This window comes from Sinohyriopsis cumingii, chromosome 11 (genome assembly GCF_028554795.1).
Source record: "Sinohyriopsis cumingii isolate HCF-2022 chromosome 11, ASM2855479v2, whole genome shotgun sequence".
Taxonomy (NCBI): Eukaryota; Metazoa; Mollusca; class Bivalvia; order Unionida; family Unionidae; genus Sinohyriopsis; species Sinohyriopsis cumingii.
In genome coordinates, this window is record NC_142971.1 from 65959855 (window position 1) to 66085260 (window position 125406).

General features: G+C 34.9%; 2 protein-coding genes across 3 annotated transcripts; one reads left to right on the plus strand and one right to left on the minus strand.

Moving 5' to 3' along the window:
- Positions 1–2384: 2384 nt before the first annotated feature.
- LOC149788602 (pre-rRNA-processing protein TSR1 homolog) lies at positions 2385–73041 on the plus strand. Its single transcript, XM_089974660.1, has 20 exons — positions 2385–2542; positions 10884–10954; positions 13234–13320; positions 15137–15252; positions 20107–20302; positions 24507–24577; positions 26682–26838; positions 27655–27831; positions 32073–32238; positions 34483–34583; positions 42867–42983; positions 45349–45419; positions 50935–51027; positions 53523–53670; positions 56409–56460; positions 59887–60092; positions 63667–63769; positions 66209–66349; positions 69785–69859; positions 72801–73041. Exons 1-20 carry the CDS (start codon positions 2428–2430, stop codon positions 72992–72994), a joined length of 2457 nt encoding a protein of 818 aa, XP_089830786.1. The 5' UTR covers positions 2385–2427; the 3' UTR covers positions 72995–73041.
- A 10797-nt stretch (positions 73042–83838) lies between these two features.
- On the minus strand, positions 83839–120363 carry LOC149788603 (protein lin-37 homolog). Of its 2 annotated transcripts, XM_089974661.1 has the most exons (8): positions 120214–120363; positions 106710–106788; positions 104471–104527; positions 102033–102145; positions 96795–96979; positions 85433–85549; positions 84701–84774; positions 83839–83993 (listed from the first exon to the last, which is right to left on the minus strand). In XM_089974661.1, exons 1-8 carry the CDS (start codon positions 120233–120235, stop codon positions 83900–83902), a joined length of 741 nt encoding a protein of 246 aa, XP_089830787.1. In that variant the 5' UTR covers positions 120236–120363; the 3' UTR covers positions 83839–83899. The 2 variants fall into 2 exon arrangements, with proteins under 2 accessions (XP_089830787.1, XP_089830789.1); XM_089974663.1 differs by lacking the exon at positions 104471–104527.
- Between the last annotated feature and the right edge of the window lie 5043 nt (positions 120364–125406).

The following is a 125406-nucleotide window of genomic DNA, read 5'->3' on the forward strand; positions in this document are numbered from 1 at the left end:
TGTCATAATATTAAATATTAGCTTGATCTCGAATGCACAGTTGTATCGTCAATGTTTCACCACAAAGATGTACAACGTACCCGTCTTGATCCACGTAAGTATCTTGCTCGTGTATACACATGGGTGAGGTCGGATGGGTATTTTGGACTAGAGTCCGTCGATCAAACGTAGCACAGACAACACATTTTGTGCTTGATTCTGGATCGAATGGATAGCGAGTGTAGGGTACAAAGCAGCAGAGAGGTGTGCTCTGATAGTTGTACTCTAAGTATGATCCGAGCAGCTGTGTTTTGAACTTTTTGAAGTTTCTGGAGTAGATATTGAGATGAACCAGTCATAATTGAGTTACAATAGTCCAGTCTTGAAAGTACGAATGAACACACAAGTGTTTTAGTGGCATCAACGGAAAGATATTTGCGACTGGAGCTGATGCGTCTCAGCTCAAGATATGCAGCCTTGCGTACGTTCATGACATGTTGGTGCAACGTCAGAGTACTGTCCAGGGTAACATCTAGGTTTCGTACTGACTGTGTGAATTTAATGTTGGTGTTGCTCATATTTATTGTTTGAGGTAAAGGATGTGAATGAGAAAGTATCTGTGTTGTGATCAGAATATATTATATACGATATTGTTCTCGATCAGCTTCGTAATATGGCAGCATATAGTCTAAATATACTTTCGTTTGGGTTAGTGTTTTCCGTTCTGCAGGTTTATTTAGACCATTTCCATTTTTGACTGTTTTCAATATTCGTCTGGGGTGTTTTTGGTAGAGGCGCAGCTAACTCTTTGCTTTTGGGTTTGATAAATTTTCTTTTTGTTTTTGTTGTTGTTGTTATACATATATTTGATCTGAGTAGTCCTGTGTATATTCAGGTGCAGCTGTCTCTTCTCTCTGTTTTTCAGTGGTTATTCGCGACCTAGGACTTTATCGCGTGTAATTGGTCCATAAAAGTTTGCGTCGCATCTTATGCTTGGGCACGTGTCTGTTCTTCTCTAGTCCTACATGTAAGACATGACGCTGATATTAAAGTTTTGGGCGTCAGGGTCTTACTGCGTTACTAACAGCGCTGTATAGTGTTTTGATGTCGACTAACATTGTAACGAAAGTCAAATTTTCAGGAATATCTCACACAACTGGCAACTAAAATAACGGCGCTTTTCTACAAAGTAAGGTAATACTGTTTTAGTCAGACTTTACTTACTCGGATGTCTTTTCTCTAATAAATTCAAATTCTCACAAAGAAATGGACCTGTTTTGAAGTTTCGTTGGCCTACATTTCAGTTGACTGGAAAGCGACGAAAGCCGGGAATGCCGAAATCGGGTTAATTGGAAACATTATTCTTTAACAAAACGAATAAAAATATAATATGCCTATTGGAACTGTAAAGCAACGTTTCGTTTCGCTGCTCTGAAGTGTTCATCAAGTTCACCGGTGCCTATTGCAATAACACTGGCGTCTTCTTTGACTTCAGTCATTGCCGCTGACAAGCGTGAGTAGTGAAGTGGGACACTATAGGGTCTAGGGGACTTTAGTGTTAAAAAAGGGTATATCCACTATAGGGTCTATGGGAATTTAAAATGTAGTGAATGGGGAATTGAACATCACGACAAGGGTCTGAGACATCCTAGCCTCAGTGGGACCTTAATGGTAAAAAGGGGTATATCCACTTTGGCGACAATGGGAAGTTAATATGGGAATTTTATATCCTCTTTGGCGACAATGGGAATTTAGCATGGGAAATTTAGCATGGAGTGAATGGGGGATTGAACATAACTACAAGGGTCTGGAGCACCCTAGCGACAATGGGACTTCTATATTAAAAAAGGTCCTGGCACTCTGGCCATAAGGGAAATTTACCAGTAATTCATTAATGACTTAGCAAAATATGTTAAAGATGTCAGTGACTAAGAAGTGAATAGATATGGGTATTAAAGAAAAGTTGTCATTATCACGACAACGAAAACAGGACAAGAAAGCGCTTGAGGCAGGTGGGGTAAATGACCATGAGTACCAGTTGCTAATATGGCTTCGAAAACACTCTGAACATAAAATGCAGGTACAGTTCGTAAAAGAAAAGAAAAATAAATGTTTGATGCTTATTTAAAAAAACAAGGACGGACAAATTTATAAATGTTATTATTATTTATTATTATTATTATTATAACCCGTGCCTTTTCCGTCATGATCCTTTCTGACCCATTACCGTCCTTTTTGGCTCGAGCCTTATTAACTCGACACCCTTATTTCTACATCTTCAGCCAAGGTACCGATATGTTATCCCAATCTACATAGGTTAACACATCGGACCCTTGGCTAGCGATAACGTAATTTCCATTACGTTTTTTTTTTGTCCGATGCGTAGTATAGTCATATCCCATCAGAGCGTTACCTCCCTTAGGTGTTTACCCGTAGCACGTGGGTGAAATGGCAGCTGACAGTGGAACGTTTCGACACAATCCTGGGACATTAAAACAGCAAAACAAAGTACACAAACATGGGAAACATAAAACCAAAGGCCAGATGGATCGCGAAACGAAAGGTATTGCATTGAATTTTGAATTTATTAGAAGTTTATCCAAATACAAACGGGTGTCCGCAGAATTATTTTCGTGGTGGTAGGCGAACGTGGTGGCCAGCTATTAAATTGTACGGATGTAGGACAAAACATGTTTAGAGGTGAAATCGAGGTGAGGGAGCAAATGGCCCCCATTGCCCTTATATGCGGGCGCTGCTTTAGTACAAACCTGCAAGTCAGTAGTTTTCGCTGCACCTCTTCCCGGCAGCAAAGATGTACCCTAGCTACGATGTCGTAGCCTCAACTTGATTTGTTGTGGCTGAGGTTACGAACTGATCCCATATCATGTAAGGGAGCACACAAAAAATCATCAATAAAGTCTAAAACAAACGGGGTAGAAATCTACTACACAAGTATAATCATATGCAATGTCTAATTCTATGTCCAAAATTGAAAAAGGGAGAATTGATATGCCCCTACATCATTGTGTTATGGAAAGTTACACAGTTTTCCAGAGCTTATGGAACACCACTCCTTTTGTGTGAAAAACACCGACTTGCCCACATAAATAGATAAATAAATAAATATATGGACACATTGTTAGTGTTGAAATTCCATTAGCTTTGAAATGTGAAAAAAGTGACATTATTCGGGAGCACTTGGTAGTAATCAACTTAGAAATTATAAATCGGTTAAATTTCAGGTAAGTTTTGTGCATTATTTAAAAATATCCTTGGTGGATTTTGCTTTTATGATTGGCAGGGTTGGGTTAATCACAGACTATACATAGCAACACGTCATTTTTCTGATATTGAAATAACTGCAAACATTTTATTTCTTCATATAGATATGTTTAACAACATTCCAAAAATGTTTAATTTTTTAAAATATCTATTAGAAAAAAAGTTGTCGACTTTTAAGTTCCAAAATATTAAAAAATTTATAGAATTTGTGTCTTAAAAATGTATTCAGATTATGTGGCAGTCATGGAACCGAAGTGTAATGTTATAACTTTCTTTTTGTTGAGATATTATGAAATTTGATATACTGATTGCATTTTTCCTGCTGAATTCATTGCTCTCATTAATCTGTTGTCCGACTTCAATATTTTCATTTATAAATGAAAAGCATATAAAGGTTTCCCAACTTTATGATGTTTAACTTAATACAAATACATCATATTAGCAATAATTCATGTGTATGTAAAACAATTTCAAAACCCCCAAAAATGCAATGTTTATTCATAATTGTCATTAAAACAATGTTGCAAGACTTAATTTCATGAATAGGATTCAAGTTGGTTTCATCTTCTAAATCCTGTGATGTTATATTTAGCTATTTGCAGAATGGACCTGGCAATGCTGCCATCTTTCACTTAGAACTAATGTTTTAGTATCATATACCTGTAAAATAATTCATCGCTTTTATACTTTGTACTTTTTTGTTTTGTATTTTGTAAACATTATTGATCATATCAGATGTTATCAATGCATTGGGAATTTAACAACCCACTTTAAGTGTGCATGTAGTTACAGTGTGACCCCGCTATAGCACACTCTGTTATATTACGAATTCGGATATAACATGGTTGTGGTGTTCTCATATACGAACAAAATTCTTTCTTAAAAGTACAAAAAAAACTTAAAAAGTTTATTATCATTTTGGGGAAGAGATCACATATGAATATTACAAGATGATTGTGGTGTGGCTCCTGAAATTTTATGTTTGTTTTTTTTGTAAAACAAAAAAGTAGTTTTTTCTTCTTAACAGTACGAAAAATAACGTATAAAATGTTTATTCTAGGATCACGTAGGGCTTTGCCAATGATGTCACAAACTTGGAATTCTTTTTCTTTATTGGCGACATTGTTGGCTGTTTAAACTTGTATATACAACCATTGGTTTGGAGTGGAGAAATTCAGAGGCCCCATGAAAGGAAGTCACAAACTGGATATAAAATGCACTGAAATTTATCTGTTGTTACATAAACAAATTCTTTGTCCATATTGACAAACCATCTAAACAGTGCATTGTTATATCGTAATCCGCTTATCTTGACATCTAGCATGAGCACTGTATATTGTGAGATATCCACGTTTTTGTTGTTCACATTTCTGGTAATGGACATCAACCGAACGAGGCATTATCTTGTAATCTATCTTTTGTTGGATTTTCAGCCAATCACTAGTAATTAATATATTTACAAAGACTGGCATTTGTGTGTGGATGGTAAGAAAAATTCCTCTTCGTTTCACGCAGAATGAAATTCTTCAGAACACTCACATTTTCTGTAATAATCCCTTTTATCATACTGGAACACCTGTGGCTCTTTTGTCTGTTGACCCTTTACTAAATTTCTAACACATGCGTGGAAGGCAGCATCACTCTGCTACCACAAATGTACCAAAAAAAATAGGCAGGGAGGAACAGTAACTAGATTAATCCAAACGATGGCCAATCCCTTTTTAAAAATGTACCCAGATTATATAGTTTGCTGAAATTTCAAAGGAAACATATTACCTTTAAAAGACCAATTGTTATGAAAACGTGCTGAGCAAATGGAAGAAAAATCAGTCTCAGTCATCCAATACAATTATTTCATGTTGCTGCCACAATAAGAAATGGGCATTTGTTTTGTTCTTCAAAGATGGCCTTTAGCAGTGACTTCAATTACTAATGCACCCTTCATCAAAGAAAGCCAACTACAATCTTCATTAAAAACAAAGCACTTTTCTTCAGAGGAAATCAGTACCAAACTTACATAAAAAGTAATGGAATCTGATGGATTTTTGCATTTTCAAACGCTACTGGAACACGTTAACTGTGTTGTGAAAGTTTCCTTTTTACAGGGAAAATGTTTATGCTTATGAATGCTACCAACTGCAGCTTAAAACACGAAATAACTTTTACTGACTAAGGACATACTGAAAAGTACATGTGCTTTGCCATTCGTTACTTGATTGTGTTATGTTTTTCCACTTAATTCAGACCAATATGACCTGTGACAAAATTATTGAATATTTTAAATCTCTGTGTGTGCATATTTTTGATGGAATTACTTGTAGTGTGGATTCATTGTATATGATGATATTCGCGGGTGTGTACACGGTGTTGATACTCTATTCATGCTATACATTAGACATGTATATATCAACATTATTCAGGTATATGTACCAATTTTTGGTTCTCTAACTAAAGTAAACTATTTTATATGCCTTCTCTGTTCTCACTACAGGTGTATTTCTCATTTAATATGCATCGATTTAAGATGGTAACTGCTGATGAAGCACGTGTTTTACCGCTCGCATTTATTACATACCCACCCACCCCTGCAATTTTTTGGGGTACATACATCATTTTCTTCAGCTAACTGACCTGGTTGCTTATAACATGGTTTGGTCTATTACATGGTCAGGTTCTATGGCTCTCAACTACTGTGTTCTAGCGGGGTCACACTGTACTTTGCTACGCTGGTCAAAATAAAAAAAATTGTCATACCGAAACTTTGCATTTGTCTGATAGTGATACGGTTTTTTATCGTTTTTTCATCAGACAGTGTCCCATTACAAAATTTAAACAAATGCTATAACATAATGAATATAAGGTTGAACATATTTTAAAACTGATGACCATTTTTCAGTTCAGATATTTACAGCATCAACAACTTAAGTCTATTTATAGTGGGTGAAAAATCTATGCTTTTGCGTGTTCATTTTGCGACTGTATACTGTCTGAACCATACAGCAATTGTTAATACAATAAAAACTATAAAAGAAATCATCTTAGCATGTTCTTCTGGCACACCAATTTGTACAAAATTAATAAGTTTAGTTTTGGAACATCAGTTGTGGAAAAGTTAACACCATTATCAGCTGTTCGAAAATTCAAATATTGCGGATAAAGTCGACTTGGGGAGATTCGTGTGTTTACAGATTCAATGATCATTGCTGTTGGTTTATAAATGTTTCTGATATATAAATTTGGGAGCAAAATAAAGCTTGGAATATGTTATTTTGATGATATATGATGCATTTAATTAAACTGCCAAACATTTGATCAAATCTGTGTAAAGTTTGGGGGATTATTTCTTTGTGTAGCAATATCATTGAAGCATGCTATAACCACTGACCAAATTGTTTACATCTCCACTGATTGTTTTGAAAATTTCATGAATATTCATGAAGTTTTAATGACCGCATTTTGTAACAAAGAAGAGAGGTGTCATGTGACCGTGGCATGATTGGTGCTTATTTCCAATGACGTGTGAAATCTGTTACTTTTAATGATTATAAAATAATAATTCCATTAATATAGTGCCAGACATAAAAAGAAAACATGCCCATTATAGATAATTGTATTCGCTTTTACAATATATAAAGTGTTACAATCAAATGACATGTATTGATGCTACAATGAAAATTCTACACTTGGTCAATGGCTTCATCAGATTTCCAGGTAAACTGTCATCTTGTCCATGTTGGACTGGGGTTGGTACTATACAAGTTTGCAAATGGCATTGAGACTGATAAATGGTGCTGAAGCAAAAAATTCTTTATTGTAAATGGCATTGAGATTGATAATTGGTGCTGAATCAAAAATCCTTTATTGCAAATGGCATTGAGATTGATAACTGGTGCTGAATGAAAAATCCTTTATTGCAAATGCCCTGTAAGAGGGACAAAGAGAGCGCATTTTACATGATTGTATCCAGTGTGGGTATTTGAGAAAGCTTGCCAGTAGCTTCTCGTGGGTCGGTGGTTCTTTCCAGGGTTTTCCCGGGTTCTTCCTCCACCATTAATACTGGCCGCCATGTATAGCCTATCGTGTGCTGAAAAATGGCGTTAAACCCTACAACAACAACAACAACATGATTGTATATATTGGTTTTATTCTGTTAATGCAGTCGTTGTTGACAATAAAAATGTAAATTTATTGTAAGCAAGAAATTTGATCGGGGTTTCTTACAGTAATTCTAGCATGCACATTGGTGTTAGGCTAAGGCTAGACTTTGAATCACTCTGTACAATCTGCCAGCAAATGGTGCTTGGTGGTGAAAGTAGACAGTCTCACAGTAAGTAGTGTGTGTACACTTTGTTCCGTGCCAGCTGAGAAATGAACACATTGTCCTACATTGTAAGACATTGACCCAGAGATGCATGATGGAGAGGTGACATTTTACTGCCTAAACAAGCGTTACTGTGTGGCTCGTTGCTTGATCAGTTAGTCTCGTACTTAAGGTCCATGTTTTGAAGAATATCTCTTATTGTTCACAGCAAATTTGTACACTACTGCACAGATTGGATTCTAATTGTTTTAGCTGTTTTTTCTTCCATGTATGATCAAGTGGGTGCCAAGTTTTTAAACATTTGGTTGAAATGTGACGATAGCTGAGGAATGTTTAAATCAGTTTAGCTAAGATATTTTTTTGTAATAAAATAAATATGGGAAATCACATTGGTTGGTTATAACAAGGTTCAGTCAGCCATGTAAAACACTATCTATTAATCATACCAAATTTGTTTTGTTTGAATTGTTTTGATTGCCTGATAATTCAGTCACTTAGCACAGTATGAGCACGTGACAGTTATCAATGACCAGTTACAGTACATAGTGTAGATGCATAACAAGGTTTGGGCGTTGTTGTTTTTTTTTCCACTGACCCATTTTAGCCAAATCTTAATTGGGCTCCTCTTGTTCTTGGGTTAGTTGCCCATCAGGCTTGTAAATATAATGAGTGCTATCTAATTTGTTTGGCAAAAGCTGGAATTTGTAAGTTCTTGAAAGAAGCTGTTAAAGTATTAATATTCAGCTCCATGCATTTGCTCTGTGGGTCACTCATCTTTATGCAGGTCTTCCTTGCATCTGAAGTTATAGATTTGCATACAGAGTGATACACATGACCTATAAATGGGGATCAATACTATCAACTTTGCATACATAGTGATGCACATGAACTGTGAATGGGGATCAATACTATAAACTTTGCATACAGAGTGATACACATGACCTGTGAATGGGGATCAATACTATAAACTTTGCATGCAGAATGATGCACATGAACTGTGAATGGGGATCAATACTATAAACTTTGCATACATAGTGATGCACATGAACTGTGAATGGGGATCAATACTATAAACTTTGCATACAGAGTGATACACATGACCTGTGAATGGGGATCAATGCTATAAACTTTGCATACAGAGTGATGCACATGAACTGTGAATGGGGATCAATACTATAAACTTTGCATACAGTGATGCACATGACCTATGAATGGGGATCAATGCTATAAACTCTGCATACGGAGTGATACACATGACCTGTGAATGGGGATCAATACTATAAACTTTGCATACAAAGTGATGCACATGACCCATGAATGGGGATCAATACTATAAACTTTGCATACAAAGTGATGCACATGACCCATGAATGGGGATCAATACTATAAACTTTGCATACAAAGTGATGCACATGACTTGTGAATGGGGATCAATACTATAAACTTTGCATATATAAGGTAGTGATGCACATGACCTATGAATCGGGATCAGTACTATAAACTTACCATTCTTGTCGATGACAATGTAACAAATATACCTTCAAACCAACTACAGTAATTAATTGAACCTTTAAGGTTTTTGGAAGCTTCCCATTTGATCAGAGGCATGACTTTTCTTGGCCACCGTGCATTTCGTTTTACATGGCACGGATGCTTTTAAAACATCTTATTCCCAATTTCATACCTTCACTTAAACTCTGAAGACATTACCTCCAAAACAGAAGAAATTGTGCAATATTTTCGTGCAAGGAAGGCCCATCTAGAAAAAATTGGAACATGAGAGCGGGCATGAGTACCAACCAAACTATCACATTGTAATTCAGACTAATGCAAAGCAGCTGTTGTGTCAACATGCACTTGTTTTTTCTTAGTTAAAACAGAAAACTGTTGACAACAGACTAATGAGGTTTGAAATCTGCACCATTGCCGATTCTTTACTAATTTTATTTATCAAGTCAGCACATTCAGTCACTGGTTAATATCACAACATAATAGAGACCTTCCAAATTTGCTTGCCATGTATGATTTAATTACATTAATTAATTATGATTTAATTGCATTACAGATCATTTAGTAATCACTTCTGCACAAAGTTTCTCTGTACCTTTGCCAATATTTTCTCTTTGTAGCCATCACATTAGACTCGGGTAGGCAAGATACAAATCAGCAGAGTAACTTGGCATAAAAGAGGTTATTAAAGGATGAGTAAAGTATATGTACATCATTTTAAATGGGAGAACACATTTGGAATGTCTCTTTTGTACTGACCTTGCAGTTGGGATAAGATAATTAACATCAGATTGGCAAGGTGGGTGGGGTTCATTATGAACCACTTTACGTTGTGTTGTTTGTAGAAGGAGAGTGTGTTGTCAATAGGTTTTTCTTTTTATTTGACAAAAAATGAGTGCCTGTGGATATTACAACTGTCAAGGATAAATTCTTAATTTAAAGAATAAAAATTTAAATGACTAATAATTATTAATGACTGTACTGTGTATTAAAGTAACTTGTGTAGGATAGATATCAATTTGTATTGATTCTTCACCTCTTGTATCAATATGTGTATTGGTATGGCAAAAGTATTGATGCATTGATATATCAAAGAATCGTTTCACCACTAAAATAGTCCCAGGATGCTCTGATTTCATTTGTTTTGAACATTCATTGAGGAGCAGATAGAGATTGTTGTATAATTCAAACAATGAAACTACTTCAATGTCCCCAGGTAATTCTTTTCTGGAGATCATGATAAATTACAGACAGGAGGTCCCAAAATTAACCTGAAGTCAAAAACTGAAGGCATAAAATAGTCTTGTATGATGTCCATTGAGCACAGGTGTATGCCAAAATAATTCAACAAATGAACAAGCAGAAATTTTAAAATTGTTGGAAACTGTTGGTTGTGAGTACCTTGACAGCAGAAGATTTCATTCACCTGAAAATATAAAAAGTATTAAGGCAAGAGAAACTATATGTAGTAGAAATAATTTAATTCAAAAAAACATAAACATAGCTGAATAAATTATTTTGGTATTGAGTACTGATTTATATCATGGCCTGGAGTTAGGGCAAAAGAGTTTTGTATAGCTATTTGCCCTGGGCCTGTGTTTGAAACAGTTTTCTTTGAGCACTCCAACCATCTGCGGTAATACTGCTGGGCATTCAGAGATGAACAGGAAGTGCAGATATAGATTGCTTTTTCACAGAATGAAAGTTAGGATATTAAAGTGTTTTGTGTGTATAATGTATGTTGAATATTAACATGAGAAAGATTAACCAGTTTTTTTATTATTGATTCCAGGGAGAGTGAATATTAAAGCTTTGACCAAAAAAAGTAAGCATGTTCAGAGGAAAAATGACAGGCGATACCAGGTGAGTGATAAGATAAACCTCAAGAACTCATAGTGAGACTTTCATCTTAATCTTCCTTTTCTTTGAGCTCACTTGAATTACACTTACACGGTCTAGCTATTCTTGAATTACACTTACACGGTCTAGCTAGACTTGAATTACACTTACACGGTCTAGCTATTCTTGAATTACACTTACACAGTCTATCTATTCTTGAATTACACTTACACAGTCTAGCTATTCTTGAATTACACTTACATGGTCTAGCTAGACTTGAATTACACTTACACGGTCTAGCTATTCTTGAATTACACTTACACAGTCTAGCTATTCTTGAATTACACTTACACGGTCTAGCTATTCTTGAATTACACTTACACGGTCTAGCTATTCTTGAATTACACTTACACAGTCTAGCTATTCTTGAATTACACTTACACAGTCTAGCTATTCTTGAATTACACTTACATGGTCTAGCTAGACTTGAATTACACTTACACGGTCTAGCTATTCTTGAATTACACTTACACAGTCTAGCTATTCTTGAATTACACTTACACGGTCTAGCTATTCTTGAATTACACTTACACGGTCTAGCTATTCTTGAATTACACTTACACGGTCTAGCTATTCTTGAATTACACTTACATGGTCTAGCTAGACTTGAATTACACTTACACGGTCTAGCTATTCTTGAATTACACTTACATGGTCTAGCTAGACTTGAATTACACTTACACGGTCTAGCTATTCTTGAATTACACTTAACGGTCTAGCTAGTCTTGAATTACACTTACATAGTCTAGCTATTCTTGAATTACACTTACACGGTCTAGCTATTCTTGAATTACACTTACATGGTCTAGCTATTCTTGAATTACACTTACACAGTCTAGCTAGTCTTGAATTACACTTACATAGTCTAGCTATTCTTGAATTACACTTATACGGTCTAGCTATTCTTGAATTACACTTACATGGTCTAGCTATTCTTGAATTACACTTACACGGTCTAGCTATTCTTGAATTACACTTACATGGTCTAGCTATTCTTGAATTACACTTACACAGTCTAGCTATTCTTGAATTACACTTACACGGTCTAGCTATTCTTGAATTACACTTACACGGTCTAGCTATTCTTGAATTACACTTACACGGTCTAGCTATTCTTGAATTACACTTACACGGTCTAGCTATTCTTGAATTACACTTACATGGTCTAGCTAGACTTGAATTACTCTGAGTTAAATATTATCCTTAATATATTTGCCCAAATGTTTATGAAAACAAGCAATCTAACAAAGTGGTACTTCTGAGGCAGCTATGTCTGCCATTATTTCCCCCAGACAGGTTCACTTGTGGTTTCAATCTGATTTTAGGAAGAAAATAATGCAGACATGGCAATTAAAATGTTCAGGTCACCAATTCTGTTCTTAAAACACAAACTGCCATTTATATACTATTGTTTAAGTTTTGAGAAACAAAACTGTATGTTTTTATCATCAAATGATAACTTGTGGAAATCAGCCAGTGACATTTGCTCTAACCAGAGACATATATAAGACATCTCTGCTATAAGTTACTCAGGAAGGGGTTAATGGTCAATCAGCTATCAAACCACATGCCTGTGAATGTGCAAGAGTTTGTCAGTGGATTGAAAGCAACATCAGCTGTTTGATGACTACATTTTGCCTTGAGCCAAATATAACACCATAAATAACTGGCTACGGCAAGGTGGCATCTCAGAAACCTATGATCACTCAGTGTATATCTAAAATACCACAGGGCAATGTAATTTTTGCTTTCCTAACAGAAAAGGACGAAGTTCTCATTTTTAGGCAATTTAGTCACCCACTTTGCCTGGTAGCATCACCCCTGCATTTATATTTAACCACTATGTTAATTCTAAAGTGACCTTTTTTAAGTCTGTTTGCATAATTTTCTTAAAAGTGCTTTCTGTACTCAGAAACTAATAAATAGTGGTTTCATTCAGAGTAATTCTTCATGTTAGTGAATAACATGATTCTAAAATTAAGCCTAGCAGTATTACTGTCACAATGACCAATATTGTCATCATCATCATTAAGACCTTGCATCATGTCATTTTTTTATTTCCTCAACTGATGGTTATAATAATTTTATTTAAAAGTCAGACTTAAAGGTTTGGATAGCATTGGTCTGGTTGCTTGTAATGACTTGATTACCAAATGCATGGAGAGAGTTACCAGTCCAGCCTGATGACTATAGTTCTGTCCAAAATTGGAGTTAAAGTTTTCAGCATTTATATATGTTTTCAGGCTCAACAGTTGCGGAAACAGAAGCGTGAGGAGGTTCTGGCCAAGAAGAGGAATAGAGGGGGACTTGGAACTCCCCCTTATTTTGTGGTATGTTGACATTATGAACATAAAAGATATATTAAGCAGAGACGTATTGTCAAAATGTTTAAATTGTACATAATTGTGAATTTCTCTTACCAGAGGTAAATTTTTGGTCATGTTCATGTGTCAGTTTAAGTGTTTTGTCAGGAAACAAGTGTTTTTTACCAAGTTATTTGTGCCATGAACTAGATGTCTTTATAACCAGCATACCAGCTAACTGACTGCAGAGCTTGCTTTATGCAAAAATATCAGGACTTAGAATAATTGAACAAAGTGTTTTAGTTTCTACTCATTTTATCCCACCTGCAACAAGTTTTTGCCAGCCAGATACAGGGATGACACAGAGAAGCTGTTGAAACACCGGTTTCTATGGAAAATATTTTGATATTTACTTTTTTAAAAGTTAAAATTAGTTCATAATTAGGTATTTGTTTGGTTTGATGCTTTACAGCACAGCAACACAGGTAGGTTTTTTAGTACCAAGGTAATCGGAAGTGGGTTTTTGAGTGTTTAAAGTTCTTTACAAAAGTAGCTTGTTCATATGACACATCATTTTCAACTGTTATGTAAATTTAATTGCATTGTTTTTTATTTTATTTTATTTATTATATGCTGTGGGTTATGTGGAATGGTATCTTGTATCTAACCTTGTCCAAAATCAAGTTCATTGTATATCTGACCAAAATCATTATTTTTAAAAATATTCTGTAAACAAATAATACATAGCTAATATTTTCTCTATGAGTATGGGTTTAATATTATGATCATTATCAACAAATGTAAACATATTTATCTTGATTCTGGGTCAAGAATATTGTGTTTACCATGTTGGATTTTATAATTTCACTAACAGATTTTATCTTGTAAACATTTGGAATTTTTCAGAATGAAATTTTCCCTTGGGTAATATTATTTTTTAAAATAGAAATTGGTAATTGTGACCTAGGTCAGGTAGAGGAATATACGATCTTGTTTACTGGAAAAATTATTTATGTGTACTGTAAGATCTTGAAGCAGAATTATTGTTGTGTTCAGTGTTTAATTTGGGCTGAAATTATTTAATTCTAGTTATTCTTCTCTGGAAATACAAAGTGCTTTCTATAATATTATTGGAAAGAGACATTGACTGGGAACTATAGTTTATTCAAACAAGGAAACCTTGGGTTATCTTACTGTGATTTAACAAAAGACCATTGGCACATCTCCACTTTACAGGCAAAAGCACATCAACACTTTCATTGTTGGATTTACTTTGGAATTTATTAGAAACTTTATTCATTATTACTTATTTTGGATTGCTTGTGATTTAATTCACAATACAGTAAGTTCTCATCTGTTGGGGTTGACAGTTTCAGTTTATATTTTAAAGATATAAATTATTTGTTGAATTTTACATTTTGGTTTTCACTCTTTTCTGTTAATTGAAGACCATAGAATTGTAACAAAATGTAAAATTTTGACACTGTCACTTGCTAACACTAACATAGTTTTATCTTATTTTGCTATCAACAATATGTTAAAGTATGAAACTTGTTACTTGTGAATATTTTATATTGCCATCATGTGCACTTGACATTTTTTTGCAGAAATTAAATAGCACTAAATATTATAATTTACAGAATTATTAGTTTTATAAATATATTCAGATGGAGCATTGCAAGCTCATAGTTGCATTTGAGAATCATTTTGAAAATGTTTGATGAGTTCCATGGCATTGATAATCATAATTAACTTTCCTTGCAATACAATTTAGGAAAGAGTACATGCTGTAGTTGCTGTTTTACTTTGTTGATAATTGTTGCATTGTGTCATATTTCTCCAGGTGATTGTAACGCTAGATAGGAAAGTTGACACCAAGGCTGTCATTGACCTTTTGAAAACATGTGATGAAACCCTGGTAGTTGACGAGCAGAATGAACAAGGCATCCAACATATAACGTGAGTAAAGTTGTAATGACTAGCACTTTATAGTTAAGATAGTCAGCTGTAATATTGTCATAGGTACAAGGTGTAACTCTCAGGTAGAACTCACATTTACAATTTTAATATGAACATAGGTACAAGGTGTAACTCTCAGGTTGAATTCACATTTACAATTTTAATATGAACATAGGTACAAGGTGTAACTCTCAGGTAGAATTCACATTTACAATTTTAATATGGACATAGGTACAAGGTGTAACTCTCAGGTAGAATTCACATTTACAATTTTAATATGAACATAGGTACAAGGTGTAACTCTCGGGTAGAATTCACATTTACAATTTTAATATGAACATAGGGTACAAGGTGTAAACTTTGGCTAGTATTCTTACTGTAATATTGACATAGGTATAAGGTGCAATCCTCAAGTAGAATTCTCACTGTAATATTGACATAGGTACAAGGTGCAATCCTCATGTAGAATTCTCACTGTAATATTGACATAGGTATAAGGTGCAATCCTCAAGTAGAATTCTCACTGTAATATTGACATAGGTATAAGGTGTAATCCTCATGTAGAATTCTCACTGTAATATTGACATAGGTATAAGGTGCAATACTCATGTAGAATTCTCACTGTAATATTGACATAGGTATAAGGTGCAATCCTCAAGTAGAATTCTCACTGTAATATTGACATAGGTATAAGGTGTAATCCTCATGTAGAATTCTCACTGTAATATTGACATAGGTATAAGGTGCAATACTCATGTAGAATTCTCACTGTAATATTGACATAGGTATAAGGTGCAATACTCGTGTAGAATTCTCACTGTAATATTGACATAGGTATAAGGTGCAATCCTCATGTAGAATTCTCACTGTAATATTGACATAGGTATAAGGTGCAATACTCATGTAGAATTCTCACTGTAATATTGACATAGGTATAAGGTGCAATCCTCAAGTAGAATTCTCACTGTAATATTGACATAGGTATAAGGTGTAATCCTCATGTAGAATTCTCACTGTAATATTGACATAGGTATAAGGTGCAATCCTCAAGTAGAATTCTCACTGTAATATTGACATAGGTATAAGGTGCAATCCTCATATAGAATTCTCACTGTAATATTGACATAGGTATAAGGTGCAATCCTCAAGTAGAATTCTCACTATAATATTGACATAGGTATAAGGTGTAATCCTCATGTAGAATTCTCACTGTAATATTGACATAGGTATAAGGTGCAATCCTCAAGTAGAATTCTCACTGTAATATTGACATAGGTATAAGGTGCAATACTCGTGTAGAATTCTCACTGTAATATTGACATAGGTATAAGGTGCAATCCTCATGTAGAATTCTCACTGTAATATTGACATAGGTATAAGGTGCAATACTCATGTAGAATTCTCACTGTAATATTGACATAGGTATAAGGTGCAATCCTCAAGTAGAATTCTCACTGTAATATTGACATAGGTACAAGGTGCAATCCTCATATAGAATTCTCACTGTAATATTGACATAGGTATAAGGTGCAATCCTCAAGTAGAATTCTCACTATAATATTGACATAGGTATAAGGTGCAATACTCATGTAGAATTCTCACTGTAATATTGACATAGGTATAAGGTGCAATCCTCAAGTAGAATTCTCACTATAATATTGACATAGGTATAAGGTGCAATACTCATGTAGAATTCTCACTGTAATATTGACATAGGTATAAGGTGCAATCCTCAAGTAGAATTCTCACTGTAATATTAACATAGGTACAAGGTGCAATCCTCATGTAGAATTCTCACTGTAATATTGACATAGGTATAAGGTGCAATCCTCAAGTAGAATTCTCACTGTAATATTGACATAGGTATAAGGTGCAATCCTCATGTAGAATTCTCACTGTAATATTGACATAGGTATAAGGTGCAATCCTCAAGTAGAATTCTCACTGTAATATTGACATAGGTATAAGGTGCAATCCTCAAGTAGAATTCTCACTGTAATATTGACAGAGGTACAAGGTGCAATCCTCATATAGAATTCTCACTGTAATATTGACATAGGTACAAGGTGCAATCCTCATATAGAATTCTCACTGTAATATTGACATAGGTATAAGGTGCAATCCTCAAGTAGAATTCTCACTGTAATATTGACATAGGTACAAGGTGCAATCCTCATGTAGAATTCTCACTGTAATATTGACATAGGTATAAGGTGCAATCCTCAAGTAGAATTCTCACTGTAATATTGACATAGGTACAAGGTGCAATCCTCATGTAGAATTCTCATTTACAACTGTATATCTTCAACACTGTTGTGTTTGGTCATGAAGTTTCATGTGATTTCACCATTGTCTCCATTTTGACAGTCTTTCCACAATAGAAGACAAAGTAACTTAGCACATACCAAGTAACTACACTTTTCCTATTCTGTTTGGGGAGGATTCTTTCATATAAGCTTGTTTTTTCATTAGATATAAAGTTGCCTCATCAACATTTTGGGTTAGATTTGAACAGATGGCAATATGTTTGATATTGGCAGCAGACAAAATGATTGTGAGACATGATGAAAATATACTGTAATTCTTGTAATTTTTGAAACAACAAATTTGTATACACCTTCTATCCATAGAAATAATATTTAAATATATATTTATTTTTTACAGATAACCTTGTATATTTTTATCAGAATTCTTTAAATTTTGCATAAAGGCATTCTCCCAAGGGTATTTATTATTGCAAAAGAATTGGAAATATTGCTGTAATATTTTATGTAAAATAATAATATTAAAATCATACATAATAAAGGCATTGTCTCATTGTGTTTTTAAAATTATTTTTTGCGAGTAGCTTCTCGTGGGTCAGGGGTTTTCCAGGGTTCTTCCTCCACCAATTATACTGACTGCCATGCATAGCCTATCTTGTACTGAAAAAGGATGTTAAACCCTACAACTACAGCAACAACAAAATTATTTTTTCAACCTCATTTTTGTATGTCCTATAATTTGAATAATAAATAGAATTTCATGTTTCAAGAGGTTTCAGAAATTTGCTGATTTAAGATTGCCATGATTAGATTTGTGTAGGATATGAATTGATGCATTGAATAAGGAAACAAGTGATTAAGAAAAAAAGAAATCATTGTTAAGTCAAGAAGTTCATGTTTCAGACAGCTTTGGGAATGTGATATACATTTTAGATACATAAATAACCATTGTATTGTTTGCTAAATATATGTATATAAAACAAGTGTTTAATAACTTTGGGTGAGTTTTCATTGAATAAAAAAAAGAAATAAAACTATTTGAATCAAGAAGAGAAGTCCACATTTAGAATGTCTTATAACAACTGTGAAATGAGCAATATACTATGTATGTTTGATATAGTCTACCATTGATTAACATTTTGTAGGTTTTTAAATTAGGCATAAAATAACTAATAATCACTACAATCATGAAGAGAGGTCTTTGTTTTTATGTGTTTGGTTTTGTCTCATGAAAACAAGTATTTATTAACTTTGGGTAAATTTTTAAATGGAAAATTTAAGAATGAAACAGGAGATTATGAAACATTGAAGATTATAATTGTGCAAACTTTTTTTTGATCATCTCATTTTTAACAGGTAATTGTTTTGTTACTCTTTTTCTTTTCTTGTATCCACCTTTCTGTTGATTTACTGACAAGAAAATATAATGTTTGATGCTTATGATCTCATTTTCATTATTACTTCTCATTACAGTATCTCTTTTTCTGCTGTTTTAATAATGACCATGTCTCGATTACAGACATTTTCATTTCCCTATTAGTAGCCTCGTTTCCTGAAGATAGTGATTTAACCTTGTCTGTGGGAATCTTGTCTTCAAGCCAGTATTGACTGGAATAACTAGACCACATCTCTAGGCATATCTAAATAGCATGAAACTTTGCATAGACATGGAGTTTCTGAAATGTTGTGTGAATGGCTAGCATTAATAACACAATAATGAAATGTTTGTTCAGATGTGTTAATTGTCAGTGGAATATAGCAGTACCCTTGAGGATGATCATTATGGTCAGGTAAATTAACAATAAAGATTACAATGGCATTGTAACTATTCTTCCTCCTTCTTTCTCTCTTGCTCCGAAAGTTACAAATGCCGCTCTGGATATACAAGATCTTTTACACTGACACAATGCTGTTTATATCTCTCACACACATACATTTACTAAACACTATATTAATGTGAGTTTTACTGTTGCAGTTTCGTGACAATCAGTTCTTTTGGTATAACAATACCAGTTACATATAACTTCAACAACAGGGGCTTGAATTGTTGCTTACACATTACCACTAATAATACATGATCTATATATAAAATTATAAATAGTATCTGTATTATCAGTACATTTTATGCAACAATAAGAGACCCTGTGACCTACTTAATTAAAATGCCAACATAAGACACTACCACAGCTACAAAGAATACATGTGATCCTGAGTTTTTGTTATATCCATCTCTTTCTCATACTTTCTCTCTCACACATTTAGTAATAGAAACAAAAGTCTTTTTGAGTATTGTTATCTTTTATTGTATTTAGATCACTGAGGTGACCACTGTACATTTCTATTTTTACATTGGTATGGTATGGTCAGCAAGTCTTGAATGTGTCATAGACATTTTGTTTGATCCGATTCCTTTATTTTTGTACACTGTACTGCAAAAAAATATTCTTTTTACAAATAATTTTTTGTGTACCAACAATTACAAGAATTTTGGTGGTGTAGAAAATTAAGAAGAGACGATTATATTAGACCCTGGCATTTAATGAGATTGGTCCTTGTAAAGTAAAACAGTGACTTTGTTTAATTTTTTCAGGGTTCCTCGCTTCAAGCAGAGACTGTCTTTTTACTGTCCGCCATGTGGAGACCTGTATGCTTTGCTAGATGCAGCTAAGATTGCAGACTGTCTTCTTTGTGTGCTGTCAACAGATAGAGGGATTGATGACTATGGAGAACAGTGTCTTTCTTGTCTGTTTGGTCAGGGGCTTCCAGCAGTCACACTGGCACTACAGGTAGGGAATGACTTGCAAGCTTATTGTACTTTCTTGTCTGTTTGGTCAGGGGCTTCCAGTCACACTGGCACTACAGGTAGGGAATGACTTGCATGCAGATTGTACTTTCAGCAATATGATAGAGATACCATGATATTACTTTGTGTCTATCCAACATTAGTAAAACTCTCCTTTGGTGTTCAGTGTGCTTTGTTTTTCCCTACACCTATTTACACATTATAAAAAAAATACCTTAGTTTGCTTTAGCAAGCTTTAAGACATGCCTGAGGAAACTACAAACGATAATATAATATCACATATTCCATGCAACTCGGGAAAGACATCCAGTTGGTGCAGTCATACTGTATAGTACCATGACAGTTCCATGCCACTCCACGGTCTGTTAGTGACTTTGTATCCAGTTCCTTTTAAGGACTTGGGGGCAGCTGATATATTCAGATCTTACAAACAACCATCTTTCACATTAAGAGTCCTTCACCATTGGGGTTTATTCCATGCAACAGCAGACACCACTGTTATTGGTCACATATTTATGAAGCCATTACAGTGTTACTGTTGTCCCAATGGCACAGAAAAGTTTGCTCCTTGGAACAACAAATACATATGGGGTCCCATCTCAGGAATGTGAGAACTCACTTGGCTTATGTTCAGTGGTCTCATGCAGGTAGACATAAAGTTGACAATTTGTATGGACAAGAGTACAATGGGTGCACATCTTCCATCATTAAAGTAGGCCAATGATTGATTCACTCAGGATTGTCTATTGCATGTCAGTATCCTAGAGATGAAAGCCATATCAAAGCATTCCATTGGTGATAGGAGAAAAATACATGGAAGGGCAATGTCATTTTTCATTCTGTATGACATCTCTGCTTTGATGAATTATCTTAGAAGTTTGTGGGGTGGCAAAACAAAGTATCCAGAACTTTGTATTCTTCTTTGGGAATGTCTATGCTGGTGTCTTCAGTAAAAGATTCATGGACAAATTTGTCATTTTAGGCTGCTACAGGTATTGGCGGACTCATTTTAGAAGAATCAGCTAATACATGTAGAATGCTCATTCCATCCCTCGGTTTTCAGTCACATATGTGCCTGCTGAGACAGACCTTTAGTGGATCTATGGCGATAAGGGGTTTACAGAACTCCTAACATTTGCCTCATCAGTCCCAGATCTGAAGTTCTTGGCAGTCTTCACTCTTTTTATAGATTGGAACAGTTTGAATGTATATACTCATCCTGCAACAACCCTGTAAAAAAAAAATGTGATACAGAAAACAAGAGAATGGAAGTATTGCATCATTCTGATTGCTCCACTCAGGCGGGAGAAAATCGTGGACCAATGACCTCTTCCAAATAGTGGCTGAGATTCCCAGGAAAAATTGATGTTTCCTTTCCACTCAAGCTACCTTGATGATGGGCACTCCATCCCGATCTAGAGTTGTAAGTCTGGATCCTCTTAATCCTGCCCTCAAACAGTTATCTCATCAATTTATGGAAAGAATCCCTTGAGCAAGACAGCCCTCAACTAGAAGTATGCGATGGAAACAACTAGAATTTTTGCACTATTTTGTGAGCACAATACCTAGCACCATTTATCTCATCATTACTACCATGACAGACTGAGTCATTATAGAAGATATGGTATGAAACAACCTTTCTGATCTGGTACTTCCAGTTCATTTGTCCAAAGGTATTGGCTTTATGCCCAAAGTGGATCTATCATGGGTGCTAACCTTGCTGAATAAGACAGTTTGAACTGCTCTTTATGGCTTAATTGGTTTCCACCTCTCATATACGACCTGCTTCCTACCTGTAATGGTAGACAGAATTAGTGAGACACATGCTTTATCAGTTGACATGAACCTCTTGCAGTCCTGAAAGGATGAGACAGTATAACTCATAATGGTACCAGCTTTCATTGCGAAAATCAGGTTCCTGTTCATGGGGAATCAGACTTTTATTGTGAAATCCCAGTTGACTCTGGAAACTTCATCTCAAGATTGTCTACAGGGCCCTGTGCAAGCTCAGAAGTGGTACTTAAAAAGGACTGAGGTGGTTTGTTGATGGAGACCATGCCTCTTCTTACCCATCAAAGAAGGAAAAGACAGCATATCAGTACAGACACTTTTATGCTGGATGAAATGGATTGTTCCACATATTGGAAATAATCTCAAATCAATGTAGCTAAAGGTTTTAGCCTAGGAGGGCTGGATTTGCTAGGTAGTAGTAGTAGTAGTTCTCCTAAGATAGTATGATCAGGTAAGTGTTTGAGAGAGTGTTTTACTTGAAAAATTCTTTTTTCCAAGTTTCATTTAAAACTTTATTTCTTCTTAATAGTTTTTTAAATAAATTCAAGTCTGAAAATATATGTAACAATTGAAGAAGGTTAAGAAAGACTTTTATTTAAAGATGTGTCTTGAATTACTGGATTTATCAAGTGAAATAAACATGATCATTCACTGGAGTGAAATATGATAAATAATTTCACTGCCTAGTCACTTAATGAAAGCAAAATTTTGGACATCTCAGTCGTTTGTTATCATTTGTATTGTATGTGTTGCCATCAATTTGCTTATCTTATTTCATCTCAGTTTCATACTGCAATGCCACATCTATGTCCGTACTGCATAATTTATAGAGCAATCATACAACTTGTTGTGGATCAATTGGGGTGGGGGTCTTTATTCAGCTATTTGTCTCTTCACTACTGGAATATAATTACACCCCTTGACCATGATTGATTGGGTACAGAAGTAGAGATCAAACATTTATGGTTCTTTTTCATGGAGATTGAATCATGTCAGGCAGCTATCAATCAAGTGACTTAGACCTATCTTACTGACAAGAAAAATTGGATCCTCTAATGAAAAACATTTTTAGGAAAGGTCAACTGGGTACACATCAGTTCTGATGATCATTTACCTCGGTACCCAATCAAGCGAAATTATATTAAATGGATGCTGCACTGCTTTGTTGTAAGTTCATACATGCAACACTCCCCTGAGAGGTATAAGCATAATTATTAACAATATGAGTGGGAAAAGAGTGCAATCTTAGCATAAAAAGAGTAATCTATATATTACATGCCATAATTACAGAATACCTTATGAAAAACATACATTTATTTTTGTTACTTACCTGGATCTGCAGTTAGTTAAAATTCTTGTCACAAATTGGCTAAATCCATGTGTATTAGTACGAGCATACAGTCACAAAAATAAATGATAAATTATTTATACACAACATTCACTTTAACTAGTCTACATCACATGTTTAACTTGCACTGAAAGGTCATAAAGTCAGGTCAGCAAATTCTGAATGCTGTATTACATCACTATCTAATTCCTCTTTCAAAATTTGTAAAGCGGTATCGATTTGTCCTTTTCCTGATGTTCTTCAGGTTAATAAATTCCATTCCTAACAATTTTTTAGTCTGATAACATCCATGAGTTAATTGATAAAACCCATTTCACTTAATATTTGATGCCATGGTTTTTTTGTCAATACAGACTGGTCTGATACTTAAATGTGCATCAAACTATAATGAATCTGTGACGCATGGTTACAGATTCACCAAACCCGCCTGTTTTCTTGGAAATGTGTCATGTACATTTGCTATAAATAGAAAATAAGGAAACTGTTTAATGTACATTGCCAAATGGTCACATGCATCACAAATATAAGACCAGTAGATGGAGGTCTGTGATGGATAAGTGTACAGAAGCCAACAGTCAAATGAGACGAGCCTCAAACTGTACTAATTATTCTGTGTCTCGCTTGCTCCAGACTTTGCCATATATAATCTTTGATCTGAACTGGAAACATGATTTTTGTCACATGAACTAAGTTGGTACACTATAGCTAATTTTATTACAATGGTAATTATGAATGGGCAGGTACCTTTAGTGAATTATCAAACTATTAAAATGAACTTGTTTGAAATTCAGGAATTGTTGGCTGCAATGTCTGTTGATATAAGAGGTGAAAACTCACTGCCTACCAGCTGCTATACAGATTATACCAGTTCTGGTGGGCACTGCTGCCATCTATGACATCACATTACAGCACATGAAATACCACACAAGAATACTATAGGTGAACAGTTGCCTTGAGGGAAGGCAATAACAGAGTGGTATTTACAACAGTTCCCTTGAGGGAAGGCAGTAAAAGAGTGGTATTTACAACTGATTTTGTTCCTTTCCAGGGTTTAAAGACTCTTCCTCAGAAGAAGCAACATGAGGTCAGAAAATTTGTGCAGAAAAAGCTGGAGAAAAGGTAAAGAAAATATTTGTATTATTGTAATGAATATAAAAGAAAAATTAATACAGAAGTGACAAGACTTTACTTCAAACAATAGAATACTTAATGCCTTTTTTCTTTCTTTTCTCCTTTTTTCATTTTTTACTCAGTACCCGAAAAAGCTGGTCAGTATTAGAGGCTATTAATGCCCATAAGAACATCAATAATGAATTTCATAATCTTTAATATCTAATATCTGTATATGTACATGTATGCATTAGCTTATCATGGATAAAGGTTTTATCAAAAACTCGTACTCAACATCTTTTTGTAGGAGTCAGAAATTATGTTCTTATTTAACAATATAGTGTATGGTGTACTGATGATCCTACTTACTGGGGTTCTCACATCCCAGATGGTCATGACAAATCATTATATTCTTTTGAATTTGTATTTGTGTGTGTGTTTGAATATGCATCATTTTATTATGTCATAGTTGATCAAGGTGTACTCAAATAATCTTGACATTTCTCATTCAAATACATTCTCCAATCACTTTAGCCTGCATATCCAGTCCTACTAAAAGATGACAAACATCTTTTTCTGTCTATCTCTTACTGACAAAGGCAATAACTTTTGCCCATTACCTCCTCATACCAATGTCATGTGTCGCTAGCTTTTAGCTTCGCAGCTGTACTGATAACATCATACAATTTACGTCCGACAATCCAAGCCATTTTTATGTTCAGATTGGATCATCCAATGTCCTTTTTGGATTTGTGGAATAATCATCTGCTGCAGGTTGTATACATTAGTTTTACAATTTATGACAAATTTGAGTGATTTTATCACCTTTATGGACTCCATGTATTTAGACCCCATTACACCATGCTATCACTGACCTCAGGTTGTCATTAAGAGTTAGTGCAACTTTGACTATTTTCGTTTACTCCATTCATAATGGAGATGGTATTAACAAGTCAATAACATGCTGTATTGCTTATTTATGCTTTGTTCATTCTTAGCTTGTCTTGTTTTGATAGTTATGTTAACTAAATATATCACTGCTTAAGTTCAAAGCACCATTGAAAGGTCTTCACTTGGATCTGCACACTTTCGGGGCATACAATGATTGACTATTTTGTGACAAGGTGGAATCACAAGTTACCCATCTTTGTCTCTCCAGTCCCAGTCCCAGAAGTTTGGGCCATGGATGCACTGTCAGTCATTTGGGAGAGGTTGTGGGCATTTGCCACCCCTTCCACAGGCCTGATACTAAAAATAATCCAGAAGCTATGGGGTCAGAAATGCAGGCTGATTCTGATAGCCCCTCTCAGATGGGACAAGTCCTTTTTGATCTACTTAATCTAGCGATATGTCTGCCCAGGAAGATTCCCACCAACCCGAATATTCTTAAGCAACCATGGTCATGGGTGTTCTATCCCTGCATGGACTGTCTTCACCTGTATGCTTGGCTGTTATCAGGGCAGCCTTGCAAGATGAACATTTTAAACCTTTGATTGTGGAGAAATCTCCAGTGGAACAAAGGTTAGTCCAGTTGTTTCTGCCTTTAATGCCCTTCTCCTAGTTAAAAAAACAAGCTGACTGAATCTCTCTTTTTGGAGCAGTTTCCTAACTTGGAGAATGGAAATTTGATGGTGGCAACTTGATTATTCTTGGACATTTCAGTTTTCACTTTGACTGTCCTGGAAATGCATGCTCATGAAAACTCCAAGATTCTGTTCACATTTCAACTCGGTAAGCCAACCCACACATAAACATGGTAATATTTTAGACTGGACTCTTCTTAGACCTGATGATGATATTCTAGTGTTCATTGGTGTTCCACGAACATGCCATCTCACCGTATCAGTCCCTAACACTCCATATCTGTTTGCTACTAAGAGAAACTTCTGTATGATAAATAAAACTCAACTAATGCATGACATACAAGCAAGCCTGACATCTTCATTTTGTTTGATTTTGTTTTTTTAATTTTATGGTGTTTGTTTTTGTAATCTTGTTTTATATTTGTATGTGTTATCTAATATTGTATCTATATTAGATTATTTCTTCAACCTTTTGGAATATAATTTAAGGAACAATATTTATGAAATATACCATAATATAACTTTTCCAGGTTTCCATCTGAAAGGTTTCATTCTCTGGACTCTGTACAGGATGCTGTGTTGGTAATGAGACAAATCACATCTCACAAACTTAGACCAATATACTACAGGGAGTGCAGACCACATCTGGTGGCAGAAAAGATCAATTTTGAAGTGGAAAACTCAGATGTAAATACTTTTTACTTGCTTTACTAAGTATGTTTAATTACAAAAATTAAATAGCTTTTCATGTCTGATTGTTCTTTGGACTCACTTTTTAATTTTGTATATGACCATCTTTAAATCTAGAGTGTATTGTGTTTTGCTGTTGTCAATCCAACTACTACCAAATTTGTTTTGGCTCAGTGACTTGAACTGTCCATGATCTATATTTACCAAACTCTGTATATAGCTTATGTGTGGAGTAAGGAAAAACCCTGTTGATTTTTGGGTGAAGAGGAAAATATCACTTGTTGAAAGAAGGAAAATGGTTTCTGTGCAATAACTGGAGTTCTTCACCAGTTGTATTTATCAAACTTTGTGGATGGCTTATACTTGAGGCGCAGAAGAATGAAATGAGCTTTAAATAATTTAGATAATTCTGAAGAGAACACAATTCAGTACTTATTTACATGATTTCATTACTTTTTTCATGATAAATTACACAGTGGGGATAAAACCTGGCTGCCATGTCCAAACTAGTCTTTGAAAATGTAATCCATTTAAAATATTTTACATTAGTAATATCTTCAGTTAAACTTGTCTTGTTTGATTTCAGTGCAAGATATATAAATGATACAGAAATCTTTAAAATAAATTACTGTAAAACCAGTTATAGGACCACCATGTCTTCAAACAAAATATGATCTTTCAAGATGGGTGGTCTTTTACTGGAGGTCACAAGATTGTGTTAAATTTTGTCTGTACAGTCATAATCTGGACTTAAAATGACAGGTATCCTATACTCCAAATAGATTGTTCTTTTTTCTTTAAATCTGTTTACAGAGTGGGACTGGTACTTTGAAGTTGACTGGTTACCTGCGAGGTCATGCCCTCTCTGTGAATGGATTGGTTCACCTGCCTGGCTGGGGGAACTTCCAGATGCTACAGATAGATGCTCCTGAAGATCCCCACCCACTCAACACTATCAACAAGCCAAGGAAAAAGATAACAGAAAGTCAGGTAGAGTAATGACCTGTTGCATTAATTGAATATACATTTTTTGAGGGTGAGTGGTTCTTTTAAAGAGAATGATGGTGAGTGAGAATGAGGGTGAGTGTTTCTTAGAATGAGTGAGAAGAAAAGGAACATGCTAGGAATTTATAAATCTACTTGCCTGACTCCCAGGACATGCTCAAATTTGGCTCAGACAAGCTCAAGTTTCCAAGATACTTGCCAGTGGCCATGTCCCAAAATGTTGATACAGAGAAGGAAAAGAGGGCTGTGTTCTATTCATAATACTTCATTTCTGCAGGGTTTGTACCCTGTATCATCTTCCCACAGAACATACATCAACACCCTTAATATAGTGTTTATGTGTACCTCAGTGTAAACGATATTTGTATGCCTGCTTTAAGGGCAATATGTCCATCTGTTTGCCATTTTGTTTCTGCCATCAACCATTACCAGACAAAATGTGCATTTGAGGAAAGGAAGAAACCTATTGATTTTGGGCTTCAAAGGTCAGAAGTTGAGGTCACATAAATGAAAGAAGGAAAACTGTTTTCACATAATTGCTTCACTTCTATAGCAGATGTCTTGACAAAACTTTGTAAATGGCTTGCGTTTGAATTAGGTAAGATATCTATTGACCTTGGAAGAAAAGGTTAAAGTACAATGTCACATTGACTCCAAGAATAAAAATGATTTCTGTATGTTGTCTTGAGTTCTTTATCGTCTGCATTAAAAAAAAATACGAAATTTGTGGATGGTTTACAGTTGAGATGAGGAAGATACCTGTTCATGTTTGGATGAATAAGTCAGTGATCAAAGTCACAGGAAGAAAAAAAAAGGAAAAAAGGTTTCCACAAACTACTTAAGTTCTGTAACAAATGCCTTGACTAAACTTTGCATCTGAGACAAACAAGGCACCAATTCATTTAGGAGTTTGCTGTTTAAAGGTTCAGGTTAGAGAGGAAATGGTTTCAACAAATAAGTCAAGTCCTGTGCAACAAGCCATGACCAAATTTTGTCAGTGGCTTGCATCTGAGGCAAGAATGACATCTGTTTGTTATGAATCATAGGTCAGGGGTCAAGGTCACCACAACTGAAGGAAGAAAAATGGTTTTTCAAAATAACTTAACGCATGAACAATGTACTTCTTATGGTACTCTTGTTGCATACCTGTGTACCTTGAATCATGAAACTTGGGGGTGGGGGTGGGGCATCTTGATGAGTACTGCACCATCATCACAAAATAGACTTCTCACCCAAATTTCAGACTTAGTGACTATGGTAATATTTTGTGCTCTTAATTTATTTCTCAGCTAATGTTAATGGTAGAATCATCAAACTAGAGCATTGTATGCATATCTGTTAGTACCAGGTCCGATTGACAGAAGAAAGCCATTGTAACCTGCATTTTACATTTTACTAGCTTGCATTAAGATTTTGAGTGAATTCATGACTAAATTGAGTTTTGGTTCCTGGAATCATGAAACTTTGAAGTGGAATATTTCACTGTAATTGCATCACTGTTACTGATAATTTATTCTTCTCTGACTTGGTTACTAATTGATTGTATGCATCTCTGTACCATCATAAAACAAAAGGGGGGCCCCGAGTGGTCTAAAGCGCTCTTCGTTACGGATCACTGCCATCTCACCTCTGTCTGCGGCGGTTCAAGTCATAGATTCAGCCAATGTGGGCATGTGAGAAAGCTTGCCAGTAGCTTCTTGTGGGTCGGTGGTTCTTCCTCCACCATTAATACTGGCTGCCATGTATAGCCTATCGTGCTGAAAAATGGTGTTAAACCCCACAACAACAACAACAATCATAAAACAAAAGAAGGTCATTGTGATTTACATTTCACATTTTGCTGACTTAGGTTCAGTGTTTGCATTTAGCTTATGACTAAATTGTGGGCTGTTTAGGTGTACTATGTTGCAGACTATTTAGAATCCTGCAACTTGGTGAAGTGATGCATCTTGATGAACACAAAATCTTCGTTGAAACTTTGATCAATACAGCACATGTTGTAAATGTTTCTTTTTGATGTTTATTTCTCAGGCACTGCTTATGCTAGAGATTGATATTATTATCCATCACAGTTAATAACACTCTCTTACAAGAAAAGAAGCATACCTTGACCTATATTTGGCTATAGTTCATCTTTGTCATTCGCTCATAACCACACGTTTTGTGCATGCTGTATGCTATGGATACTATCCTACCTGGAATTATTAACTTGGTTTGGGATGCATCTCTGGTATGTACTGCATCCTTCTTCAGACGTGAATTTTCTCCATTTTAAAGATTAATTCTGCTTTTCTTCTTCCTATGAGGAAAATCAGATTCTTGATGTCCATTTTGTATGTCATCTGCAATCCAACTTTTTAAAAATGGTCTGTCTGGTCCCATTCTGCAATTGTCCTTGGAAAGTGTTCATTCCGTATATTATAGAACAAATGATCGTTGTAAAGAGTATTCTGATTGGTCAAAAGTTTCTATTCATCCAATGAATCTTCGTGTAACATAAACTGATGGAAATGGAAAGAATGAAGCATGCTTGCAAAACATAGAGAGAACAGGATGCCAAAACGTTTGGATAAAGGTTTCAGAAATGTGTGGGAATGGGAATGGCTCAAGCAGAAAAATTTGGTTGAAATTTAGGTGCTCAGTTCATAAGAAAACTGATTGTCAGAGGACTGGCACTTCATGATCTTTGCAAGAAAGATTTGAGTTATGCTAATCGCAGTTTTTAGGTAATGGAGAGGTAGATAGCTACAGTGTTGCAGCCTCAGTGTGGTAGTAGTTGGGATAGTCTTAGAACAGCAGTCAACATATTCAAAAGAAGATGCAAACAGAAATTGAATATCAGAAGCACACATTACAGCTAATACATGGAGGTGTTTGAAAGGGACAAAAAACAATGTTGAGAAAGAAAGAAAAAGATTGAACGTTGAGCCAAAAATGCCATTGATGACAAAAAGGAAAGGAAAATACATTTTCCTCAAGGCTGCAGAAAGAGCAAGGCTGGCATATTATTATGAACAGATTGTGTCAAGTGGGGGAAGAGACAAGTGAATTTATGTGATTTTCTTTCTTCTGAAAAGAGGAAAAGTGTAATATAATACTTGCTGCAAAAAGTGACAAATTAGTGTGACTGAATTACTGTGTGAACACTGACATGCACATGACTTTAGCACTAATATTATTAGAGAAGAATTTGATAGGACAATGAATATTGTTAAATTCTTCAAGTTGAAAATTTTGGTTATGTTTGTTGATTTTTTTCAAATGATTAATTTGTTATACATTATGATAATAAACTCCACCAGGAGCAGTTTTTTGTGATTGTAATTTTTGGCCACCAGCACCCCAGGATTGGGGGTGCTGCCCCTTGAGAACTCGGGAGAGGACCCGCAAATGGTATTTTTTTATTTGTTACTTTTAACAGGTTAACTGTTATTCTACACATGAATGTATGTATTTGAAGATTGAACTGTATGCATTTCATGTGAGGTTTTGTGTGTAGTGGATAGTCAAGGTAAATACATGAACTGTTGGTGGTCATACAGAGTGTTAATCCAAGGTTGCAACTTTCAGTAAAATCAAACTTCTAAGGCAGACAATAATAATAGCTTTGAAGCAGATTTGATGAACAGTGATTTGAAGATGAAAGGATGTCTGAATCTTGTCAACTCATTAATGCAAGTGTACTTTGATATCATATAAAATAGTTTTATTTAGTATTGTATGTCTTTTTACTGTACTTTGATATTGTATAAAATAATTTTATTTATTGTTTTATGTCTCTTTTTTCTCCAGTATTTGACATTTTGATGTAAACATCATTTTAGCATGAATTAGTTTTCTGCATTATAACTAATGTTTACAATGGCCACTTGAGAAAAGGCAGAGGTGGTCACTGTAATCATAAAGTATATTCTAGTTTTATTGCTTTCAATTAGTCCATCAGTAACATCTTGTAAATTCAACTTTATCCTTGGCATATTAATTGGAATTTACTCAAATTTCTTCATAGTTTAAAAAGATGAAATATGAAAATATGTAAGGACCACATACAAAATGATCCACCTGTAAAGAAAACAGGAACCTCCCCATCATTAGAGTCATATGCATAAAAAATATGATATCCTCAATTATTATTCACCACGTCAAGTCATGATTTACAAGTTTGCTATTTGATACACAGTTTTGAAGTTTCATAGATGTTACCTTCCTCTACAATAAATCCTCAGGATGTTGAAATGAACTCAAGAGATGAGGCAGTTGCCCGGGATGAAGTGCGAATTCTAGAGAGGGCTGACCCCTCCTGCCAACAGTCCCTGCAGTCTGAGGTGGTCCCTGACATCATGGAGGGGGAACAGACTTGGCCAACAGAAGAGGAACTGGCACAGGCTGAAGGTAAACATCTTCTAATTGACCAAGACAGATATTGGGGCCCTGAGTGGTCTAAAGCGCTCTCCGTTACGGATCACTGCCATCTCACCTCTGTGTTCATGGGTTCGAGTCTCGGATTCAGCCAATGTGGGTATGTAAGAAAGCTTGCCAGTCACTTCTCGTGGGTCGGTGGTTCTTTCCGGGGTTTTTCCGGGTTCTTCCTCCACCATTAATACTGGCCGCCATGTATAGCCTATCATATGCTGAAAATGGCATTAAACCCTACAACAACAACAACCAAGACTGATAACAAAGGCCTAGTTTCTAGTCCAACTGTTGGCCAGAGGACATGGGCTAAATGTGTATGATCTGTCCAAAAAATAAATCTGTGGAAGGCTTTACCACAGGTGAATAACAAATTGAGCAAGCATATCTCACATAATATTGACTCTATTTCCCACAGTTTAAGAGGCTCTATTTCCCTATACTTATTGTAAGATTCCTGTAACAATGAAGTACAGTTACGTTCAGTATTGATGGTTTAATATCAAGGGAGAAAATCAGATTAAACCGTGATAAAATTCCATGTCTTTTTTCAGCTACTGTTATTAGCCTTGATATTTCATGCCTACAAACAACGTGTCACTTATGTAGTTGAATCAGAGGCATGATTCTCATTAATGTTAGTTTTATATTGTTTTTAAGGAGCCATGATGACTCCATGGTTAGTGTGCTTGCCTCAGAATAATTAGGTTATGGGTTTGAATCCTAATTGTCTTATCCCAAAGGTAGGTGCCTTGGTGTGTCTCTTGGTGAGGTGCCTTATTCCCTTTGTCTCGATAATATATAGTCTTTCCTGTGCTATTCAACACCAATCTGCCATTCAGTCAATAAATCTGGAGGATATGCAGCTTTCATGTTTTTTTCTTAGAAAAACCATCCAGTCCACCACAGATACAACATTGTGATTGTTTTTTTTAGTTTTATTTACCTTGACCATGTTAGACATATAGTCGATGGATAAGTTGAATTGCCCTTACTGGAACTTATAATTTTGTAATGGTGATCACCCACAAGACTGCATGGTACGTAACTTTTCATTGAATTACAGTAGCCCTGGGTGACCTTAAGCACATGCCTTTACCATTTCATCCATGTCTGTAAGGGTTCCATTCTCTGGTTCAGTCAGTGTGGGTATGTGAGAAAGCTTGCCAGTTGATTCCTATTTATTGGTGGTTTGTGTTTTTCCTCCACCAGTTATGTATTGCCAACCTTGCAATGAGAAATGATGTTAAGCCTAAAACAACAGCAACAACATAATTATGTCCTTTGTCAATCAGCTTAATATCTTCACATGTTACTAGTAATCAGCATACCTCATGAACCATACTGCACATTTGATGCAATTTTATTTCATAGACCAACATGTTTTTTATGGGTTTACTTTCCTATTGAGTTCATGACCATGATATTGCATATGTATCCATCTGATGTAGTAGTCATTCACTCAGTAATCCTTTCCCCTTTGAGTTTATGACCATGATATTACATGAGTATCCGTCTGAGGTAGGCATTCACTCAGTAATCCTTTCCCCTTTGAGTTTATGGCCATGTTTGAGTTCATGACCATGGTATTGCATTGGTATCAATCTGAGGTAGGCATTCACTCAGTAATCCTTTCCTATTGAGTTCATGACCATGATATTGCATGGGCATCCATCTGATGTAGTAGTCATTCACTCAGTAATCCTTTCCCCTTTGAGTTTATGACCATGATATTGCATGAGTATCCATCTGAGGTAGGCATTCACTCAGTAATCCTTTCCTATTGAGTTCATGACCATGATATTGCATGGGGATCCATCTGATGTAGTTGGCATTCACTCAGTAATCCTTTCCCTTTGAGTTTATGACCATGTTATTGCATGGGTATCCATCTGATGTAGTAGTCATTCACTCAGTAACCCTTTCCCTTCAAGTTCATGACCATGGTATTGCATTGGTATCCATCTAATGTAGGCATCCACTCATTCAGTAACCCTTTCCCACTGAGATAATGATTATTGTATTATATTGGTAATCTGGAAACCAAAATGTAGGTACTGAAAGTTTACATGCATACATATGATTTTGGTATCATTTCTTCTTTTAATTACCTTGTTTCATAGATAACATGCTTAAAATTGTACAAGGTCTTGAACATTTGATTTATATTCATGCTCATGCATTTTGTTTTAAAAAAATAACTGGATATGTCTGCTTTTACAGCTGAAATACATGCCACCAAAAAGATAGTAAAGAGGGTCCCCAAGGGAACATCCGAGTACCAGGCAGCCTGGATATTTGATAGTGAGGATGAATGGGAGCTGGTAAGTTGTCTGTTTAGTATCATATATCAGGGCATGTGTCTTGGTTTGATGCATCACTGTCACATGACCCATTTCATAATTTTTTTATATTTTAGTGAATATCTTGAATTGACATGAGGGGAAATTTAATATCCTATAGTCAGCTTATAGCCCATTCTGAATTATATCGTCTCAGTGTGATCAAGCCGTTTAATTCCTTCATATCTTACAAATCGAAAACTTGGCCTGCACAAGTTTTTGTAAGTTGAAAAGTGCACCATCTTTATGCTCATGTAAGTGCCCTTTTTAGTCCATTTCAGTTTTCGAGATGCATTTTGAAACATTCAAGATTTGTAGACTTTATTGGGCTTAAATTTTTGAATGAAGAAAATTTAGAACTCTTTTAACATATACTGGTAAGCAAAATATCCTAATTTGTTTAATATTCTTTTTTTACAGAATAAAGATTTAATCACTGCTTATTGTGTTAAGATATGTTTTAACTGCAGCATCTAATTTATTAACTTCCTTGTAAAATTTATGTAGATGTAGTGAAAGTCACATGACTGATTGATGAAACTTAAAAGTTACCTCATGCACATGAAGTATGAAGTAACCTTTTTTGATAAAGACCCCCTTATGTGCCAAGAACATCATGAATAGGTAATAAGTAACTATTGTATGTGTAAAATATTATAGCCAGGTAAATTCAGGTAAATTATATGATTTAAATTAATTTTAACTAGCTTTACAGAAGTATGGAGATGTTGGTAGTGAAATTAGGCTATCCTTAGTAAATTGGGGCTATCTGTAGAGAAATGGTGCAAGGTAGACATACTTGTATACATTCAAATTCTTGACTATTTAGTTATTTGCACAGTTGTGTGTTCACAGTGATACCAGTTGCTGGGCAGGTCTTATGAAATAATTGAGGTAATTAGTGGGGATATTGATCTTGGCTCATAAGAATTGTGTTCCCTTCAGTGGTGTGCAAGATACTGTGCATTATTTAAAATGTATCAAATGACAAAAATGTTTATATGTTAGCCTCATTATGGTTTTGGTAATCATTAGGCCTTTTTCAGCCTACATCTTGCGGTGACCTGTATTAAGATTACACCTTTTTGGTACATTAAAAAGATATAAATTTTTGTATATGTTTAGTTCATATTTGTTAGTTTTTCTCCTTGATTATAAGTTATAATTGTATTTTGTACTTGACCCTGTCCAGAATCAAGTTCAGGTTGTACCTGATCAATAACTTATTTTTTGAAATAAATAATATATATTAATTAATATTTTCTCTTGAGTGTGGGTTAAATATTAGGACCATTATCAATAGAGGTAAACATTTATTTGGGTGTGGGTCAGAGTTACTGGAATTCCCCCAGGCTGCAGCACTGTTGGTCTTCTTTTCTTTAACACTTGCGATAATTTATGTGTTGTGAACATGTTCTTCAGCTGGACAATCAGTGTCATATGTCAGTCATTCATGCACACTCTCCTTTGACTGTACCAACACCCCATCTCTACTTGGTCACTTCTCCAATGAAAATGTATCATCATTAACATTGCTGACACTACTGCTAGTATCATTTCCAGCTGGAAATGCCAATCCCAGTCCCTTGTCCCAGTATTTATCATGCCAGCCCCTTGTCCCAGCAATTATCATGCCAATCCCAGTCCCTTGTCACAGCATTTATCATGCCAATCCCAGTCCCTTGTCCCAGCATTTATCATGCCAATCCCAGTCCCTTGTCACAGCATTTATCAGTTGGAAATGCTAATCTCAGTTCCTTGTCCCAGAATTTATTAGTTGGAAATGGCAATCCCAGTCCCTTGTCCCAGAATTTATGAGATAAACTAGGCATTGTAGCATCCACATCATCTATTTTAAACTCTGAAGAGTTGGGGTTGTAAAATAGGCATTCAGCACCTTTCTGCATGTCATAAAAGGTGACCAATTGAGGCAGTAGCTATAATGGCTCAGTATTTACTGCACTGACTCAAGACTGAAAGGGCTCATCTCCAACCACCAGGTCATTGAGAGTTAAAGGCTTTGTATTGAATGTGGGAACCCAATACGTACCATTAGTGCTCATCATTTCTGTATGCCCAAACTTGTCTCTACATCAGTTCACATTTTTGTAACTAGCTTAGCTCTACCCCATTACACATAATTTGATTTGCCAGTTACATATAGACGTGCCTTCTTTTTTGAAGATTTCATCTTTTCAGGTCCAGTTTTGATAGAGTTATTGCCCTTTTTCATTGCCATTAAATCTCTACTACAGCACACCCTTGTAAACAGCATTGCTCAGAAACAACCCAGCATCATGCGATGCAGTTTGTAATGTACATTGTCTATGTGTCCATTTTTTTGTCATCTTGTCATGTTGACTCTATATTCAGAGATATTGCCAGGCTATGGAATTGCTGGTTTCTTGCAAATATTATTGTCATGCAACTTTTAAAGCACAGTGAGGGGAAATATTATGCAAGTTATCTGTGGTTCCTGTGATTTCTTCTACCTAGTGCACAATTGTTTAATTTTTGTTTTTAATTAGATTTAGGTTAATCAGATCATTGTCTTTTTTTGCCTTTTCTCTATCAATCCTATGTCTGTAGAGAATAGTGCCTTTTCTCTATCAATCCAATATCTGTGGAGTATACTACCTTTTCTCTATCAATCCTATATCAGTGGAGAATAGTGCCTTTTCTCTATCAATCCTATATCTGTGGAGAATACTGCCTTTTCTATATCAATCCTATATCTGTGGAGAATACTGCCTTTTCTCTCTCAATCCTATATTTGTGGAGAATAGTGCCTTTACTCTGTCAATCCTATATCTGTGGAGAATACTGCCTTTTCTATATCAATCCTATATCTGTGGTGGGGGCCCCAAGTGGTCTAAAGCGCTGACCGTTCCGGATCACTGCCATCTCACCTCTGTCTGCGTGGGTTCGAGTCCAAGGCTCGGCTAGCATGGGTACGTGGGAAAGCCTGCCATTAGCTTCTCGTGTGTCGGTGGTTCTTCCCTGGGTTTTCCAGGGTTCTTCCTCCACCAGTTATACTGGCCGCCATGTATAGCCTATCTTATGCTGAAAAATGGCGTTAAACCCTAGAACAACAACAACAATATCTGTGGAGAATACTGCCTTTTCTGTATCAATCCTATATCTGTGGAGAATAGTGCCTTTTCTCTATCAATCCTTTATCTGTGGAGAATACAGCCTTTTCTCTATCAATACTATATTTGTGGAGAATACTGTCTTTTCTATATCAATCCTATATCTGTGGAGAATAGTACATTTTCTCTAGCAATCTATATCTGTGGAGAATACTGCCTTTTCTCTGTCAATCCTATATCTGTGGAGAATACTGCCTTTTCTATATCAATCCTTTATCTGTGGAGAATACTGTCTTTTCTCTATCAATCCTATATTTGTGGAGAATACTGCCTTTTCTCTATCAATCCTATATTTGTGGAGAATAGTGCCTTTTCTCTGTCAATCCTATATCTGTGGAGAATACTGCCTTTTCTATATCAATCCTATATCTGTGGAGAATAGTGCTTTATCTCTAGCAATCCTATATCTGTGGAGAATACTGCCTTTTCTATATCAATCCTATATCTTTTCTCTATCAATCCTGTATCTGTGGAGAATAGTGCTTTTTCTCTAGCAATCCTGTATCTGTGGAGAATAGTGCCTTTTCTCTAGCAATCCTATATTTATGGAGAATACTGCCTTTTCTATATCAATCCTATATCTGTGGAGAATAGTGCCTTTTCTCTAGCAATCAGTAAGATGGTTTATTTTTTTAATTATTTTTATGTTATACATTTGTGGTAGCAGCGTGATGCTGCCTTCCACGCATGCATCAGAAATTTAACAAACAGTCAATGGTTGATAGAGATGGAGGTGTTCTGGTCTGATGACAGGGATTATTACAGAAAATGTGAGTGTTCTGAAGGATTTAATTCTGAGTGAAAAGAAGAGGAATTTTACTTACCATCCACATACAAATGTCAGTCTTTGTAAATATATTAATTACTAGTGAGCGGCCGAAAATCTGATGAAAGATAGATTACAAGACAATGCCTCATCTGGTTGAGTTCCATTACCAGAAATGTCAACAACAAAAAAGCAGATATCTCACAACATACGGTATTTGTGCTGGATGTCAAGATAAGTGGATTATGATATAACAGTGCACTGTTTAGATGGTTTGTCAATGTGGACAAAGAATTTGTTTACGTAGCAATAGATAAATTTCCGCACATTTTATATCCAGTTTGTGACTTCCTTTCATGGGGCCTCTGAATTTCTCCACTCCAAACCAATGGTCGTATGTACAAGTTTAAACAGCCAACAATGTCACCAATAAAAAAAAATTGCCAGATGGTATATTTTGTCGCCAATAAGGGAGAAAAAAATCCAAGTTTGTAACATTGGCAAATCCCTACATGATCCAAGAATACACTTTTTATGTTATTTTTTGTACTTTTAAGAAGAAAAAACTATTTCGTTTACAAGAAAAATACATATAAAATTTCAGGAGCCATGCCACAATTGTCTTGTAATATTCATACGTGACCTCTTCCCCAAAATGGTAATAAACTTTTCAAAAACAAATTCTCATACTTTTAAGATTTTTTCGTGTATGAGAAAAATACATATACACTGTATATGAAATTTTGGGAGCCACACAATGACCATGTTATATCCTTATTTGTATTATAATGGAGCGTGCTATAGCGGGGTCACACTGTAATAATATTAGATACTGTTGATTCAGAATGGAACATAGATGTGTTTCATGGCATCTGATCGATGATCAGGATGTATTTCTGGTTCCATAGCTCACATTGAATGTTACGGGAGCAACCAGTTCCTCCCAGTCTGCCAAAGGATCCTCTTTTTCCCTGCAGACACATCGATCTTGAAGCTTTGCTCCATCACTGCAGATAAACCAATACTGTACTGCATGCTGATGTCACCATCAATCTCAGCATTTAAGTTACATGAAACCTGACAGAGTTTGACAACTCCCCTTGAAAACTGCTGAAAATACAATGAATGGTGTAGTACATAAGATACAATTAAGTGGTAATATAGTATTATACATCATGCATGTGTGCACATGAATTGGTTTCAGTAAACATCATATCACCAACTTGAAATAGACTAGTCTATTTACTAGAATGGCATTATGTGACAAAATCAAATCACTAACTTGAAACAGACTAGTCTATTTACTAGAATGGCATTATGTGACAAAATCAAATCACTAACTTGAAACAGACTAGTCTATTGACTAGAATGGCATTATGTGACAAAATCAAATCACCAACTTGAAACAGACTAGACTATCTACTAGAATGGCATTATGTGACATAGATCTGACTGTGCCAAATTTATGAACATTTTGACTTAAGCTATTATACAAGTCTGTATGTTCCACATACTTGGCAGAACTCCTCGAGCAATCTTTGGAACATTGGTTCCGTCACTGGAGAGCCATATCCCTATGTACATGTAGAACAAACCACACAAATGAGGATCTATTATGTTGGTTGCATATAAGACATGCATACCTGACCTATGAAGGGTACAATTATAGGACACACATACCTGACCCATGAAGGGTACAATTATAGGACACACATACCTGACCCATGAAGGGTACAATTATAGGACACACATACCTGACCCATGAAGGGTACAACTATAGGACACACATACCTGACCCATGAAGGGTACAACTATAGGACACATACCTGACCCATGAAGGGTACAACTATAGGACACATACCTGACCCATGAAGGGTACAATTATAGGACACACATACCTGACCCATGAAGGGTACAACTATAGGACACACATACCTGACCCATGAAGGGTACAACTATAGGACACACATACCTGACCCATGAAGGGTACAATTATAGGACACACATACCTGACCCATGAAGGGTACAATTATAGGACACACATACCTGACCCATGAAGGGTACAACTATAGGACACATACCTGACCCATGAAGGGTACAACTATAGGACACATACCTGACCCATGAAGGGTACAACTATAGGACACATACCTGACCCATGAAGGGTACAACTATAGGACACATACCTGACCCATGAAGGGCACAACTATAGGACACATACCTGACCCATGAAGGGTACAACTATAGGACACACATACCTGATCCATGAAGGGTACAACATGACCAAGGTGCATATCCTGACAGTATCCACTGACAGTTGAATTATGTTATCTAGCTAAAAACTGCGAGACTGAAATTTTATTTGAACTCAGAATAGAGATTTAATGATGATGTATCACTATACAAAAACTTGGACTTTTAAAGGGAATGCAGTTTATATAGCCAGTTGTGACTACGCTTTAAGGATTTTAAGTTTTTGCCTTTGTCTTCAATTTTATACACTTTTTCAAGAACTTTAAAACAAATTATCGTTTTTATTTTATGCTATTCCATGAACTACTGGATTGTCTGAATTAAATAATCGTGATAATATACTGTAGTGAAAAAATATCATATTTTCTCACTGCCTTCATTAGACACTGATAATATTATGTTTAAGAAATCTGAAGTTATTTTCAGATGCTTGAATGATTTCCCTTTGAAAACAGTGCAAGTTCAACGAGGTTCATGTTCTTTGTTTTTTTAATTTACTATTTTACTTTCATTTGGGATGGAGAATTATTTTGCTGCTTATATTTTCTGTTGGGATATTTATAAAACACAGCAGAACATAGTAAACAGCTGATACAGTAAGAAATCATTATCTCAGTCTGTTGTACATATTGCTAGATAATATGTTTGAGAATAAAATGAAAAGAAAATTTACTTGCTGCCAGTCAGTAACAGATATATTTCATCTCTTGGTGAACAACTTGAGGATTTTCAATTATGGTTTTGCCACTCATGATTTTACCCACTCACTGATGTATATCCATTATTTATTCATTTGAAGCAAGTAGTCTATAGTGTTTATTTTAGTCTTTATCTTCCATAAGTTTTGTTTTTACAGTTCTTTATTTTGCAGTTTTAGAACTTTTCTTTTAATTGGCACCATACAACAGACATTATGATGATGTGCCTTTAAACCCTACACATTCATATAACTTGTGTAAAATGTGACTCCGGGGGCCCCAAGTGGCGGAGTGGTCTAAAGCGCTGTCTGTTATGGATCACTGCCTTCTCACCTCTGTCTGCGTGGGTTTGAGTCTCGGATTCGGCCAATGTGGGTATGTGAGAAAGCTTGCCAGTATCTTCTCGAGGGTTGGTGGTTCTTTCCGGGCATTTACCAGGTTCTTCCTCCACCATTAATACCGGCCGCCATGTATAGCCTGTCATGTGCTGAAAAATGGCATTAAACCCTACAACAACAACAACATAAAACTGGACTCCAGCTGCCATAGCTACTATGACCTATACATGTGTATCACTTGTGTAAAATGGGACTCTGGCTATCACAGCTACTATGACCTATACATGTGCATCACTTGTATAAATTGGGATTCTAGCTATTACAGCTACTATTACTTGTACATGCATATTACTTGTATAAAATGGGACTAGTTATCACAGCTACTATTACTTGTACATGCATATTACTTGTATAAAATGGGACTAGTTATCACAGCTACTATTACTTGTACATGCATATTACTTGTATAAAATGGGACTAGTTATCACAGCTACTATTACTTGTACATGCATATCACTTGTATAAATGGGACTCTAGTTATCACAGCTACTATGAGTATACATCATGTCTTCCAGGTGAGCCTCAAGCTCATGATTGGCATACCATTAAAAATGCGATTTCGTTATTTGTTGGGTTTTTTTTCGTTGTAAAATCATGTCAATGAAATCTATAAAACACAAGCACGCGAACTCTTTCCCGTCAGCAGGTGAAAAATGAATATGTAGTTAATACCCTTACTTGTAACAGTGGTTCCATATGTATTATAAATATGTATAAAAAATTGGTCCTCTTTACAGGGGCAGTGCTGTTTCAGTGCAAGAAAGACGATATCCATGTCTTAAAATATGCAGTAAGATATGAATTGTCTGTACAAAAATGTATCCTGAATTTCATCTGGACATTTTATACTTTATTATCTGAATGGCTATTTATCCTGTCAAAACTGTATGACTCATATTTTACTAGGCATGATCTGCATTGGACTGCCAACCAGGTGAGACAGCATGTCAGATGAATGAACAGTTAATAATGTTATTACATACACTTCCTTGATTTAGGATGATGAAGAAGAGGAGGATGATGATGAAGATGAGTCCATGGAAGCCAAAAATGAGGAAGATTCAGAGGTTGAGACTGAGGAACAATTGGAGGAGGAAGAGGATGAGTATGAAAATGTGAGTAATTGTATAGAGCTTGTTGCTACTGTAGAAAATATTTCTGATGCTATTTTGATCAAACTTGGTTGGTTGGATTTTAACAGTACTTTCACTATATTTTTGGTTGGATCATCTGAGAAAGTGGGAAGCCAAGTACACCACTCTCTTGATAAATCACACCCTAATAACTCATGAACCCGTTTATAATGTTTAGAATACCCCATAATTGATCCCTATATAAAAACTGGTTACTGAAACTTACTGTTATATTGCTCATTTTATCATTGAAAATGAAAGGACCTTGAAATTTTAATCAACATTATGAAATTATCAACTTTTGATAAGAAGTCATATAATTTTTTAACATTTTATTTCCAAACGACATTCTTAGCACAGTGTAATTAATGATATTCAGGGTTATTCAGTCAATGACAATGCCACTTATGCCTAATGGAGGCACTAATTTAATAATTTTTTATCAAGTGAAATTTGTATTTTTGTTGTATCTTTTAGTCCCTTTTAAGTTTAATCAGCATAAATGCAATGGGTCCTCTTGTATTTAAATGTAAAATGTGTCAGTCTAATGTAACCTAATTAAGCACCAACCGTGTTTTGATATCTGACAAGCGGAAATATTTGTTGTATTGATGCACAGAATTAATGCTGGCTTCCATTGTATTATCACATTAATTATGTTCTCTGAATCAAATAAAGTTAAGGAGGAGGAATAAAAGAAAAGTCATGCAAATCCTACATGCTTAAGATCTAACGGCCTTGGTTGTGTATTGAGTGAACTCATTTCAGTTTAGACCAGTCTGACACTGTTATAAGTGAACATACTATAATTGAACTACCTTAACTTAACCTGCTCAGTCATAGCTGTGATCAAAGATAGCAAGGCAGCAAAGTGAAACGAGTACTTTGTAAAATCAAGAGCTTTGTTTCATAGATAAAGACCATTGTGAGTGAAATGAGTTTCAGACAATTCCTGAATTGGCATGTAGAGATATTGACAAGGATGATAAGAAGTTCCACTATAACTTGCAATGAAATCACAACATCAGTATTTTTGGAGGTCCCTCTGTAACTCGTGCCCCCGCGTATAGAGCGGTCTATATTTCTGTTATTGAGGGAGAGGTGTACCTTTCTAAAGGATACACCTTGGCAACCAATTGAGGCTTGCTAAGTACCTTTGCCAAGGACACACCCATAAAGGCTTGCTTGGGTGTGTATGGAAAATTGTGAGTCTGAAGCAAAACCAATTGATCTTAAATCATCAAGACATTGAATGAATACAGTTAAGCACGAGATCCATGCATTAATATAGTGATCTTGCATCTGATTGGTAGAGCTTGTCAACACTTTAGGAATTCTATTTCTGATCAGATTTTATCAGACTTTTTAAAGAAGCTTATAGCATCAGTTGAGTTCTATTTTTAGTGACATCTGCAAATATTAAAGAAGTGATTTTGCATTCAATTAGCTGTGCTTATCACTTCTGTCAGATTTAAATCTAACTTCATAAATAAGCTAATATGGTGAGTTTTATTAGATGTTATTTTTGCAAAAATTTACAAAACATACTTTATTTCAGTTCCAAATTTCCAAGAAGTATCCACCATTCATTTAAAAATGAGGCAATAAAGGGAACCTTCTTGGTTGTGATTTTATAATGCTAAGCAAACAGTAGACTTGGTTTTTTGCATTCCCCATAAGAAGAAAAAATGGGATGCATGCCTACTTCCATGTTACAATCTGGTTTGCAAACTATTATGGGTTGACAAAATAAGGGAGATGTGTAATGAGATGATCTGATTGGTGAACTTGTACTGCTCTTGTGAGTACATTTCTCGTCCAGTACAGTTAGTAAATAGGTCTACATTATCAAGATCATGGATAAGTTTGGGTATGAACCAGATACCATGCATAGTATTTCTACTTTTGTATTTATAGAAAAAATATTAATTAGACTGGTATATTATGCAAAATTGACCGGATATAAAATTTGGGAAATAGGTTATATTGATTTCCTATAATACTAATAAGCCATCTTTGCCTTTTTGTGTGTTTTCTTTATTCTGTTTATAAAACTGTCCTTGCATAACCTTACTAAGTACTGTCATTGATAGAGCAAGAACAAAATAAGATGCCATTGCAGAATTGTCATAATCATACTCCAGCCACATTGTCCTTTTTCTTGAAACAGATGTCAAATCGGTAAGACACATGCTTTTTACCTGTGGTCATGTTTTTACCTGTGCTCATGCAGGTCTAGAGTAAATTATATTTTCATAAATTGACTTCTGCTGTCTACCAGATGACTTTTAATGTGATTTGGATCAACGGAAAACTTGTTGGACTTATTTCATTTTTGTGCTTGCAGATAACAATTACAGCTGGAGATAATGATGCCAAATATGATGCAGATGTGGATATTGAGGAGGAACAAAAGATGTAAGTTTTCACTATCTGTCATTTTATCTGGCATCCTGACAGTTCAACTGTATACTTTTCCATCAGATGTTCACAGCATGTGATGATTCCAGTCATAAAAACGTAAAGAGTTGTCAGTTTTGTGCCAAAATGTAGACTAATATTTAAGTGTGTCTGAATTTGAATAATGTTTTGTCTAGATCTTTTCCTGGCATGTGATGAACTGTTTTCATTTTAGGAGTTATTATTGTTAGCTTGAATAAATTTATTCTCATTTTGATATGGCAGCCATATGATGAAGTGTAATGTTATGATGATTTCCAGCCAGCCATCTGTCCATTTGTCTGATAACAAAACTAGAATTGTTTAACATCTACAGTTACCAGACATTGTGGATAGCTTGCGCTTGGGGTAAGGAAGAACTTTATTGATTTTGGGGTCAGGAGGACATTGTTTAAGGTCACTGAAAGAAGAAAAATGGTTAACTTGAGTTCTCTGCCATCTACAGTTACCAGACTTACTTTGTGGATATCTTGTCCATGGAGAAAGGAAGAATCATGTATATTTTTAAATCAAAGGTTACTGTGATTAAAAGAAGACAAATGTTTACCAGGCTTTGTGGATGGATTGCAGTTGGGACAAGGAAGGGGCCTGTTGAATTTTGATGAAAAGTTCAAAGATCAAAGTCATTCCATGAGAAAGAAGAAAAATCGTTTCTTCACAATAATTGGAGTTCTTCATGATTGACAGTTTCCAAACTTTTTGGATGACTTGTTCTTGATCTAATGAAGAAGCCAGTCAGTTTCGGACTGAAAAGGACAGAGGTTAAGGTCACTAATACTGGAAAAAGAAAAAAATGGTTCCTTACTGCTACTTTTACATGCACTTGGGTTAAGGAAGAAGCCTGTAGCTTTTGGTGTCAAAAGCTCAAAGGTCATAATTACTTGGACTGTAAGAAGAAAAAATGGTTTCTGTTTAAAATCTCGAGTTTTCCACTATTTTCATTATTTCCAAACTTTATGGTACACTTGGGGTAAGAAGCCTTTTGTTATTTGGGCCAAAGTTCAAAGGTCATGGTCACTAAGACTGAAGAAACAAAACTGGCTTATGCTCAAAACTTCTGTTATTGACCATGTACCTTCACCAGAATTTGTGGATCATCATGGTCACATGGGTGATAATCTGCAACACTTCTTTGTTATGTTATCCTACATGGCTATCACAAGGTGCTAGTGATATGGGCAGACACTGGGAGGAGGGCCATTTTGTGGATGATGTTCTTTTATTCTGTATTTTAATTAAATGTACAGTTTTTTTTCTTCATGATAATACCTACAATCCTTAGTTATTATTCTCAGGATTATTAATATGGTTGAAAAAGAACAATTTGCAATGTTTTTCTTCCAAGGGTGTGTGTGCTGAAGGCGATGCTTACCTGGGCACTCTTTCATCCAACACAAACTTATGTAAGGCCAGGCTGCCTGTACTGAGATTTCTTCATTTTTCATGAGTAAGCATAAACAAAAGAATTTATTCAGCAACATAATAATTTGCTACAGTGGAAGTGCTAATTTTATTGATTGATAAGTGAATGCTTAGAAGAGAAACTTTAATTGGCTCATTCAAATAGCCTTAAAGGTTATGATAGTTGATAGTAGCTAGGAAAATGTACTTGTGCTTACAGTGATTGGTTATACAGGCCTATACCTATTCATCAGAAATAGGGAAATCTCCATTCAGGTGGCCTTGGGTAATGAAGGAGCATAATGAATTATCACTTGAGGTTTGTGATTATGGTAGATCACTGACATGTTGGGTAACAGTGAAGCCTGTTGATTATGGGATAAAATGCCAAAAGTCAAGGTAAATGAAAGAAGAAAAATGTTTTTTTGTCAAAACTGCAACTCTAGACCACATAATTTAACTAAGGTTTGTTAAGGGCTCACAGTTATGGACTGGAATGACCTGTTGATGTTGGAATTGAAGGGTCAAAAGTCAGGGTCATCATGGCTCAAAGAACGTGGAGTTTTGCATATAAATTTTTGTTCTAGAGTAAGTTCCATTACCAAACTTTGTAGATGGTTTATACATAGGTAATAAAGAAGCCATATTCACACGACCTTGACAATTCCTTGAAATTTATTAATTTCAAAAAAGTTTACTTGAAAAGTCTTTTTATTTGCAGAAAAATTCCTTTATTATTTTCCAAAACAACTAAAATTTAACTGAAGGAGAAAAAAAAACTTGAAAATGAATAAAAGTTTAGCACATTTTTAAATTCAAATATTTATTATTTACATGTTTTTCTAAATATAATGAATAAGTAAATAGATAAATAAAATCAGATAACAATTGGATTGATCAGTGTTTTATTACATGGGTAGTAATGCAGTGGAGTAGTGTCCCTTAGCTGTAGTGGCATGCTATTATTATGTGTTTTTTCTTTTACTATTTGTACCTATTTATACAGTGATAAGCAAAATAATCTATGTTTGGTAACTGAATTTTATTTCACTCTATATAAACTATACAGTAAGAGTTCTGATCTTTATCTCGACATGAAGCATCATACTCAGATTAAAATCCGAACATGAAACATCCTACACAGATTAAAATCCTAACACACAGATTAAAATCCCAACATGACTATCATACACAGATTAAAATCCCAACATGACTATCATACACAGATTAAAATCCCAGCATGAAGTATTTTGCACAGATTAAAATCCCAACATGAAGTATTATACACAGATTAAAATCCCAACATGAAGCATAATTCACAATGAAAATCCCAACATGAAGTATTATACACAGATTAAAATCCCAACATGAAGTAAAATCCCAGCATGAAGTATTATACATAGATTAAAATCCCAACATGAAGTATTATACACAGATTAAAATCCCAACATGAAGTATCATACACAGATTAAAATCCCAACATTACACAGCTTAAAATCCCAACATGAAGTATCATACACAGATTAAAATCCCAACATTACACAGATTAAAATCCTAGCATGAAACATCATACATGGATTAAACTCCCAACATGAAACATACACAGATTGTAATCCCAACATGAAGCATTCACTGATTATAATCCCAACATGAAGCATTCACAGATTATAATCCCAACGTGAAGCATTCACAGATTAAAATTCCAACATGAAGCATACACAGATTGTAATCCCAAGATGAAGCATACACAGATTATAATCCCAACATGAAGCATACACAGATTGTAATCCCAACATGAAGCATACAGATTGTAATCCCAACATGAAGCATACACAGATTGTAATCCCAACATGAAGCATACACAGATTATAATCCCAACATGAAGTATACACAGATTGTAATCCCAACATGAAGCATACACAGATTGTAATCCCAACATGAAGCATACACAGATTGTAATCCCAACATGAAGCGTACACATTAAAATTCCAACATGATGCATACACAGATTAAAATCCCAACATGAAGCATTCACAGATTAAAATTCCAACATGAAGCATTCACAGATTAAAACCCCATCATGAAGCATTTCAATTGAAGGATACACAGATTAAAATTCCAACATGAAGCATTCACAGATTAAAATCCCAACATAAAGCGTACACAGATTATAATCCCATCATGAAGCATACACAGATTAAAATCCCAACATGAAGCATTCAGAATTTAAAATCCCAACATGAAGCATACACAGATTGTAATCCCAACATGAAGCATTCACAGATTGTAATCCCAACATGAAGCATTTACTGATTGTAATCCCAACATGAAGCATTCACAGATTGTAATCCCAAAATGAAGCATTCACAGATTGTAATCCCAACATGAATCATTCACCGATTGTAATCCCAATATGAAGCATACACAGATTAAAATCCCAACATGAAGCATTCACAGATTGTAATCCCAACATGAAGCATTCACCGATTGTAATCCCAATATGAAGTATTCACTGATTGTAATCCCGATATGAAGCATTCACCGATTGTAATCCCAATATGAAGCATTCACAGATTGTAATCCCAATATGAAGCATTCACAGATTGTAATCCCAATATAAGCATTCACAGATTGTAATCCCAATATGAAGCATTCACAGATTGTAATCCCGATATGAAGCATTCACCGATTGTAATCCCAATATGAAGCATTCACTGATTGTAATCCCGATATGAAGCATTCACCGATTGTAATCCCAATATGAAGCATTCACAGATTGTAATCCCAATATGAAGCATTCACAGATTGTAATCCCAATATAAGCATTCACAGATTGTAATCCCAATATGAAGCATTCACTGATTGTAATCCCGATATGAAGCATTCACCGATTGTAATCCCAATATGAAGCATTCACTGATTGTAATCCCGATATGAAGCATTCACCGATTGTAATCCCAATATGAAGCATTCACAGATTGTAATCCCAATATGAAGCATTCACAGATTGTAATCCCAATATAAGCATCTCAAACAGATTAAAGTTTTTAAATAGCATGAAGGTTATCAACTAAAACAAATTCTCTTTGACATGTTCCATGTTTACATGTTAAAGTATTGTCACGTCAGCTAAATTGGGTGAGGGCAACTATAAGAATGAAAATTTACCACAAATAGATATTTCTGCATCTTGGATGAATATATCAGATTAAAAAATGTGCCATTAATCACAGAAAAGTTAACAATCAAATCTTAATATTTTTTAGTATAATATAAATAGAAAATGTGTCCTTTATGCCTTGTAAATTGTACAGAAATTAAATTATTGTTCTCAGCAAACCAGATTATTTATCTATGACCATCCTGTAACTGGGCTTGGTAAGTACTGGTGTAGCATCATTGGGTCTGAAATGGAATTGGAGATCTTAATGTAATTTTCACTTTTTATTTCTGTGTAAAATGTGATACGTCAAATAATGATAATATAGTGCTTAGAAGATATGAGATATATCAATATAATATATACAATATAATGTGACTGATTTTTTACAATTATCTAAGAAAATCCTGACAACAGTTGGAATTTTAAAATTGAGAAATAATGGAAGTTCATATTTATTTCAGAACAAATATTTTCTCATCAATTTTTAATATTACATTTGGGAAAGGAATATTTAATTTTTTACAGGATTTACTGTCTGTTTATAGGATATTTTGTAAACCAGTCAACATTTCATTACTTTCACAAATCTGAATCCTAAATGATTTTTGTTGCTAAGCTACACCAGGCTTTAGACATCACCAGACTTTCATGGCTGATGGTTTTTGGTAGTCATTATTCTACAATGTTGTCATCCATAATGTTTTTTTTCCCCTATAAACTGGCATCTTTTTTGCCCAACATGTGAAAAGAGCAGAATGTCCATCCATCTTTTCGCTATAAATATGTCTGGTCACTTTTGTTCATTGCTTTGTACTTCAGACATTTTGGTATTAGAGGGTAGTGTGCTAACATCTAGACCACAACCTTTGCATTCTGAACCAATCTTACATTTGTGTTATCATTCTTTAGACTTGAAAAGATCAAGAAGGAGAAGCAAAATGTAACTTTTCCCGATGAAATTGACACACCAATGGACAAATCAGCTAGGACCAGGTTTGCAAGGTGAGCCAGTATTTACTTGCCCCAAAATATATGACATTGCTTTCAGAGCTGTTGAACTGTGAAAATATTCAAACATAGTTATATTTTCAGTTGTACTGCTTGTTGACCAGAAGATCTTAATGGATTGGCCTGTTGTACACCATGCCAATCATTAACGCTTTTTTTCATCAAATTACACATTACACTAGACTGTATATGGATTATGCCATTTTGGTACATAACAAAAAAAAATAAAGTAATAAAAAGTTTTTTTTGCCTTTTTTTATCATCTCTTTGATTCATCTGATATAAATTTGAAAATATTCTGAAAACGGTGACTGCTGCATGAGAATAGCATAAAATTACATTCTTTATTTGCTATTTATAGTAGCTATTAATATGACCCATTTTCAAATGTAAACTCTAACAGATTCATTTTATTGATAAGCTAGGGAAGTTGTGAACCAGTCAGTACTTTTAAAGAAAATGGTGCCAGATTTTAAGTGAAACGCTTTACCTTGTAAGTTGTGCTGGTCATATGATGGAGAATATTAGAGCAGATGGATCTTTCAAACTTCAGAACATGTCAGATCAGAAAAAAAGTGAAAATTCAACACCGCTTTACAAACTTTGAAAGAAGTATATGGGAGTAATGTATTACAACAATCTGAGCACCTGACTATGATCATTACAGAATTCCAGTTCACACTCATTCAGCAAAATTTACATATGTAGAATGGTTAATGAGTGCTGAATATAAATAATTTTTCAGTATATTTGTGCTTGTATTATAGTTCTAATCCATATGGATTTTGTGCTTTGCGACAAGAATTTTGACCAGCTGCAGGTTAGTATTAAATATGTATCTTATTCATTGTGCTGTAATTCAAGCATGTATAATACAGATTACACTTTTTACAGCCAAGTTATGCCTTTTTCACACTTACAATAGCAATAATTATGGTTTTACCTCTTTGGGTGGGGTTGGCATGTATACATTGCAGTAGTTTCTTTACGCAATTTCATTTGGAGGATTGCCATGAAGCATTACATTTGCCAAGGTCTAGTTGGTCCTAAATGAAAATGGTGCTGCTCAGTCATCCAATATGGCCACCACAGCCATTTTGAAAATCTTCTTACTGCTTTTTCTACTAAATGGATGGTCATATATGAGTTCACTAAAATACTTCTTATGGTGTACACATAGTCCTGAATTAAGTTTGTGCCAGTCTTACTTCCATTATTGCTTCCATGGGAGGCAGTATGAAAATCTTGGTATCTCTACCTGAATAGAAAAATTAATCATCAAGGGGTTTTCACCCGAATAACTGTGATGTCTAGTTGGTCCTAAATGAAGATGCTGCTATCTGACATCCAATATGGCCACCATAGTGGCCATTTTGTAAACCATGTTATCACTACTCCACTTGATTGGATGGTCATGTTAAAATGTAGTTTTCACCAGAGGATTTCTTAAAATGTTTTGTTGGTCCTAAATGTAAATGGTGCCAACTTGATGCCCAGTATGGCTATCAAAGCAGCCATCATGAAAATCTTATTATTCCTAAACTTCTTATGTTATCTGTTAGGTCATAAATAAAAATTGTGTCAGTCTGATACCCAGCTTGGGCACACAGCAGTCATCTTGAAAATCATAAAAACTAAGACACAACAAGATGACCAGGATGTGGGTTATAAGTTCACTCCAGAATTTTCTGTGGTCAAAAGGTCATGCCAGCATGTTTACTAATATTATCTTAAAGTACAACCCACACCAATGGACAAAAGTTCATTATCTACTTATCTTAGATGGAAAGACATATCAGCATTGGGTTCTTACAAGAAGAATTCTTATGATGTCATAGTTTGTACCAATGAAAATTGTGCCATCCTGTATGGATACTATAGAGCCATCTTAAAAATCTTATTATTGCTACTCTTAAATGGAAGGTCTTGTCAACATGTGATTTTCACCAGATTAATTATGAAACATAGTTTTAGTCCTGAATGTAAATGGTGCCCGACTAACCTTAAATATGGCTACCCCATTGATCATATTTGAAAATCTTGTCACTAATTCTCACGAAGGGATGGTCATGTCAACATAGTGTTTTCACAGAAAGTCTTCTAATGGTGTCGAGTTTTTCCTAAATGAAAATAGTGTAGATCTTACATCCAACATGGCTAACACAGTAGCTAACTTTTAAATTTTGTTACTCAAGAATGTCAGAGATCACTAAACACTTGAAAAGAAGAAATGGTCTTGAATTTCTGGAAAATCTTTTCTGATATTAGAGCATCAGTGCCTTTGATGGACCTTTTGGTGAGAAGATTGGGAAATCAGTGTGATCAGTTGCAAATGCAATGTCTAAAATAGGTAATTTTGTATGACTTTGAAATATAATTTAATGTGAAAGGAGAAATTTATTTTGGGATGGAACTCATTTTTGAACCCAGAGGATCTTGTTTTTAAACACAATTCCAATTAACCTAATTTAATTCACCTCCACCTGCAGATACAGGGGTCTGAAGAGCTTCCGCACATCTCCTTGGGATCCCAAGGAGAACTTGCCAGCAGACTATGCCAGAATCTTTCAGTTTGAAAATTTCAAGAGGACAAAGAAGAGGGTACTGACAGAGTCAGAGGATGCTGGGGGAGCTATGGTAAGTACCTATCTATAAATGTTGTCAATTGTTTTTAAGAAAGAAAACTAGTTAACTGACTTTGGCATTTCTTGGTTACCATCACTCTTCATCAAACAGAAATAGTGGTCAGTATATTTTAAAAATGTAAAATCTCTTATTGGGCCTGGATTTACCTCGAAAAGGGTCAAAACTTCAGAGCAAATATTGCATGAATAAAGCAATTATATCGTAAGTTGTGCAGTAGCATCAATATGGGTACTAACTGTGTGAAAAATTCATGAAAATTAAACCTTCATTTCCCATGTTAATGGAATTACACATGACTGATTGTACCATCTCCCTCCCTTCCAATATATCAGGGTCGATGTCTTACATTGTAGGATTATGATTGATATGGACACTAATGATAGAAATGTCAGTGTATCATGTGACAGATCTTGGTCTATGTTTAAGAAAGTTGTTCATCTTAAGTGAAATAAATTAGGCTACATGGTAAACAGAGTCTTGGATGAACAACTTGCTTAGTGCCGAAATAAGTACCTGTTTTTACCACTCATATTCTTGGTCTGTATTCAGATCATATTACAATATTTGTGATTTAATCATGAAATATATACCATCATTATTGCTGACTTGGGTTGAGTCACAGTCCAAAGAGACACAATTTCTATAAAATCTCTGAAAATAATTGCTATATATTGATTTGCCTTTGTTATGGCTGTATGGGCTTAAACTAAAAAGCAGAACAAGCAACTTTAATAAAATTCAACAAATAATTTCTTTCTCTGGAATACAAAGTGAAAATTTAAATGGAACTTACAGAATTGTGAATTAAATCCCAACTAATCATTAAAGTTCTTTTGTAAGTACAAAAGTATGGTGTTCTTAAGGAATTTCAGTCTTGAATGTGCTGATGTACCAATAGCCTTGAAAGAGCTGATGTGCCAACGGCCTTGAGTAAGCTAATGTGCTGGGTTAATACTAAAACCCGGATCAAAAAAATATACCTTAATGTCACAAGCAACATCTATATTTGGTCAAACATACCAGAAGTATATTTAGGCAAGTTTAGTTTTATTTTTGACAGCTTACATAACATTCATTAAAAGTGAGTAGCAACCCGCTAGAAAATACATCTGGTAAAATTGGAGGAATTATGTATTATGTCATTCTCTACAAAAAGCAAATATGTGTATCTTGGTTCCTATGACAGCCAGGTGAGAAACTCCATTTTCACACCTTTTCATTTTCAAGAAATGTACCATTTTGATTTGTCATGTAACCATATTAGGCATAGTAATACTCTGTATTTAGACAAGGAAAGCCTTGAAGTCTTTAAATGTGATTGTCAGATTTTATTGTTAGATTGAGCACAAGCATAATTTCAGACTTTTGCAACACATTTCAAGTCAAACAGAGAAAACAAAATCAAGTTAAGGTTTGAAAATGTATCCAGTATATTTTTTACTGTTATTTCCTTTAAATCTGCATAAACGACAATAATTGCTTGGACAGGAAATGTTTCCATAATAGATGAGAATAGTTTGTAAGCTTGGGTATGGATTTGATTCATTTACAATAGGCTAACTGCCCAAAATTTGTGTCTGAATGCAAATAATTTCAAGTATCAAGTTGTTTTTTAAATTCAGATTTTGTTTATCATTAAGGAATCTCCAGTTTACAAAAAGGTTCCTTCAGGGTATTCAGAACATCAGAAATATGTATATTTATGGATTATTTGATATATTTTTTACCTTGCATATCTCTTGTTATAATAAGCTTATGAATCTATTTGATGCAGTTTCACTTTTGCCAGATAGTACAAGAACTACATGTAAGATTTTGGGCACCTTGCTGACAAAGAGAGATGAAAACATTTTGGCATTAGGTGCTTGTGTTTAACGTTTATAAATTTAATTTTGTTTGACTTTTTCTATGTGTAAATTTGCCACTTACATGTTTTTCTCTTTCAAAAAAATAATGAGCACATGTCAGTATTCACTTTTAATGATTAATGGCTCAACTGGTGGTTAGTCTGTGACAGACAGTTCAGATAAACTGACCACAATGCAAAGAATATTCTGTAATACTAAACCATGAAAATGGTAATAAGGCATATGATACACAATAAGCTGTAGTTCCCATTATTGTTACTTATAATTTACCTGTATTTCTGACCGCTCCGGTGGCTTAGTGGTTAGAGTGTCCGCCTCAGATGTGGGAGGTTGTGGGTTCGATCCCTGGTCGAGTCATACCAAAGACTTACAAAAATGGTACTAACAGCTGCCTCGCTTGGCACTCAGCATTAAGAGGTTAGTGTTAGGACTGGTAGGCCTGGTGTCAGGATAATGTGACTGGGTGGGACATCATGCTACATGTCTGTGGCATGATGCCCCAGTGGTAGACATGAGTATAAACTGCCACACTGCAGACATCATAGCAATATGACTGAAAAATTGTTAAAGCTACATTAAATATCCAAATCACATCACATACACACCTGTATTTCTGACCTCACCCCCCCCCCCCCCACAACACAAGCACACACACGCACACACACAACTAGCAGTCAGGCATCAGCTTGGTTACTGGCTGTACATGTTAATTACTGAATTCTGTTTATAGTAAAAGTTATATTAGCTATTATTAGTCAAGCACTTATGTCATACTTTCAGACATTAATTACTTCAGTAAAAGCACCCAGAATCAAAGGGGGATGAAACAAGGAATTTTAAATGTGTTCGTTTCTGTTTCAGCCTGGCTGGTACATCACTATCCATATAGCCAATGTCCCCAGAGCCTTCATGGGTGAGTTTGTTGCTGTTTCTGAATCAATGACAGATTTAATGCTGAAATAGATCTATATTAGGGCATCATGTATCTAAAGATTTAATGTGACATGTAGATCAGACCATTGAACACGGTACTTTGATGTCATAGGTTGCATGTCATCATTGTACAGCCGAGGATTTAAAGTGACGTGTAGACTTGACCACTGACCCCATTATCTTGATCATGCGGGTTGAGTAGCTTCCAGCAGCTAAGTGACATATAGACATGGACCAGGCCATGACCCTATTATTTTGATCTCATAGGTTGCATTGCATCATACAGGTAATTGACAACAGTATTTGGATCTCATAGGCTGTGTAACAGAATAGAAACCCTGTGGTAAATAACACAAACACAATGTGTGAAAGATGGATTAATAAAGAAAAAAATATATGGTGTATAAATAAGTGATTCTCTCATGCTCTCAAAATATGTTTGATCCAATCACTCTACACAAACATTCACAAATTGAAAAATGAAAATATGATTCATGTAATCTTGCGTATGGAAAGTGAGATTTAAATAACCTCATGGACTGCAAATACGTTTCAAATAATATTATGCCTTGTAAGAGAGATTCACATGATCTCACATATGTAATACGATTAAAATTCAAATAATCCCAAGGAATTCAAATATGTTTCAAATAATATTATGCACTGTAAGTGAGATTCATGTAATCTCCTAAATTATGCAATGTAAGCGAGATTTCTCGTAATCTCCTATAATACATGTAAGAGTCAAAATAATCTCATGCAATTGAAAATGTACTCAGTTGAAACATTATTTGGAACAAACATATGCTTCTTGACACTTGTACAGTTGTATGATTCATAAACTGATGAACCACATAGTTTCACCAAGTCCTTGGGTTGGCCCACACTTTTATCAGCTGCTCACACCCTTCACGGATCCACCACATGTACAGACATATGTATACACGTACGTACAGACAGCATACAGCACCCTTGTATTGGCTGTGTCTATGTAGACCAGATGATTGGCCACAGTATTTGGATTTTATTGGTTGCTTAGCATCGTTCAGCTGAGGATTTAACATTACATGTACACCAGGCCCATTGTCCGTAGAATTTGGATACCTAGTCACTTAATGTATCTCTCAAGCGGTTAGCCCATGTTGGTGAATAATCCAATTCTCACTTAAAAATTATTTTGGCTAATTTTTATTTAAAGGTCAAATATGGAAACTTAAGTTACACTTAATTTTGAGTCTTACAGAGCTGAAAATTTGTTCTTGTATAGATTTTGGATGCAGTTATGTGCACCTTCCTCTAGGGCGTGGGCAAGATAAAAAAAATTTAAAAGCATCACCCTATGATGTAAATAAATGGATAGAACCAGGTCATGGGCAGGATACAGCCCATGGGCCATTATTTGCCTGTTCTGCAGCATAGCTTACATGAAGTCCCGTTATAAAGTTTTACACATAACTAAAGTTGGGGAAGTCATTATCTGCCCCGAAGTATATGTGCATAAGTGAAATGTCAAGTGAACAAAGGACTTGCCATAGTACAGATTATAGTAAAATAGGTTTGCGGTGGTATATTTAAATGACTGAAATGACTAATGATATAACCACTGTAACAGTCAATATAGTCATTATTGGCTAACATTTAAAAACACATAGATGATGACAGTAGTTGTGAAGAATTATGAAAATACCTAACATTTTTATGCAAGAGTGCAATTTCAGGTTGTCAGGATTGTTTTCTAACTTTGATTATATATAAATCACAAGAATAAAATGATAACTGAATTAAAATTGCAATTATTTGAAATTATGATGGGGGGTGGGAGGCTTGAAATATCATCCTTTGGCTACAGTAGTCCTTTGCTATATTCTGTGATTGTTATTTCCTGCTTTATTCCATAGAGATGACATCTTTCACTACTTTCTCATTTTTCCATGATGTCATCTTAAAGTAATTTGGTGCTTATTGCCTAAATCTGTTAATTAATTCTTATTCAACATTTTGAAGGATTTACAAATGATTACTCATCATATACATGGAATCTTTTAAAATGAGATCTTGAAAACATTTCTTGGTGAGACAGATTAATCACTTTTTTTTCTGCTGATTTATTCCTTATGAAAATTGGAAAATATTTGTTATTTTTTCATATTTTGTTATTTATCATAAGTTATAACCATATTCTGCATGGAAAACAAATGTTATTTTCACTTAATATGGACATTCCATCAGTACGTTTCCTCAATAATGGCCATTCCATCAGTATGTTTCCTCAATAATGGCCATTCCATCAGTATGTTTCCTCAATAATGGCCATTCCATCAGTATGTTTCCTCAATAATGGACATTCCATCAGTATGTTTCCTCAGTAATGGTCAGCTCGTTCTGAAACAGTGTCCGAGTCATTTGTAAATCATGGAAAAAGTAATTCTAGATAATATATCTGTTGACTAATTTTAATGATAAATTGCATGGAATTGGAAGGAGTATATTAACTCTGAGGATTGTATATTTAACTTACATAGAGAAAGAAAAACTTGCATATTAAATAATTCTCCATAATTTACCTCTAAGAAAGCCAAAAAGCAATTATATGAGGCAAACACCCCACTTTTAAAACATTGGTAAAAGGTGAGTACCATGAGCTATCTACAGAAGAAATACTGTAATTTCTCAAAAATACATTGTATTGAAGCTGATGAATACTTTATTGATTTGACAATTTATGGGGTTTTTTTTGTTAATGATATAAACTTGTTTTACAGTGCATACAAATTTTGGTGTTATATAAAAATATCAAGTTTTTTAGAGTAACTTAATTTGTGCCTTTGACTCTAATAGAAAGAAGTTTTAAAGTGGGCCTTTATTTTTCCAGTTGGTTCAGAGTATATAAAAAAAATTGATATACCACAAATAACAGTAATTCTACTGTAATTGCCATTAGGCACACCCTTTGCTGTTATAGGGTTTAATGCCATTTTTCAGCACATGATTGGCAATGCATGGTGGCCATTATTAATGGTGAAGGAAGAACTCGAGAAGAACCACCGACCCATGAAAAGCTACTGGCAACCTTTCTCACATACCCCAATTGGCCGAATCCTAGACTCGAACCCACGCAGACAGAGGTGAGATGGCAGTGATCTGTAAATGAGAGCGCTTTAGACCACTCTGCCACTCGGGGCCCATGGCACACCCTTTTGTAACTGGTTCTGTTATTCATTACACAAATGAGAGAAGTGATCAGATTATTTGTTGCACCAGGAAAAAAGAAATACATGGATCATTTCAGTTACAGTCAGCTTATAAACTGACAAAAGTTTTCAGTTTGGATGCATATAAAATAAAAATTAGTTTGTGAGACTGCCAGTCTTGGTATTTAATTTCCCAAACTATATTCTGTACACAGAGTCCTACACTCCTGGCATACCTGTCATTGCATTTGGCCTGCTCCCACATGAACAGAAGATGTCAGTCCTTAACTTTGTGCTGAAGAAGTTTCCAGACTTCACCATACCTGTCCAGTCCAAGGAGAGACTCATCTTTCATGTGGGTTTTCAGCGGTTTTCTGCCTGCCCTGTCTTCTCACAGCACACTAATGCCAACAAACATAAGGTATAGATTAATATTTGATGTAGATATAAAAGCAGGTCAGATTTAACAGGTCTAATTCATATCTATTCAAGCACTCTTGTCCTTAGTTTGTCAGCACATGCTTTTACCCTACATGTTGGTTTCAGATGTAGTTGATATATTAGTGCATGAAGATTAGCGGTGTCAACAGGTACCTAGGTACTTGGGTACTGTTATAGTTACCTGGGGGGAGGGTAAAACTAGCTATAGGGTACCCATTTAGTTTGTGTAAAAAAATACAACAGAAAAAATAAAATAAAATAATAGGAATCCAAGTTCAGATCAAAGATTACAACTGGCGATATCAGGAGAGCGCGATACATGGGATAACGAGTACAGTTCGAGGCTCATATGACATCGATCTACTGATCTTTTATTTTCGACGTGTGCGACCATTTGGTTATATACGTCAAGCAGTTTCCTAATTTTGTATTTATAGTAACTGTATATGATACATTTACAAGAAACAGATGGTTTGCTTGAATTTAACACCGTGTGTCATCATCTTTATAGTTTGATAGACACTTAAGTTGCAGACCAGTCTATATTGAAAAAATATGGCACCAAATAAAAGCAAAACAGGCTTTATCAGTCTGAATCGTGGATGTTATATGACTGAAAAGTGTTGGAGGAAAGGGACTTTGTTAAACTGAAGAAAATTTGACATCAGGAAAAGAACAGAAATTAGCACTACGAGTTTGAAAGAGGAATTTTACAGTGATGTAATACAGCATTCAGAATTTGTAGACTTGACTTTACAGCCATTCAGCAGAAGTTAAACTTGTGATTTAGACTAGCTAAAGTCAGTGTTGTATATAAATAATTTTATCATTTTGTTTTGTGTCTATTCTCATACTAATCTACATGGACAAGAATTTTAACTTAAGATCCAGGTAAGTAGCAAAAATAAATGTATATTTTCTTACAGTTTTCTGTAATTATGGCATGTAATATATAGATTACTCTTTTATGCTCAGATTGCACTTTTGTGCCACTCATATAAGTAACAATTATGCTTATACCTCTGGCGGGGTGGGTTGGGATTTGGCATGTATGAACTTACAACACAGCAGTTCAGCTTCACATTTAATATAATTTCCCATTACCTAGGTAACTGATCATTAGGACTAAGGTGTACCCAGTTGACTTTTCCTACAATTTTTAATAAAGATTGGTTCCTCCTACACAAGCTATTTGTCTAATGCCTTGATTTAAGTACTTGATACTTTAATTCTTCTGGTCGTAAACCAATAGTGCTTATCAGATGGCCTGTTGTCTGTCAGTTAGAACACATTTGCTATTGCACTCTTCCTAGAGGACTGCCATGAAACTTTGCATTTGCATTCATCTCAAGTCTAGCTGTTTCAAATAACAATGGTGCCACTTGAACATGCATTATGGCCACCATGGCAGATATTTTTTAAATGTCATTCCTATGTTATATGAACAGAGGGACTCATTTAGAGACATCTTGTGATGCCTAGTTGTTTTTAAATGACATTGTACCAATCTGACATCAAAATATGCCATCTTGAAACCTTACTAATGCTTGTTATCCAGAATGGATGGTTATATAAACATGAGGTTTTCGCCAAAAGATTTCTAATTAGCAATATATAGTTATTTCTATATTATATTGCTTTCCTTATTTTCTGTTTATAGCAAATGCATATGAATTATTTCTAAGAAAACAGAGGTTTCTATAATTTGAAAGATTGTCTTCCAGATTCATAATACTGATAATCATTTTAGGTAACAAACCAATCGGTACTTTTAAAAAAAATGTTTAGTGAAATGAGATTTAACATTGTGTCTTGAGAATGAAAATTGTTGGAGTAGATGGATCTTTTTAACTTAAAAACATGTCTGATCAGAAAGAGGACAAATAAACACCTGTACAAATTTGAAAAGATGAATATGAGAGTGATGTAATACAGCAATAGCACTGAGCAAAAAAGAATTTGTGGACTTCACAATGATTCAGTGAAAGTTAGACATGTAGGGTGGTTCAGTGTTGAATATAAATAATTTTTCATTATGTTTCATGTTTGCATTCTAGTTATAATCCTCATTGATTTTGCCCATTTGTGCCAAGATTATTGATCTGTAAATCTATGTCAGTAGCAGTTATAAATGTACATTTATCATACAGTCTACTGTAATTATGGCATGTAATATATAAATTACCCTTTTTATGCTCAGATTGTGCATTTTTTGCCACGTAAGTTAGCACAAATTATGCTTATACCTCTTTCAGGGTTGGTATGTATGTATCTTGGATTGACCTTGTAATTGAGTTTAGGGCCTACCTACTATCTTCTTATTTTTAAACAACATATTCCATATCTGATATTTCTATGTCTTTAGATTATATATTAAGATCATTGTTAATTAGAGATAAACAGATGTTGAGTTCGAGGTCTATTTTCTTTTTTGAAATTAAGAATGATATTGAAGCAAGTTATTTTTGAATTTGATGGGAAAATTACCCTCATCCTGACTCAGTTATTGTCATCTTAACTTTTTATATGAATGTTGTTTACTTCAGAATTACTCATTCCTGTCTTAACAGCCAATGTAGTCTTATTGTTTTGTTCAGTTTTTATTTGAGGGGATTTATTCATTTAAATTATTCACATGATTTACAAAGTGCTCAATATTTGTGGACATTTTTGGACTAAATCACTTTTTTGGGATTATTGTGAATCCATTTATGGACATTATGGAAAACTGATAGCACATAAACACTATTCCAGGTTGTTAGAATATCAGCACATGCAATATTGGAATTCGTTTGGAACACAACCGGAATTCATTCAGAACACTACTGAAATTCATTTGGAATACTCTGTACTTTTGACTTATGATAGAACTTTTAGGACTGTTTGGAATTCAATTTGTGATACTCTAAATTCTTTTAAAATTTTCACTTTGTCTTCTAGGGAGATAAATTATTTGTTGGATGTACAAACGTTTTGGTTTTCACTCTTTTCTGTTACTTGGTGTAAGACCATAGTCATAATACTGCTCTGAAATGGAAAGTCATATTGACATGGCGTTTTACCATAAAACTAATTATGATATCTCGTTGGTTCTAAATGAAAATGGCGCTGATCTTATGCCCAGTATTAATGCCACAGTGGCTAAGTTGACAATCTTACTGCTTAGGAATCTCGGAGATGGGTTGAAAACTGAGCAGTTAAAAATTAGAAATGATCTCACCATGAATTCCTGGAATTTGTTTCACACAGTAGAACATAAGCCCCATCAAGGTTTTTTTTGGTTCATTTTTATTGTCAGCTAACTAGCATTTGCCTGACCTAATTCCTGCTGCACTGATGTGTGGGTTTAGGCTTAGTTCAGCTTCAGCTATTGATCTATAAAAGTTAGCAAACATTGGAAGCTGAATGATTGATGCAGGTTTCACGGCTTCTTATTTGGAAATTAATAGGATTAATACCTGCAGGAAAATGGAAAGAAGGTCAGCCTGTCTTCTGATTTTGATGAGTGTTCATCTGAGAGTTAACCCTAAATCTGGGTTTATTTATTGTTGCAGTTTGAAAGGTTCATGCCCCAAGATGATGCTTTTGTGGCAACAGTGTTTGCACCTGTTACATTTCCTCCAGCCCCAGTTCTTGTCTTCAAGGAGTCAGACAGTGGTAAGTTTTGACTGCATCTGTGTTTAAATAAATATTTCTCCTTCATCTACAAAACCTACTAAGAAATAAAGGGAACACTTTTGCTTTGCAGTACTTCACCTTTCATCTTTAGATTGGGAATTTTGTACCGAATGATGTTTGTTAAAGTTTACAAAAGTTTATTAGCAATCTTCTTGTCATTAACTCACATGGTGGCTTTGCTTCAAAATATGGAAAACAACTTGAAAATAATGGTAATTTATGTTTCATTAAAATATGTTCCCTTGCATTTTATTCTTGGCTAATTGTTGCTATGACAGAATTTAAAAGACTTTTTAAATTTTTTTTATTGAATATTGAATGTGCAATAAAGTGGTCACCTCTTGAATCCACCCCCCAAACCAGTGGCCACCTGCTTTTTTTTTCTGCCAAAATCCCTAGCCACTTACAAGTTTATATTCAAAAGTACACCTCAAGGATGGTCACCCCTCTAACACAACCAGTGGCTGGAATTTTAGTGCAGAAACAGTAAAATTTACACCACAGGAGCAGCCATATAATGGCTGTTTACAGATAGAAGTCTTGCTAATATTTTTTCATTTTGTAACTTATCACAATGACATTTGTATCAACATAATGGTAAAATGACTTAATACACACAAAGAGGTAAGTAATCCAATTATCCTTACTGCTGTATGTTCCTGACATGTTAGGCTTCATCACTTTGATAATCACTGGCTGTTACTACCACCGATAATTTTTGAGATGACAAAAGCTAACCACTGAATAGCACAGTATTGTTCAGCTATGTCGGTGTGACATCCACTTACCAGATAGTAAAATGATTTGTTAGCCTTTATGGCTTTCTGTCTTAGAATATTAAATATCCTTAACTGCGTACCAGACTGAAAAAAAGTTGATCATGTGACAGGCTCACTTCCTTTGTAAAAACTGCATCTTGTTTGATAACCACAAATTGCTAATAAAGGAAAAAGTTGTTGCAAAAAGTATGAAATGTCTTCAGACATTCTCAGTTTTGAATCAAAAGTGAAAGCAATTTGACTAAATCAAAGAGTCCTTTGAACACTACTAAGAAATTTGATATCAGAAAGATTCTAATAAACATTATCAATATACATTCAGCTGCCATGAGTGGGAAAACAGAATCAATCAACTGGGCTAGTTACAGCTAGATGTGCGTGCCCAGGATGCATTTGCATTACAAGTGATGGTTATTCATAATTGTTAAAAAAAATAACATTTCTATTAGTTTTACCAAATTAAGTTTATAACCTGATAACATTCTTGGGATTTTCAAATAAAAATATAGAATATTTAAATATTAGTTACTCCATTCATACTTTATTTGTAGTTACTACTCTCGTGTCCTACACCTAACAGTCTATACCAGGAATATGGGAGTAAATGTGGGGTTACATTATAATTAATAAGTCCACCGTGTTAATCTGCCCAACTTAGCACTTATCTCATTATCTTTTACTAATGGTAGTTTTGTGAGTTGTTATTTCAGGGATATTGCACAATGTTGAATAGCAGACTGACATGGTCCTGCAATTTAGACATTTAGTTTTGTGTGAACAAAAATCTAGCTATTATAAGGAGTGTGCCCTTCTGAGCTACAGTGGGGGCATGTATGTATTGCAAACACAAATCCTTGTTTAAGGAGTATACATTTTTGGGCTGCAGTGCAGGAATGCATGTATTACAAACACAAAACCATGTTTAAGGATTATACATTTTTGGGCTGCAGTGCAGGCATGCATGTATTACAAACACAAATCCATGTTTAAGAAGTATATATTTTTGGGTTGCGATTCTGAAGCGATAAAAGATGCATGAGAAAAGTCAAATCGAGCTAAGGATTGTGGTCACCATTGCACTCCTTGTGTTCATTTATATGACCGATAAGGTGATTTCATGTTGTCACATCGCCCGATATTTTTGTTCAGGGGGTGATGGGTCTTGCCGCCTAACAAATGGCGCTTTGTAGCATGTTTTGTTGTCAACTAACAGTCAAATTTTCAGAAATGTCACACACAACTGGCAACAAATAACGACTCTTTTCTACGAAGTAAAGTTATAATGTTTTGTCAGACTTTACTTACCCAGATGTTTTTTCTCTAATAAATTAAAATTTTATAGGGATTGTACATTTTTGAGCAGCAGTGGGGGCATGCATACATTGCAAACACAAATCCTGGTTTTAATGAGTGTAAATTTTGGAGTTACAAACACAAATCTGACTTTTATAAGGAATTTACATTTTTGGGTGTCAGGGCATTGATGTATTACAAACACAGATTTGACTTTTATAGGGAGTGTTCTTTTTGTAATTATGATGCATTTAGAGAAGATTTCTGTATGCTAAATGAGGACAAGTGGAGCTTGGAACAGAAAGAATTAATGTCTGTATACATCATCATGTGATATACATTGCAGGTGAGCACAAGCTGCTAGCTACAGGAAGCCTGTTGTCAGTGGACCCTGACCGGCTTGTCATCAAGAGAATTGTACTCAGTGGCTATCCCTTCAAGATCCATAGGAAACTAGCTGTGATCAGATATATGTTTTTCAACAGAGGTAAGTTTGCATTCATGGATTGCTGTGTATGAACTATTGGAGGAGAAAACAAGACATGTTTAGAAAGCAGTATTTCTGACAGGTCTCATACAAAGCTGGTGAATATGTGAACTGCCCATATGATAAAAATTTGCTACATGGAAATTAAGTTATTTTTATCAGAATATACTTTCTGCTGCATTTCTGTCTGTGTTACTGGTTAACTGCCATTCATCAGTATCAATTTTTGTTGTTTAGTAAAAACATTTTTGTGAGAACTTTAATTCATGGATTGGAGGAATACTATTATTTTCATAGAAGGATAATTGGGTATTTATTGGGGTGTTTTTGCGGTTTGAAGGAACCTGAAAAGTAATGAAATTGGTACCCTGTGAAAAATTCCTACTCCTTGAAAAATGGCTCCCCCTTTTGATAAATAGTGAATTCATGCTATTTAATTATATGTATTTCTTAGCAAAGGTTGTACATTTTCATGGTTGTACATTTGCAAGCAATCAATGACAAAATTGCAGTAAGAAGTATTTCTTTGCATTTCAGATTATGACAGGGCAGTATGCCATGTACCATGTGAGTTTGGGAGTAAACAGAAGCCCCATATATTTATATGCTGATACAGTTTCAATTTTCTCACCTCATTAATATCATTGTCGCTTGTTTCTTTGACAACCTCCATTTATGTCAGCAATAATTTGAGTTATGATAAGATTAAATCCTCTTTCCTGTTTCTTCATGTAATTTTTACATAGCCTTCATTGTAAGTATATTGGCATAGTTAACATCATCAAGAGCAGACAATAAAGGTGACACTTAATGTATGACATAGAGGTTATGACGTAAACCGATAGGATACTTTTAAATTTAGGAAGTTCTGAGGCAGATTATACATCTATGTTTTCAATCACTGATTATTTATGCATATTTTAAAGACAAATTAATGCATATAATATGTATGTGAGCTGCATGCAAGTTACAGTACATGGCACCAGTGATGGCACAAAAATCAGCACCGTAACACAATTTGAATGTTATTTCTTCATAATAAATGGCATTAAAATTATAGTGTGTAAATTGAATAGGTGTATAGCAAGCATCACCTGCAAGGCAAAATTGTCATGTATATCAGGGGAAACAAATATACATTTTAACCAAATTTGGTTGAGCCATTGGTTGATTTGGAATGCACATTTTTATTAGTCTTTGGCTGGCTGGGGACTCCATCAATTATTATGGCAACTTGCATTTCTTAAATTGATAAAATTAAACTATTAGTTCATGTTAAGCTATCACTATTAAGTAGCTTAACCTTTCTGCATTGGAAAAACCCTTGTACCATTTCCCTTCTAGAAAGTTTTTAGAACATGTACATCAACCCAGTCTGACTCCACGTCATCGGCCCATATGCAGTAGTGTCTCTTTATTCTTTTTCAAATGACATTTTGTCAACAATGAAAAATTCTTGCTCGAGGAAAAAATACCTTTCAGTGAAGGTTTATTGATGTTCAGAAACTTACATTCACATTCTTTTTGATAAGCAAAAATTGTTGTCAGAAGTTATTTTGGTAGTTAAATGTGATAATTTTGATTGTTTTTGGGATACAATGAGCCCCCTTCCTTTCATTGATTCAGAAATTACCTTGTCAGAAAACAAAAATTTCTAGAGTCTTCAAAATTCACTTGAATGTTGTCCATGTGTATGTTTTCATTTTCATTGTTGTTGTATGCAATGAGTGTTGTTAAATTCCATTCAATCTCCTACTTGAAATTAGTAGAGGTAATTCTTCCATTCATTATTTAGTGGTTGTGCATTTCAATTCCTCAATGTTTCTTTACTTCTTTTTACACCTCAGTTAGTCAAAAACTTTGAAGTTTTCACTCATGGATAAATAGTCAAAAAACAATACAAGTAACACTGACCCTCATTATGACCGACAGATTTCTTTTTAAGAAATGTTTATTTCATATATCACCTAGTGTGGGTAAATTGGGGCACATTTATAAATGACCCCATGAGACATCCACACCACATGTTTTTTGTGCACAAACTATATGAATGGATGCATGTCCAACTTATTGTACTTACAAAGGGAGGGAGGAAGTGCATTCATATTATCTTCCCCTGAATCATGACGCACACTCACAAACCCTGAATAAAAGAAAAAGGGAATGCACCTTTCCATGGTAATTAGTTATTACCATTCTTGAGAGGGAAAACAGCTTCTCAGCTTAACATTGGGGTCAAGTGCTGCCTGCCAATTTCCAAGGGAGGAACAGCATCTTTATGTATAAAGAGAGTACGTCTTCTAGGAAGAAGGCAGTGGAACTAGAGTCCCCAAGCTGGGAAGAAAGGGCAACACCTTCCTTAGCATGAGCAAAGGCTCACCCCTGGAGGGAGTAAAGAAACACCCTGTGTATAGTGATTGCAATTTGTGGATTGGTCAACATTCTCCAGACACCCAAAACCCTTCTGTGGCATTGAACAGTTCATGCAACCCAGTGAGGGTTATGCAGTGAAATAGTTCTCTCTTAGTCCAGGGGAGGCTTCCTCCCACAAATCTGAGTTACCATTGGGTTCAAGTGACTGGTCATTCATTCACTAGGCAAAATACATGCACGTCCCCCTATCAGTATGAATAATGAGCGACAGAGACCACCACCTTCCGCTCAGAAAATATCATTTTCAGAAAGAGAGGGTCATATTTCCTTCTCCTGAAAGTTTAGGAGGAAATATGGGTCTTGTCACTCACTTCTGCCTGGCAAAGGAGTTCACCAATGGTTTGGAATCTGCGAGAAAACATGAGAGGTGGTCAGTCCCTGCCCCCTCCCATTGCCACAACACTTTAGTCTCAGCTTCCAGCTATAAAGTTAAGTACCCCAACATCCACCTTGGATGCTGGAGTGGGGATTTTGTTCAGGTCATTCAGTCACCTCTAAGACATTAGTGACTTTAGTAACTGAGGGCAGGTTGTCATGACAATACCATCTGACCTGTTGTCAGTTGCTTCATTGAGTCATTTGAAGGAAGAATCTTTATTACCAGTTGCTTTGCAGTGGTTATGGAAAACTGTAGCCATGATGTCAATACATCCTTTGTATATGGTGATGGTGCTGCTGGTTGAGTTACTCCAACTCTGCAGATACATAATGTGACTTGGTGGGATATCATGCTACATGTCTGCAGCATGATGCCCCAGTGCTAAACATCACTCTAAACTGCCACACTGCAGACATCTTACCGATATGACTGAAAAATTGTTAAAGCTGCGTTAAAAATCTAAATCACACACACATATACCACCTTGCAAAAGCTACATATCCAAATTGTATGCCTTTCAGATTGATAAAATTGCATGATGAGTGCAACTTGATAGGCTGAGTTATCTGCTTTGCACACGTGAATAAATAAGTAAATAAATAAATATACTGTTTTACTTCCAGAGGATATTCTGTGGTTCAAACCTGTGGAACTGAAAACTAAGTGGGGAAGAAGGGGTCATATTAAGGAACCATTAGGTAAGTCGTATGGATAGCACAAAGTGAGTACCAGTAAGTCTTAGCAATAATGTCCTTGTCAGAAGTTGTGGTATTTGTTCAGTAATGCTTCCTTGTCGGAAGTTGTGGTATTTGTTCAGTAATGCTTCCTTGTCAGAAGTTGTGGTATTCGTTCAGTAATGCTTCCTGGTCAGAAGTTGTAGTATTTGTTCAGTAATGTTTCCTGGTCAGAAGTTGTAGTATTTGTTCAGTAATGTTTCCTGGTCAGAAGTCATAGTATTTGTTCAGTAATGCTTCCTTGTCAGAAGTTGTGGTATTTGTTCAGTAATGCTTCCTTGTCAGAAGTTGTGGTATTTGTTCAGTAATGCTTCCTTGTCAGAAGTTGTGGTATTCGTTCAGTAATATTTCCTGGTCAGAAGTTGTAGTATTTGTTCAGTAATGTTTCCTGGTCAGAAGTTGTAGTATTTGTTCAGTAATGTTTCCTGGTCAGAAGTTGTGGTATTTGTTCAGTAATGCTTCCTTGTCAGAAGTCGGGGTATTTGTTCAGTAATGCTTCCTTGTCAGAGGTCGTGGTATTTGTTCAGTAATGCTCCCTTGTCAAAAGTCGTGGTATTTGTTCAGTAATGCTTCCTTGTCAGAAGTCGTGGTATTTGTTCAGTAATGCTTCATTGTCAGAAGTCATGGTATTTGTTCAGTAATGCATCCTTGTCAGAAGTCATGGTATTTGTTCAGTAATACTTCCTTGTCAGAAGTCATGGTATTTGTTCGGTAATGCTTCCTTGTCAGAAGTCATGGTATTTGTTCAGTAATGCTTCCTTGTCAAAAGTTGTGGTATTCGTTCAGTAATGCTTCATTGTCTGAAGACGTGGTATTTGTTCAGTAATGCTTTATTGTCAGAAGTCGTGGTATTTGTTCAGTAATGCTTCATTGTCAGAAGTTGTGGTATTTGTTCATTAATGCTTCCTTGTCAGATGTCGTATTTGTTCAGTAATGCTTCATTGTCAGAAGTTGTGGTATTTGTTCAGTAATGCTTCATTGTCAGATGTCGTATTTGTTCAGTAATGCTTCATTGTCAGAAGTCGTGGTATTTGTTCAGTAATGTTTCATTGTCAGAAGTTGCGGTATTTGTTCAGTAATGCTTCATTGTCAGAAGTTGTGGTATTTGTTCAGTAATGCTTCATTGTCAGATGTCGTATTTGTTCAGTAATGCTTTATTGTCAGAAGTCGTGGTATTTGTTCAGTAATGCTTCATTGTCAGAAGTTGTGGTATTTGTTGAGTAATGCTTCATTGTCAGAAGTCATGGTATTTGTTCAGTAATGCTTCCTTGTCAGAATTTGTGGTATTTGTTCAGTAATGTTTCCTGTTCAGATGTTGTGGTATTTGTTCAGTAATGCTTCCATGTCAGAAGTTGTGGTATTTGTTCAGTAATGATGTTTCCAGTTCAGATGTTGTGGTCTAACAGGCATATTTCATAAAGTAAATATATGCAGTGGGCATAATATTTTACAAATTAAATGTAGATAAACCATCATGCATTATGTTTTTATTAAATCATGTATGTACCCCATGGGGAACCTCATTTGCACATGCAGCTGTTTTACAGACTGAAACTAAGGACAAATAGGTCAAGTGGTCAGTCACCCAAAAAACCCAAGAGAAACTGATTTGTTGGCATTTTGGAATAGAACAAAAAAATACATATACCTGTGTAGTAGAAGGTCAGTTCTGCCATGCTTACTCTCAGGAAAGATAGTCCTATGAAGAACCAATTGAAACATCTTTGGAAATAAGAAATATGAGAAGACAAAGGAATACAGCTGTTATTCCATCGATTGGGGTTTAATTTAATGGAAGTTAACATACTGTACTGTAATTGAATGTGATGTCAATAAAACTAATAGTGTGAAACCATGAGTGTTTCCTTGTAGCTGCAAAATTACTGCTCTAAACCCAAGCATGTATTGAAATGAAGACCACAGTCTGCTACAGTGGTATTTATTCAGTACCAATGCTTCTTATAGAGAAATTGTTTTATTGTTCAGTAGTGTGTTTCCTGGTCATAACTTGTGGTATTTGCTCAGTAACAATGTTTCCTCGGTAGAAGTTGTAGTATTTGTTCAGTAGTTATGTTTCCTGATCAGATGTGTTAATTGTTCAGTAGTTATGTTTCCTGCTCAGATGTGTTAATTGTTCAGTAGCATTGTTTCCCAGGCAGAAGTTGTATTTGTTCAATACACATATCAATGTTTCCTATTCCTAAGTTGTGGTATTTGTTCAATAGCGATGTTTTGTTTTCAGCAGTTGCGATGTTTGTTCAATATCAAGGTTTCTTGGTCAAATTATACATGATGTGATGGAGCAAAACTGAATAAAACAGGAATGCTTTGCTGCATCCCTTTATAGTTCACCAGAAATGTAAGAAAATTTATGACACATATATTATTCTGTATAAAAAGTATTTTTCTTTCTATATTAAGGAGAATCTGCATGCAAAAATGTTATGCTGCATTTGCATGCTCATTAAATGTGAAAACTAACCATAAAAGTGTTAGCATCTGGTGTAAGAATTTACAGTGGCATAAACTGTTACAAAGAAACTGAGTTTCTCTGCAAAGTCTAATGTTTCTGACATTTTTTTGTGAAAACATTTTGAAATTACCTATAAATGTTATCAGTACAGAAGAAAAAAATTTTAAGAGTCTTTTTCTAATGCATGTTTTTGTTTTGTTAATTCTGTGAACTATCAACATTAATACTAAAACATAGTTGGGGTTAGGATTTTTTTATATTGTTGTCCTGATCAAAGGGACAAACAAAGTTGGCAGTTAGTAACTGTTTTACATGATACAATATTGACTGCAGGAAAATATTTAACAATCCAGTAGAGGAATATGGATATAATGCAAGTTTTTACCCAGTGGTTCATTATAAGAATTTTAAAATGTTTTTGTGATGTTACAGGTACCCATGGTCATATGAAATGTATATTTGATGGTCATCTGAAGTCCCAGGACACTGTGCTAATGTGCCTTTATAAAAGGGTATACCCCAAATGGACATATGAGCCATGTGTGCAAGCCCCTCCCCCAGTTAGTGAGGAGGGACCACAGGAAATGGAGGAATCTGAAGGGCCAGCATTTTCTATGTTTGATTAAAAGGTTTATAAATGTGATATTTATTAAATACTCCATAAACCACAGAATGTTATTTTTGTTTTCACGGCAGAGAGAAAGAGAGGATCAGTTGGAGCTACAGGTCATACAATTTTCAAAAGAACTTGGAAAAATATGACACTGCCAATATTTGAAAGTGATTGTTGCAAGGAAATTACGTTGTTGGAGATTGCAGTGTATTTGAGAAATCCAATGCAAGTTACTTCCCTTTCAACTACAGTCAGTATCATATATTTCCAACTCCTGCTTTTCACTTAACATTTGACCTCCCTTACGCCAGCCACATATACCATCTCCTCCTATAAATGGCTGATGAAGTTGTGTAATTTCAGTAAAGTCTAAACATTCTGCTTTTTGCTATCAAAAAAAATGGTTGTCACAAACATGGATTAAAATCCCATATTGCCAAAGAGAACAATGCACAGCACAGGAAAAATGGCCTATAATTCTGCCTCTGTCCATCAGAAAAAAAAGTTTGCATGATATACTGTAGATTGTAAAGAAAACATACCAGGTACTAAAATAGTGTCTTAACATTAGAGCCTAGTTGTGTACTTAACAATGTTGCTGTTAAGTTGACAGAGGCAGGGCCGATCAAATCCCATTGTCTGATATCCTGGACTGTACATGTTTAAAGTCAGACAAGTAAAATTTTCCATGACACTTGTCTTGGACAGGTGTTTTTCCACTATTTTAAAGCAGGTTGGGCAAGTGCGAATTTTTTTCTTTAATTACCCTATCTGCCTTTATCAGAGCATACTCACAGTTCACAAGTACAGCAAGTGGTCATTGGCAACTGGCACCTGCATGACTGCATATTGGTCTAAGTAACCAAACTGTCAACTAATAAAAACACTTAAAACCAATCAGATATGGTTAATTAGTAGTGCTTTAAAGAGCAGTGTTATATTGTGCTTACTTAACACAGATACTCTTGAGCAAATCCCCCTTTCATTTCAATCCATGGAGTGTTATGTATATTTATATAATGTGTGTTAATTTTCATGATTAAAGATTGATAGGGTCTTGTACTAAATCATATTAAATACCAATATTCTTTAATGATGTCGGTTTGTACTGTAAGATGAGATCATTCTTGTAGATATAGTCATAGTTTCAAAGAAAGTGAGATGTACTTTTATTTAAGTAATCATGTTGATGAGTTTGGTATAGACTATGGGATTGCCCCTAGGGAAAAACAGTTTACCTAATTTCTGGTTCACTAGCTACTAAATCACTTGTTTAGAGTGATTTCAAAATGCTAAGATGAGCCTTGTTCTGCTGTCTTTATTGTGTCTCAGTTTTTTATACAGGGGATGATTTGCTGAAAATTGGTTATTTCTAGCATTCATCAGTCTTCGAAGAAACATTTGTGATCATTTTAGTGGATTTATATATTTCAGTTGTTCATTGGAATTACAAAGTACTCAGGCTTTTTGGATTTAGTAGCTATTTGGATTTATTGTGAATTCATTTAAAAGCATTTTGGATTATCTAATTCTATACATCAAGACTTGGCACATCAGCACAAAAGTGAACTCATTTGGATTCTTGGATACATTTGGACATGTGATAGAACTTTAGGACTATTTATGATTTCATTCATGATGCTGTTATTTTTAATTTCTCACTTTCTATTTCGAAAAATAAATTATGTTTTGAATTTTACGAAATGTTGGTTTTTACTCTTTCCTGTCACTTTGTTTAAGACCAGAGTTGCAAGAGGAGTAAATACAATGAAATTAATGAAAGTCTCTTTATCAACATAAGTGACAGTAATGAGTCTCCAACTTTTAATTGATTATACTGGGAATAGACTTAAGTGTGCAACATTGTGTTTGAAGTGAAATAGTAACACTAATGCAGTGGCCTGTGTTTGTATTTAAATCGCTAAATGAATCTAATGATCACTATATCAGAAGTACTTGACAAAACAGTTATCTTTTCTATATGGATAAAATGAGCTTACTAAATTAGTTTTGCAAGGTTGGTCACAAGGAAGATTCAGAGGGAAAATTCACATGAAAGTGGAAGGCTACAGTGTAAGGCTGCTGAGCTCGTGTAACTATTCCTTCAAAGAGACATAAGCCAGACACAGTGACAGCACAAAGTGTCAGATATGACAACTAAGAAACAAAGAAATGTTCAGCCACATTGGGTTGATAATTATCCATAGCTAGGAAATTCAGCTAGTGTATGTGTGAGTGGAACTGACAAATTCGGGATTTAATTCAGCAAATCTCGTGATCTGGACCTCATAAAGCCTGAAAGTTTATGACATTGACCATAACCAGCTTGTGGAGAAAATCCCTTAAGGTAGAGTTGCTAAGACTCCTCTAGGAAAGACCATTTTAAAACTAAATGATATGAAAAACAAATAAAGTGAAAGATTTCTATAACACAACCTACATTCTAGCCAGTGGTTCTTAACCTTTTTGGGTGGCAATCCAGGTTAGGTTTGTGCAGTTAGCCGTGCCACTCATTATATGCTAAAAAACCACTTGGGTACGGAATTTCAAATTGATATGGTTGATTTCATTGTTATGTAAATCTGTATTGTGTGCCTAATTTTTGTCCATGATGTCAGATTGTTTCCGATTGTTTCAGATAACGTTCATTTTTAAATAACATGTTTATGTAGCTAACTTTTGTCCATGATTGTAAGTCATAAATAAGATGATATATCATTTTGAATTCAGAATATCCTGGAAACAATTTGATGTAATTTTCCAATTAGAAATGACTTGCACCTCGGGAATTCCAGAACATTCTATTGTGCCTGCATAGAGGCTTTCTAAACAAATTATGATTGCTGTTTCATATCAGTGTTTTGGAATCTGTATTCAGATTTTGCAGTTGTATTAGATATAATTTTAGAAGAATCAATTAAATAATTATTCATTGGAATTACTAAAGTGCTTATACCCTTCTTGGATTGATACACACTAACTACGTCATTGTGGCACATTAGCACATTCAGGACTTTTGGAATTCATTCAGAACGTTCTATACTTTTGGATGTGATATGACATTTAGCATTTGATTTATAATGGTGCAAGTGTTTCTTAAATGTATACTGTTTAACTTGGGAAAATAAATAATGTACTGATTTTACTTGAATTGCTGTTTCACTTTCTTTCTGTTACTTCGTGTAAGACCTAGACCATAACACACTGCTACCCACTCAAAACAGAATGGTGACCCAGTTTTGGGTTGCAACTCATGGGTTAAGAACCCTGACCCAATGTGGAAAACCATTTTCTGATATGAAAATGCTGTGTGCACTCCAGGAGATGAATGGTCTTAAACTTGGTGTTGATTATAAGAACAGACTCGTGGCAGGAGACTTTGTTCTGTCAATTGATCAGGTCTTGAAAGAAGGGGTTAGGGAACATCTTAAGTCCAGTAAATTAGTTTTCTTTCCTGCTAATGGAAGTGCTGATGCTACCATATCTGAACAAGATTAGTTTATATAAGATACCTTGATAATAACAAAAACTATAAAAATTGAGCCCTTTGAACAGATAAATATGCTTAACATTGTTTCTTTTGTTTTTAACACGGATTAGAATCTCATACATCTGATCAAACTTATGCAAGAGATTTAAATTTTGGAACAAGCAAGAATGTAGGTGAGACAAGTGAACTTTCTGAGTCAAGCGGTTGAAACCAAAATTGGATTAGTCATGTTTGTAGGATATAATTTTCTCACATATCATCCGAACCTCACTAAGGAACAATGTCATGAAGCATTCAGTAATTAGCCTACAAAATATCACAACTTGAAACAGCTGAGACTTCCTGCACACAAGATATAAGCACAGACCATTACTGTTGTAGGTAGAAAAGGGACATAGTTCTTGGAAAAATAATCATTCTCAATGTTGAAATGCATGTCCATCCTCAAGTGATCCACATTCACTAGAAGCGCATGTCCATCCTCGAGTGATCCACATTCACTAGAAGTGCATGTCCATCCTCGAGTGATCCACATTCACTTGAAGTGCATGTCCATCCTCGAGTGATCCACATTCACTAGAAGTGCATGTCCATCCTTGAGTGATCCACATCACTAGAAGTGGTAAACTTTTGTCTCTTAAAAATATCCAGAATTACAGATGCAAAAATAAAGCTTGATGCAATAGGTATACAAATATAGATGACTACAGTAACTTGGGTCGCATGTTGATGTTCTCTACCCATAATTGCAATGCCAGTAGCGGGTAAAGGAAAGTAACATTTCCATTGGTCAGAATGTTACCACGTGATCAAAATGAATGTTGTTCATTTCTGTATGAACTGTAATGAGAACTACTTTTCTAATAATACCCACTTCAATAAACAGAGTCACGTGTACAGCATAAGATAAACACTGCCAGTTAAGGCAGACACGAAGTAAGCATTAAAGGAAAACAACATTCTAACCATTTTTTACAGAAAATTAATTGAATAAATTTGGCTTCCATTGGTTGAAGGACTGGTATATTATGATGACCTTATTACGATCAAGCTGGACAATCCCAAGTGCTATAAATAGCTATGTAACAGAAAAACCACAAACACGTATTACTACACTCAATTAAGATTTCTGTTTTTTAATGATGCAAACAAAATAACATAACGAATAATTAAAATTTCAATTATAAGAGTTTAACGGGTTTTTTTCTGAGTTTATCATGGTATAAACTCAGTTGCCGACTCACACAGCTTACACAACGCCCTTCGGGCGTTATTTGCTGTGTGAGTCGGCAACTGACAGTTTATACCACGATAAACTCAGAAAAAACAACGCTAAACTCTTACAGGAATTGAAATTTCCCATTCTAAGGAAAATATGTGATATTTAATCAACATTGTTGATATCAATCTTCATATTAAAGATCCCTCAGCTTTCCCATTCAAATTAAATTCTTTTGACTCTGCTTAGGTGAAGCATGTTACCACAAGAAAACTTTAGTCTGAGAATCAACATGCAGACTGAAAAATTGGACTATCACATGGAAACCATATCCTCAAATGTTAACCACCTCATATATACAGTATACATAATATAAGGACATTTGGAGTGGGGGGGTTAGAAAATGAGCCTTATTCAATATAGTCCTTTCTACCTGCCTTACACCTGCACAGTAAGGCTCAGAGTTGGGTACTATAAAGGAGATGTTTAAAATCATTCTCCTGACTTATTATAATTCTATAGTTCATACATTTTTGTAACAAAAAGCATTTCTCCTCAACCTGTGGAATGCCTGGTTTTGTTCATTACACATGTTCCAGTGGCACTCTTGCCTTGGACAAATGTTACACATTTAAAGGAGTAACACTACTCAAACACTTGACGTCTATAAATTGTTCACACTGAAATAAGTAAAAGACTGCACTATAGGAAGTACATAAAAGTTCTGAAAGTGGTGCCTCTCTTAACTAGTTTTTTCACTTTCAGCATCAATGTAATATTATCATGACCCTACCCTTGCAGTTTAATATACTATAATTACTTTTTTGCCCTGGAGAGATACTTTTACATTTTATATCTTTCCTACATCCAACTTAGTGAAATACTTTGCAAATTTATTCTGAATGCTATCAGTTGTGAAAATCAAAGAGCATTTACATGTGACTGTACTTGTAGTAAACCAGGAAAACTTTTTGGTGCATCATGTGAACGTAATTATTATGTAACAGAGGAACCAAGACACAGGTTGAAACATTTCCTTAATTTTGCAAGGTACACAAGCCATTTGATTTCAGTATGAAAGAGCTAATAAAATCAAATGATCTCCATCTAATTGTATAGTGATAGATATATGTTTCAAAGCAATATGTTAATTCTAAACTCGCTTAAGACAATTTTACAGTATTATAATATGACTTGCCTAACTGACATGCTTAATAGTGATAAATATTTAGACTAATCATCTATTTCTGTATGTAATTAATTTGTCAAGAACTTAATAGCTAATAAATAAACAAAACTATATGTGAGTGGGCAGAAACAATGAGTTTGATATGTTATAGGAACGTCGAAGCCGTCAGGCAGATAATATGTTCTATGCCACATCAAACAGGTTCTTTCCCTCTACTCGGAACAAAACACTTGTGGTTTTGTATTTATTGCAGATCCCCTTTTTACATTTTTTTAAAAGTACACTTTAAAAAAACTTTATTAGGCTTTGGCGTTTTATGATATTGTACAACCCATCCCCATGTACATATCTAGGGCTAGTGTGTGTGCGTGTGATTAGGATCTTAATGAAGCTTTACAAAAATTTCAGTCATAAAACTATAATGTCTGCAATGTGGCAGTTGATGATAATACCTAGCTGGGGCATCATGCCGCAGACATACAGCATCATGTCCCACCCAGTCACATATCCTGACACCAGGCCGACCAATCCAAACACTAACCTCTTAATGCTGAGTGCCAAGTGAGGCAGCTATATGTACCATTTTTGTAAGTCTTTGGTATGACTTGGCTGGGGTTCAGTCCCGTGACCTCCTGCATTCGAGGCAGACATTCTAACCACTAGACCTAAATATCTGCTGTGGAGTTATGTCCATCTGTCTGCATTGCAGCTATGGTGATTAGCTTCAAATTTGTATAAATGTATGGGATATATGAATGGATTTAATATACAGCCACATGCAAGTAGATTTTTTCCTTCTCAAATGGAACACAAGTTTTGGACAAGTAGACCCTGAATACACACTCTACATACAAGCGAATTTCATGGCAAATTTTATACATTCTTAAAATACGTTCAAGTTGATGCAGAAAACTGCTGAATTTACAGTACAATCAGACTATTATTGTTTCCATTTAAGGCAAGAAATTGTTGTTGAATGAACATGAAAGGACACATAAAGCATTTTTTATATATAAAGAAATCAAAGATTCAGTTTCTATATTTACGGGTAATATTCAGTTTTGGGATATAATTAACACGTAAATTCTAAACAATATTGCAATATTGTTCAGTTTTCTTCTCTTTATTTTCTACTAAATGTGACTCAGTAATGAAAAAGTCTCAACACCTTATTACAAGATGCAATTCTTCTAAATTTTCATCATAATCAAAACACAGCTCTCTGTGATATGTTTACCTTTAATGTTGCAAATGTTTATAAGTTTTATCCTCAGATTTACTAAACAAATTCAGTTACTCTACAATTTTAATAGACAAATTTGAAGTACCTCCATGTAAACTTGCTCCATAAATAATAATTCTGCAGACAATATTTTTGATAATCTGAAGCTGAAATGTAGATGGGGGGGGGGTAAAACTCATTTTAATTATGTAATAATTACCTGCCAATATTGTAAAGCTAACCTATTTTTGTGCTGAAAACTCAGTCCATTGAGAATACATCCTCCCACAGAATGGAGAAAACGTCATCTTATCAAAGATGACAATTATGCAAGACGTCAGATCTCTGTCCTAGTCCTGTCCTCGTACCAAGAGGCTGATGAGTGATAGATGGGAAAGACTGGGTCTTCCACTGATTTATCACTGTATGTATCATGTGTGCGGTATTTTCCCTCCCAAACAGAAGTGGGGTAACATGCTGCCAAAGGTATGATCTGTAATATGGTGCTCTAGGTGTGCATGCATCTAGAAACATGCAAAATGTTCGTCATCTCCCTACATGGGAAGTCAATTAATGTCTTGAAATGTCCAGACCTTACTTTGATAGGGGCTTGACCAGCCACTAAAGATGTTCTTCCCAACATGAGACCTGGAAGAGAATATTTTTTCGGAAAATGCTGAATAAAACGGGGAGGGAAGGTGCCCCCAGCCTTGATATAAGACCAAATTCACAAGAAGTGTATTTCCATGTGCACTTGAAGCACTCGAGCAGTCTGTGTCCCAAGGTCCCTTTTGGTGGCCACAGTGCCCCCCAGACTGTTCTGACAGTATCCTGTATAAAGGAAATAATAAAATAACTTGTTGCCTTGACTCATCTGGTTGTATGCAGTGTCATACAGTGTACGCACATGTGTATGGTATGTACTAAAAACACTGATGTTGCCACGAAACTTGCCTTGTTATATGCAGTGTCAGTACCATGCACTGAAAATACTGTATAAATGAAATAAACATTAGAGTTGACCTCGTGAAAAATTACCTATAGTTTTCCCAATAGAAAAACAAAAATAATTCACCTGTGAACTTGTTTATTAAAGCAACATTCAAATACATATGCAATGTCTCCTTGTAGCATAGGTAAACAAAAAGAATACAATATGAATTTGAAAACAAAGAAAACATGTCCTCAACATTAGGCTCGGCCTATTATTATTTTCCTTATTACACAAGGACTTACTTGTACCCAAGTGTTATAGATCTGCAAGGAAAACAATTTCCTCAACGTGAGGCAGGACCTTTTGTTATTTTCCATAGAACACAAGGACTTACCTGTACCACAGTGATTTGTATACATATATGTAAGGAATGTGTCTACCAAAAAAATGGAACCCGAGGTAGCCTTTGAAGCCCTAAAAAGTTCTAAAGGGTAGAGTGTGTGTGTGTGGTGGGGTGTTTTGGGATTTTTAACGTAGCTTTAAAAAAAATTAGTCATATCACTAGTGTCTGCAGTGACAGTTTATAGTGTTGTCTAGCACTGGGGCATCATACCACAGACACATAGCATCATGGCCCAACCAGTCACATTATCCTGACACTAATTGTTTCGTTTACCTGATGATACATTACAAGTAGCCCCATCACTTGAATGAAAAGATGCTGACCAAAATTGTTTTGTTTACCTCATGATACATTAAAAATAACAAAACTGTTATTAAAAGCACTGGGACAAACTGATACACCTGTGCCTCTTATCAATATGATTCACAATACACTACCTACGATACAATATTCTCGATAAACATATCAACTTGATGATCTTTTCATCTTTAGAAGGTCAACCAGTTGTCAGGTGGTGTTTTACGTATTGATATCTTGGATGTATATCCAATCTACAGATTACAGTTGGACACAGGTGTATCACTGTTCATATGCCATTCTCATCCATGACAAAATATATATGTATAAAAAATACTTCCAAATTAGACTACCTGTTGTCAGTGATTTTAAGTCAGCCTTTTAGGCCATTTCAGACAGGTAAATTTAATTAAATTCAGACTTGTTTTGGTCAAATGCCTTTTGTTTTGCATTGAATGAATGCTTCAAGAACACCTTATTTCATGTCATCACTTAAATTTGGAATTCATTATGGCGTTATCTTCAAAAGAGAAGAAATAGTGCAATTTCTTCCTGCAAGGAAAATCTTATCCAGAACAAGTGGAGATGACTAACAAAATCCATCAGTGCTACTGCAGATGTGTGGGCGTGATGTTTAACAACCAAATCCATCAGTGCTACTGCAGATGTGTGGGAGTGGAGATGGCTAACAACCAAATCCATCAGTGCTACTGCAGATGCAAAACTTATGTGGTCACATGCACTTGTTTCTGTCAGTAAAAAGGAAATTATTGACAACACCTACTCCTACTCCACTATAACTCAAGCAAACTTAAATCTGCTCCCTATTAAATTCTGTGTTGCATATATCAGTGGAAAAGGAGGCATTCTAAATTTTCTCCCCATGAATTTAGATAAAACTTTACATTTCATTCAATAGCCACTTTTGTGTGATGCATCAGAATTTAATGTAACTCATTTTTCCTCATGACACACTGAAAATGTATCCTTCAAATTCAATCCAAGTAAACAAGGATAAAAAGCAACAGAGAAGCTTCACATAAAAGTGGGTACTGAGTAATCAATAAAGTAAATAAATCATATATAAAGAACAAAAGTCTGGATTTGTCTCCTTTAATTTGATATATGTTATCAGTTTCAGTGTCAAAACATGCTGAGGGGATGAAATAATTGGCTTGGAATTAGTGGGGTGGAGACATTTCAAACCATCTGAGTTGGTTATCTTGTGTTAATTTCTAGAAGGTGAGTGGTTGTTGTCAATATACCTGTTTTAACCTGAAAAGTGATTGCATATGCCTGTAACAGCTTTCACAAATGAATTCTCATTTTAAAGAATAATAAGGCAAACAAACTGCAGTGGGAGAAACCATCGTGCTAATTTGCACGGGAATTTTTTTTCATAAACTGGAACAACCCAATATCTGTAAATCAAAGAGATGCTAGATGCATGTAGGTGAATACAAGTTATTACATACCACTGCTCTGAATGAGTATGTATAAACAATCGGTATTAACGATTATTGAAAAGTTTGTGAACAACAAAATGTTACTTTCAAGTTGAATTTTACCCCATTAATAAAACGGAAAGCATGATTGTTTCAGTTGTCAAAGTAGTGTTAAAAAACAAAGTGGATGGTGGGGGGGGGGGGGGCATTTAATTATTTGCACATACTGCAAACAACATATCATCATTCCTCTCTGTAAAAATAGGAACGCCAACTGTAACATATTCTACATGCTGAACTGAATGTTCCAACTGGTTTTCTTTACTTTTATTTGCTACCTTGTTAAAATACTATTAACTGACCCATGCTTTTCGGGATGATTTCAGCCATGAAACAGACTGACTGAAAGACAATAATAAGCACATGAATGTGTTTGCTCAGTTGATTGGTGTTGATAAAGTGTTACTACCCAAAAGAGGTGTTTAAATATAGTCCGGGTTTGTGGAGATTGAGTCAGGGCCTATGATTATTTTGTATGGTCACCAGCTCGGGACCTGTATCTAAAATGATTTTTCTTTGAGCGGTGGGGAGGGGCATACAAATATCAATGTTGTACGCATAGGGAATCTTGAAAGAAGCTTAATTTAAATGCAGCATATTGAGAAATGAAAATAGTTTATTTCTTTATTAGGCCATATGTATTGCATTAACTTGAAACACTATCCTTCCTTTAACTGTCTCTCAAACATTTCCTTCAGGGTGTTCAAACTAGCTGTATATCTCATTTCATTCATTCTTGCTGCGTGATACCACCTGCAAGAGAACAATAGTCAGTTGGACATTGTGTCACAAAGTTGCTACAATTTTGAGCTATTTGTATTCAATGACAGTGATGTGCATCAGCATGAATCTTTATAGGAAACATGGAATAGCAGCTTTATATAAAAAGGAATATCAGCAGGCATGTCCATCATACAGGTAGAGATCAAGGGACATAATCATTAACCAGAAGGTTAAGTTGAAGAATCAGTCATAGAAACCAACAAGATCAAAATTAAATCCAACAGTTAATGGAAAATACACATCTTTAAAGTGCCACTGAGAAAAAATAGGTTAGTTAGTTATTCTGGGGCAGACTTTACACAACCTACATATTTTTACACAATTTACTAATGGATGTATTGTAAGGAATACGTGCATCCTTTTTTTGATAACCTGAATTACTTGCAGCATTCACTACATACATAAAATAGACCTCCAGCTATGGAATACATTAAATTAATTGTAAACCACACAATTCTCTTAAGATGCAACTTTCTGGTAATTTATTCAGACTGCCATATTTGTGACGTAAAAAAAAAAAAATTTAGAAAAATGCAACATAAAATAGAAAATATTTATGCAGTATGAATTGGCATCCCACCTGCTCCTCAACACTGCAATTAGACTGAATTTACTGAATATGTGAAAAGCTGATCATGCTGACCTAACTTATGATGTACTTATTTCAGCAAGTTTACCTTTGTCTGATAGCTTTCCACCTGTCCAGATGATTCAACAGCAGCTGTTCTGGAGCTGGTGCCTTCTCAGGGTCCTGGTGATACAAACATACTATGAATAGAGATCGAAGACTTACACAAATATTAACTGGATATGAAACTTGCACAAGAAGCTGAATAGTACACTTACCAAGGAGCAGTATGGCATTTAAAGTTTTCATAAATTTTGTCACATTCTTTTTATCATAATATCTCCAAGCACTATTGGTTTCTCATTGGCTGTGCTATAAAACACCATGAAATGATGTTTTTATGCTATTAAATAAAACAAAGCATCAACTGTGACAGAGTAATTCCACTCCAATTTTATAAGTAACAGCTTTGTTTTAAATGTCATTTTGAATTTAATTAATTCTAATATGATATTTCAAACCAGAATGTTGCAAAACAGATATTACCATCTTCACTCCGAATGTCTGACATTTGTGCCCTTAGTATTAAGTCCCAGAGGGACAGTAGACCCCTTACCCTTGCACCAACGCCCACCACATCCCAAGGAAAAAGGATCAAAATTCCATAAGTGTAGGTACAATCTACAACTACAGATTAACTGATCCATGTTTCATGTGCAAGATGACTTAAAAGATGTTAGACATATACATCGCTGCATCCTCACATTTCCATGAAAGCGTGCAGATAAAAATGCATTAATAAAGGAAGACTTTTAGTGAGAGGTACAGGCATCAAGCTTACACCATGGATGTCAAGTGGTGGATCAGTCTGGGGAAGTGGCTCCGGAGTTCTGAGGTCCCACGTTCCATACTCCTGTTTGATTGGGGGAGGAAGTTGATATATATTGGGGTACTCTCCCTGAAAAATTAGAAAAAGGTCTGATAACAACTGATCTTTTAATAAATAATTCTAAGTGACATAATTCTCTACCACTGAAATTCATACAAGAAACTCAAATTCAAAATCCTGGCAGATATGGCTCAGTGACTACATAAATTACTATTTTATTACCAAAAAAAATAGTCACACTATAATGAGACCAAAATGCTTCATAATTAATATAAACTGAATAAGATAACTTATAAAATAAATAGTTTAAAGTTATCAGAATTTCCAGTATAATATTTTTTAAACAAAACTACACGTGGGTAAATTGTATGCATATTTGGCTGAACCTAAAACTATTTTCATTTGATGTCACTGCCCAGGTTCACTAAGATGTTAAAGGGGTGAATCTTTATAGTGGGCAAATTATGGTTACTTGATTACATAATGATAACTTACAAGAGTGTATAATAAACTGAGTCACACTAGAATAAGACTGAAAGGTTTGACAATTAATACAAACTGAATAAGATTAGTTACAATACACAAGAATAGCACTTCTTTCCTGCTATGATGGTGAATGATTCAAAATTAAATTGTTCACCAGAATATTAAAGGTAGGTCAGTGTGAACTGCTTTAGGTCGCAACTAATTTTTTATGAGCTACAGAACCAATCTATGTGCGGTGGAATATTAAATACCATATTTATGAGCTACAGAACCAGTCTGTGTGCGGTGGAATATTAAATAACATATTTATGAGCTACAGAACCAGTCTATGTGGTGGAATATTAAATACTATATCTATGAGCTACAGAACCAGTCTATATGTGGTGGAATATTAAATACCATATTTATGAGCTACAGAACCAGTCTATGTGCGGTGGAATATTAAATACCATATTTATGAGCTACAGAACCAGTCTATGTGTGGTGGAATATTAAATACCATATTTATGAGCTAAAGAAGCAGTCTATGTGCGGTGGAATATTAAATACCATATTTATGAGCTACAGAACCAGTCTGTGGTGGAATATTAAATACCATATTTATGAGAATGAAGATTTGCTGATTGGCTGCAAATAGATTAAAGTTAACAGGATTTCCAACATAATTTTTTTTAAAGACGAATATATGTGGATAAACTGTATGCAATATTAGGCCTTAACTAATAGTACTTTTCTTTGATCATTGTTGCTGCACAGGTGCCCTCCAGATGCAAACAGGGCACTCTCAACAGACCTACATTTTGATAGAGGGCACCAATAATGTAAGTTTTCTAAAACAAAAGCCATGCAGCATATCCTTTTTTATCATTTTTAAAGTTTACTCTTGGATAGATTGTGCAAGAGATACGTATTTTTCAGGTCTTACCATTTGAAAATAAAAACATGCAAAACGTTAACATGAAATTCTGTGGCAATAAAGTTAGTTGTATGTGCCCTATATGGTTGACAGGAGTAAGGCTTTACATAATGAATCCACCCATCACACATCATCACTGTAGTCTAATTAATGGGACTTAATGACAAAACCTTGAAATAATCTATGGAGCAGGACAATTAGGTCACAAAAATCTCATTTAATAGTAAAATGAAGTAGTGTCCAACAATGATTAAGTACATTAGGAACTGTCATGTCATTAAGTTCAACTCCCAGCAGTTAAAGTCATTCTACCACAACAGTAACAAAATTACCAATATATGTAACCACCTAACTTTCCAAAGGGTGGGGTGAGGAATCACAAAATCTGTATAATGATCTGTGAAATTTAAAAATTTCTTTCACAACTAAAAATTTCCTTTCATAAGGCTGTGCTGTAATTAATAGTTGTATAAGTTGAGACAACATTGACGTACATATGGTTCATCTTCCCCCTTTTCTGTCTGCAAGATCTTGCAAGTCGAACAGGTAAAATGATAGATATTTAACTCTCCATTACTACTGTCAATCAGGGGTCTCAAATTTGATTAGCTTCACAGCAGAATCACTGAAACCCTTCTATCTGCATTATTATTTTAAATTCTGGGTGTCATTGTGGGCCACAGGAAAGAACTCCATGGGCCATGTGTTTGAGAACCCTCAACTAGATCTTCTGAAAATTTTAGTTTTGCTATTGATACTTTCCATACATCCTAAGTGCTGATTATCTCTAGAATAACAATTGGCAAATTTATGTTATTTCCATGTTTATCTTATGCAGATAGTCTTATCTAGTTCATCGACATCTGCTTGCATAAATATATTTTCCTTCCATCTGTTCATGAATTTTTGTCTCCTTATCTGCAATTCTCTCTGTTTTATGAAACTGTATACCCTTCAACTGCTGGAAGTTTTTATGAGTATGATTTGACCACATGACACTGAATGTTTACACTGTTATATAAAGAAGGATAGTCAATGCATACCTCTAATGCAATAAAGCATAACCATCTTTCTTCAAGCAACCATTCATTTAATTTCACGACATAAAAAATGGAACTCAATACAGTATGTTGAGAAAACAAAAAAACAAAAAGAATTAGACTATTGTTTGATAGGTATGATTTACTGCACTGAAACGATCTTAGGGTCATCTCTTGGCTAAGGTGTGTGTGTGATGGACGACTCTTCATAATCACCCACAAATTGACTTCTTAATTTAAATTAAAATTTTACAAATAAATTAGATTTAATTATGGATTGTGAATTGATAAACATGTTGGAACTTTAGTTTCAATAATTTCTGCATAAAATCCAAGTGTCATATACAGAAAGGGTATTTATAGGCCAAACATGTTGCCCAATCCTACCTTGGTTGAAACAGAACAAACTGACACCCAAAAATTGAGTTTAATCAAAGCTTAATGCAATTACAATGTTGTGGATATGACTCCAGTATTAAATTTGGTGAAGAATGTATTGGCAAAGATCTTCACATCAAATCTGGTATAAATTCAGCTTTGATATCTTAATATTATCACTGCATTTTTTAAATTGTTACCATAGTAACTTGTTGTTGTTGTTGTTGTGGGGTTTAATGCTATTTCTCAACACATGATAGGCTATGCATGGCGGCCAGTATTAATGGTGGAGGAAGAACCCGGGAAAACCCCGGAAAGAACCACCGACCCACGAGAAGCTACTGGCAAGCTTTCTCACATACCCATATTGGCCGAATCCTGGACTCAAACCCACGCAGACAGGTGAGATGGCAGTGATCCGTAACAGAGAGCGCTTTAGGCCACTCTGCCACTCGGGACCCCCATAGTAACTAAGCTATTAGGAATAAATTTCAACAAATTAAATGTTTGACTAAAATACTTTTTATATTTGAAATATTTCACCCTTTAAGCCCCGATCCCGCCTGTAGGCGTGATCCGGTTTCTGCATTCAATGGCCGATCCCGCCTGTAGTCGTGATTTTTTTACTGCATTCAATGGCCGATCCCGTCTCCAAGCGTGATGAATGTGTGTTAGATTCAACGTCTCTGATTGGTTAGAAATGGGTTTATTCCAAGAACTAACAACTATTAAACCAATCAGAAATGATTTTACTTTCATTTGCGGAAATTTGAATTGTTCAGAAGCTAAGGGCTCCTGTTTTGAAAGCGGTTTAACTACACGTGTTCTGGTCATGAAAAATCGTAAATGATGGCAGACGTAAGAGTGATTTTTGATGAGAGCAAAAATGAGGAGTTTCTCGGGTTTGATCTTGAAAATACTGAGCAAGCTGAGGAAAGACATGTTCGGCAGTTGGATATTTTGTGAGAGTTCGATTCGGACATAGAAGTTTCTGAGATTGAATCGTCCCAAGATGAGGATGCTGACAGTGATGATGATCGAGTTCTTGCAGATAAACGTTGCACATAATTTTGTAAATTCTGTATAAATAAGTCGTGAAAGACTTGGACAAATAGGGAAAAAAAATACATCACTGTGTAGACAAATTCATTTGCAATAAATGGTGAAACTTTCTTGGATTTTAATTGGATATAAGCAGAGAAATTAAGGTAAGAGTGAATGCATGTGCACGATGTTTACAAAATTTTTCAAACAGGTAAAAACTCTGGGGCACACGCAGCTAGACACAGCTTAGCGCTGCTGGGGCATAGCAGCAGTGATACTGATAACGGGTCTGGGGCTGAATGAGTTAAGACCATGAGAATATTCAAGAAAATATAAGCACATAATATACAACCAAAACTTGACTGACTTCAACAGTTCAATCTTAACACTTCACTGAAAATATACCATCTGTTGCGTCTATATTTAGACAAATAATTAGAAAATCTCTCTTTTCTCAATCATAAATTGAAAAAACTATAATGAAAATTATTACTGCACAATAAGTAAACTCGATGCCAGATGAATTAATGGATAAATAATGTGCAAATCAGACAGTTAAACCTCCAGATTGAAGCATAGTAAAGGGTTAAATGTATTCTCTGTAAGGCTCTCCTTACAAGAGTCTGGCATGAAAGAGGAACCTGTCCTGACAGGGATAATACGCCTTTGACCTTGGCTGCTTGAGCACGTTGGGTCTTCGAGGGTGGATTTACCTGGAAAGGTCTAATGCTAGACTGAGCTGATTGTTCACACTCATGACCCTTCATTATTTTAGGCATTAGAACCAAAAGGTGGGGGTGGGGGTTTGGTTTTTATTGGGTTTTTAAGACTCAGAAAGTGTATTTAGAGATCCCAAGTAAGTGGGTGGAGTATGGTGTCAGTGCACATGACCCATAAAGCGCAACACTGTTCAAATGAGAATAAGTTATAATAGAAATTGACTGGAAATTCAAATGTGAATAAAAGAAAATATCTTTTCTTGCAACATTTAATAATAATAATAATAATAATAATATAAATGAGGACTTTGTATAGCACCTAATCTGTAGAAGCTCTAAGTGCTTTACAACATTAGACAACACCTATAAGATAAAAAACATATATAATGATATGATTACAAACACCATGAAATTAGAAAACATAGGAAAAAACATGCTGAGAAATTTACAGTAGGAAACATTATTAGGTCTTTAAGTTTGTTCTTGCAGTCAAAATAAGTGAGTTTTGAGAGCACTCTTGAATGTGATCACTGTGTCTTTGTGTCTAAGTTCAGTGAGCAATTCATTCCACGTTGCTGGGCCCTGGTATGCAAAAGAACGCTGTCCATATGACTTTGTTTTCATAATGAGAATAATGAGTATACAATTGTCAGAAGAGGAGCATAAGTATCTTGCTGGTAAGTACACATGGGTGAGGTTGGATAGGTATATTGGACTAGAGTCCGTCAGTGAAACGTAGCACAGAGAACAAATTTTGTGTTTGATTCTGGATCAAATGGTTAGCCAGTGTAGGGTACAGAGCAGTGGGGAGGTGTGCTCTGATCGTGGTACTCTAAGTATGATCCAAGCAGCTGTGTTTTGAACTTTTTGGAGTATATATTGAGATGAACCAGACAGAATTGAGTTACAATAGTCCAGTCTTTAAAGTACTAATGAATACACATATGTTTTAGTGGCTTCAACTGAAAGATATTTGCAAATTGAGCTGATGCACCTCAGCTCAAGATATGCAGCCTTGCATATGTTCATGACATGTTGGTGCAATGGGAGAGTACTGTCCTGAGTAATACCTAGGTTTCATACTGATTGTGTGAATTTAATGTTGGTGTTGCTGATATTTATTGTTTGAGGTAAAGGATGTGAATGAGAAAGCCTTTGTGTTGTAATCAGAATGGCCTCAGTTTTATCATCATTCTTCTGCAGCTTGTTACATGTCATCCATGTCACATCAGAAATGCACCTCTCTACACCTTGGATGGTAGTATCAACTTCAGTTGGGTGGCTAGATTTGTATATTTGGGTGTCAATAGCATACAATTGGTAAGACACTGGATGGTGATCTATGGCACTTGAGTGGCTGAGTATATGGAATAAAGACAACAGGTCCAAGAACAGACCCCTGTGGAACACCACAACATAGATCAGCTGGGCTGGAGTGTATTCCATTTGCAGACACAATTTGTGTCCTGTTGACCAAGTAGGACTTGAACCACAGTAAGGCTGTATCATGAATGTCAAATACATGCTGGAGATGGTGAATATATCGTGGCCTATTGTGTCAAATGCTGCAGACAAATCAAGGAGGGTGAGGACTGTAATCTTTCCACTATCCAAAGCAGAGAGAATGTCATTAACTACTTTTAGAAGAGTACTTTCAGTACTGTGGCAAGGGCGATATGCAGATTGTACATTGCTAAAAAAGACTGTTTGAATTTAGATGAGATACAAGCTGGGATAGAACAACCATTTCTAAGACTTTTGAAAGGAATGGGAGATTAGAAACTGGGCGGTAGTTCTTTAAATCGTTATGGTCAAGTGCTGGTTTCTTCAGCAAAGGCTTTACAATGGCAGTTTTGAAAAATGATGGAATTCCCCTGATGAGAGAGAGGTATTAATAACATCAGTCTGTGAAAGGCAATACTGAATCTAAGCACTCAAGCAGCAGTGATGTTGGAATTGGATCAACTTCACATGACTTTGGTGCACTCTTCATCAGGATTGTATGTACGAAATCCATAGAGACAGGTTCAAATGCTGCTAATGGTTGCCGCTCAAATTCTAATACACGTACAAACAAAATATAGTTAGCAGACTAAGCATTGTCAAATATCATCACAACATATAATCACAAGCACAGAGATACTAGATATGTATAGTACTGGGGGATCATGCCGCAGGCATGTAGCATGATGTCCCACCCAGTCACATTATCCTGACACCAGGTCGACCAGTCCTAACACTAACCTCTTAACGCTGAGCGCCAAGTGATGCAGCTGTTAGTACCATTTTTATAAGTCTTTGGTATGACTTGGCCAGGAATCGAACCCAAGACCTCCTGCATCCAAGGCAGATGCTCTAACCAGTACAAAGAAAATAAGCTCTACCTTGCAGCTGTGCTTCACAAAACTAAACTCTGCCAATGAGATGTTCTGATGGGCTTTGCCACTTCATAGATGTCTCATCTTTCTGCGAATAAAAGCTGCATTTGTTACGTATATTTGATTTAATTACATGTATATCTGATTTAATATATATTTATTTCAATTTAACTGTTTGTCAGTTTAAAAAATAAAATCATTTTTCATTACATGATATTGTAATGTCAATTTATTCACTAGACATGATACTTTTTTTTATAGAAAATTCTTTGACCTTGACTGTTAGTTTATAATCACCAGGTATTGATCTAAATCCTGACCTTGTTTCAGAATTTGAAGCAACATTCGTAAACAAGTTCTATTTTATCTTAAAATGATTGGTTGTTTCCAAGGTCATGATTGGGCCTTGTCTTTAAGATATAAACAATTTTTTATTTTTTTTTATTTCTTAGAGTAAAAATTATTGGTTTTTGTCAGGGTCACACAGGGTAAACATGATCTGTAACATGAATTTGCTTCTATAAACTTCTTGAAGATGATCACGTGACCCTTGTTTACGTTTTAGAAAGCCCATGTAACCCATGTTTTGGAGAATTAATCAGCAGAATTTGGGCTGTTAAACTGTTAGCTGTATGTTGTGCTGTTTGGGGTTAGTTAGAATTACTTGGATTCAAATGGATTAATTCTATTATTTTTCTGAAAAATACGTGTGCTCATGTAATATTGTAGAACAAGGACAGTTTTTTAAAAATAAAAGTTTATTCAGCCATCAGAAACTGGAGTGATAATTCTTAATTTCTACAAGGAACTGTAGACTTCAACATTACAGATTGTAGCATACGTCATCGTCTTCCATCATGGATTCGTGAAATCAGTAAAACATTTTGTTATTAGGAATACAAAAATTTTATTCTCTGATTATTTTTGGATTTGATTCTATAAAACCATAAGTTCATATGTTTAATTTTTACAGAACTTTTCCAGGGAAATAAATTATTGTATTTTTAAAAGCTTGTTGTTTTCACTCTTTCTTGTGTTATTTAAACAAGTGACATAAGACATTTCAATATTTCACCTTCATAAATGAATCACACTAGTACACTATTTTGAACAAAAAATTATGATGTGCATTTTATACATAAAGAAACATCATCTAGAAGACTCACGATGAAGCTGATGATTTTGGTAAATGCCATAAGCTGATGCTGAGACTGACTGGGAAAGCATGAAATTGGCATATAGTTCCTTGAATCTGAACTTAGAGAAATTACTTGAGGATGTGTGTGTATGGACATGAAAGTATGTACAAATTACATCTAAACTGACCATAAATTTGTCCCTTTTATGAAATGTCTGACTGACCTTGCCATCTCCATATTGAAAATTGACACTGCAATGTACTTTTTGAACCCACTGAGGTCTATAATTGGCTGAATAGTTCTGTAGACCATTAAACACTAACCTGGAGTAATAAAACTACATTACAAACTATCTCCATAAAACACTTTCTGAGTAATGACCAGATCTCCTTTCATGAAATTCCCACCTTATTCCATTTGAATAGCTAGGGTAGTCAAAACGTAAGGGGGTCGAAAAAACAAAATTTACTGTTCCACCCACAAAAATATTTTCATCACCAATTCATTTTCCAGAAAGAGATTGAAATTTTTTACTGTGAAAATGAATGACACTGGCACCAGCCAGCAACAGTTGGGGTGGAAAGTAAATAAAAAACTGATTATAGGCTCATAAGCTGATACTTTTATACCAGAAAATCTGTGCTTTGTTCTATACTCACAGAAGACTTTGGTCTTCCATAAAAAAAGCTGATTTTATTTTTAAAGAAGGTTTGGAGGTCCTCCCAAAATGGGGTCTTTGGGGGGGGGCAGTGCCCCCTAATTCAGGCATCCCCAACCAAAAACACAACAAAAACACATTTTACAGTCACTTGTCAATTTTTGCAGCAAAAGTATTATTATACATCTCTCTTTTCATAACAAATCTGTAAAGTAAACACCCAAGTACATCAACTATATACAAATAATCCCATACATTAACTTGTCTTTTTCCCCAATGGACACAACCTGTTGATATGCCAGGCGAGCTCCTTTTGTGGCTTTGGCAAACATTTCTATATAAATTCCTTTTTGTGCTCACTGACTTTTTTGGCTCAAGGTGCAATCATTTCTTTTCCTTCTCAATGACAGCCTTTTTCCTTTCAAGTTAGTGCTTGTATTGGTGACATGCAGTGCTAATATTCTGACAGAGGGCTACATCTGTTCTCTCATGCAAGAAATCTTTCTTCTTAAAGTAATTAACTGCACTTTTTCTAGGTGCCTTCTGAGCTTTATTTTTTCGTGTGCAGCTTCTTTTGTAGGTGGTGTTCCAAACTCTTCCAACCACAATTACTGTAATTCAGATCTTTCTTGCTGAGGTCACAAAATGCCAGTCCTCTAGTGTTCAGTTTTCTTATAAACTGACCAACTAAATTTCTGTCAACTTTTCACTCCAGCCATTCCCCTTTCCATAGATTTTTTAAACCTTTACCTAAACTTTTCATGTCATGCTCTCTCTCAACAACTTAGGGTGCCATGTTTTGCAAGTATGCTTCTTCTTTCCATTGCCATCAGTTTCGATTACACGAAGATTCATTGGATGAATTTAAACCTTTGACCAATCAGAATATTTACGAGAGTCATGTGCTAACTAATATATGGAATGAATAATTTACGAGGGTCATTGTGGAATGGGACCGGAAAGACCATTATTAAAAACTGGATCAGAGATATATAAAAAATGGACTACATCAAGAAAAATCTGATTCAAGTCAAGAGAAAAGTGGAATCCTGCTTTAAAAGAGAGAAAAATCATGTCTGTATACTCCAATTTTACTTATTTTTGGACCATGTCGTGCAATTTTTCACATGTAACAAAAAAAATCTCGAAAAGTATGAAAAAATATGACATTTTAAGGAAGAGATCGTGCATGAAAAATTATATGACACCCCCACTGAGAAGGATTTTAAAATATTTACATGACCATCAGTATTAAATAAACTTACATTGCACTAAAGAAACATGCACTAGAAATATACAATGTTTAAATTTGATTACATATATGCACATTAGACATTTTTCTTCTTTCACCTTGTGATCAAATAAAATATGTCATGCTATAAGAGAGAGATATGTTTCAGAACACTTGTAATTTACATTGTTTAATTCCCTTATGATTGTGATTTTACTCAGGTACAAGTACAACACTACATTCCATTATCAATTAATACCACTGTAAATAATTCTTCCCAGTTTTAGTTACCATAGCCATTGTGCAAAAAACCGCATGGTATTATAGTGTTATTTATATGCTAACTAAATGTGCTATAGCTGTGGGCAGGTCATCAAGGCTAACACCTATCTGATATCAAGATTCGGCAGAATGGTCAAATTAGTGAGGCTACCCATAGGGAAATGAGGCTACCCATAGGGTATTATGGATATGGTCATTATCATGTAACAAAAGGAATGCCAGGTGCAAACTTGTGTACCGGAAACCAGTGACATCAGTTGAGCTTTATGACAACTGTCAGAGCATTTTAAAGTTAAAAATAGCAGAAGCCGAGGTCAAAAACAAAAACTGACTAAATACAAAAAGAGTACATGAACTTACCGATAAAAGAAATAACCTTATTTGTTCGGAATGGAGAGATCCTTGCAAAGAAAATTAGATACCATGTTAAATGGCCATTTTTTTGGATTTAACCCAATAGGAGTCTATATGGATGTAAATATTGTGAATATTTAAACTTTGAAACTGAAGTAGTATGGTATGCTTTTTAATACTTGCATTTAATATTTATTACTGTTTTCTCTCTTTGACAAAAGCTTCAGCTAAAGAGGCGTAGTAAGATACAAAATAACACGAAGGCTGAAATCTCTCTCATATCGGGTCATTTTTTTAAAATCAGGAGATGCAAGAAAAATGCAATGGAATTCATATGCCTCTCTAGTGGCTTAGTGGTTAGAACGTCCAAAGTCATGGGTTCAAACCCTGGCAGAGTCATACCAAAGACTTACAAAAATGGTACTAACAGCTGCCTTACTAGGCGTTCAGCATTAAGAGGTTAGTGTTAGGACTGGTCGGCCTGGTGTCAGGATAATGTGTCTGGGTGGGACATCATGCTACATGTCTGCAGCATGATGCCCCAGTGCTAAACATTAATATAGTTTCAGAGAATTCCGTCAACTCTCACAACATTACATCAAAATATAAAGCACACATACATCCATCCAAAGTACCCAGGAAACTATGTGTTTTTTGTTTGTTGTTGCTTACAACAAAAACACCATTACCTCTTCTTCACTGGTAGATGCCATAACATCGGGGTCAGGGCTTGGGGATTTCTGGCTGCCAGGGGCTAGGTTACGACTATTGGGCTGGTTCTTCATCCAGGCACGACAAATTGGATAGAGTGGGGTGTTTTCATCAAACTGTGCCATGTCTACACTCCGATCAAAAAGCTTCATCACATAGGAATCTAAACATAGAAAGTTACCATTATCAATAACATTTGGCTGACAATACTATATGCAATGAAATAAGACATTGATTATCATGACAAAAATTATTTACATTGATGCATCGCATGGACGTGTAGGGTATTACCCAGTCATCTATTAGTTTTCTATGAAATTTTTGGTTAAGCTGCATTATCTTCCTGACAAAATCCATTTTCACCATCAAATACATGACCTGACCATATTGATATTTGGAATGACTTCCTAATACATTTGGAATCTAGGTCTCCTAAAGATGTATAATAAAAAAAATCTTTCTGCCTATATCTCAGATATATGAAAGGAAGCAATTCTTATAGATGAACTCTCCTTAACCTGCAAGGTTCTGATATATCTCCCAGATGTAGCCAGTTTCAATTTGTCCCAATGACAGTCAACAGGTCTCCACAAACATCCATTGGAATTTATACACACTGAATCACCCATTAGTATTTTCTGGTGGTATAGCAAGTCTAATCATAGCTACCTTTAGTGTATACTACACGTTTTTTTTGGGTGAATTTAGTTTTATAATTTCTGACTGTCCATAAGATTTGATCAGTAGCAATATTATTTACTGCTGCACTGTTTGCAGACTATTTCTTTAATCATAAGGCATCTTGGGAATGAGAGATTGACTAAGTGAACATTATATACCAGTATTTAATACTCAATAGTCTTTACTTCATATTTTGTTAACAGTTCATCATTAACCTAGTGATATGATTGGTAGCTCCACCCTTCACCAATGCATTGTTTGCAGACTATACATTTGTTCTTAGGACAGCTCAGGAATATGAGTTTTGCCTAACTGAACATTGTATAATTAATATTTGAGATTTTTAATATTTATACTTGCCATTGTTTATCTTTACAGTAGTCAACAACAAAAAATCTATTAAGTGCAAGACATATTCATTAAAGGGTCATGGAGGACAACTACAAGTCATGTGTAGGATATACCAAGTGTTCATTTATGACATATAGAGACTACCCTGTGGACTGAGGACATCTGGTTCAGCATCATAAAGAAACCGCATAAGGGTTAAGAGAAAAGGGCCAGGTTGAAAATGTTTGATGAATATATATTATTCCTCCAAACTCAGGGTCACTGACCAGCTTTACTGGAGATGGAGAGATGCCTTCCCATCCAACAACTAAAACTGCCAAACTGACCCCTATGACTTTGACAATGCCTCTACCGGTAGCAATCTAGCTGACATTAAATCAAGAATGATCAGAATCATACAGAAAACTCTGTCATGAGAATGCTGATGAGTGAATCTAGTGATCATTATTTGTCCTATTATTTGTCAATTGTTAATAGAAAACCCACTGGGTGAAAGTACATCTCCTTGCCTGTTAATGAAAGTATTTTCCAACCTTGCCAGCTTGACCTGCCCACAGCTATTTCATAATACACTGTACACCATCCTGGCAATCAACAGACCCATTCAGCCATCTAGATATTTGAACATTTGAGATATGGTCCAGGCATTAATCAAGCTGGCATCCAAGACTCCAGAACAACATACAATGATAACTCATTCCGTCCAGGATGCTTCAAGGCTGACTGTTTGCTTCTCCAACCAAGAGATCTCTGGCAATAAACACTGATGGTACAGTGACATCATTACATTATGGCACAACCTAACCAAGAACTTGCATACTGGAGGATGGTACTGTGACATTATTTCCTTATGGCACAACCTAAGAACTTGCATACTGGAGAAGGATAATACTTCAGTTTCAGACTTGGCTTGGACTGAAAATTCTGATCCAACAATGGATTTGACAGGAATATAGTTTAAAAGCTGCTGTAGAGGGCTAATGAAGAGATTTACAAAATGTCCAGTGAAATGTCCTCCTCTTGCAGAGAAAATAGCTTCTGTTGATGAGGATGACAAAGAAGAACATTCAGAATCTTACCACAATCTTTTATGAGTGGAAACTTTTCAGGTGCCTTTAAGAAAAGATCCACAATCTCAGTAATAGTAGCCATGCTGGATACAAATATATCCTATACTTAAGTGTCTAGCCTTGACAAAGACTTCAAGTCTGTGAATATGTCTCCCCCATTATATTATAAAGTATACAAGAGTTCAATGTCATGTCCATGTTGCAAAAGAACATGGTTTCCATTTCTTCCGTTATAGATTGGCTTCCCTGTCTATACATTGTTTAGCAGACTAGGCCAGAAATGATCATTCTTTGGATGCTGTCAGTTGGATCAGCAATATCATCACAAGAGTAGTTAGCCAAACAATAGCAAATGCTCTAACTACCTCCTGCAATTCTGACCTCATTAGAAGGGACACTCTCCTGTGGTCTCCTTCATTTAAGCCTCATCATGCAACAACCCTTTGCTCCCTTCCTTTCCGGTTTTGCATCACCTTTAGGGTAAAAATTGATGAGGTAAGAATATATGCAGTCCCAGGAGTTACCTACCCCTTTAGCTACCTGTTCAATACCCATGTCAAGAACCATCCCAGAGAAAGGGAGACAGGCGCCAGGTGTTATCATGGCAAACATTCAGAGGTCAAGTGAGAAATAGTTGGTCACAACCCCTCAATACATTTCTCAAATGAAGCATCATTTGGGTCATCACCCCATAATCTCAAGAGTCAAAATGAAGATCTTAAGAATCAGAATTTAAATCTCATAAGCAATTACTTTTTTGACAGTTATGATCTCACAGCTGGGACTGTTTATTATTTGTAGAGCAAACTGATGTTTAACATTTTTTGTATCATAATGAATAACAAAAAGTATTTTGTAAGAAACACATGCAGACAGTGCTACTGACATGGCCATTACTGGTTTTTCGAACAGTGTTTCATTCTAATTATATATGACTGCTTGTATATTTTTTATATTAAACAGAAAAAGGATTATTTAATATTACAAATTAAAAAAACAGAACTACTCCCAGTGACAAACAGCTTAGATTTTCCAGTGTCTTTACACACTCACATATCATCATCTTTTCATCATTTACAACATTTTCAACCCACTGAAATTCACTTTACCATTGTTCCTTAAAATTTCCTATAACTTTCTATTTCCTTCTAATCAGAAATGTTATTATTTGTTTCCTTGGCATCTGAGGGTCAGAATGATCACTAGCAAGTCATTTCTGAGACAGACACAGAAAAGAACATATACTTGTTTGAGTCATTGCTAATTACCAGTTCACAAATAGATCAAATATAAGAAAATAATTTCATCTTGTTATTCAGTCTTGGGCAATTATAAAAAAGAAAAAAAAAATCAATACCAGGAAAATCATGGTGAACATGACACTACTCAAACAGCTGTCACTCCTGTCCATGTAAGTTCAAGTCTCAGTTTGACCAGCATCAGTATGCGAGAAAGTTTGCCAATAGCTTCCTGTGGGTTGATGGCTCTTTTATGGGACTTCCTCCACCAAATATACTGGCTGCCATGTATAGCCTCTCATGTACTGACAAATGGTGTTTAACCCCATAAAACCCAAACCAAACCTTTCTCTTTGAAGAATAAAAGCTATCACCTAAAATAATCAAGAAATATCACTCCATGATTTTTGGAAACCTTCAGACATAGAAGAGACAACATTGGTTACAACAAGGACCTTTCCAACTTGCTGACCAATATTGACTTATCCAGACTGTATTTGGTTACCTTATTTCCAAAGTGGAGCCTCTCTTGGGTCTTGATGTGACTTAATTTGTGTAAGTTTGAGCCTGTCTAACACCCTGCTGAAGCAGCTATAAAAAAATACATACTTCCTGATAGCATTCACTTCTGTTTCCTGGGGTAAGCAAGCTGCAGGTTCTGTTTGTAAATCTTAATCACCCACAGTTTTGTTTAGTTATTGTAATGATGCAGCCTGTCAATAACCAGCAACCAAAACAATACAACCCCACTCCCTTATCAACGCCTCAAGAGAGGTGAAGTTGCAGGACCAAGTATGTACTCTTAGACACTATCTGAAATGCATGGAGAACTTTCAGGCTGGACACCAGAGGCTTTTCCTACCACAAGGCAAGAAAGCAAGACATAACCCTAAAACCACTGGCCAATTGATTAAAGGGTGTTTTTAAATCTGCATACTCTGAACTCTGACAAAATCAAAGAATATTTCAGCTTATGAAATATGATCAAATTCTACAAGCCTGGCTTTTGAATGCAATATCTCAATTAAAGACACAGTGAAGTAAGTTGTCTGGCACATCCAGTCTATTTTTTCCAATTTCTACCTGTGTGATATTGCCTCACTCAGAACAGAACTGAATCTTGCTGAGCCTCTGACTGCTGTCCAGACAGTCACCTGGCCCTACAAATTGACATGTGATCACATTTCTTTGTTTTGCTGAATTTGCCAATGAAACTTTTGATTCTAAAACAATTGCTGGATGCAGGAACACACAGGTTCCTTCTTCACAGATGGATTCTGGAAGTGTCAGAAATTCATTAATGTAAATAGGTAGTATTTACTAGCCTATTTCCTTTCTCCTGATGAGAAGAGAAGCTCAAAATTACCAATGAATACCATCCAATCTACTGAATTAAAATAATTCTCTTTTTTACAAATACTGAATATCACAAAACTTGTACATGCATGAACTTATTGCAATTTAGCAAGAAAACAAAACTTGGCAAACTATTATCCCTTATTCATATTACATACCAACATAACTTTCTACTTGAACAAACAATCTATTTCCCATTAGTAAACTGTAACAAATATATGGCCAAAATACTGAGCTAAAGAAATTGGCTGACACTGAAAATATTCTGATATGCACCATATCCATTGCTTATGGTTCTTCTCCATTACTCATACACATACTAGCTCCTTATACAGCACTGTGATTTTGCTAATAAGAATATGCATATATGTGAATAGCTAATGTGAAAGCTTTGTTACTAAGCTATAAAAATGCTGAGGCCTTTTAAAAATTATTTCGGTAAAGTCAATATAATATGATATTACTACCAACCTACATATAACATTCTAAACATAAAAATGTGAAATAGGCATGAACTCACGATGAAAATGTCCACCAGTTTCAGCATCCTCCCCTTCATCCTTTCTTTTTCTCTTCCTGTTCCCTTTGTTTACTTGCGATCTCTTTGAGGGTGAAACTACTGGTAGGGGCTCACTGGAAAAAACAGACATGTTGTACCATCATCCAATACAGGCAAAAGATTTTAACACAAATTTGTAGCGGGGTAGGATTATGATGATCATCACAATTCAGGACAATTAAGAAAGACTGGCTGAACAGCTCATTTACAGAGAAGATAATCCACTGGCTTAAATTACCTGTTCTTTCAAAAACTTGTGTTGTGATCATTGATACTGGACCACATCTTTGTTTAACAATAAAGCAGGAAGTTAACAAACTATTAGTTGTAATAAAGGTTACACACTTGACTGATACCAGTGAATATTAAGGTATTGATTGATGTACAGAAGTAGCTCATGGCAACCGATCGATTATTTTGAAAAGTTGTTTGATTAAGAGTTTAACATTTTTTCTGAGTTTATCGTGGCATAAACTGTCATTTGCAAACTCACACAGCAAATAACGCCTGAAGGGCGTTAAGTAAGCTGTGTGAGTCGGCAACTGACATTTTATACCAAGATAAACTCAGAAAAAACAATGTAAAACTCTTATAATTGAAATTTCAATTATTCATTATGTTATTTTGTTTGCATCATTTAAAAACAGAATCTTAACTGAGCGTAGTAATACATGTTTGGGGTTTTCTGTTACACAGCTATTAATAGCACTTGGGACTGTCCTGCTTTATCGTAATAAGGTCATCATAATACCAGTCCTTCAACCAATGAAAACAAAATTTAGGCAATTATTTTTATTTAAAATTGTTAGAATGTTCTTTTCCTTTAAAGCTTACTTCGTGTCTGCCTTCACTGGCACTTATGCTGTACACGTGACTCTGTTTATAGAAGTGGGTATTCTTAGAAAAGTAGTTCTTACAGTTCATACAGAAATAAACGCAATTCATTTTGATCATGTGGTAACATTCTGACCAATGGAAATGTTACTTTCCTTTACCAGCTACTGGCATTGCAATTATATAGGGTATAATGAATTTGTACTAATGATTTTATATTCACAACATAAGACTAGGCAGCCAACAGTACAGAACACTTTTTCAAGATTGTATGAGAACATCATGTTTCTATAAAATTTGAATTGGTTGTCAAGTTTATTATTTAAGGCTTTTGGTGTGGAAAGGAAACATTCCAGTACATTGTGGTTCTCCAGAAATACCTACCACATTAATAACAGAAATTACAGTCTGCTACCTCAAAATTGAGTCCAACTAGACAGCAGACAGTGGTGGGTTGGAGGCAAAGTTTTCATGCATGCACACATCATACCCAGCTGACTGGATGAAGTGCCATCATCCCTGGGTGTATAATGGAATCTGTACATGGAAATCTGTGTTTACTGCAGTGTCTGTACAAGATACACAATCAACATCAAAGCGGTCAACTGCTATATACAACGGGATGGTTGGACTGCTAACAATTATGGATACAGTTAGATCCATAGCTTATAAAACGAAAGGTTAAGTCGTATAATTTAAGGTACTAGGAGCAGTTGGGTGAGGGGAACAGGTAGGCAAAAATATGAAATTATGTTAAAGAAAAACGATCACCTGTATATTACTGATCATAAGCTTGTGATATTTTATTAGCGTACCATACACCTTTCTACAAATCTGGTGAATTTTCACAAAATGTAGTTTAGGAGATAGTTAAGGAAATAATGATGGACAGACAGACAGACAGAGAGAATCACAATGTCCCCTAATTAAGAATAGGGATAAATTAGAAAACTAATTTTGTCCAACACAAATTACATCCTACGAATTAAATTGTTATTTTGGGTATAAATTTTCATAGTTTTATGAACACAAACACTTAAATATGTGGATTGGAGGGAAAGTTCTGCTGTTTCTACAACAGGTAGTATCATTTGTTATGCCATAATTTGCATTTCTTTTAAGACTTGATGCTGCACATAAAAAGCAAATTTATAGTGCCATCACATGACATCTTCCGTATCAAGCATTTACAAACCCTGATGTATAAACTAATGCAATATCAATTTATGATATCATACCATATGTCACAATATTTCACGTCAAATGAAGTTATGGTTTAAAATTACCATTAGAATTTGTACATGTGTTCATAAGAAATAAATTAATTAAATTTGTTCAATTATTTATTTTCCATGGTTTGAAAATGTTGGTAATTTGTTATTTTGGATATCAATTTTGTTTTGTGATCATTATTCAGCCTGCTACACAAATTTTATTTTATATAAGAACTCATGGGAACCTTCTATTTTCATTACATTCCTTCCAAACCTCTACGAGTATGTTGGTTAAACACTAATAATCATCAGGTAAGCTTTTGGATCATCGGCAAGCTTGGAAAGGATTACCTCTGTGAATTATCAGCAGGTGACATGACATCAGGTTCACCTTCACTGTCCCCTGTCCTGCAACAAAACACTGACAAATCTCAAGTCATCATTCATTTTAGAGGATATCCTCATATCAAACGTTTTGCCCCCTACAACAAATGGCACAAGCATAAAGAATGAAAATATACCTAGACCCAAAAAATTGGAAATCTCATATGCCTGAATGTTTCAAAAGGCAGAACAGCAAATACTATATGAACTAAGAATGTACATATCAAAGAAGCAAATTTGCAGTGCCAACCCGAAATGTCACAATTTGGTGTGATCTTAGTTAATATGTGAGTTTGGGTACGAAGATTAAGACAATGTTAACACAATGGATGTTAAGCACTTAGCATGTAAGGGTTATTTCAGTAAAACATACATGGGACTTGGGGAATGCACTTTCAGTGTGTATTCATCAACAATTTAGAATTTCTTATAGTTTTCATGAGAACTCTGTTACTAAACAGAGTAACCTAGCATATATATATTTTTAAGTGCTTTTCCTGGGTACATGTATGTTTAAATCGAACAGCCTAAAGCATTTATTTATTGTTTCAAATAAAAAGTTTGAAAAAGCACACTATGTGCTTGAAATATGACAGACATCTGCCAGTAGCATAGTTTTTCGTCATGACGAATTTTGTTAATGAATCTTTACAAGTGCATGTGAAAAACAAAATTTTTAAACGACTGAGAAAAATAGAAACTGACCTATTTCAATTTTAAGAAAATATTTCAGAAGTCACAAGATACATATTTTGTATTTCAAGTAGATAAATAAGTGAAGCTGTTAGAAAACAACAGCTTGCCTGCATTTATTTATTCAGAAGCAAGAGTTTTGTAATTGTAAACACTAAAAATGATTATCAACAAGTGATGTTGAAAACAAACCATGTGGTTACATGTAAGTCACAGTCCCCCCATTTCTAGGGTACAGTGATAATGTACTTCTATGGATTTATACCAAAATCCAGTTTGAGGACATCCAAGAAACTCACCTAATAATCAAACAAATATATAATCAAACACTGTATAAAAAAGTAGGAAATTGATATTTTTTGATACTGTGATATTTTAGTTCTCTTCCAGATGGACGAAAAATGTACATGAGCACTTGTGCATGAAAAACAAATGAAACTGACCAATTGTTGACATGATGGCATATTGTTGCATGCAGATATATTTTTCATGACCACAAAATCAAACAGTGTTATATAAACCAGATTTAATGTAAAAAAAATGTATTTGGTCACTGAAGCATGAAAAATTAGTCAAAGTGACAACTTTTTGTATGTGGTGTAGTGCTCCTCAGATTGTATGCACATAAAACATTTTAACAGTGTGCAAAGTAATGATGACCCCAAAACGGACCTGAACATGAGTGTGAAATGTAGATTACATTGTCCTATTTTTGGAAAATAGTATACAAATCAAATCAACTTTCATAACTAAGAGGCAACAAAAGCTGAGGTATTTACCTCAACATAAAAATGTACATGTGCCAGCACTGATGCAAGCAATGGACAACTATAACACTGAGGATAAGCTTTCAGACATTTTGTGAGCCAAATACAGATACTGGTCAAAATCAGACAATGAATTTACTTGTCTTTAACTTTTTAAAACACCAATTAATGATTGCCTCCTGGTTTTGAAGTAGTCTGCATACTTGTACCTTATGGTTTGAGGTTGGCTGGTTTGGGTTATACAGGACCAAGGCTTAAAATTAGTGGTAGCCTGCTAGCCGTTGGCCAGTATAATTTGTTGTCACCAGTCATCATTTGTGGGAAGTATTAATGAAAACTGAGCAGAACTAGTAAAATGCTGAAAATCTCTAATCAATCACCATATTAACTGGCACACCATACATGTAAGATTGATCTACAAACCCAAAACCTGAATGACATTATGAGAAAAATAGAAACAAATGGCTTCTCTATTATCACCTTAAATTGGAAAAAAAAATGAAATTACAGCTCTGATGTAAACTGATGATAAACCAACAAACAATAAGGACCCACATGTTGTCAATAAACCAACAAACAATGAGGACCCACATCTTGTCAACAAATCAACAAACAATGAGGACCCACATGTTGTCAATAAACCAACAAACAATGAGGACCCATGTGTTGTCAATAAACCAACAATGAGGACCCACATGTTGTCAATACAGAACTGAATCCTACAGATGGATTTTCATGTTACATACTCTTCTTGTTCTTCATCTTTCTTTTCTACAAGTGACTGCAGAGTAGCATCCAGCCGTGTCCGTGCTGTGTTGACCTCAGCTGTAGTGATAAAAGGGACAGTATACAGGAAACAAATGGTCCAGATTTCACTCCCCTGTTTATAAAACTTAACACCGATCATCTCACAAATCAGGCTTACGGGAAATGATCAAGCTTTAATTTATGCTCTACATAAAATGCTCTATTAAAATTGTGCATAAACATTTCAATTTCTTTAAAATATTTTGAACTGTTATACCAAATATTCTTCAGCTAGATGCAAAAACCCAACTATCATATCCATTATCATTCCAAGAAAAGAGTCTGGTTAATATAAATACAGACCTAAAAAAATAGATATTAAGCAGATACACATGTATCTAGGGTCCTCAAAATCTAGATTAGCCCCCTCCTGTATTCTGAGTTGCCTGTCAGACTTGTTAGAAAAGTTATAAAATTTGCCTGAAATAAACCTTGAATGCTGGCGAACTGTAGAAATTTCAATAGAAGTTCTTGAAATACACTGTTAAATTATTCATATTCTGGCCTCTGCTTTGGCTCAATTTGTAGGACCAGGACCATATCCACCTTTTGAAGATCATTTGTTCAACTGTATAAAAACATATAACCTTTGTGTAAAAAGTGAAGCGCATGACCAGTAACCTATTTCTGCTCTTCATTTTTCACTGCTTACCTATAATAAGCATTTGTTTGTCCTGCATGATTAAATGAGCTCTCCTTTGCTCAAGCTGACTTGGTAATGCACTACTTGTTAAATACATTGAGCAGTACCTATGTAATTGACTGCCAGTCTGGCTAATCTAGGAGTTTTAACAGCCTCCAATACAATGTTTTCACTCTAAAGGAACTGAGATAATTCCTCACTGTTATAACCCCTTTAGCTCAAAGACTTGGTAGCCACTGGTTATATTGATATATAGTGTTTTCTGTCATTGTAACACCATCATAGTACCATGATATTAATTATGAAAATAGAATCAACTACCAATTGATAAAATAACTTCATTTCTGTTTTCAGCTTTGGAGATTAGTGCAGCATTTAGAAATTAAAACTCTCAAGTAAGGTTATATTATGACCCGGAGAAAAAACTCCTATTAACTCATTCAGCCCCCAAGGTTTTTGTCGTTTTCGCCTGGAATGCGAGTAGGAAAGACATTTTGGGGGCTATTTCTGAATACATTGTAATACATGGGCTTTTAACAGATTTTACATGAGACTAAAGCCTAGTTGTATTAGAAACATCGTTTCCCATTAGTTATTTTGCTTGCGCATGAGCAGAAGGGTAAAAGCTGGGAGTTCATTTATTTTTTTTGCTTAATGGACCCATCATTTTCGTATGGATACCACTCTTTATTCCAAATGCCCACCTTATCCTAGTTTTTGCAAAGGTTCACCTGTCTGTGTGCAGTTCAGACCGATCTGCCTTAGATCTGAGGCGAAAAGGTCTAAAAATCCAGACACAAAATTTCATTCCGACCACGAGCAAATTTTGGGTGAAAACAAAAACGGGTCCAAAAAATGAGGTTTTTCCCTATGTATTTTGTAGTGCAACTAGAACTGTCCTGCATCTCACCATCACACTCTTATATTAATCAAGTAAGATCAAGTGATGTCATTGTATAAATTGTGATAGAAATTGGTAAAAATGTAAATAATTTGGATCAAAATCACTTAAAGTTTGTTTTGCTTTTTATTATTACTAAAACAACTAGAAATCATAATATCATATAATACACTGATATATATACATCAAATGCATGTACTTCAGTGTATATTTCGGTAGCATATTTTGGTGCTTAATCTACAGTTTGTTAATAAGACATTGCAAATCTCCCTTCTGCATTGCTTTTTTTATATTACTTTTCTTTTTATTTTATCTTGTCAACTGACCCTTTCCACATTTACTTGAAGATTAAACTATTCCATTTTTTAAATGAACCATTCTCTTCAACCACTGAGTCAATAGTACTCGGATGTCATTTAATTTACTCTCATAATTTAGATTTATCATGTGACTTAAATTTGAAGAGAAAATAATGCCTAATACTGAAACTTTCATCTATTCAGCATAAAGTATACTCTATACAGAAATGGCCATTGCTGTTCATGCTTCCAAGCCATATTATTCTTGTTTTCTATATGGTTACCTTAAGGCTGGAGGTACTTGCATATCATTTTAATGTATGCCTTGTATGTTTTTTGGAGGTTTTTCAGATCCATCAAAAAACAAAACATCATCTGTATAAAGATGATATTTGAAATTCATTTCCATCTATATTAATACCATTTATATCCTTATTCTTCGTAATCATTAATGATAGTAGCTCTGCAGAGTTAGAATAAATAAGATTACAGTGGGTTGCCTTGTCTGCATCTTCTATATTTATAAACTTTTTCAAAGCCAATCTGATTTTGTGGAATGTGAATTTTTTAAAGTACAATTTTTTTTCAACTTCATTAATTCAATTATTAATTGGGTTCAAACTATCTTCCATTGGGATAAGTATGTAATGACTTTAAGTGTAAAACATTAAATCATACACTGCTATTATATTTTCACAAATGTATCTACCAGCCATTACACCTGTTTGATCATCATTAATTAGGTACTGTAATATTTTTTAATCCTTTTAGCAATACATGCTGAGGTCATTTTATAGGTAGTTTTAAGTGGTGATATTAGTCTCCAATTCTTTAAATTATTTTGTATCGTTATCACCTTTATGAATATAAATAACACATTCCCTCCAAATTATTGAGAGACTAACTAAAAATTAAATCGCTCCACAAAACTTTAAAAATTCAGCAGAATAACCATCTGGACCTGGACTCTTACAATTCTTCATGTTTTAATGCAAACTAAAGCTTTAGAAAATGATATCCTGCCCTCAAATTCTTGGCTCTCTTTTAAGTTTTTGAATATCAGAGTCATCAAATATTAAGTTGAGATCCACGTATTCAATGTCACCTGAATTGTAAATTGTCAGGTCAGTGTCATTAAATGTAGCTAAAAGTACCTGATCTGTTTCACACAAAGGATTTAAAACTGCTAAAAGACCTGAAAATTTACTGATTAACAGTTAGGATAAAATCTGCAATACAGTGAGGAATGAAATATAGTAACCAGATGTACGGACGCGATTAATCATCCCATGGCACTTTTTAAAAAAAAACAAGACAGATCAAGTTATGTTTTAGATATGAAATTATTTTCTTAAAACGAACATAAAATGAACATAAATCATTGAATTTTATATTAACTATCTAGAACTCAGGTAAAGTAGTGTCTTGGGGTGTTTAGACGAACCAAGTGTGACTGCTATATGAGACATACAGACAGAACATCATCAGATCATTACACACACACCAGCAATCTGCTAATGTACCCTATACCAATTTTAAAAACGGAAAGCATCAAGGATATAACAATGCACAAAACTTATTAATTTCTTTCAGTGAATTATGATTTCTAAAATCTCTTTCACCAGGGAGTCCAAAAACTGTCAACTTGTTGGCATTTCATATAAAAAGGGAGTTTCTAAAGCAACATTGTCTGCATATTTGTTGGGGCTAGTTTTCAAGCAACAGATGTGATACAGTTCACAATCTTTGGTGGTATGGTGGCAGACTTACCGTTGAGTGTTTGGAAGTAGAAGTTCACTGAATCGCAAGATACGAATACGAAACATACAAAATAAACAGAACACCAATCTGGCTTTCTTTTAATATCTATATCTGTAAATGATGAGTTGATTTTGCTTCAGTGTGGCTTGTTCAAAATGGTCAATTTTGGTGGTACATGTATATATAGGAGAAGCTGCCAAGTAGCTCATCGTCCAGGTAAAATGGACAGAAGATCTGCTAGAGACCTTATCAAGAAGCATTTATACAAGAGTTTCTCCTATTTCTTTGTTCAATATGTTTTAGAAAGATTAAAACTAGACAATGCAAATATTAGACGCAGATGACAGTTTTTACTGAATCGAATATTCTAGAAACAAGAAATGGACATCAAGCATTTTGTGCTTGTGCACATCTGCGTTGAAATGCCAATAACACAACAGAGTAAAGGGCCGCTTGGTGATAATCAGGTTACAAATTACAAATCAATAAATGAAATGATTTGCAGTTCAAGTCACATGGATCATGCATGTACATTTACTCATTTTAAATTAAATATATATTGGCATTTTAAAATCTAATACTACGTTTCTTTAACCAAAGTCTATTCAATCCTGATTTTTGAATGAACTACATTAACCCCTGAGCCAAACAGCTAGGCAGTCCCCTACAGCATACTTGCAGAGATCACCTAGAGCAGTGTTAGCCTTACCAGTGCCCGTATCCCCGAGACTTGCTGACAGCACTTGGCATGCAGATTTTTATAGAGGGGGCTACTTGCAATAAATTTGTTATTATTTCATTTGTATTCTTTTATTTAAGCTGAAATTTGGAACAGCAGTTCTCAATAAGATTACATACATAATGGTAAAAGTTTCATGCTACATGCAGAAATAAAACTGATGCATAAAGATGAAATAAATGATTGTATTACCAATTTGTTTCTCTTGCCATGAATAATCCACACTGAAAAATTAACACCATCAACACATGAAATAATTCTATTTTATGAATTCACACCATCAACACAAGAAATAATTCTTTTTTATGTACACAGAAATTCCACTTGTCGTCTCTTGTAAACTGAACATCCTGTGAATACTGTACACAAATGGGCATATTTTACTTGCTCTTTACTTAGCTTTCTTCCTTAGAACCCTCACTGAAAATTTTATAACTAATAAAACGCTTAACAAACCTTGAATTATGAACACTTGTGTAAACAACATTTAATTCCCAAACATTTGTTTAATGATTCATCAAAGAAAAAGCTCCAAAAAATTAAATTCATTTGCATCAGGGTCTAAATTTGTTGTTGGCCCTGGTGTTGGTCCTGTGTATAGCCTCATGTCAATGTGTGTTTTATCATTTATGATCCATCAACCAGCTCTTCTTTCATTTTCTTCTTCTTCTTCAACATTCTCATTCTCATCACTACCGCTGTTATCTCCAGCAGCTACTTCTATGTCACTATCAATCTCGTCTGATTAAAATCCTGAAAATTTTCCGTCAGAATCTTTCAAGTAAAAGTCTGCTCCCAGTGGCTGATTCTCGTCAATTTGCATCATTTTCAGATGGATATATTTTCATTATTTCTGCTGCTATCAAAGTCAATTTTTCCCCCTCCCTTCAGCAATGTTACTCTATGTAAGCAAAAATTGTATTGGTTAAACTACCTGCATAATTAGGAAATGGCTACAAATCAACCAATGGTTTGCGTCGATTTAACTTGTTGTGCAGGATACAGGCCTAGACAAATACTGCCACTCAAACTCTGCACCCGGGATACAAGCTAGGTAAACTCAGCCACGTTATCGAGGCACTCGGGAGATGAGGGAGGTAAAGTCCGACAAGTTATCGAGGCAGCAGGGGTTAATGTGTTAATTGTCATCAAGAAACTTCACGATGAAAGTTATTGATTTCAATGGTCTTTTACAATGCTGACCATATACTAAACATGGGACAGAATTCAAGTGCCTCAAGTGGAATCATCACAATCAAGGGTAGTACAAATTTGTTTATCAGTATGCTTAACTTTCATTGTGACATCTCAGCGCGCGGCATTCAATCTGGATTCTACTAGAAAATACCTTTAAGTTTATTTCATCCAAAAATATATATATACGTTAACAATGATTTTGCTGTATGCACCTCCCGGAATATGAATGTATATGAATCCATATGAAGTGAATACTTGCCACTTAAAGGTATGTGGAATCAAATTCCAAATAATGACACCCATTACTGAAATAATTGGTGCTGAATGTCCCATGTGACTTGTACTACAGTTTTGTGGTGTTTTGAAACACCCAAATCCACACCAAATCGCATTGTGTCTACCATCTAATCTCTAAATTGCAAGCATCTCCTCCCTCCCTCAACCTGCGATTTACTGATATGTAATGAGTCAAGTGGGATTATACATAAGGTTAAAACATCTTTTTAAAATTTTTAAACAATTCTTTTTACACAAACTGATTTTTCCAAATAAAAATTAATCAACCTATATCATACTTACCAAATTCGGTAAGGTTTAAGATTAATTAAGTTATCTGACTTTAAAAATATGATTGCCCAATTCCTTTCCTGTAGAGAAAAAAATTCTGCCCATTGTGGAATACTGCAGCAAAATGCCAACAATCTTTAAAAAACACGGAAATTCTAAGAAATCGGAGTCATATGTAAGGACAGACCCAAAAATTATTCAGAGAGCAGCTGAAATAGCAAAGCCTGAGAAAGTCAATAACGTTCTGACAAAACTTATGGAACACAACAGTTTCAATGCTCCAAAATTTACGAAACAAATAAACGAAAAGAAATTCAGAGACCGCAAATGAAAAGGTGAAGAAAATATGAACTCCAGAATAAATATAGCTGATGATGTGGTCAGTGTTTTAAGTGAGCTTCACAATAATCCAGTCATCAAAAAAATTTGACGAAACACAAGAAACCTGTTGTCATTGTTTATAGCAACCAACAGAATGATGATACAATCAGAAACTGTGAAGGAGATAACGGGAGTGTTCTAGGTGTTGACAGAACTTTCAACTTGAAACATTTCTATGCCAGTCTTTTATTACAAAAACCGATGTGTGATAAGCAATAGAACCAATGATTTTCTGGTAATGTTTGGGTCGTGCATGATACATTTTGATGCCAAAGAGGAAACTTACGGAAAAATTTTCTCACATGTTAGTGATCGGTTTAGACACAAAGCACGATTAACCATTGGAAGTGACAAAGTTAAGAGCACTACAAATGCCCTGAAAAGCCAAATTCCCCCCGGCAAAATTTTTGTTATGTACCAAAAACATTCATGACAATGGCCTGTAAAAGAATATTCCAAATCATTTTGGAAAACATGATGGGATAATATTTGCCTCAGATGATACGGCATTTGATTCAAGATGTCAGAATTTGGAACCCTATTTACAATTTCCAGTTTTCAAATCATACTGGCAAAGATTCATGTTGGGCAAAATCAACACTTTTGTTTTCCATCCATTACACAAAGGAGTAATCAGTGCACCATGAACAAATAATAACAGTGAGTCCGTGAACCATAAGTTAAAGGTGGTGGTTAATTGGGGCTGAAACAAGTTCCCAGAACTTATTGAAGAGTTGTTGTTGTTGTTGTAGGGCTTAACGCCATTTTTCAGCACACGATAGGCTATACATGGCAGCCAGTATTATTGAAGAGATTGAAACTATTATGAAAAACCAAATTCTGTTTCTCAGATGTGCTATTTATAGCAAAGGAGACTGGCATATAACACCTTCACTGGAACAGCATGTTATTCTACAACTAGTATGGCATGGTATTCCACAAATGGAGAAAGACAGGCATATACATGTACACAAATTTATGCTGGCAAAACCACCATCACCACCAAAATCCAGATATATCATTGCCAGCAACCTAGACTGTAAGTGTCACATGGCTTCCGAAAATGTTGGGAAAAAGCCAGGCCAGCAGAAACGGCAAGCATCAGAACAGACTAAAAAAAAATATTACAAATGACCAATTGGAGAAGTAATGTGCTTACAGATCCTTCTTTTTCACCATCCATACACCAAATCAATTTAATAACGAATCAAGTTAATTATGTAGGAGTGCGTGTATGAAAGAGAGAGAGAGTGACAGACAAAGAGAATGGAAATTTCACAACTCTGGTAGCTGTGTTTTTCTTGTAGAAAGTATCAATTATTTCTTATTCCATACTGACATTATGTGATTGTAAATAGTAGTAAAATATTACACGTAGGATATTTTGTTAAATAACATGTTATGACCCACTGGAATATATATGACACTAGTTTCATCATTAATGCTTTGTATCTCAAATTATATAAGTCATGATATGCGTAACAAAGTTATTTAAATAGAATTTAAAAATAAATGACTTTAAAAGAACTGAATCTGTCTGATATGAATTTAGGAGTTATCTCCATTCTTCTTACAAATTGTGTATATCCATCCATTACACTATTTTGAAGGCAACGCATATACAAGTATATATATAAACTGTGTTTGAAATATCTTAAGGAAGCTTGGTATATATTTGCATCATGACAAATATTCACATCAGTTACACATGCTGTCTTGGTCTGATTAGTACTTTTATAGTATCTTCCCCATTTCAAATTGTAAATTATGTTTGTCACTCATATTGTACAAGGGATGTTAAGTGAGCATTCGCTTAATGGCATTTTTAAACTCTGAAATGTCATGTCATCTATTCTTTAAGCTACAATTAAAAACAACTTTGTGCACATAGTAGTCTTAGTCCTAATACTATGTACTTTTGTAGATGTTTTTAGTCACTTCTATGAGGTATTCATATATTTGGAACATTTGAGTTCTTGTACATCTTTAGCTTTGATAGTCCATTAATATGAGGCAATGATATTTGCAACATTTGGGTTTCTTTAGAATTTATAAACCAATTATGTATCACAATAAAATATTTGCAACATTTGTTATTGGTCATTTGTCTATTTTATAGGTCATTTATATGGAATCCTGTTAGGGCCAATCGCTCCATCTCTCCATTGTGTAGGATTTTCGGTCGGGTGATGGAACAATGAAGTGATGCGATGGAGCGATTTGTCATTTATTTATTAATTGAATGGAGATTAAAGTCGAAAGATAAAATACTAGTAAATTGCATTTGTATTTAATATTGATCAACCCAACACTAGTCATACAATATAAGACATAGCACATTTTTGTTTTAGTGCTATGTCTTACTACCCAAATAATGGCCTTGTATAGTGTGTTCCGATGTCGGTTGACATCGAAATGAGTAGTAAAACTTTCAGAAATATTTCACACACTTGGCATCCTACATCGATACTCTTCCACTAATTTATGTGTAATTAATATACTTACTGTGCTGTCCTTATCCTGGTGGAATGAAAATACAACACGAGCAAATGGACGCATTTTCATGTTCCGTTGACATACATTTGAATTTGTTGCAATGCAATGGTAGTCGAGGTATGCTGAAGTAGGTTCATGTGGGGGATGTTTCTTAAACAAAACGAATCATTGCTTACAGTTCCAATAGGTATAATATATTTTTATTCATTTTGTTAAAGAATAATATTTCAACCTAACTCAATTTCGGCATTCTCAGCTTTCCAGCCAAATTTAATGTAGGCCAACAAAACTTGAAAACAGGTCCATTTCTGTTGTAAGAATTTGAATTTATTAGAGAAAAGACATTAGGGTAAGTAAAGTCTGACAAAAACATTATGACTTTACTTCGTAGAAAAGAGTCGTTATTTGTTGCCAGTTGTGTGATATTTCTAAAAATTTGACTTTCGTTACACTGTTAGTCGACATCAAAACATGCTATGCAGCACCGTTAGTTAGGTGGTAAGACCCATCACATCCCCAGAACAAAAATATCGGGTAATGTGTCCACAGAAGTCTGATGTTTTATTAATAAAGTATGGCAAAATCCATGACAACATGAAATCACAGGGATCGTCCTGGGCTTCGCCAATGTCGCAAATTGCGATTTTTTTTTCCTTATTGGCGACAAAAATATCCCATCTGGCGATTTTTTTGGCGACATACTTTTTGGTTATTTAATTTGTACATACAATCATGGATTTGGACTGGATAAATTAAAAGGCAGAACGAAAGGAAGCCACAAACTTGACTGAGCAATGCATTGGAATCTATCTGTTACACAAACGTTCCTTTGTTCGTATTGAAACCCCATCTTTACAGTGCATTGTTACATCATAATCTGCTTATGCTGACATCTGGGCTGAGTACTGTATGCTGCGATACAGTCAATCATGCTACCGCACAATGCCTACAACTGACCGACTTCTGGAGACGCGAATAGAACAGATACATTTAATTGTATGGCTAATCCTTCTGTTTTTTTTATACATATACCAATACAATAGTTTTGCTGAACCTTCATAGAAAACTGATAAGCTTTGAAGTACCGACTACTGTGTATAAATATAAAGCAAATGGAAAAAATCTAAATCACAATTACATCTGTCGCCAGTGCAGCATTTTACTCATTGATCTTTTCCTTTTGCCATCAGTCCTGTGTTACGGCTGCAGAGACTTAAACTCAGCAACAAGAAATAGCAAAAAAAAAACAGTTTTGCATAATTAATAATAATTATTTATTTCTCAAAATACAGGAGTGAAAGAATCCCTAAATTGGGTGTGAATTTACGCTTATATATACGGTCCAATATTGCCAGTGTTGACTCGTGTAAGTTTCATTTGTGGGAATGGAGATCCTATTTTTCTTGTCAAGAAAATTTATACAGCATTCAGTGATCATTCTTGGGATTTAGGAAGCAATTCGCTACAAGCTTTGTGAAGCTAGCCATAAAGGGGGGGGGGGCTGCTGACAGACTACTGGTGTCACCTGTCAGCACTGAGGACTGTGAACGTGGATTCAGTAAGATGAACCTCATAAAAACTGACATCAGAAATAAGCTCTGCATCTCATCTCTCGAGAATTTAATGAGAATCAGCATGTACAGATGTGAAAAATTAGACTTTGAAACTGCATTCAACAAGTGGGCAGCCCTAAAATCGTGACGGATTTTCATGTAACACTTTGTAACATTTTGTTAATGCTTGTTGTAATTAAAGTATTAACTAATCCATCTTTCGTAATTTTCATTGCCTGTTACATTAATAGACTAAATTAACACTTGGAAAAATGTACACTACTTTTTTTGGCGACACTTTTTGAAAATTGGCGACAAAATATTGAGGTTGGCGATTTTTTTGGCGACAGCTTTTTAAAAGCCAGGACCATCCCTGAATCACCTTATCAGTTATATAAATGAACACGAGTTCAATGGTGATCACAACCCTCCGCTCAATTAGACTTTTCTCACACGTCTTTTATTGCTTCAGAATCACAAGGTGACTGAAAAACTACACATATACATTCAACCCATAACTCTCGGACGACTATGTCATTAATCTAATCTGGCGAATTAACCTTTATTTTTCCCATTGCAGTCACAAAACCTTTCATACAGAATCCACTAAATGGAAGTAGCCCATTCTACCAGTTTCTACCCTGCAGTAAAAATGCGTTAGGATCTAATAATCACACCGAACAGGGCACATAATCTGTGTTATCTTTTAATACTAGGGAAATTAATAATGTGGTATCAATAGATTATTTGAATTTGCTCAGAATATTTTATGCATCATGAAAATGTTATTTACAGTACTATATTACTACTATTTTCTAAAGTTCCAAATAAAAGGCTCTCACTCTGCACATACATACTAAAGCTGTACTGATTAATCGGCCATACTCATAATTGGGCTGATTATTGGAACAATCAGTATAATTGGTATCAGCAGCAATAATCGGTGCCTACGTAAACAAATTTCCAAAGTATAAATGTAATCATAACATTCATCTTGACATGGCTTGAATTTTAAATCAGAATTAAATAGTGGAAATTAAGGAATGAACATTTGATTTGGAGGTTAACTGAAAGACAGTATAGTCTCAAAAGTAAATACTTTTTAACACACGAGCTGTAAACTATTGCTGATTGTCTGCTCACAACGAATTATCAATACCATGCATGCACTCATCCTAATCACAGCAGCCAATCAGCCAATGAGACCTCATGTAGCTGTTGAACTTCTAGCATACACATTACAGGGATGGTCCTGGCTTTTAAAAAGTTGTCACCAAAAAAAAAATCGCCAATCTCAATATTTTGCAGCCAATTTTTAAAAAATGTCGCAAGAATAAGTAGTGAATATTTTTCCAAGACTATTAATGTAAGTTATTACTTTATTGACAACAAGCAATACAGCTATAATATTACAAAATAAATCATTACATGACTGTTTTGCACTACTTCCATGGTCTTTGCATTGCGCATCACCGTTAATGCATAGGTCTAACTGTTGTCACCTGAAATAAATGCATTATCAAATGTAAAATATCTACTTTCCTTCAGTCTCTCTTTTTTTAATTGAAACATCAGGTATTAAGCAAATCTATATTATGTATACTATTTTCCAAATAACAGTTTTGTAAGAAACTTTATTTAGATAATGACATTTTAATATTAAAACCCTATGATTGTACTTTGCAATGAAAGATAAGTGACGTATAATGCGACCGTCGATTTCACGCATTTAAGAATTAAATGCCTCTCCCTATTTATGTCTAGCTTCACAAAGTATATCTCTGTCAACCAGGAGTTCAGAAATTTATTTTTGCCATGCTTTACATGTTTTGCTCATTAGTGAACTGCTTCCTAAATCCCAGGAATGATCACTGAATGCTGTAGATTTTTTCTTTACAATCAAATTATGATCTCCATTCCCAGCAATAAAACTTACACAAGTCAACTTGACCTGGCATTACTGTACCATATATATATATATATATATATATATATATATATATATATATATATATATATATAAGCATTGATTACCATCATTACTTAAAAGAAGGAATTAAGAAACATATCACAAAGCACATGTGCCCCCAAATAACTAATTCGGAATAAATATGTTATTTAGTAAAGAGTTTTATTTGCATATATGAGTTAACAATAAGAAATAAGGTGGGATATAAAATGTGGAAATAGTTATCACACGTATGGTAGCTTGAGACCACATTTGAAATGTTAACATAAATCCGCACCCGTTTTAGGCATTGTTAGTTATAACAAAAATAGGGCATGGTTTACTTGTCAATCAAATTCTAGTGCTTTCATTAACTGTAAAACAGGCGGTTTCTTGAAAAAATCGGTCTCATGATCGGTATCGGCAAATTTAATAATCAGCTATATTGCCACTAGCTTTTCGTGGGTCGGTGGTTCTTCCAGGGGTTATGCCTTGTTCTTCCTCCACCATTAATACTGCCCGTGTCTTACGTTGTAGGACTAAACCCCACACGAAGTTTTAAAGAAAACTAATCGGGGGAGTTGGGAGCGTTGTAATTTATAGACGAGACGGTAGATACAATGCGATTTTGGTGTGGATTTCGGTGAATTTGAGTGGATTTGGTTGTTTCGTAACACCCATCGCTTTTTGCATTGATTATATCCTTGATTCTTTTTGTTTTCAATTCGGCAGTGGGTACAAAATAACGACGGGTATGAGCACGTTTCATAACATTTTTGGTTAAATTCATCCCATAAACTTGCTATAAATATTCTGACAATTAAACTGAAAATGTAACGAAATATTTTAAAAATGCCTGCACGTTCAAAAACGTACGGGATAACAAATTTAAAAGTTACAAATCGAATATAGGATGCAATTATTTTTATACAAATAATGAACTTTGTTCAGTTATTACCGTGTTTTCCTTTGCCCGACATATCTACTTTTATAAAGACAGAGCTGAAAGATATAGCAGCATTATAGTCTCATACGTTTAGAATACATAAAAATTTACAAAAGCCGCCATTTATAGACTGGTTACACAAAAAATGCAATCGGAATATCGTCGGCCTTTTCCTGTTGCAAATACACATTTAGATTTGTCCGCAAGACTGGGGTTTAATTACGTCATAATAAAGTCAAAACATTAACGTCACAATGAATAGATGACGTATCATCACTAACAGTAATGACTGCAACAATTTAAACAGAATCATTTCTTTTTTTTAAATTCGTTACAAAGTGCAAATATTTCACTGATTTCTGAAACGTCACTGGGTGTTATTTTCAAGCCCTATCATTTTATAAAACTTCGTATCATATCGACCCAGATATTCGTCAGCCAAAGGTTACTAATTTTGGAAGTATCATTTCATTTACCTCCGTTTCAGAGAGATAAACTTATCCGACTCCAATCTGAAAGAGGCAGCTAGATAATTCGAAAGAAAAATGAAACACACAAACAAAACGTAAAGAAAACTAATAAATACATTTTTTTAAAATACAAAGAAACACAGGTTATTACATCTTTGCTAGCCAAAGTTCCGATAACCCTATCTGTAGATAGGGTTGTCGGAATCTTGACTAGCGAAGATGAGGTTGTTAAAGATGTTGAACATTTAGAAAGAGCAAGACAAATAGATCAGTTAGAAAGTCTAGAAAACAAAAGGTACAAAAGCTGAGTATTGAAAAAAAATGATGGTGGATGCTAAGGTATAGTCACTTGGAAAGTTGACTGAAGAGAGAGAGAGAGAACATAACAAGTTTTTTAAAACTTGAAAAAATGCATTACATTAGCAAGACTATGCATAACGTATCAAAACGTGATGGTACTGTTACATGCAAGGGGTCTCTGCTTGAGTTGTTTAGCTATTCAAATTTCTAATTAATTTTTGGGTCCTCTTTCACCACGCTACATTGTGTACCAGTTTATAGCAAAACAGTCATTTTTATATTATGAGTCTTATCCTGATTGCATATCTTAACAATAGTTCTTCTCTTCTAGGATGCCTGTTAAAATGTGTAGCTGTTCTCTTGGTGTAATCTTGGCTGTGCCTGTGCATATTCTAAGGGCATGCTATCAGATGCTGTCGAGTTTCCTTAACAACGCTGGGTTTGTTGAAGCATAGGCTTGACAGCCATAATCAATTTTAGGCCGAATTAAAGATATGTTAAGTACTAATAATGTGTCTCGATCTTCTACACAAATGGTTCCTTTTATATTTCTCAGTAGATTTAAATCTAGGTTACATCTTCGAATTCAATAAAATAAAAAATGTATATGACAACAAAGCAACAAGAGTAGCAGGAAGAGAAGGAGTTGGACTTGTCGTGGAAAGGACTTGATACAGTTAAAGTTAATGATGTAAAGTCCACACGTTTGTCAAAACATGCACCTAAAGGTCCTTTTCATGGCCACCCATATCTCTTAGAAAAGAGATACTACTCTATGATTTCCACATGCAGTAAACTGTCGATCCCTTTTCCAATGATCAAATGATGTGCTTTGTGAGTGCGTGTTTAAGTAACTTATCCATAATGTACACACACACACACACACACACACACACACACACAAAACAGCAAAACACAGATAAAGAAACAAACAAACAAAAATAAAGAGACACTTAATTTTTCTTAGGTATACTCGCTTTTTTTGAATCACGATGAAAATGTAACTCCACAAAAGTCCATTTTCTTATTTATTTCGTTCACTGCCTGTCTCTTTTTGAAATTTTTCACCGGCATGGGGTCTTCTTCTTCTGCTGCTTCTTCTACATATTTGATTGCCACGTTTCCGTTATGTTAACATAGGTTCACCTTAGTGGATCGATCAGATATTTCAATGCTTTGTTATATAACTCGTGTATATTATGAACGAGTTCGCATTTAGTTGATCTGTAAGTAATATAAATTATGTAAGATAAAGGTTTCATACATTTCTGGTTGGAAGTAAATTATCTGTCTTAAATGATTGGTATCATGTATGCTGAGAACTGATTTTTCTATTTCTGTGAACGTACGTCAATTATTCGCTAATCAGTAAAGTAACATTGTCATAACACGGAGTGCGGTCCATTCATTTTGTTGTGTAATTAGTTGTGAATTCTTTTCAACTGAGAATCCAGTGTGTACGAATTGGAAGCGTGTGTGGACAATCATTGTTCAGCTGGTGATTTATATACACAGCGGGAAATTAATATTTTCTGTGAGGTCTAATGTCAAAGTTCCAGTTAAGAATGCGAGGAGCCGTTAGAAAAGACATAAATTCACATTTAACTGGTTATGAGTGCGTATTAGATGCACGACCCTGTGCTCTTAAAACAAGTAAAGAAAAGAATGAAAAGCAACAAACTTTGTAAAATCCAACAAATAATTTATCTCCTTGAATGCAAAGTGAAAAAAAGGAACTCACGGTATTGCAAACTAAATCCCAAAATAATCACAGAATTACAGACACAAGTCTTAATAATGAAAGTTCTGAATAAACTTTAGTAGAAATCCAAATATAATCCAACGCTGAAAATGTTGGATGTCGCTGATGGGTCGTAAAGTGTTGGATCTAAATAATACATTCCAAGAAGAAATCCTTATTTGAAATTTCAGTATAAATTCGAGTCTCTATTTCAAAGAATTTTAACAGAGCACCATTGTATTTCAAGAGAATAAATAATCTGAATAATTCCAAATCAAATACTATGCACAAAAATAATTTGATCCTGCTCGGATGTTAAAGCAGGAATGAATTATATTTCCAGTGACAAGATTAGATGGTCCTCTCCTTGACCTCTGGTTACCATTAGCATTTTATTAATAAAGATTCTATTATCTAATGGAAAATAAATTTCTAGAAACTTCGTAATGTTTGCAACACAAAATATTATTTATAATTAGAAAGTCTTTTACTAAAATTATAATATATAACCTGGACTACGTCAGGTGCGCCAGGGGAATCCGAATAACCTAGACCACGAACAAAAATCATGTTTATCTCTATTAATAACGATAATAACATTAAACCCATACACACAGAGACTATTTTAGCTTTGCGTTGGTTTTTTTTACAGAATAACAAATCATCAGGTCAGGTAGGAAATAAACTTGACTTTTTAGAAAGTTAAGTCCAACACACAATGTTACGTTACAATAGCATAAAATGAAATTTTAAAAAAGCCTATAACAAATAACAAACATAAATATACATAACACTTCCCTCATTAAGGAAAAGAAAGCTCTATGCAATAAAGCTTTCTTTTTACTATTAGTCAGATATACATATGATAAAAAATTACACAAAGTATACATGAAACAATTTATTACCATACACGTGAAAAGTGCATCTACTATTAAAGTGTCTTTTCCCTTAACGTGCCTAATGTCGGTATTGTATTCCTGCAACATCAAACTCTATCTTAATAATCTCTGATTTTGTTTTTCATCATGCCAATGAACGCAAGTGGGATGTGATCACTAAACACAATAATCGGAGAAGGAGTTGAACTTATATACACTTCAAAAAGTGTTGCAATGCCAATAGCAAAGCCAAACAATCCTTCTCGATTTTGGACTAATTTTTCTAGTCCTTATTTAATTTTTTTTAAAAAATAATACACTGGATGGTCTACACCGTTTTTATCTTCTTGAATCAATATTGCACCAGTCCTATATCACTTGCATCAACATACAGTTTAAATGATTGACTGAAATTTTAAGCTGAAAGAACTGGTGCACTATGGCTTTTAAAAAAGCCTCCTGACAATTTTCAGAATAATGAGATCTGGTTTTCCTTGCTCAACAAACCTTCCAAGGGTTCAGCAATTATGTAAACATTGGAACAAAATTTACGACAGTATCCAGCCATATCCAAAAATCTCATCAGCTGCTTTTTCACTGATAAGTGCAGGGAGTTCAGAGACAGTTTTGACCTTTGCAACTATAGGTTTAACTTGTCCGTGTCCTGCGATATGTCCGAGAAATGTAACACAAACACGACGAAACTAACTTTTGGACAAATTCATTGTCAACTTTGCATCGATGAGTCTGTCAAAGAAGTTCCGAATTGTTTCTAAGTGATCTTTACAGATGTCGTTATAGACGACTACGTCATCGATGTAACCATCACAATTATCTAGACCAGATGTAATCATGTTCATTAGACGTTGAACGCACAAGGCGAACTTTTCGTCAGAAACGGCATTATCTTATACTGACAAAGTGCATCTGGAGTCAGGAATGCCGAAATTTACTGTGGCCTTTCCGTCAGTGGAATCCGCCAAAATCCTTTTAGAAGGTCAGATATGATGATATATCTTGCATTTTCCAAATTCCGTCAATGCAGTCGTCAATTATTGGCAATGGAAATTAATCTGTTTTAGTCACACTTTTCACCTTTTATAGTAAGTGCACATGCGGAAAGTATTATCTCGTTTCGGTACAAAAATACATGGTGAACTCCAGTCACTTTTACTTGGTTCTATGAAATGAAATCATCCTCCAGCAAATATTAAATTTCTTAAATTTTTGGGTGCCTAATTCGAGTATAACTTGATTAACTTGCTGGAAAATTCAAGACATACAAATTGACCCTTTATCATATTGGACAGACTTGGGCAGGACAAACTGAGTAAAAACTTTATCAAATCTTTTACAATTCTTTTAGTTTTAATATTCCTCAAAGCAGTTACCTCTAGGAATCATGTAGATGCACACATTATGGTCATGCCTGACTTTGTCTTAGGTAAGGGACCAACACAGTCTACCATTAATGTGCTAAATGGTTCGTCAAATGCAGGAATAGGCTGCAGATGAGCCTTATGTATCTTTTATTGGGTTTTCCTACCATTTGACGTGTGGCAAGATCTGCAGTATTTACAAACATCACTTTTAATTTTTTGAAATAAAAGTAATTAAAGATCTTATGATAAGTCTTAGTGATATCGAAATGACCAGCCAAAGGTGTTTCATGGGCCAGACTACCTGAAGTGGTACCTCAAGTGGTCTCCATTTCATTCATAGGGACCCCCATGTTTTCACAAAATAACAAACAGGTACTTATGTGGCTTTATTTTTCACTAATGGCCCTCTGGAGAAAAAAAAAACATGAGACATC

Excerpts from the sequence above, each read along its gene's own strand:
- LOC149788602 (XM_089974660.1), top strand. The coding sequence starts at position 2,428 with ATGGCAGCTGACAGTGGAACGTTTCGACACAATCCTGGGACATTAAAA. Across the intron at positions 2,543-10,883 it reads GATGGATCGCGAAACGAAAG|GGAGAGTGAATATTAAAGCT; the intron begins GTATTGCATTGA and ends TATTGATTCCAG. Across the intron at positions 45,420-50,934 it reads ATTGAGGAGGAACAAAAGAT|ACTTGAAAAGATCAAGAAGG; the intron begins GTAAGTTTTCAC and ends ATCATTCTTTAG.
- LOC149788603 (XM_089974661.1), bottom strand. The coding sequence starts at position 120,235 with ATGTCGGGCAAAGGAAAACACG. Across the intron at positions 104,528-106,709 it reads AAAGATGAAGAACAAGAAGA|GACAGGGGACAGTGAAGGTG; the intron begins GTATGTAACATG and ends GTTTTGTTGCAG. Across the intron at positions 83,994-84,700 it reads TGGAAAGCTATCAGACAAAG|GTGGTATCACGCAGCAAGAA; the intron begins GTAAACTTGCTG and ends GTTCTCTTGCAG.